Here is a 144,179-nt window from a genome sequence, read left to right as displayed (position 1 = left end):
CTGGGCGGACACTGCTTGCCCAGTAGGCTATCCGAGCGGTGAGGCTGTGTGTCCCCTCGGGTTCACGTGTCAGGAACACATCGTCCCCCCAGTCTCCAGCAGCTTCCTGCGAGTCTAGAAGGACCCGGTCCCCACCGGCTCGGGACACTCGATACACATAGTCAGCGACTGAGTCCCCAGGATCTCTCGCGTATTTGACTTGTAAGTCACTGAGCTGTGCATCTGTGAACTGTTTTTTGATCACGGAGGTCCCTGCAGCACCTTTCCTGCCCTTCACGGACTCAATTCTTATCACAGGCAGCACGTGCCTGTGCACCGTGGCGCCCTCCTCACCGGAGCTCTCTTCTCCGCTAGCTACGGGGGAGTCCGGTCGGGACCTGCGCTTTCTGCATGGCTTTGAGGCTTTCTGCCGCGCAGAGGCATGTGCAGAGGAATTCTCTGAGTCTCTTGCAGAGTCTTTTGTGCCTGGTTTCAGGGAACTCCTCTCCCCCGAAGAGCCCCTCGGGGCATTCTCTGCCTTTCTCCCCGATTCCCGCGAATCACTCCATTCAAATTCAGACATGGAGACCGAAGAGGTAGTGTCTGCAGGTGTTACAAGCCTTTCTTTCATCCGGGCACTCAGTGCCGCGGTCAGGCTCTTTGTCTGCGCCAGCATACTTTCCCAGATACTTTGGCTCTTAGCTTTTTCTGCTAATAAGTCCTTTTCCAAGGCCTGAATTCTTTTTTCATAATTTTCAAATTCGGCCAGAGTCTGGGTCACGACTGACCCCAGAACAACAGAGAAATGCTCCGTTGGAGACTCTGTAATCACAGGGTCTGAGCGCTCAGCTAATTTTCCCAGGATTTTCTCCGGATTTTTACAATTTTTCTGAGCCCAAATTAAATCAAGACCTGTGATTAGGCATCCCTTTTCTTGTAGAAATTCTATGATTGAACTACCCTGCTCGCTGCGCCATAATGTTGCGGAGGGCAGAAATAATTCGTGGCCGAGTCGAAAATTTATCAAAAATAGATATTTTTTTATTTTTACAAACCCGCCCCCACAACTATATATACAAAGATTAATTTCGTTTGATAAACAGGTTGAGTTGCATGAGAAATCTACAAGGATACCATTAATAATCTGACTATATATATTTGGAAGTCAGTTTTTGGAAAAGGCCTCAGCTATTAATTAATAGCGGTTTCTTACTAAATTAAGCTAAGCCAAATAACTCACTCAGGCTGGCTCATGCGGTCTGTCTTCCTCCTCCAGCGGCTGCCGGAGTCGTTAAGGGTCGTTAAGGGTCGTTAGGCAGACAAAGGTGTGCCTAACAGGAAGGTGAATCCTTTGGTCTCTCTGCAGTCCAGGCACAGGAGAGTGAGCAGCTCAGGCAGAGACATGTGTCCAACACGGGCAAAATCCAAAGCGGGAACCCCAAAGGCGGGAAGACCCCCAATATTTATAACCTTGGCTAGACAAAGGGCAGAGTTACCACACCTTAGGCGCGAAAGCGCACGGCCAATCCCAGCCTGGCTCCAGCGCGGGAACTCACGGGGCAGTCGCCGCCCCCTTCTCGGCTGAAGGGCAGGCGAGGGGGGGGGGGAAACCAGGCGGCTTTTCCCCTTTCCCCCCCGAAGTCCGGGCAGGAGAGGAATTTAGGGGTACAGGACTCCAGGACACATTTGTCATATACCAGAAGAAAGCAATTAGTCAGTGTAGTTACACAGAATGAAATTAACTCTCTGTGGTTTTGTCCATCTGTCTTCATAGTGGAACTTCTTGACAAATATCAATTTGTTCTGACATTTTATAGCTTTCCATTTAGTTACTAATTTATCCTTGGTTTGAGTGAAAGTAACCAAAAGCAGTAAGCCAAGTCTATGATTGGGAACCAACCAGAAAAGACCCTGGAAAAGGCTCACGGGTTAAGCTATGGAGGCAGAATGTCTAAATGGTGAAGCACACTGCTTCAGTACAGGAAACAAACCTCAGAGGCAGAAATCTCTCTCCTTTTTTTTTTTTTTTTTTTTTTTTTTTCCTTTCTCTGCTTTCTGAATAGCTTAGTTCTTGGGTAAAATGTGTAATCTGGGCTCTGGGTTATCTTTTCACAGCGAGTCTCTGGTATATAGGGGGTAAACAGTCATATAGGAGATATACCTCTGAAAGGACTGCATGGCCCCATTCCTATTTGGTTCAGTGTTTAAATCACTGTGGTCTCAGCTCAGGCAACCCACTGCTGCCTAGGATGAACCAGAGGTTCATCAGATCAGCAGAAATTACTGTACTTGTCTCCTGGATGTCTATAACCTGTGTTTACAGTAACACTCATGATAGCAAATTAACAAGGACAGCATTTTTACAGTGACGTTTAGAGCCTTAGTCAAAAATAATATACTGTGATACTGTGATACTGTGATAATATTGAAGATTCCCTATTAGTTCAAATAAAGGGTTGGCAGTAAAAATGTTTTCTAGTATCCTGTATAGATCAGCTCTATACACTAACAACCCCATAAAAAAAACACATTTAATACTGAGAATTCATAAAACAGGTGAACAAAGACCTTATCCAGTCACCATGGAAGTCAGTGGAAAAAAATTATTTCAATACCAGTGAGCTCTGAATCTTCATCTGTGTCCCATGATACTACAAGGGCAGTGCACAGTGCTTGATCCCAGAGACAGATGAGGTTTTCAGTAAGGGTAAGGTTATTTTTTTTCTACTTCTTCAAAGGTGGCAGGCCACAAAATAAACAATGTGCATCAAAACTGTAACAGTTTAAAATGAAAGGATTTCTCTGTTTCAGTTGTACAGGACTGTGTTACCTGCTGCTAGAGGAGGAGAGTATGAAAAACTTCCTTCCCTTTCTTTCCACAGCTTTGAATAGATCAACTTTTCTTTCTTGCTCCAGGTCACTCAAGCTTTAAGATTATGAGCCACACTTGGAACACATGAAGTCAACAAATAAGGTGTCTCTAAGGAACTCAGGGATTCTTTCTGAGAAATCCTGTATCTGTTCCCTGTGGGTGATTCCTTACCTAGAGTTTTTTCTTGTGAAGCCTATGACAAAGAGCTAGCTCTTCCATGGTGCTTTCTGCTCAACTTGCTTGCTTTCTGTTACAGACTAAATAATGAAGGCACGATATCCAGAATTGGAGCATTTGTTCTCATTTTATAAGGATAACTCAGATAACTCTGAGTAACTGCTGTGTCGTGACAACAGTAGCTCTACTCTTAATTAACACCTAATTGTCAGAAGCACACACAGAGCATAATGCCTGAGATCTGTAGGTTTGATACAGCATATTGCTGCTTTCAGTAGTTGAATGAGCTGCTTTGATGTTGCACTTTCCAGCAAGTCCCAAGTAGTGCATCAGAAAATCTTCCCAGTGTAGTTGTTGAAGGCAGCATTGTGCACCTCCAGTAACTTGAAAGGTTCCACCTGTCATCAGAACAGAGAAGCAAGTTACTTTACAGCACTGCAACTTACTAATCTAACACAAACCTTTGGAATTTCCTGGGGACAGGAACTGCCTTTACTGTATGTGACCAGAGTTAGCCTTAATTATCCAGGCTTTCCAGTTAAGAGGAACTAAGAAATCCCCAGTGGAGCCAGTGTTTTCCATAATGGAATTCACAGAAGATGGTGGACAGTCCAGCCCGTAATGAGCAGTTGTCACAGAACCACAGAATGGTAGGGATTGAAAGGGACCTCCAAAGACTACCTAGTCCAACCCCTCCTGCTAGAGCAGGAACATCTAGGGTAAATCATAGAATCACAGAATGCTAGAGGTTGGAAGGAACCTCCAGAGATCATCAAGTCCAACCTTGCTTTTGAAGCAGGATCACCTAGGGTAGTCCGCACAGGAATACATCAAGGTGCATTTTGAGAATCTCCAAAGAAGGAGACTCCACAACCTTTCTTTTTAGCCTCTTCCAGCGCTCTGTCACTCTCACTGTAAAGAAGATTCTCTTCATATTGAGATGAAACCTTCTAGGTTCAAGTTTGTATCTATTGTTCCTTGTCTCGTTACCAAAAAGAATCAACCAAAAAGAATCACCACCAAAAATAATCAAAATTAGACTTCTCTTTCTCAAGCCCATATTGCTTTAACTTTTATTAGACCTTAAACTCTCTAGGCCAGAGACTGACAGTCATCTCAGTGCATGCTTCTTCTGGGGTCATCTACAAAAAGCTTAGACAGCTACTTAGAGAACACCGAGAGTTAGGAAATAGTAATTCTAATTATAAGATATAGTAAGAGAGAAGTAGCATCTTTCTTCTCTGATAGAGCATGAGTCTTTTCAGATTTGTGGTTTTGGACAGAGTGAGGAGAGACCTTCTCATATGTCTGCTAAATTTAATTTTGTTAGACCTTCACCCTCTCCCAACATCTCTGTTTCTGTCTGTTTTTCTGGGAAGGATAACTAGACTTCGAATGGTAACAACCTCATTACAGAATCACCAAGCCTTCTCAAGGGAAACAAAAACAGCTCAAACTGCCAGATTTCCCCTCCAACCCTGTGGCATCCTGCTGCTACCTCCAGTTATTCTCTCTGCCTTTCCTACAAGAGGTTCAATCATTTTCATAGTTGCATTTTTGGATCTTGTGATGCATGACATGAGCTCCCAACAGCAACAGAAAAGATATTGATTTAGGCTTTAGGAGGCTAAAAGCTCACTTCTTTTATTCTACTTTGCAAATCCTATTGAAAAGAAGCAGTTAGAATTTTCAGGGAGAGAGGTAAGACCTTCTGGGCATTGCCAAAATCCAGCTCTTTGTAGGTGCACATTGCAGAGCAGTTCATCTATGTTTTACCATGTCATGATCATAAGTGCATTATGTATAATTGGAAGCCATGCTGCTGTCTTTGACCAAAACTTATAATCAGGTCTCAGGGAATTGTATTTAATTTCCTTGCAAATGTATATGACATCAAATGCAACTATCCCCAAGGTCTACAATTCTGGAGTATTGCCAGGTGTGTTCCTCTCTTCAGGATCCATGCAGGGAACCAGCATGACATGTTTAGACATCAATATGATATATATCATCAATGCCATTTATTGAAGCTAAGAGTGATGCTTATATAGTGGCTTAATACAATGTGTACAATTCTGATAGGTTACATAGAAGAATATGGGCTGTCCACATGCATAGAGGCAGAGCTAACCAACCAGCCTCCCTGGGTCCTCCTTGCACAGCTAACTACAGATAACAGCTGACTTTCACAGCTTCTCTTTCAGCCTTCCCAAGGCCACTTCCCTGCAGCTGTGCCTCCTTATCAGAATGACCTAATGTTACCCTGCCTACTCTCCTGTATTTCAGAGTGCTCAATTCTGCTCAAACCCCGACAAAGTATGATTATGAATGTGGCCTATGATTTTATCACCCTTTGATCATTGAGATTCTTGATAGCCCAACATTCACCAAACTGCACCAAGAAAAATAAAAATTAATTTGTGCCAAGTGCAAATTGAAGGCTGAAAAAAAAATCATCCTAGAATCTGTAGTTCTGTTGGCACTCACATGGAACAAAAGCCCTGCACAGCTACCCAGAGGAGGAACATAAATCCCTAATTCCTTCTTCTTCTGTGGTGAAACCTCAGTTTTTCTAAGACTAGGAAGCTGGACAGAAGGTGGAGAGGAGGGAAAGACCAGGGAATAGTCCTGTCATATTTTCAGTGCACAATTCAGTTGAGAGGCACAAAGTCTAGAAATGCATTAATAGAAGCAATTATGATAAGGAATTCACCTGAGAAAATAAGACAGTGTGACCATTTCAAAGCATTAGAACTGAGCTCAGTTTTATTTATTCTGCTAAAAAATAATCAAAAAAGGTAATTTCAATGCATATGAAAATACATTTCAATATACATAATTTCACTGCACATCAAAACAGGTAGTTTCAATGTTATTTTCATTTTTTAACTGAAAACATTTTTTGTAGCAGCTACCTGTTGCTGCTGTGGGAGACCGTGATCAAAACTCACATATATCAGTGTGATCAGAGCGATGCCACATGGACATGGTGAATTCTACCGGAGACCTTTATTGACCATTCTGGCTCTCATTATATAGTCTTGAGCACAGAGCACACACCTACACATTAGCATATCATTAGCAAGAACAACCCAGTCTTTTAAATACACCATGCCTTGTTTTCCTCGTTAACTAGATGTCCACTTATTCATCCTCCTCCTGAGATAAGGTATTTTGCAGTTGTGGGAACCAAGGTCGAGCTCCTCCATTTGGTAGTTATTATTCCTTCTCACATTGCATTCCCACAGTTTTTTTACAAGATAGTCATCTAGATGGACTCATTCTTGCTAAAAGTTTTGTTTCCAAAAAAGCAGCATTTATTTTGAAGGGGAAAAATATTTGCTTAATAGAATTTCCATCTATCTTTAAAACACTAAAATGGTTAAGAAGATGAGTATCGTATCAGTATTGCTAGAGGTGAAATGCTAGAGTGGAGGTAATATATATAAAAGGGTTATCCTGCCTGGTCTGTCACAACTACTTATGCTGAGTTCCTTGTGAAGTGCTGTGAATTAATATTTGGAAAAATGTTGAAACAGCAGTAAAATCACAAAAAGTACATGTTATATTCTTAGTCTCTGGGCTTCAGCTCCTGCTTTCTAGAATTTGTGGACATATGTTCATTTCCATCAAATCACTTCTGAATTTCTCAGAATTGTGCCTTGAGTAATTTGGCACAAAGAAAAGCCTCCAAAGAGCAATGTATGCAATGTGCCAATTTTCTTCCTGCCTAGTCCAAAGGCTGCTGAAGCTAGTGAAAGGTTTTCTCTTGACTTTAATGGGCACTGGAGTTGATGTACAGAAGGGTGGCACACTTGCAAAAAGGGGCATTTAAAAGACTGGCAGAATGAAAGCAAATTTGCTGGAGATGTGCAAGATGAGAAGCAATTTCATTGGGCAATTGAGTTATGAAGCAGCAACAGAGAGGTCTTGCTGATTTATAAATTACAAATGTATGTATTTTGCTGTGAGGACCCAGTCTTCTGATGTCTATTGACTTACATAGCTTGATATGCAAATAGGCAGACAGACATAGAAGTTATTTTGGGTGCATCGCTTTCCAACTGGCATAGCAAATAGAGGCTGAAATGTGCATGAAAATATTGCTGGACAACTATATGTAAGCTTTTTGAAACTGGTTCTGCCTTCAGACATGCAGGTGCATGGGTGTCATCTCAAAGAATGAATGTGATTTACAATACTCATTTTAGATGTGTTTGCACAAGAAAAAGAATTATACCCTCAAGTTGTTTTGGAGCTTTCAAATCACTTTCTCACCTTAAAGAATTTATGATGCAAAATGTGTGCAAATTCAGTGCACAACTGAGGAAAAACTTCATGTCCAACAGTGTAGAAGTTTTATTCATCTTTGTACAGGGGCTACACAGCCCCCTTCCTGCAAAGAAGAATTTCCTTAGTTTCTCAGACCACATTCTTCTGGCTTTACACTTTTTACATGACCATGCTATTGAATAAATGCAACGGGGGAGGATGAACATACTTCCACGGAGTTGCTGTCCTTTCCATGAGGACTTTATATGAAGTGTTCATTCAGATTCTACCTAGTTAGTGACTCCTTATCTGTTTGTCAAGACCTCCTTATTACATTCTGACTAATTTCTTTGCTGTGGTTGCAGTTGGACATAATATCTCAGATTTTTAGGTGGACATATCCCAGGGAAAAAAAATCACACTTTGATGCACTCTGAAGTGGATAATTTTTTCTCTTAATGTTAGTGAACACTGTCTCTGTGTCAACTGATATGACTACTCACTTGGAAACAAAAAAAACACCAAGAAAATAGTTATTCCTAGGTGTCTTACAGCAAAATTGGCTTTCTGAAATCAAGAAGAACAAACCAGTCTCTCAGAATGAAGCACCTTTGGAACACTATAGACTTCATTTTAGTAACTTGTGATTCCTGTGCTGTTGCATGACTTCTGGAAGAACCTCAACCACAGGGAAGTCAAATGCTGTCTTTGGAGCCAAGCCAGCTGTGGTAATAATCTGTGTTGTTCCTAGTAAATAGATCTTGCTTGCATGCTTCCTTTCAATCTACACCACTTATATATGTATACATACGCAAGCATGTATACATATATAAGTGGTGTAGATTGAAAGGAATATGGTGGCAACTATAATTACAAAACTTGGAACGAGATGAAATAAGTTTCAGACCCCTGTGTCACCCCCTTTTCCAGATATCTAATTGGGACTATTCTGACCTTCTTTAGCTGTGAAATGAGGCCCACACTGTCTCCTTTCAGTGATTTTACTACACGGCACAGAATCTCACTGTCAGAAGATTGTCAATACGACTGCCTAAATTCTCCCATGCTCAGCTTGATTTTAATAATTTTCTCTGTCAATTCCCTTTCCAGCAGTTAAGTCTGTATTTTTTTTTCTAGAACTTTCTTACAGAAGCTTAAAATAATATGAATATTGATAATAAGAATAAGAATAATCCTTTCAACATTTTTTCTCATTGATATATATTTACTGACTGGAAGAGTCAGAGTTTGAGGATGTAGGACATTTGTATATATATGTATGTGCTCAAATGTTCCAAACCAATCTGTGTTTCACAGTTTCTTCTTCATGCTCTCTCCAGAGATTCTTAGGCAGCACTTCAGGTGCAGAAGAAGTACGATGCCATGCAGTGTCAGCACAGTCTCACGCTGGCCAGCAGGCCAATCGCATGCAGACAAGTGGGGTCTGCTTCCTGGTAACTCGGTGGCAATGGCACACACCAGGCAACAATAAGGCAGCATGCACACAATAGGGTGGATGGTTATGTGGTGGAGAGCCACATAGGCCCAAATAGGCTTTTTCAGAGGCCTATGCTTGCCTGGACACGTTTTCCTGCCGAAATGTGTTTTTCTGTCTAACCTGGGGAAAACAAATAAAGCAGATAAAAGGACCACAATAAGCCTGGTGCCTTGGACTCTGGCCTGCCCTGGTTATATAAGGTTGATGTAAACAGGTTGCATAAGCCCGTGCGCTTCACATGTGGCCCACCTATGCTATTCCCATATTTAGGGGTACCAGACCTATGGACTCTTCCTTATTTGGCATGTTTTGGCCTGCTGCTGGATGCTTATTGGACAGTATTGTGGCCAAACGACCATCAGTCTTGGCCCACATCTTATAAATAGGGCAATTCAGTGCTCCTGCCACCATCCTCCACTCACCTCTCCTAGCCTCTTTGTCGCCTGGGGCCACTACCTTTATCTACTGTGTATGACTTTGTCCCATGGTACTTTGCACCAATCCTTGGACGATTGACCAAGGCGTTCCTGGCTGGCCGCCACTCCAGCTCACCGCATCAGCCCAATCAGGCCCATGGAATCTTCTCAGACAGTGCACCCCAATATCCGAACTGAATTTGCATCCACGAGGATCAACTACATGGCTTTCACTACACATATTTGGGACCACAGAGACTGACTTCCAATTAGTGAGTAACTGAACATTCTCAATTTGAGTAGCTAAGAAATTTCAGTGACTTTACCAGTGGCACTTTATGCCACAAGACTCTCTATCCAGAACCTTTCCAAACCTCTACCAAATTGCTTAATCCTGCTGTAAATAGACATTCTGTAAAATTATTTCACTAACCACATACAAAGAATTTGTGTGTTAGCTGTATATAAGTTTGGGGGAAATTCTCTTTGTATATATTATTAAATTATTTTAAAACTTTTAAAATTCGGCCTCATATCTAACCCCAAACACAGACAAAACCCCTCCATAACAGGCTACATGGGAGACTGAGCTCTGTAGGTAAAGGCAGGCAATACAGGGTCTAGTCCTGACAACTCACCGCAGTGGTGTGCAAGTGTGCATGGCAGGCTGGGAGACTATGGGAGATTCTGTCTCCATAATAACAGCAAAGCAAACAGGCATGCAGGCAGGTAGGCAAACATAAGCAAAAAGCAGTGCTGGTGAGTCTAAGCAAGCAAGCAGGGGAGCCCGAGCACCTTGTTTACCTGTGTATCCCTATTTATCAAATGTGGGATGAGATAATGGCCCTTTGGACACTACAATAATGGATCCAGCTGGCAGTTAGCCAACCTTACCATAATAGTATCACAGTATCACCAAGGTTGGAAGAGACCTCATAGATCATCGAGTCCAACCCCTTACCACAGAGCTCAAGGCTAGACCATGGCATCAACTGCCATGTCCAATCTTGCCTTGAACAGCTCCAGGGATGGCAACTCCACCACCTCCCCAGGCAGCCCATTCCAGTAGCCAATGACTCTCTCAGTGAAGAACTTTCTCCTCATCTCAAGACTAAATTTCCCCTGGCGTAGCTTGAGGCTGTGTCCTCTTGTTCTGGTGCTGGCCACCTGAATGAAGAGAGCAACCTCATCCTGGCTACAACCTCCCTTCAGGTAGTTGTAGGCAGCAATAAGGTCTCCCCTGAGCCTCCTCTTCTCCAGGCTAAACAATTCCAGCTCCCTCAGCCTCTCCTCGTAGGGCTTGTGCTCAAGGTCTCTCACCAGCCTCGTCACCCTTCTCTGGACACACTCAAGCATCTCAATGTCCCTCCTAAACTGGGGGGCCCAGAACTGAACACAGTACTCAAGGTGTGGTCTAACCAGTGCAGAGTACAGGGGCAGAATGAATGACTTACCTGCTCCTGCGGATCACACCATTCCTGATGCAGGCCAGGATGCCATTGGCTCTCTTGGCCACCTGGGCAGGCTGTTGGCTCATGTTCAGGCGGGTATCGATCAGCACCCCCAGATCCCTTTCTGTTTGGCTGCTCTCCAGCCACTCTGACCCCAGCCTGTATCTCTCCATGGGGTTGTTGTGGCCAAAGTGCAGCACCCTGCACTTGGAGCTATTGAACACCATCCCCTTGGACTCTGCCCATCTGTACAGGTGGTCAAGGTCCCGCTGCAGAGCCCTTCTGCCTTCCAACTCAGTCACATCTGCCTCCAGCTTGGTGTCATCTGCAAACTTGCTGATGACTGACTCGATGCCCTCATCCAAATCATCTATGAAGATGTTAAAGAGGATGGGGCCCAGCACTGATCCTTGAGGGACACCGCTAGTGACCGGCCGCTAGTGGTCACTAGTCAAAAGCCACAGGCCACATTAGGCAAAGCCACAGGTCACAATAGGCAAAAGCCACACGCCTGGACCTCCCAAATATGGGGAAAGCATGGGCCTAGCACCCAGTAAGCATGATCTGGTTGCATCAGCTTACACAACCATGTTTACACAATCAGGGTCCCTGGGCAGGCCAGACTTCATGGCACCAGGTTTGTTATGCCCCTTTATGTTCACTTATGTGTTTACCTGTGGTTCAGGAAGAACAACATGTCCAGGCAAGGCAAGGCATAAATAATCCTATTTTCGAGCCTATGGGCCCTCCACTACACCTTTTTGCTGGCAACCAAAGAAACACAACTGTTTGCAGGCAGGAAAAAGGATGCAACATATGGAGCTAATGTGGAGGTGGGAACTGTGAAGTATAGTATCTAGGACAAACTGAGGCAAATATCATTCACATCTGCTTTTTGGTGAATTCTCGGTGACAGGGCTACTTATTAATTTATTTCTTTCATCACTCCATTTGTCATTCCCAATTTCTTTCTCTATTGACTTAATTTAAGCAAACAGCAGCACCTGAAGCTTGTGGGAAGAAACTACAGAATCCATCTTTAAATTAACCTGTTTTTTCTTTTAAGCAATTCTCCCAGGTTGAGGCTACAGGGTTAAAAATTATTTTCTGGGGACTAGAAGATTATTATTCAATCCCATAATTCTGCTATCTCTCTATAGACTCACAACAAGGTCAGTTCGCTCTCCTTTCCTCCTCCTCCTGCCCTGAGTGTGTGGTGGGAGCCAATTTATCAGGAACATGTAAGCAGTAGGCCTCTTGGATGGCGGAGGTGTTGGTGGAGGGGAGGATTGGAGCACTGGGGAATGTAGATTTATTTTGTTGGGGATGGGGGAAACTTCAAGGGAGTTTGCCATGGTAATTGCTTTGTAATGTCTATCGCTGTATTCTCTCTCTAAATATAATTCTGTATTTTGTCTCCAATTTGATTTGAGAGTTTAATCTCTGTCGGCTCTCTTTAAAAAGACGACAGAATTTTGGAGGCATGGACAGGGTAATAGAAATGGTTGGATTGGCATGGACTGAATTGGAGAAAAATACAGAATTAGAGCTTAGGAAAAATGGTCCCTCTTAGTGAAGCTGGTATGGAGAGTTGGAAGTCTTGGAGAAGTGAGCCGCTCCCTTCTTGGGTGGCGGAGGGGGGAGAGAGAAACGTCGAGAAGCGAGCTGAAAGGTCTGAGGTAGTTGATGATGCTATAGGACCCCTGCCCCTGAAGCAGCCATGGCTCGAGCTGACCCACAGCAGGGTGCCCAGCTGCCCTGCACAGGGTGAGCTGGAGGGGTGGGACAGAGCGGAACAGGCAAACCTGTGTAAGTTTTCCCCTATTGATGGGAATCCGCGGCCGGTGGAAATGTGGGCAGTGGAAATGCAGGTGGCTCCAGCCGTGCCAGTGGCCTCCCCTGGACCCGTAGATCCAGGCAGCATGTTGAAGATAGTGCCACGCGGAAGCAGCGCTGCCGTCTGTGGCGGGCTGATGGCTGTGGTGGCCACCCTCTTGCTGGGTGCAGCCACTCCCTATTCAGGGGGTGAGCTGGTGACTTCGGAAGAAATGGCCGTGCTTTGGTACCCTTCTTGTCCTGGCACATACAGCGTGTACGGGCAGGCTGAGGCTGTAGACAGCAAGCCTGCATTTGGAGTGTGTCCTGCTGGGGAAAACGTGGAGAGCGGCTACGGGGATCGCTGTCCCCCGCTGCGACTCAGCCTGAACTTACAGTGGTGGAACTGGCGGTACCGAGCATGGGAGGGGGAGAGGGTTTGCCCCGCTTCCTGAGACACTGGCTGGCTCTGCACAGAGTAGCCAGCCAGGACTAGCAGCAGCTCTGGTGCCAAGTTCAAGCGGCAGGGTGAGCCACAAGGGTGCCCTGACGGTAGCGCCTCCTCTGGCTGGTGAGGCAGTGGTGAGGATGGACGCTCCTGGTCAGGCAGTGGTTGCAGTGAATGGCACTCAAGCTGTTTTCTTCCCTATTCTGCCAGCTGATCCTCATCAGCCACCAGAACCTCCTCCTTCTCAGTTGTCTGTTGAGAAGGTGGAGGGAGAGGTGCTGGGAAAGGTTAAATAAAATTTGAAACTATTCTGCTCAGATTGGGGAAGGAAAATAAGGGCATGGACTTGTGGTGTGGGGATTCATTTCTGATTGTCCAGCTAGAGCGGAGGAATTGCAGGACGGAAGCCTCAGCGGTGGTGGATGGCCTGGTACAAGAGACAAGTAGAAGCATGGGACTCTTGTAGGTACTGGAACTAATTCTGTGACAGAGAGATGGAATTCATCTGTGACAAAGGGATCTTCACTCCTGCACACGTGAGAAGCAACCTGGAGCAGCAGCTTGAAGAATGGAAGTGAACTGGATTTAGTAGCCCCATTTGAGTGCCCCAGGGGTGGAGACACGCAACTTGAGATGACTGTGGGCTGAGCCAGATTGTGCCAAGAAGGACTCCATGAAAATCTGCAATGAGTAATTGAGACTTTGCAGTGGGCAGTTGCTTGGATGCACGGACTGCAAAAATTTGAGTGAGAATGGACTGGGACTGTCCATTATTTCATGTTGAGTGCTGCTGAGCACAATGCAGATGGGAATAGAGTTCCTTTGTTTGTGAAAAGGATTTGTTGGGAGAATTGTATGGGTGTTTTCTGCCTTTGGGTGGGGATAGAACCTGTTCAAGGGGTGGTTATTTCCTGGTGGGGGAAATCGAGGACATGTATGTTGGGCAGTGCAGGAGGGTGGCAAGATCAAGTGTGTTCTGCAAAGAAGTTTTGATTTGGACTGAGACAGTTTGAGATTAAAGTATGTACAAGTTGTTATTGAGTCTCTTTCAGATAGTTGATGTCATCCAAGAAGTCCCATTCGATGAGAAGAGTTGTGCCCAGGATCTGGGTAACAGATGGGTCTGAAGAAAAGCAGTAGAACGATGCAGGATTTGGATGGCACTGTTCACTATATAGAGAATCTGTGTCTAGTTAGATGAGTAGTGTGATGAGCAGGAATTATGGGATTGAATATAGGGGTGGAATATCCCAGGTTGAGGCTACAGGGTTAAATTTTTTTTTCTGAGGACTAGAGGATTATTATTCAATCCCATAATTCTGCTATCTCTCTATAGACTCACAACAAGGTCAGTTCTCCCTCCTTTCCTCCTCCTCCTGCCCTGAGTGTGTGGCGGGAGCCAATTTATCAGGAACATGTAAGCAGTAGGCCTCTTGGATGGCGGAGGTGTTGGGGGGGGATTGGAGCACTGGGGAATGTAGATTTATTTTGTTGGGGATGGGGGAAACTTCAAGGGAGTTTGCCATGGTAATTGCTTTGTAATGTCTATCACTGTATTCTCGCTCTCTAAATATAATTCTGTATTTTCTCTCCAATTTGATTTGAGAGTTTAATCTCTGTCAGCTCTCTTTAGAAAAACTACAATGGCAATGTCTATGCCCTACCCAGGCTTTGGAAGTTCTCTGCTAGATAATGTAAAATGACACTAACTGGGCTGTTTATGCAACTGTAAAGTGACTACATGATGGGATAATTAGCAGTGCTATGCTTACTGGACTGAGTGATAACACTGTAACACTTTTTTGTGTTGAGCAAAATAAACAGCAATGCCTGCAGGTTAAACAGTACCTGAGCAGCTGATAGGCATCCGACACTGTTATATCTAGGAGGTAATATCTACCAGCTTCATTCATGAACAAGACACAGCTGTAATACTGGTTTTATTACCTCCTGCAGTACTTTCTCTCTGTGCAGGTAAATTATTTTTGCAGTTAATTTTGCTTTGGGCAAGTATGGGTATTCAAGACATTTATAGAATAGTTAAGGTTGTGTAGAGTTGTATATCTGCTGACTAATGACCCTTGGATGAAAAAGTCCAAGTGCTTGGCCAGTCAGTTTCACATTGTCACTCCTAGACAGAATCCAGTAGCTTGTGTTGTGCTTTGGCTTACCTATTACTTCAGAAAACACAGCCAGTATTGACTTGAAGCCATAAAAGTGTTTAGTCCATGCTTAGGTAAAAAGACTAGCTTTTCTGATGACATCCTTAGCTTCTTTTAAGCACAGACATAACTGCAGAGAACAAGAACTAATGTATTTCAACAGTTAATCACGCTTGTTAAAAAAAAAAACACCCACGAATTTTTTCCATGTTCATAAATTGTATGTTATGCTTTCCTCTGCAAGATGAAAGGACTATTTTGTATATGCTATTTTCTACCCAGGAAGGTTACTAATGCATTAATCATGGCTGTCCAGAGACCTCTTTAAGATAAGATCAAATTATTTTTCCATAAATACTTTTTTCCATCACTTGAGCTATGTTTGTTTCCCTTCCCTATACTCCATAGTTTTTCAACATCCTCTTTAAAATGTCAACAGTAGAACTAGACATGCTATCCCTGTATGCAGATGTGCCAGCATCAGGTGAGCAGTGCCAAGGTGTTGACAAAGATTGTGGCAGTTCTTGCCTGCTAGTACATCCAAGGAATGTGTTTGTTCACCGAGCATCACGCTTTGCAAAATATGTTGACTTTTGTCTTTGTTGTGAACTATAAATATGACTCACAGATTAGTACAGTTTACCTTCTCACTCCTTTCTGCATTTCATTTAGCTAGAATGTATTTTGTTTGAATGGACCAAACTTTCAAAGCAAAATTTGTAACTACCCTTGTTGATTTCGTTTATCATGTCACCATTTCTGATGAGGAGCAATTCTACATTTACCTCCAACTTGCCTATGACACACCCCATAGGAAGGTGGACTAGGAAATGAACAGCTCAGGTTTGTGTTCCCTGTCTCTAGTGAAGAACTGTCTTATGCATCATTAAAAGAGAAGTTTTCTTTAACCTTGGTAAAGGATAGAATTGTGAAAACAAACTGGAGAGTGAGGTGCAGGTGAAACATTCTGGTAATGCTCCCATGCTGTCAGCTATTATGAAACAAACCACCTTCTCAACTGTGTGGTGGAGGGCCTGTAGGCCCGAAAATAGGCTTATTTATGCCTTGCCCTGCCTGGACATGTTTTTCTGTCTAAACCAGAGTTAAACACATTAAATGCATAAAAGGGACACAAGAGACCTGGTGCCACAGGGTCTGGTCTGCCAGGACCCCTGTTTGTAAACAGGTTGTGTAAGCCCCCACACACTCAGCTCATGCCTCCCTGATGTAGGCCCATGTGATCCCCATATTTGGGAAAGTCCAGGAAAGTGCTTTTGCCTATTATGGTAAGGTTTGGCTGACTGCCAACCTGATTGGTCATTCTAGTGGCCAAAGGGGTCATTAATCTTGGCCCACATTCAATAAATAGGGGTGCACAGGTAAACAATATGCTCAGGCCCCCTGCTCAGACCTTCATGCTCAGATGCTCAGACCCTCATGATCTGACCCACTTGCAGCGCAGACTCCCCCTGCAAAGCCCGGACTCCGTGCATTGATTGCCTGCCTGAGTACTTAGTTGCAGAGCTCACTTAAGCCTGCCTATATATATATATATATGTGCGGGGCCCATAGTCTCCTAGCCAGCTGTGCACATCTTCATGCCACTGTGTTATCAGGACCAGATTCTGTATTGCCTGCCTTTACCTACAGAGCTCAGTCTCCCAGCCAGCCATGCACACCTTGCATGCCCGCTGCCTATCATTGCCTGGTAAGCACCATTGCCACTGAGTTAACCAGGAATCAGACTCTGAACTGTCTGCACACAATCGCCCTGTCTGGCCAGCTTTATACCGTGCAGAGACTGCATGATATTCTCTTCCTGCACCTGAGATCCTGCCTGCTAAGAATCCCTGGACAGAGCATCCAGAAGAAGCCAGCAGCACAAAGGCAGAGATTGCATCCTTTGCCAGGAGAACCAAGTCAGAGATGGTCTTTCCCCAGAAGCTGGGAAGAATGGCCTCTTCTCCCAGACAACCACCAATAGAACAAGGGGACACAGTCTCAAGTTGTGCTGGGGAAAGTATAGGCTGGATATTAGGAGGAAGTTCTTCACAGAGAGAGTGATTTCCCATTGGAATGGGCTACCCAGGGAGGTGGTGGAGGCACTGTCCCTGGAGGTCTTCAAGAAAAGACTGGATGAGGCACTTAGTGCCATGGTCTAGTTGATTAGCTAGGGCTGGGTGCTAGGTTGGACTGGACGATCTTCAAGGTCTCTTCCAAAGTGGTTGATTCTATGATTCTATGATTCCCCAGAAGCCGGGAGGATTCCAGCCTCAAAGTCCACAGGCAAAGTTTCCCTGAAGTTTGGACACTTGCAATAGGCTGTGACATAGCCCTGGGAGGGTGATTATTGATTAATAAGAATTGTGAGTAATTGTTTTGATGCCTCTGTAAATATCTGTTGCCTCTGCCATAGTGCAGAATCAGTTTCCATCTCTCTCCGCTGGACGAATAGTGTATAGACCCCAAATGGTATTTGCCGTGGGGGAAAACTCCTCTCTCTCTTTATAGTTTGAATGTTTGCTAGTTATTAATAATTTATACTGTAGACATTTTAACCTAGAATGTTTTCATAACTGTGTAGAACATTTTAATATTAATATACAGTGCTTGGGGGTGGCAAGAGTTCAGAACATTGAGTTTAGTAAATATATATTTTCATATAATATTATCTTACCCCAATTAATTTCTCCCTTCCTCCAAAATTGGCATAGGTGGCAGAATACCCCTCTGAGACAACTTGAAAACAGGTCTGAAAACCTTCTAGTGGTTTACAATAACATGAAGATTAAAATGTGTGATTCATAGGAGCCATGAATTGAAGTGTTATCTTCTCAAATAAAGCTGCTGCCACAAAGGTAGTGACTGTATTACCTTATGCTATTGCTATCCATAGTAAATATGAAGCAAAACTCTATGTCTCCTTGGAGAGCTTCTCCAGCTTACACCTAATGCAAGATCTTATGCAAGAGGTGAAAATCAATTAAAACTATATATCTATTTTTTTCTTTTTTCTCTACGACATCATGTGCTTACAAGGGAGAACTTGCAAACTTTTCTCCTTGTTCTGAATATTCCTCTGAGGTAACTAACTTTGGACAGACCTATAGTAGTAAAATATTGTCAGCAAGCCTTTCTTTTCAAGTGAACAGAAAAACTTATTTAGAGCACCTTCCATCTTTGAAAGTGTTTTCCCCTTCATAAACCTCGAAGTGCTACAGCAAGCTGGAGCTATCTGCATATGGAATCTTGCCTGTCACTGATGGAAAATTCAGATTTCATACATCAAGGGCTTGTGTGGAAATTGTTTTGAGTGTTAATTGCCCAAAATATTCATCTTTAGAAGAGCCTCTCTTATATACTCAAGTATGTCTCATAGCCCACTGAGTGCCAAGCTCCAGCAGAGAACCAGCTGTGCTCTGCTCCTAGATGTTTGAAGAAGATAATTCTTGCCCCTCATTTCAGTTCTCCTCCCAAAATTGTGAGAAATTTGTTTAATGAAGTCATTAATTCACAATAGCATATTTCTTCTTTTTGTCTGTTAACAAAATTACTCTTTCTAGAACACAGGCAAGTTTGCCTTGACTTATATTTACAGTAACACATTGTTAGATTAACCGTGCTGAGGAGATAAAACAAAAGCCATCAGTTCTGGAGAATTAAGACTCTGCCAATATATTTCAGAAAGCACTGGATCTCTACGCTTGAAAAGATTCTTTGCTGTTCTTTTGATGTGTTTGAGGTAATTTTAATTCTCATTTACCTATTGCAACCTGAATTGTTGTTGGAAACCCATTAGAAAAGATACTCAGTCTTAAGTCTTGGATTAAAGTCTTTTCATAGATATTCATCATCTGAATCTCAATTTTTGACACATTCAGGATTCAGATGCTTGACCAATTTACATTGAATAGAGTTTTTTTTTTAGGTCAAGGCAGTTAGAGTGAAGTCAAAGGATGTGTGCTTGTACCAGTTGTCTGTGGGTTGAGCTAAATCCCTGGATATAAACAACAAGAAAATGGCCTTTTAGAGGGAGATCCTGCCTAGACTTTGCCTGTAAGGCTGCAGGTGCAAAGCATTTTGAGGAGAGGTTTTCTGTGCTATACAGCAATAAATATTTGTGAGATCCACAGCTTGATCTTCATAGTGAGCAACTACTATTAATTCCTGAGTCAGTTGTCAGAAGATATTTCTCACAGACTATGTTCTGGCTGGGTTTCAAAAACCACAGATGGATGTTGGATTAATACAGCCTGTCTCTGTGGCCAGAGTGCTCTTGAATCACAAGTATACATCTGTATTTACACAGTACAGGTGTTAGGTGATACAAATTCGCTTTCCATAGTTCCCAAGGTACCATGGTAAGGCTTATCTTCTTTCTCAGGTCCACATGCCTATGTATTCACCCATAAATGCAGCATTTTAAGATCACAGATTGCTCTGGCTTCACAGCATCTGAATCAGCTGCTGTTGTATGTTATGGACTCTGCCCAGCATTAGTTGCCTCTTTCAGGCATTGTTAGCTTTTGCAAAGTCTGTTTTGGCTGGTTTAATCAGAGGTGATAAGACCCTCTTAAAAACACTTTGTAGATGATGACACTCACAAGCTGGTGGTAAATGTTACTCTGGAGATTATTGAAGTTGCACATGATCTGGGATGTGAGGCAGGAGAGTTCCTTGTGGTAATGGTGGGATGAAGGAGCTGCAACCAAAGTAACAACAAATGCTTTTCCTCTTTAGGTAAATGGGGGAATTGCTTGTATCTCAGTCAAATTATCCATCCAAAATTAGGATACATACACCTTGGGATACAAATAATTTCATGATCTCATTCCTACTTGTGTTAGTGAGCATGGTGATGCAAGTATTAGCATCTCTATAGGCTTAGAAAAAGACGATAAGAAATATGCCTTATATTGTTATCATGTCACGTTAACTGAAATATGACACTCTGTGATCTGCAGGATTGTTTCAGTGAGGTTCTGTGCAGCCAGGGTGTGTTGTTCAGAGCAAACACAAGACATTGCTGTTCACTCACCATCAGCAAGAACCTAAAATGCACAGGTGGAAACATGCAGGCAGAGACTTGGCTAACTCCAAAAGTATGGTGATATTCTTATTTTTAATTTTGTTAAAATATATTAAGATGTTAACCGGCAGGTAGAAATACTAGTTGGATTCTGTGATTAAACTAGTTTAGCAGCCACAGCAGTCAGTGACATGACAACATAATGGACACAAATTATCTGCAACCCAGCAGCTCCTTTCTGCATCCCAGCACCCTCTTCTGGAACAGAAAGCTATATATCTTTGGAGGAACTGTTTTATTTTGCTCCTATCAGGAATTTCACCAGCTAAGCTGTACTAGTGTTGAAAGCACCCAAAAAATCCTCCACTTTGTGAAGGTTCCAGGACACATCAAGTCACCATCAAAAGTCTTTCTTCTAAGACTAATGGACTGTCTTGTTCTAGTTTTTCCAGTTCTTTGTAAACTACTTTTAGTTGGAAATACCAACTTGACAGAGTCACTGTGGATAACTCATCTCACAGATTTTTTGATGTGACTGTTTGCTTTTATCCTTGATTTCTTTACAGACTTGCCTTGTTCTAGTGCCCTTAACTGGAAGGGCACATCAAATGACAACAATCCAGATTTGCCTGAAAGTCAGTTGATTTTATGGCCCCAGGTGCTTACCTTTAGAAAATTGTGCACCTTTGCAAGAGACCTTACCTCCTGAGCTTTGCAATGCTGATGATGCATGTCAACTGCTTTTAACAATGGGAAACAGTTTCAATAGGAGTGCTGGTTCCTTGTTACGCTAGAAACCTCTAGAAAAATAAGCCAATGCTTAGCTGCTTCATAGTTAATTTTCTGCAGTATTTCAAATATTCATTCTTTTCTTTACAGTTCTCAGGAAATACAGCATTTCAATTCTGATGGGCTTTGCTAAGCAAATAAAATGTAGTAAGCAACTGCTCTTTTGAAGAAGTAGCTTTTCCGTGTCTTAACTCAGAAGGATTGTGGCACCCGTATATTGTCTATAAGATATTATATTGTGGTCGCAAGTAAACACAGACTCCACACAATTCAATGTGAATCCCACTGGAGATATTTATTGTTGGTTATGACTCTGTTTATGTAGTCTTGAGCATAGAGCACCCATCTACACATTAGCATAATCTAGGCAAGTATAGCCCAGTCTTTTACGTATATCCTAGCTTGTTTTTTCCTTTAGCCAGATGTCCCATTATCTTCCCACCACTGTGGGAGGCATCCTGATGCTGTGGGAATGAAGGTCAAATGCTTATACACTGCTTGCTATTATTCCCTCTTACATCGCATTGTCGTGGAGGGCCTGTAGGCCCAAAAAGAGGCTTGCTTATGCCTTGCCTTGCCTGGACATGTTTTTCTGCCAGGACCCCTGGTTGTAAACAGGTTGTGTAAGCCCCCACACACCCAGCTCGTGTCTCCCTAGGATAAACGCATGTGCTCCCCATATTTGGGAAAGTCCAGGCAAGTGCCTTTTGCCTATTATGGTAAGGTTTGGCTGATTGCCAACCTGATTGGTCATTCTAGTGGCCAAAGAGGCTATTAATCTCAGCCCACAGTCAATAAATAGGGGTGCACAGGTAAACAATGTGCTCGGCTTGGACCCCATTGCAGTGCCCTGCTGCTCCGACTCGCTTGCATAGCTCTGACCCTCACTTGCAGTGCTCAGCCACACAGACCTCCACGCTCAGAGGCCATTGCATAGCTCCAAAGCTCAGAGGCTCAGACCCTCATGTTTTGACTTATTCGCAGCTCACCTGCCTGCGTACCTTTCTTGCAGAGCTCATTTATGTCTGCCTATAATATATATGTAAGGAACCTATAGCCTCCCAAGCCAGCTGTGCACATCTGCACACTATCGCGCTATGAGGACCAGATCCTGCATTGCATTTACCTACGGAGCTCAGATTCCCAGCAGCTGTGCACACTTTGCATGCCCACTGCCTATCATTGCCTGGTAAAAGCCACTGCCTCTGAAATAACCAGGAAGAAGACCCTGGATTATCTGCACACACACAGCCTGCTAGCCATGAACAACCATACCAGAGACAGCATGATATTCTTCTCCTGCTCCTCAAATCCTACCAGCTGATAATTCCTGGACACAGTGTTGCGGAGGGCAGGAATTGATACATGGCCGAGTTGGGAATTTATCAAAAATAGTTATTTTTTTTATTTTTCCAAAACCCGCCCCCACAACTATATATACAAAGATTAATTTAGTTTGATAAGCGGATTCAGTTGCATGAGAATTAATCTACACGGATACCATCAATAATCTGACTATATTGGAAGTCAGAAGTTGGAAAAGGCGTCAGCTATTAATTAATAGCGGTTTCTTACTAAATTAAGCTAAGCCAAATAACTCACTCAGGGTGGCTTGTGTGGTCTGTGTTCCTCCTCCAGCAGCTGCAGGTGAATTGTTAAGGGTCGTTAAGGGTCGTTAGGCACACAAAGGTGTCAGTAGGAAAGCGAATTCCTGAAGGTCTCTGCAGTCCAGCTGAGGGGAGTGTGTGAGCTCCGGCAGACAAATACGTCCAGGCACGGGCAAAATCCAAAGCAGGAACCCCAAAGGCAGGAAGACCTCCAATATTTATAACCTTCGCTAGACAAAGGGCAGAGTTACCACACCTTAGGCGCGAAAGCGCACGGCCAATCCCAGCCTGGCTCCAGCGCGGGAACTCACGGGGCAGTCCCCCCTTCACGGGGCAGTCCTCCCCCCCTTCACGGCTGCAGGGCAGGCGAGGGGGGGGAAACCAGGCGGCTTTTCCCCTTTCCCGCCGAAGTCCGGGCAGGAGAGGAATTTAGGGGTACAGGACTCCAGGACACACAGCATCCAGAAGAAGCCAGGAGCACCAAAGGCAGAGATTGTCCCTCACCAGGAGAACAAAGGTTAGAGAAACCTATTTCCCCAGAAACTGGGAAGATTCATCCTTTGCCCTTAAGCCGGGAAGATTCCAGCCTCAGAGTCCACAGGCAGAGACCCTGGAGAATTGGACATTAGACATAGGCTGTGACACTGCCCCGGAGGGTGACCAATAATTAAGAATTGTGAGTAAAAGCTTTAATACCTCTGTAAATATCTATTATCTCTGCCATAGAGCAGAAAGAGTTTCAGCCTGCTCTGCTGGGCAAATAACATAAAGATCCCAAATGGCATTAAGCCATGGGGAAAACCCCTCTCTCTGTTTATAATTTGAATGTTTGCTAGTTAATTAACAAATTCCCTGTACCTATTTTATCCTAAATTTTTTCATAACCATGTACCGAACTTTAATATTAATATATAGTGGTTGGGGGTGGCAAGACTTCAAAATATTGAATTTAATAAACCTATATTTTTATATAAAATTATATCGCCCCAATTAATTTCTCCTCTCCGCCAAATAGGCGTAGGTATTGAGAATCCCCCTCGTTAACATGCATTCCCACAATTCCCCCTGTTGGGAATGGTAGGACTTCTAGTGCTGTACAGCTGCTTGACCTTGACATGCTGGAACATAAGCCATGGGTTCGGAATGTATAAGTGAAAAAGTACTAAGGTAAGTAGAGGGTCGAAATGACCTTAGAGGATGTTGAAAAGGATAAAACAATGTAAAGCAGGAACTTGTGGTTTTTGTTAATCCTTGCTTATCTAGTTGCTAAGGTACAAGGTCAGTCTTGAGGTCTGTCTTGTTAGGAGGAAATGACCAAGTAGGATTTGACATGATCTTTAGCTTATATGTTTGGAGTATATAACCAAGTGCTGAAAGTACAATAAACAGAACTTTGCTTGCATCAAGCTGCTCCCCATCTCTTCATCGCAGCAAATGATGATCCCCAACATGATCCAGGAAAGAAGACTGTCTAGACTAGGTGTCCGGCCGTGAGTCCCTTGGAACTTGAAATGAGCTGCTGAAAGGAAACGGGATCAGGCCCGACTTCATCACCTTTCCAGGAGAGGAAGATGAGCCAAGGGAACTGTGAGGAATCAAGCCTTCTCAACAGAAAGAGATGTTTATCAACTTATGAAAGGGCTTCTTAAAAAGCATGGCAAAGCTCTTTCTGGCCATGACTTGAAACTGTTCATGAAGTGGGTACAAGACCCCCTCCATTTCTGCCTCTAATATCTTCACTACAGAGATATGGGATCAGGTGAGGGTAATGCTGTGGGATGCAGTGACAAAAGGTAATGATGAGGCACAAAGACTTCTCCCTGGGTGGCAAACTATCTTTGAAACATTGAAAACCCAAGAAGGGGGAGGGGGAACAGAGGGGATAAAGGACTCAGGTGAGTCACTCACAATGCCCACAGCCCCGCCTCTGCTTCTGGAATCTAAGCCACAGCCACAGTATTCAAAACCGTGCCCGAAACTGAAGCCTCGTTCAAAGACTGTTGTTGCTGCTGTGAGAAGATGCCTCCCTGAGGAAGATCCCTTTGATCCAGGTCCCTTTGATCCTGCAAAGGAGCCTGATCTTAACCTCCCTAATCCACATGAGGCGTGGGCAAACATTAAACAACAGGCTCTTAAGGAAGGAGATATTGTAATGGCTAATCTGTCGCTGTAGCAAGGAGGTATTCTGCCACCTACACCGATAGTGGTGGAGGGGAGAAATTAATTAGTGTGAGATAATATTCTATAAAAAGATATATTTATTAACTTCAATATTCTGAACTCTTGCCACCCCCAACTGTGGGAGAATTCTCCTGCAGCAGGATGAGAGCTGGTAAACATGAGAACTCGTGCTGGGAGATGTCCTTGAGCTGGAAGCTACAATGAGCAACCCACGCATGCCTGCAGGGGGCTGAGCCTTCCAGCCCCCTGGGGTGGAAATCACAGGTTGTTTGGTAACCTATCTGCACCTTGGATGTGGTTCTGGGCCAATCTGTACTGTCCACTTGTGCCAGCCCCAAACTGATTATATACACCTCCTCTGAGCACTATATAAGAAGTTTCACTACACTAATAAAATGTACTGCTGCATAGAAGCTGCTGAGTCGACTTGTCAGTACCCCGATCTCGCCTCTCACCAGCCTCCAGACTCCGACACCCAACCACTGAATATTAATATTAAAAGGATCTTACACGGTCATGAAAGACATTCTAGGATTAATATCAAACCATAAGTTCAAACTATAAACAGCCTGGTTAAAACAAGCTGGTCTCCTTTTAAAGCCTGTGAACATAAATGAACAAGTGCACAAACAAACACAAAAGCAGGTACAAACATACTCATTGCCTAGGCTAACAAATCCATTGACCTTGTCTGTATGATGTAACTACAGAAATTTCAAAACAAAACAAAAAAATTCCTTTCTCCTCCTCTCCTCTCCTTTCCTTCCTTCCTCTATTCTCCCCTCCCCCCCTCCTTTTTTTTTGTGGGTTATACATAATCCAAGTGCTATCTAAATATACAGAAAAAATCCTAAAAAATATTCTACAATACCCCTATATCCCAAAATCCTACAATTGTCATAATACAAACTCTTATCCTTAATTATATTACCTTAGCAACTTAAAAATCTAGCAAATGAAGGAAATATAAGAAAAAGCATAGAAAATTCAAGGTACCTTAGAATCAGAAGAAAGAAGCAGTAAACTATACATTATTGTAACTATTGAACATGTTCAGGCATTAAGTCCTTAACATACTCTATTTTAATTACTCTACTTTTACTTACTTAAGTCCTACCACAAATACCCTGCTAAAAGTATTCTAAAACTTATCCCATTATAATTAATATCTTATCCAGTAAACTCTCAAACTCCAAGATCTACCATAATCAAAACCAGAAACATCATCAGGATTTCAATTCATGAAAGAGCCATCACAAATTCAGCTTGTTCCTTTAAGAAATGGAACATTTGCCTCCATGGCAGCTGTAAGGTAAAAAGAAAAAAGATGAGAGAGGGAGAGAGGGAGGCTCTGCTGAGCAGGCAGGGGAGGGTGGTGATGCTGGGGGTGGGGGGAAATTCATCGCTTGTCATCCGGTCTCCCAGCCCCCATCACTTGCTGTTCCTGTTGCTGTCCTCGTTGCTCCTACATCTTTTTTTTTTTTTTCTCTGTTGATCATCCCTCTGTGTCTCTGGTGTTTTTTTCTTTGTCCTGTGTTACTGCCGGTGGAGGCTCAGGAGGGGTCTGCACTGTCATATGCTTAGCAGAGTTCTGTGGGTGGGTCACCAGCGGTACTCAGCAAATCAGTTTGTACGCACAGCTGTTGTTAGTGGTACTTAGCGAATCAGTTGGTACACACAGCTGCAGGAGTTCTGAGAAACTTTTCAAACTGAGAAAGCTTTTGCTGCTTTTGCCATCTGAGTGCTCATGGCGACCGCCATTACTAAGCAGCTGGAGTGCTCCCTGGCCAGGCACAGCAGCCATAGAGACCTGCTGGTTGGCTTCCATGTGAGACAATGCTACATTTTTATCCGCGGTCTTACTCCATCTTCTACACTCCAGGCTCTCATTGGGCTCCTCAGTACTCATAGATGTTTCACAAGTTTGGCAAAAGAGTGTTCTTGGTGGGGGATGGGGGAGAGCTGGATTGCAGGGCTTCTGCTGATAGTGGCGACAAAATCTCCTCAAAGGACAATCAGGAAGCGATGGAGTTGATCGCGCTGGAGCTACCGCAGCTGCCACAGAAGCCACAGAAACAGCTATCCCTAATGGCAGTACAGTGGGCTTTAGCTGGTCGAAAAACTAACTCGGTGGGGGGTATACTTCTTAATAGCAGTTATAGTCTCTGTCCTGAAGTGCTTCAGCCTTTTCTTCCTCATCAATCACCGCATGCAGTAGCAGTAGCCCTCAGCAAAGTAACTATCAAGGGTCCTAAAGAACTTATTAGCATAACCATAGGCTATAAGTCATTCTGCTTCCTGCTTTTATAAAAAGCTGCTTCCTGCTTTTCTAAAAAGCATAAGTAAAGGAACAGCTACCTCTCTATCCATTTGGTAGCCTCGTAGCTGCTGCTTTATTGCCCGCATTGATGCTGCACATCCCTTATGTCCACTCGGCTGCATATTCCTCTCGGAGACAGCTTATTGCAGCTACACAACAGGGTAGGGGTCCATCGCAGGATCAATAGTGTGGATCCCACATCACAGGAGTAGCTGTGCGGATCCAGCCGCACAGGTCCGACAGCGGGGGTCTCGTGGCACAGGTCCAAATGGTGCGGGTTGTAGGGGCAGAGTCCCGAAGTCCAGGGCTGTTCAGAACACCACATGCGGACAGGATTTGGGGAAGTCGGAGACAACTCAATATGAGTTAAGCTTCCAAGCTATCCATTTGTTTATTAAGAGCATCAGGCTTCAAGTTACTAAGCATATACTTTTCAGTTAGGGTGAGTAAAGTAAGCACATGCAGCATGCAATGTGGTACTGTTAACTAGCATTTGGTGCATCTAAATATTAGAATATGCATAATCCTCCCTACTTGCAGTTATTGCTATAGCATTTAGCGCACCTATATATTGGAATTTGCATATTCCTCCTATTTCCCTCCTATCTTGGACACAGTCCCACAGAAGCTGTTTATCAGAAGGCTCAAGGACAAATTCCTTTGAGCTTCTTCACACACAGCACTGTGGTTTCCTGCAGTCCCAATACTCAGACCTCACATCCAAGACTGGATTGTACAAGCTTCTAGGGGCTCATGCCCCCCATTCTTCAGCCAGTTCCCAACAACAACCCACTGATAGCTTTGCAATGTGGTTTACCTGTTAATACTTGGAATCAAGAAAGCAAATTTAGGAGCATCATCTGGGTGCAGTGGAATGTTGAAAAAACAACCCTTGAGATTAATAATAGTCAAATGACAATGTCTCAGGATCATAGTTGGAGAGGTGAGGCCAGGTTGCGAAGCCCCCATAGGTTCCATCACAACATTGATTTTCCTGAGATCATGAAGCAAGCACCACTTGCCTGATTGTTTTTTAATGACAAAGATAGGGGAATTCCATGGAGTCATGGAAGGAACAATATGACTCTTTTCTAGTTGTTCTATGACTAGCTCCTGCAGGACACCGATTTTTTCCAGAGGAAGGGGACATTGATTTACCCATACTGGTTCCTTGGTTCTCCAAGAAAGTTTCAGGGTACTGCACCCTGTAATGGCCCCTCCTAAAAATGCATTTCCAAAGAGAGCCCCCACTGTGGTAATACATCACGTCCCCACAGAATCATAGGTACTGGTAGCACAAAAGGTTTAACTGAGGCTACTCGTCCCTCTGGTCCTATAATTTGGATCAATTTGAGACTCTGTTGACTCTTATCCACACCTCCAATTCCGGACAGAATCTGTGAGGCCCTAGTTAGGAGTCACTGAGGAGGCCATTTAGCTTGGGAAATAGCAGTGACTTTGGGTCCAGTGTCTGTGATTCCACAAGTTTTTGGGACCCTCTGAGAAGTGTACATTGATATGTGGGGTGTGTTTGAGAGATAGAATGCACCCAATATATTTCTGGGATACCTGTTGACCCAAAACCCCCTTCTCTTTCCAAGTCAGTGTCAGACCCCGCTATGCTTCGAGGAAATAACACTAACTGTGCTATTTTGCTACCTTGGGATATCGTGCAAGGTGGAAATGGTGTTCACACCATGATCTTAATCTCCTTGGAATCCGAATCAATTACTCCAGGAAGTACAAAAAGTCCTGACAATGTTGTAGAGGATCTACTTTTAAGCAATGTGCATATATTAAAGGGTAAAGGACAAGAAATATTAGTTTCTAGTAAATGCACGGAGGAATCAAGTAAAGTTACTGTGTAGGAGGTTTCCAAGTCCAGTCCTGCACTTCCTTTGGTTGCAGGGTGGAGATTGGTGGCACTGACGGTCCTGCCTGTTGATGATTCTTTGGCCATGAAACTTGTGTCTGAACGAGGTGCCGTCCCATGCTCTGTTGGGTATTTCTCGAGATTGGTCAGCCCTGAAAATCATAGCAACATTGATTGGTGTAGTGATGTCTCTTACTACATTTAGGACACACTGAGGGGCTTTTTGAGTCCCTCCTTTTGTAATCAAACAATTCTTTCTAATGTGACCTGGTTTACCACATCCAAAACAAGTCTGTGCAGTCGTGGAAGGGATCATAGAAGCAAAAGCTACTGCCATAGTTTCATATTTATAGTCCATAGTCCCAGTCTGGTTACAAGCCTCAATAATTTCTACTATTATGGGGTTTTGATTTAGCAAGGATTTAAGCATTTTTTTACAGTCTGAATTGGCATTTTTCAATGGCTAGCTTTAAAAGCAGGAAATCCCTTGCCTGGACATTGTCAACTTGCCTCTCCAATGCTTGTTTTAGTTTGTCAACAAAATACATGTAAGGCTCCCAAGGTTCTTGTACTATAGTTGTAAATGCCGTCTATAGTGCCTGACCATCCAGGATCTTAAGAAAAGCATTCTTAGCCTCTTCTTGAACAGCCTCTAGGGCTTCTCGGGGGCAATCTCTCGCTTGTGCTGCAGGATCAGTATGTGGGCCTATTGCCATGAGGTGGTCTAATGTTAAAGCCTGCATCGCTGGGTGGTTGTGACCCACAAAAGTAAGCTGTAATGCTTGGAGCCCCTGCCTCCATTGTGACTCCCATAACGTAAATTGTGTAGGTGTAAGGAGGAGCTGAGCCAAGGATCTAAGATCATAGGGAATCATAATATGTGCATTGCAAACAGATGTAAGGAGACTCGCAAAGTAGGGAGAAGAGAGTCTGTGTTCTGTCACTGTGTGATGGAGCTCCGTAACAACTGAAAATGAGAGGGCTTTCCATTGCGGGTTACCCCCTCGCCTAGGATATATTACAGGAGCGATTGTTGTGGAGGGCCTGTAGGCCCAACAAGAGGCTTATTTAGGCCTTGCCTTGCCTGGATATATTTTTCAGCCTGCACGAGAGGTAAACACATTAAACAGATAAAAAGGTCAAAATAGGCCTGGTGCCATGAAGTCTGGCTTGCCCAGGGTCCAGGTTGTATAATGTGGTTGTAAACATGTTTGTGTAAGCCCATGCACCCAGCTCATGCTTGCTGGGTGCTAGGCCTGTGTGTTTACCATATTTGGAAAGTTCAGGCCTGTGGCTTTCACCTATTATGGTATTGTTTGGCTGACTGCCAACCTGATTGATCATTCTAGTGGCCAAGGGGCCATTAATCTTGGCCCACATTTAATAAATGGGGGTACATAGGTAAACAACATGCTTACTCCCCCGCATTGCTTGCCTGCCTGCATACTCACTTGCAGAGCTCACTTAAGCCTGCCTGTGTACATGTGGAGGTCAGACTCCAGTGCAGCTGTGCACCACCCTATTGTATGCCTGCTGCCTTATTATTGCCTGGTAAGCGCGCCACTGCCTCTGAGTTAACCAGGAACAGACTCCACTTGTCTGCACATGATTGGCCTGCTAGCCAGCGTGAGACTGTGCTCAGTCTGCATAGCATCATATTCCTGCACCTGAGGTCCTGCCAACAGTCCCTGGACAGAGTGTCCAGAAGAAACCAGGAGACAAGGGCAGAGATTGCATCCTTCACCAGAAGAACAAGGTCAGAGACCATCATTTCCCCAGAAACCAGGAAGATTCTCCTTTCCCCTGAAGCCAGGAGGATTCCAGCCTCAAAGTCCACGGGCAAAGACTCCCCTGAAGTTTGGACACTTGTAATAGGCTGTGACGTAGACCCGGAGAGTAATTGATAATTAATAAGAATTTGCAAGTAAATGCTTTAATGCCTCTGTAATTTCTATTGCCTCCTGCCATAGAGCAGAAAGAGCTTTCAGCCCACCTGCTGGGCAAATAGCATATAGACCCCAAGCAGCATTAAGCTGCTTGGAACTTGTTTATAGTTTGAACTGTTCTGATAAACAGCTTGTCATGGAGGGTAGCAGAAGCCCTTAGCAGGCCTCCCTGTTGTGAAAGTTACAGTGTCTCACATTAATGCCAAGAGCATCATAAAACCAAAACAATCCTTCAGCCCCATGAGAAAGTCTCTCCCTAGTCGAGATAAAAGGTAAACAATGGCCACTGTTTTGGTTAGGGGGAACGGCAGTTCTCATGCCCGCTCGACACCTGGTGTGGGCCGAGCTTGGGGTGGTCTTAGAAGTTGTTTTGGTAAGAATTCTCCAATTGTATAGATTGATTATAATTTGTGCCAATCTGTAAGAATAACGTAAAATAGCTTGGGCTGGAGGGTTACACCTCTTTTGAACATTATAAAAATGGTGTGCCTTCCTGGATTGGGGTTTGCTTGCTTGCTTGAGCTTGCTGGTACCTGCTCCTACCTGCTCGCTCGCTAGCCTGCCTGCCTGCCTCGCTCCTGCTCCGGTGACCTCTCGTTCCTGATTGGCCCTGCCCGATGAGGGGCCTGCAGAGGCCTGAAACCTGCTTGGGCCCGATCCTGACGAACAAAGGGACACTGCCCAAAACTTCGAACTTTGCTGAACTGAACTACGGAACAGTGAGTAAATTGGAGAAAGAACTCTTTACCTAAAGACTGAATAACTTTAAAGACTTAAAAGAACTCTAAAGAAATCACAGACTCTCCTTTATCTGCTATTTTCTGAACTGTTATTCTACAACTTCAATCCTAAAAGAACTCACGTGGGGAATTTAGTTCGGGAGGGGGATCTCCGTGTTTGAGCAATAAATCACTTGAAAATCCACAAGTGAGTCTCCACGTATTTTCCCCACAACCTCCAAAACTACCTTCCGTGACACAGCTTCTGTGGGACTGTGTCCAAGATAGGAGGGAAATAGGAGGAATATGCAAATTCCAATATATAGGTGCGCTAAATGCTATAGCAATAACTCAAGTAGGGAGGATTATGCATATTCTAATATTTAGATGCACCAAATGCTAGTTAACAGTACCACGTTGCATGCTGCATGTGCTTACTTTACTCACCCTAACTGAAAAGTATATGCTTAGTAACTTGAAGCCTGATGCTCTTAATAAACAAATGGATAGCTTGGAAGCTTAACTCATATTGAGTTGTCTCCGACTTTCCCAAATCCTGTCCGCATGTGGCAGCTTTCAATGCACCCTCCTTCTCATAAATTGCTTTGCCTTAACTTTTCTTTAGACCAACCACCAAAGAGAAGTTTAGTACCTTTGTCTGCTATTACTTTTTTCACTGACGGATTACGAAAAACACATAAGTCTGCAATCACATGGTGGGATAAAACTTCTGAACAATGGCTAACAGATGTTTCTATGCTATCAGGTTCTCCTCAGATAGTGGAGTTAGCTGCAGTGGTCAGGATTTTTCGCAATAACTCTCAACCACTTTATCTTGTAACCAATTCTGTGTACGTGACAGGAACAGTTCAATGAGCAGAAGCAGCGGTTCTTAAGAACATGGGCAACCTCCAGCTATTTTCCCTATTATAGGAATTAGTCTTCTATTTAGATATGTGTCTGAATCCTTACTTTGTGATACACATTCGCTCACACACCTCTTTACCAGGGTTTATTGCTAAAGAGAACAGGTGCACTGATTTGTTGACTTATCCAGTTCAAGTATTGTCAAACTGCTTAGAGCAAGCAAAATTAAGTAATTCTTTTTATCATCAAAATGCTAAAGGATTAAAATGGCAATTTGAAATCTTATCCCAACAACCTGCAGATATTATTGCCATTTATCCAGATTGCTAAAAATATAGTTTTCCAACAGGCATTTCAGGGGTGAACTCACGGGGACTTCAAAGCTTACAGCTGTGGCAGTCAGACGTAACACATTTTCCTGAGTTTGGCTCCCGTAAATACATTCATTCACCCATTGACACCTTCTCTGGTGCTCTTTATGCTTCTTGTCATATTGGTGAGAAATCCAAATATGTTTGTAGACACTTTTTTCAAGCTTTTGCAACTCTAGGAATCCATAAAAAAATTAAATCTGATAATGGACCTGCTTACACTTCAGCAGCCACTCAAAACATCTTTTTCCACTTGGGGGCTTACTCATGCTACAGGCATCTCTCATTCCCCCACAGGGCAATCAATTATTGAATGTGCCCATCAAATACTCGAATGTCTGTTATTACAACAGAAAGGGGAAATAGGGGCAGCCACCCCAGAGGAAAGACTACAAAAGGCCTTATATGTTTTTAATTTTTTTAACTGCTCACTCATGGATAATAATCCTCTCATCATTAGGCATTTTAATGCCAATGATTCTTTTGAGAAAAAGGAGAAGACACCTGTTATGATTCATGACTTAGAATCTGGGAGAATTTTAGGTACGTATCCATTAGTAACATGGGGCAAAGGGTATACTTGTGTCTCCACAGGAAAAGGACCTTGGTGGCTTTTGGCGAAGAATGTACGGCCATTTTGACTGTTGAACACTGGAGAATGAGTCTTCAAACTACAAGTGAAGTCCCCGGAAAAATGCCATTTGCAGAAGGGAATTTTATATTATGCATCCTCTCTATATGTTGGAGAATTTCTTGCTAGCAGAGGACACAAGATGATAAACATGAGCAACCCATGCTGGGAGCATCCTTGGGAGTTAAGATACCAGGCGCTGGGTTGCTTCCCCCCACATGCAGCTGCAGGGGTGGAGTGACAGCTGCATGGTGGGCAGAGTTTAGCCAGGCCCAGAGGCTGACCCTCAGATTGTTACGGTATATTAACCTATCCATGCCTTACATGTAACCCTGTACCCTCTATATGTAACCAATCTTGGTGGAGCACGCCTCTTGTAAGAATGCATATAAGTCTCTGTATCACAGAAATAAGGTGGACATATTGGTGAACAAAGAGTCATTTTACCCAGGTGCTCCACTGGTGTTTTAACATATGATGCCTGAACAGTGAATCAGGCATTCGAGTCAGACCGAGGCAGACCAGCAGGTAGGTAGGACCAGTAAGCTAGGGTCGGTAAAGGCCGACTAATCTGCGGACATTTTTGTATCGAAAAGTAATGTCAGCCAATGACACCGGACCCGAGAATGTCGCTGAAAGAAGGCCAGAAGCTCAGAGCGGCGTCTGGGCACTCCGAGTGTGAAACAGGTAAGGCCGCAATGGGACCAGATGCGGCACTGTCCCCGTTGACGTGTTTACTCTTCGAGAGAGATGTTCCACCAGATGTGAGCTGAGCACATAGGAGGCTAGAGGACTGACTCTTTGTTCAAAAAGTTGTAAACATAAAGAGCCTTTTGTAATCTTTCTTCAGGTGTCACTGAAATCCCTCCTCCCCCTTTTTGTTTCTGCAAAAGAGATTTCAAAGTCTGATGTGCTCTCTCAATGATAGATTGCCCTGTAGGGGAGTGTGGAATCCCAGTGACATGCCGAATTCCCCATTCTGAAAAAAAGCTTTGCAAGAATTGAGAAATATAGGCAGGGCCATTATCAGTTTTAATAGCTTGAGGCACTCCTAACATGGCAAAGGCTCTAAGAAAATGCTTTTTTGCATCCTTTGCTTTTTCTCCTTTGTGACAGGAGACATATAATGCTCCAGAAAAGGTATCAATAGAAGAATGTACATATTTAAACAATCCAAATTCTGGAACATGGGTCACATCTGATTGCCAGATTTCTAAGCTGTTTAATCCACGAGGGTTAACACCTTCGCTACCTGTAGGTACAATGGTACGTTGGCAATCTGGACAGGATGCAATGATATCTGCTGCTTGTTGAGCAGACAATTCAAATTGCCTTCTTAAGCCTTTTGCATTTTGATGGAAAAACATATGACTGAGCTTAGCCTGAGCCATTCGATCAGGTAAAGTCAAAACTGGTAAAGTTAGTAAATCTGCTTGACGATTCCCTTCTGCAAGAAATCCTGGGAGGTCAGTATGAGATCTAATATGCATAATGAAAAATGAATGTTGTCTGTTATTTAAAAGAAAAATCAATTTCTGCAGCAAATCAAAAAGGTGAGGATTGGAAACATCTTTAAGTGCAGCAGCTTCAGCACGTATAACAATCCCTGCCACATAGGCAGAATCAGTGACTAAATTGAAAGGCTTATCATGATGTAATTGAAACACATGTGTTACTGCTGCTAGTTCCACTATTTGAGGGGAACCTGGACATAAAGAAACTTCTGAATTCCAACCTTGCATATTAACATCCCATCAAACTATTGCTGACTTTTGTGATGTTCCTGACCCATCTGTAAAAAAGGTAATCGCATCCAGTGGTTGAAGGCTTCTCTTAGGTTCCTCTGCCAGAGCAAAAGATAAATGAAACAATTTGTGGGGTGGTGGGTGATTTGAAAACTGACCCACATACCCCTGGACTGCCACTTGAAATGGTAAGGAATTCTGCATCAGCCAGATAAAATAAGCATCTGTAAGTGGGGTGTAAATGACTGAAAATTGTTTGCCCGTTAGGGTAACTACCCTATTCCTAGCTTTCATGATAATATGAGCAAACATTTCTGGCTGGGAATAAATAGTTTTTGAAGGCTGATGGGGTAAAAAGACCCACTCAAGAAGTAACAATGGATCTTTCAGGCTCAAATCCCATTGAAAGATGAGACCCAAAGGTTTAACATCATCCCACAAAATTATCAGAAACAGTGGCAGGTCAGGGTCCCAACGATGAGCCTGTCGTGATTGTATGGCTTCACACATTTTTTGAATGGCTTTCTTTGCTTCTGGAGTCAAAGAACGGGGGGCAGACAAATTAATGTCACCTTTTAGGAGTTCAAATAGTGGGGCCAAATCAGAATTAGAAATACCCAGAAGAGGCCGTAGCCAATTTATAGAACCTAGTAGTTTTTGAATGTCATGCAAATTGCTCACTTGAGTTTGCAGCTGAACCTTCTGAGGTGTTATTGTTTGAGCTCTTATTTTCCATCCCAGGTATTGCCAAGGTTCAAATCTCTGTATCTTTTCTTTAGAGATACAAAGACAGGCTTTTTCAATGGCTACACAAACCTCCTGTACCGCCCGTTCCATGTCAAATGGATCTTTGGCAGCAATAAGCAAATCATCCATGTAATGATACAGCAATACCTGAGGAAATTGCTCACGTACTGGAGACAATGCTTTAGCCACATACCATTGACAAATTGTGGGGCTATTTTTCATTCCCTGTGGTAATACAGTCCATTGATAACGCTTTAGAGGTGCTCGCATATTAACACTTGGGATGGAAAAGGCAAACCGAGGAGCATCTTCAGGGTGAAGAGGAATGCTAAAAAAGCAATCTTTCAAATCTATGACAGTTAAAGCCCAATTTTTAGGAATCATTGTGGGAGAGGGGAGCCCTGGTTGCAATGCTCCCATGGATTCCATAGCATCATTAATTTTTCTTAAATCATGAAGCAAACGCCATTTGCCAGACCTTTTTTGAATCACAAAAACAGGAGTATTCCAGGGACTAAAAGAAGGCACTATGTGCCCTTGCTCTAGCTGCTCCTGTACTAACTGTTCCAAGGCGCGAAGTTTTTCCTCAGGGAGGGGCCACTGATCTACCCATATAGGAATTTGTATTTTCCAAGATAATTTTGGGGTATCGCGCCCATCAGTAGCCCTCTCTAAAAATGTGTTTCCAATGTGAGACCCCATTGCGACAGGACATCTCTCCCCCACAGGACCATAGGTACCGGCAACACAAAAGGTTTAACAGTTGCAATCCTTCCCTCAGGCCCAACAATCTGTATAAATTCCACACTCTGCTGACTTTTCCCCACACCCCCTATTCCTGCCAGTGGCTGTAAGATTTTTGCCAGTGGCCATACCGGGGGCCATTTGGCCAAAGAAATAACAGTGACATCAGCACCAGTATCAATAATGCCATTTAAAACAACCTGCTGGTCTGCTTTTTTCATTATGCATTTTTGTATAGGTCTTTCATTAGACACCGACTGAGTCCAATAGACCTCTGGAAGTCCTGTTGAACCGAAAGCTCCTTCACGTTTCTTCACTGTTTGAGGATTAAATGGATCCCTAGGAAGTAAAAGCAACTGAGCTATACGGCTATTTTTTGCAATTGTACAGGGAGGGAGTGGTGTCCAAACCATAATTTTCACTTCCTCTGCGTCACTATCAATAACTCCTGGTAATACAAAAAGACCAGTCAGGGTAGTTGACGATCTTCCCAAAATCAAAGCTGTTGTATTTTTTGGCAAAGGTCCCTGAAAGTTCGTGTCTAATAAGTGAACTGAAGAATCGAGTAAAGTCACTGCGTATTTGGTTTCCAAGTCCAGTCCTGCACTGCCTGATGTGGCTCGTTGCAAGCCGCAGACTGGCGTTCGGAGAGCTGGTATGCCGGCTGCATCATTTGTGTCGGAGCGCAGCGCCGGTCCGGGCTCTTCCGCCAGTTTCCCTGAAGCGGCTTCCCTTGTTTATCATATCTAGAGTGGCACTGAGCTGCATAATGGCGACCTTTCTGGCACCGGGGGCATATTGATACAGGCTTATTCACTTGCCCCTTTTGAGCATAACAGTTCTTCCTAATGTGACCTGGCTTCCCGCAGCCAAAACAAGCAGTCGCCCTCCCCCCTGTGTTCACAGCGGCAAAAGCAGCCGCCATAGTCTCGCATTTAAAATCGGACGTCCCGAAGCGATTACAAGCTTCCATCATCTCAACCAGGGAGGGTTTTGGATTCGGTAACGATTTCAGCAACTTCTTACAGTCCACATTGGCATTTTCAATTGCTAATTGCTGAAGTAAAATCTCTCTAGCTTCCTCGTTTTCAACCTGCTTTCCAAGAGCTTCCTGCAATCTTGCTACGAAGTCCATAAACGACTCCTTTGGTCCTTGCATGATAGTCGTAAAAGCCTTTTGGGGTTTACGGGTGTCTGGAATCTTAAGGAGCGCTCGCTTAGCAGCCTCCGTAGTGGCGTCCAGAGCTTCTCTCGGACAATCTCTCGCCTGGGCAACGGGATCGGCTAACGGCCCCGTGCCCATCAGATGATCCATAGTTAAGGCTTGCAGGGCTGGATTATTCCCCGCTGCAAACCTTTGTAAAACAGTTTCTAAACTGTGACGCCATCCCGACTCCCAAAGCATGTATTGAGAAGAATTTAAAAGCAATTTGACTATTGTCTTCAAATCATAAGGTGTTAAAACGTAACTTTCACAAACAGACTCAAGCAGTCCCACGAAATAATGTGAACCCAGTCCATTATCAGCAGCAACACGGCGCAGTTCTTTGGTAACTGAAAAGCTGAGAGCTTCCCACTGGGGGTTGCCGCCACGCCCTGGATAGATCACTGGTGCTGCGATAATGCGGGCTGGTACTGTGGCAGGTCGGGGCGGAATCGTAATACACCCTGCCATGTCGGCATCCCCTTCGTCTAAAGCTCGTTGTTTAATTGCTGCCCACACCACACGGGGATCATGACCATCCAGTAGATAAGGGTCTGGTTCCTTTTCGGGATCAAAGGGATCTAACTCAAAATGATCTTCGCTAAATGATGTTGATTGCGAAGTTCCCACAGCGGGCTCAAATCGCACTCGTGGCTTAGGTGCCGATAGAGTAGGCAAGTCGTTAGCATCAAAAGGCAAGGGAGGGGCAGAGGGTTGAATCGGAGCATTCGTCTGCATTCCCTTCTTCTTTAAGTCTAAGGGATTAAGTGCTCTCCCTGACTTCCCCTCCTGTTCTTTAACAGCCTCAAACACCTTTCGCCATGGTGCAAGCAAGCGCTGTGCTTCTAAATCACCATTTGTAGAATGATCCCATAAACAGACCCCTACATTGTCCCATAGTTCCGACTCAAAAACCGTAATTTCTGTAGTGTCAGGGAATTTATCCTTGACCCATCTCATAAGTAATTCCAGCTCATAACCAGATACATCTTTCTTATGTTCATATACAAAATCTTTCATGAGCTTATAAACGTCCCTTTCTTCATATGAGGTTTGATTCCCCATGTTTAAGTTTCTCTGAGCTCACCTACCAATCTCGAGGAGGTGATGAAGTGCGGGCCTGCAATCTGCTTCCTTTCAGCAGCTTTCAGTTCTCAGAGGCTTGCGGCCAGTCGTCCTCATATCCCGGATGATAAGCACCGATATCACGTCGGGAGTCACCATTTGCCGCAATGAAGGGACGGGGCAACGGCTTGATGCAAGCCAAAAATCCACTTTATTAGAAAAATAGGCAGGTATATATTGTATCAGAAGGGCTAGCATGTTACTCACTGATTGGATAGAATTACAGTAAAAGTTAGTAACTACTATATGATTGGCTGATACTCTGCTCAGGCCGAAGATGCTGTTTCTACTTTCTTCTCTGCTCCTTGATATAAGTTGCTATGCAACTATCTGAGCAGTCCTGACCACAGGATCTTACTTATCTTACTCTTCTGAGGTCTGTCTGACCCACACATTACATGCCCAAGGTCTATACTGTGTTTTGTTTCGTCTTGGGCAGCTGTTCCCTGCTAACAGGCCATTCCCCTATTCCTACAAATCAGGCATTCGAGTCAGACCGAGGCAGACCAGCGGGTAAGTAGGACCAGTAAGCTAGGGTCGGTAAAGGCCGACTAATCTGCGGACATTTTTGTATCAAAAAGTAATGTCAGCCAATGACACCGGACCCGAGAGTGTCACTGAAAGAAGGCCAGAAGCTCAGAGCTGCGTCTGGGCACTCCGAGTGTGAAACAGGTAAGGCCGCAATGGGACCAGATGCGGCACTGTCCCCGTTGACGTGTTTACTCTTCGAGAGAGATGTTCCACCAGATGTGAGCTGAGCACATAGGAGGCTAGAGGACTGTATCGGGTCTAGCCGGAACACTGGAGAGTCGTGGGAGAGACGCGCTTGGGACTGAGTTGCTGCTGACTGTAGAGCCGTTAAAATCGCTTGAATCCTCCTGGCAAGACATAGATCATTGCCTTAGTGGACAAAAATCCTGCCGACAGGCGCAATGGCTGCTGCGCGTGACCAGGAACTGCCCCCACTGGCACTCATAATGGCAGCTGCCAATAGGCACCCAGCGGCAGAAGCCGTGAAAGCTTCTCAGTTTGAAAAAGTTTCCCAGAGTACTGTAAAGAGCAGCTTGGCTGCAGCTGTGTGTGCTGTGACAAATCTACTGACTGCTGTGGTGAATCTACTATGCTACAGCGCCTCTTCCATGATTGCCGGGTCTGTTTTATCATCTGGAATGCAGCTCCCCCCACCGCGTCCCCATATCCCCTGCCAACAACAGCATGCAATGCAGGACAGAGACTTTTCAGCTTTCAGCGGTAAAAGATGCTACTGAAGGGACAGAGGGATGAACAGCAGAGAGAAAAAAGAGATGGCAGAAGCGACCATGCCAGAGAAACTGGAATCCCCTCCCCTGCACTTCCTGCCATGTGGTGAGCAGCCTTTTAGATCCACCCTTCTTCACCATCCCCCACACTGTCATACCACGCCTGCCCCATCCCCAGTGGAATGCATCCTGCAACCGAGAAGTTTCCTGACAAATCTCCAGAAAATTAGAGGGCTAAATTCAGCCAGGATGAAGAGAGTCAGACTTGTTGCCTTGCTCCTCTGGGTGTTTGTGTTGTCATGGGGACTGAGGGGAGGTGTGGGACTGGTGCATTGGGGACAAAAGTCAGTGGGAAAGATCTAGGGTCTGCCTGAGCTGAGTTGTCTCAGAGTGCTAGGATAATTTGCATTTGTAAAGCTACAGGGGTCTGGAGAGTATTTCAGTAGCTCACAGAGCTTAGCTCCTGCCTTTTTTCTTTTTTTTCTCTCATGTTCTATGCCTTTCTGTCTTGAATGTGTCTGAATGCCTGAGAAAAGACAGCAGTTTAGAAGTTTTCAGAGTAGATTTCATACTGAGGAAGAAGGATGAGAAAATGAGAGGGAAGGAAGGAAAGAAACAACAGTCATCGGGTGAACAAGCCTGGGGGGCTGGACAAGATGGAGGGCGGAGGACAAAGGTGGCAAGATCTGCTGCTGGGGCTGCCAGCCCTCCTCCTCCCCCTCCTTCCCCCCCCACCTCCGCCTGCGGAGCAGCTTGTGGGGCCTGTTCCTGCCCCCCTCCCCCCCCCCGCCTCCTTCCTCCTCTCCCTCCTCCCTTATCTCTTTTCAGGTTTCTGCTGGAGCAGCAGAGCCTTTGGAACTGTTACTGAGGCCACAATCAGACTTCAAAGGATTGACTTACACACAGACTTGACAACACTGACAGATGATGAAAAGTCTATGAATGATGTTCAGTAGCTTCAAAGGATACTGAGAATAACCGATGAGGACTTAGAACCATTTTCTGCCTCTGTTGCAGGGCATGGATGAGCACAGGTGCATCTCAAGCACCCAACAGCAGTTGGCAGTCAAGTTGATAGCCAATAAATTCCTGGCTACCGTATTCGCCTGTCACATTACCAATAATTCCTACTATGTGTCAATAGGCAGTGAAATCTTTTGCATTCATTGCTCAATGGTCAAAAGAAAGAGAGGGAAATTGTTAGGGATAAGCAGAGATGCCAGTGCCACTAACAATGAGTGGAAAATCATAGAATCTTGCTCACTAATACAGAGGTAACTGTAGGGTCATTGAGATCGATGGAAAGGAACTAGCTATGATTTGTGTACCACTGACCAGTGATCAGTTGGACTGGTGCCTCTACAATTCTGCACTGTTACAGAACCCTGTTGGGGTTTACAGGAAACATGTAATGCTTATCCAGCTGGAAGGACCTGGCAGTTAAAGACCTACAGTGGTTTAGAATTCCAAAATTAAGCCCCATACCTGTACGCGGACAGACAGTATACACAGACGTGGGTAGGAGAAAGAGGAAAGCAGCATGTACATGACATAACAGTGGTCAATGGCATCATCATCTTATGGTGTCATTGCTAGAATTGAAGATTCATTGCTAAAAGCACCAAAACAGGAAAGAGTAGCACAGTTTTTACTAGAACTCAGACACTGCCTCTCTCAGTGAGAGCATGAACACTCTAATCCACATTACAAGTCACCAACCAGATTCTGGACTAGAAGAAGGGAATGATAGAGCTGATAGGCTAACGAGTGTCAGTCAGCTCCTTTCCCTAATACATGTGTTCAAACAGATAAAGACAGTCCTATATTTTTGAAAGCCTTTTAGATGGCAACATATTTTGGAGTTTAGAAGTTTACTGGAGAAGCTGTTAATTGCAATGGGATGAGTTTTGTGATAATTCTGATTTTTTTTCTTTTTTTCTGAGAATTATTATTATCCTCTTGAATTTTCTTTGCTTTTTCTTGAATTTCCTTCAGCTGATAGATTTTTAGATTTTTAGATTTTTAGTGTAAGATAAGATAAGGCTAAGGGTTTGTCATATGACAATTTGGGGATTTTAGGATATAGGGATATCATGGGATGGTTTTTCTTGGGTTTTTTTCTGTATATCTGGGTATCACTGGGATAAAAAAAAAAAGGAGAAAATGGGATTAGAGGAAAGTAGGATAGCAGAAGGAAAGTTTTTTGAAATTTCTGTAATTACATCATACAGACTAGGCCAGTGGATCTGTTAGCCTAGGAAATGAATATGTCTGCATTTGGCCATTTTGGCTGCCGAGCCGAGAGAGTGAAAAGCTCCGCGGGGATTGCTGCTGGGTTTGGTTTTGCTGCTCCGTTCTGCTGCTCTCCGTGGTTCTGAGACACGATAAGGTAAGCAGAGGGGGCGGCTGGACTGTGACGGGGCTGGTGACGTCAGCCGCGGGAGATTTAAAATCCCGCCACGTGCTGCGCCGGCCGCCATTTTGGCTGCCGAGCCGAGAGAGTGAAAAGCTCCGCGGGGATAGCCTGCCTGAGGCTGGGAGATTTTTTTTTTTTTTTTTCTTTCCGACTGTCAGTATCACTGTGCACTATGCCTGTCACTCGTGCTACAAAGGGCAGGAGGAGCGTGTGCACACAGACTGACGTGACCTGGGAAAGCACAGGAGTCCAGGCCACTGGATGCAGGGAGTGCTACAGCCTCTCACTTGCTGCTGAAGGGGAAGGGGAGAACAATTGCACCAGGTGTGAGCAGGTGAACTTCCTTCTCACCTTGGTGGCAGAATTGAAAGATGAAGTGGCCGAGCTGAAGGACGAAGTGTCCAGGCTCAGGTCAATAAGGGAGAATGAAAGGGAGCTGGATCTGTGGGTGCAGGCTCTGCAGATCCCCCCTGCTAAGGAATCTGCCCCTGGAAACAGTGAGGGATGGGTGCAGATCCCTGTCAGGGGTAGTAAGGGAAATCCTCCCCGGCCCTCTCCTTCTCCTCCCCTGCCCTTGCGCAACAAGTATGAGGCACTGCATGCAGAGGGTAAAGAGGGTGAGAGCAATGAGGAGCATCCAACTGAGACATTGCCTAGGGTGGAGCAGTCACCACCAACTGTGGTGACTAGCTCCACAAAAAACAAGAAAAAGAGAAGAGTTGTAGTTGTCGGGGACTCCATCTTGAGGGGGACAGAGGGACCCATTTGTCGTCCCAACACATCTCACAGGGAGGTCTGCTCCCTTCCTGGTGCCCGGGTTAGGGACATCACCAGGAGAATCCCTAACCTAATCCAGTCCTCTGATTATTACCCCTTGTTGGTAATACAGGCTGGCAGCGACGAATTTGAAAAGAAGGGGACATGGGCAATTAAAAAGGAATTTAAAGCCCTGGGGAAATTGATAGATGGGGCAGGAGCACAGGTGGTGTTCTGCTCAGTTCCCTCTGTGGCAAGGGAGTTCACAGAGAGGAATAGCAGAACCTACGATATCAACAAATGGCTGAAGGGATGGTGCGAGCGGCGGCGTTTTGGGTTCTTTGACCATGGGGGAACTTTTACTGCGCCGGACCTGCTGGCTTGTGATGGGGTGCAGTTGTCTAGGAGGGGCAGGAGAGTCCTGGCAATGGAGTTGGCAGGGCTCATTAGGCGGGCTTTAAACTAGGTCTGAAGGGGGTGGGTGAGGAAATTACTCTCTCTGAGAAGGAGAGAGATGGAAGGAAACTAAGGACAATTGAATCGAGAGCCCAGCTGAAGTGTATCTACACCAATGCACGCAGCTTGGGTAACAAACAGGAGGAATTGGAAGTCCTGGTCCACCAGGGGGACTACGATGTAGTTGCCATTTCAGAAACTTGGTGGGACGACAGGCATGACTGGGCTGTTATACTGGAGGGATATAACCTTTTCAGGAGAGATAGGCAAGGGAGAAGAGGAGGAGGGATGGCCCTGTATATTAGGGAGTCACTCCATGCCATTGAGCTTGAAGTGAGGGATGAAGGGGTAGAGACCTTGTGGATTAAAATCAGAGGGAGAACTAATAAATCTGACATCCTGGCTGGAGTCTGTTACAGACCACCCAACCAGGATGAGGGAACAGATGAGATATTTTACAAACAGTTGGAGGCTGTCTCAAGATCTTCAGATCTTGTCCTTGTGGGTGACTTTAACCTGCCAGATATCTGCTGGGAACTTAATTCAGCAGAGAGGAGGCAGTCCAGGAGATTTCTGGAGTGCATGGAGGACAGCTTCATGACCCAACTGTTAAGCGAGCCTACTAGGGGTCAAGCTCAGCTTGATCTGCTGCTCTCCAACAGAGAAGGGCTGGTAGGAGATGTGATAGTGGGAGGCTGCCTGGGGTGTAGTGATCACGAGTTAGTGGAGTTTTCAATATACAGAGAGGTAGGGAGGCACTTCAACAAAACCTACACCTTGGACTTTAGGAGGGCAAACTTCAATTTGCTCAAGGAACTTATTTCCAATGTCCCCTGGGCAGCAGTCCTTGAGAACAAAGGGGTCCAGGATGGTTGGACCTACTTTAAACAGGAGCACTTGAAGGCACAGGATCTGGCAGTTCCCATGTGCCGAAAGATGAGCCAGGGGGGAAGGCGACCAGCCTGGATGAGCAAAGAGCTCCTGAAGGAAGTGGGGGAGAAAAAGAGGGTGTATCGCCTCTGGAAGGAGGGGAAGGCTTCTCCTGATGTGTTTAAGGAGGTAGCCAGACTATGTAGGAGAAAAATTGGAGAGGCTAAGGCTCAGCTAGAACTTAGGCTGGCCACTTCCGTGAAAGTTAACAAAAAATACTTTTATAAATTTATCAATGCTAAAAGGAAGGGCAACAATATCCTCCACTCCTTACTGGACCAGGAGGGGAACACTATAACTGATGATGAAGCAAAGGCAGAGGTCCTGAATGCCTTCTTCGCCTCAGTTTTCAACAGTAAGGAGGGAGGAGGAGGAGGCAAGTGGCCTCTTGTACTGGGGGATGGGGTCGGGGAGCGGTGTGTTCCCCTGGAAATTCATGAAGAATTAGTTCAGGACCTGCTGAGCCACCTGGACACCCGCAAGTCCATGGGACCAGATGGGATCCATCCCAGGGTGCTGAGAGAGCTGGCAGCTGAGCTGGCCAAGCCACTCTCCATCATTTTCCAGCAGTCCTGGCTCACCGGAGAGGTCCCAGGAGACTGGAAAATAGTCAATGTGGTCCCCATGCACATAAAGGGTCGGATGGAGGAACCTGGGAACTACAGACCTGTCAGCCTGACCTCAGTGCCAGGGAAACTGATGGAGCAGGTTCTCTTGGGTCCAATAACTGCGCACCTGAGGGATGGCAAAGGGCTCAGGTCCAGCCAGCATGGGTTTAGGAAGGGCAGATCCTGCCTTTCTAACCTGATCTCCTTCTATGATCAGGTGACCCGCTTGGTGGATGTGGGGAGGCCTGTGGATGTGGTCTATCTGGACTTCAGCAAGGCCTTTGACACTGTCCCCCACAGCACACTGCTGGCTAAGCTGTCAGCCCGCGGCTTGGATGGTAACACTCTGTGCTGGGTTAGGAACTGGCTGGAGGGCCGGACCCAGAGAGTGGTGGTGAATGGTGCCACATCTGGCTGGCGGCCAGTCACTAGTGGTGTCCCTCAGGGATCTGTGCTGGGCCCCATCCTCTTTAACATCTTCATAGATGATCTGGATGAGGGCATCGAGTCAGTCATCAGCAAGTTTGCAGATGACACTAAGCTGGGAGCAGATGTGACTGAGTTGGAGGGCAGAAGGGCTCTGCAGCGGGACCTTGACCGCCTGGACAGATGGGCAGAGTCCAATGGGATGGCATTCAATAGCTCCAAGTGCAGGGTGCTGCACTTTGGCCACAACAACCCCATGCAGAGATACAGGCTGGGGTCAGAGTGGCTGGAGAGCAGCCAGACAGAGAGGGATCTGGGCGTGCTGATTGATACCTGCCTGAACATGAGCCAGCAGTGTGCCCAGGTGGCCAAGAGAGCCAGTGGCATCCTGGCCTGCATCAGGAATGGTGTGGTCAGCAGGAGCAGGGAGGTTATTCTGCCCCTGTACTCTGCACTGGTCAGACCACACCTCGAGTACTGCGTTCAGTTCTGGGCCCCCCAGTTTAAGAAGGACACTGAGATGCTTGTGCGTGTCCAGAGAAGGGCGACGAGGCTGGTGAGAGGCCTCGAGCACAAGCCCTATGAGGAGAGGCTGAGGGAGCTGGGGTTGTTTAGCCTGGAGAAGAGGAGGCTCAGAGGTGACCTTATTGCTGCCTACAACTACCTGAAGGGAGGTTGTAGCCAGGATGAGGTTGCTCTCTTCTCTCAGGTGGCCAGCTCCAGAACGAGAGGACACAGCCTCAGGCTGCGCCAGGGGAAATTTCGGCTCGAGGTGAGGAGAAAGTTCTTCACTGAGAGAGTCATTGGGCACTGGAATGGGCTGCCCAGGGAGATGGTGGAGTCGTCGTCCCTGGGGCAGTTCAAGGCAAGGTTGGATGTGGCACTTGGTGCCATGCTCTAGCCTTGGGCACTGTGGTAAAGGGTTGGACTTGATGATCTGTGAGGTCTCTTCCAACCTTGGTGATACTGTGATACTGTGGTTTCGTATTTGCTTGTGTTTGGTCATTTATCTTCACAGGCCTTAAGATGGAGATCATCTTGATTATGACCAGCCTGTTTTTTCTTAAAGTGAGCAGATGTCTTGCTCAGATGGCAGAATTTTGGAAAGAACTTGAGAGGAGTACTGACATGATGATTGTGTATGTATGGATCACAAGGTTTGGATCATAGTTAACGAATTTGGATACTTTCACGAGATTTAATAGCACCTGTTGTAAAGGCCATATCCACTTAATAATTGGCATAGATGGTGATGTGGTTACCTTTTTGCAAAGGGCCCTGCAAAAAGATAAGAAACACTGCTGTTGGAGAAATTCTTGCTAGCAGAGGACACAAAATGATAAACATGAGCAACCCATGCTGGGAGCGTCCTTGAATCCATCTTGGGAGTTAAGATACCAGGTGCTGAGTAGCTTCCCCCCACATGCAGCTGCAGGGGGTGGAGTGACAGCTGCAGGTGGGCAGAGTTTAGCCAGGCCCAGAGGCTGACCCTCAGATTGTTACGGTATATTAACCTATCCATGCCTTACATGGAACCCTGTGCCCTCTATATGTAACCAATCTTGGTGGAGCACGCCTCTTGTAAAAATGCATATAAGTCTCTGTATCACGGAAATAAGGCAGACTATGACCATCTAACCATATTGGTGAGCAACGAGTCATTTTACCCAGGTGCTCCACCGGCACTTTAATATCTATACTTGTAAAAAAAATCTTTCTTTGCCCCTTACCCTTTTCTTTACACAAAACTAATGTTTGGATCACCCTTACTAATGTAACAGGACAGAGCTCTCTTTGCTTAGCTACTGCACCCCCAGAGAACCCTTTTTCAACATGCTTAGTAGGTTTGCCTTTAGATAATTGGCTTCTTCCAGAATGTTTATCTAGTATAACTGGACAAAGTAATCAAAAGATGACTGACGCTTGGGATCTCTGGGTAAGTCAATTACCAAAAGCAGGACTGTAACCACAAGAGCTTGAACTTTTGGGATCTATAAAAATGGATTATTTTTTGAAGTTTAATTATACTGGGAAAAATCAATAAAGATTGTGGTGGAGGGCCTGTAGGCCTGAAAATAGGCTTACATATGTCTTGCCCTGCCTGGACATGTTTTTCTGACTGCACCAGAGGTAAACACATAAAACAAGCACAAAGGGGCACAACAAACCTGGTGCCATAATATCTGGCCTGCCCAGGCTTTAGGTTGTGTAAGCCCCCACATGCCCAGCTCGTGCCTGCCTAGTATAAGGCTCGTGTGATTCCCATATTTGGAAGGTCCAGACCTGTGGCTTTTGCCTATTATGGTAAGGTTTGGCTGACTGCCAACCTGATTGATCATTCTAGTGTCCAAGGGGCCATTAATCTTGGCCCACATAATATATGGGGGTACACAGGTAAACAAACAGCTCAGGCTCCCCTTCTCACTCAAGTGCTCACTTGATCAGGCTCCCTCGCCTTGCTTGCTTAGACTCACCAGCACTGCTTTTTGTTTATGCCTGCCTGCATTACTATTTGCTTTGCTGTTATTGCAGAGACAGAATCTCCCATAGTCTCCCAGCCAGCTGTGCACACTTGTATGCCACTGTGGTGAGTCATCAGGGCTAGATCCTGTATTGCCTACCTGTACCTACGGAGCTCAGACTCCCATGCAGCTGTGCACCCTATTGCGTGCCACTGCCGCCAAGTTACCGGAAAGCAGACCCTGGATTGTCTGCGTGTGATTGGCCTGCATGGCCAGAGTTACATCGCACTCCTTCTGCACCTGAGGTCCTGCCTAAGAATCCCTGGACAGAGCGTCCAGAAGAAGCCAGGAGACAAGGGCAGAGATTTCATCCTTCACCAGGAGAACAAAGTCAGAGACCGTCATTTCCCCAGAAGCCGGGAAGACTCTCCTTTCCCCTGAAGCTGGGAGAATTCCAGCCTCATAGTCCACGGGCAGACTCCTCTGAAGTTTGAACACTTGCATAGGCTGTGATGTAGCCCTGGAGGGTGATTGATAATTAATCAGAATTTGTGAGTGAATGCTTTAATGTCTCTGTAATTTCTGTTGCCTCCTGCCATAGAGCAGAAAGAGCTTTCAGCCCACCTGCTGGGTGAGCAGCATATCGACCCAAGCAGTACTTGCTGCAGGGAAAACTCCTCTCTCTGTTTATAGTTTGCTAGTTATTAATAAGTTATGGTTTGGTATTAATCCTGGAATGTCTTTCATGATTGTGCAAGAGCAAATATTAATATTACAATTAGGTAGTTGGGGTTGGTGAGAGTTCAGAATATTGAATTTAATAAATATATATTTTTATAGAATATCATCTCACACCAATTAATTTCTCCACTCCGCCACAGTTGGCGTAGTCAGCAGAATACTCCTCCGTGACAGGGATGTTTCACCACATCATCCCACGTTTAGGAATGCCTCCTTGTGGTGCAATTATACATCATTAAATACCTCTAAATCATCAAACACACCTTCAGGATTTTTTCTTATCTGCAGAGATAGAGCATGGCCCTCCATTCCCTCGCATATAAAAGGAGGGCCGTGTAGTCTGTCCTAACCCCTAACTATTCCCCAATTCCATAAAAAGTACTTGCCACATAAATTAATATGGCACAGTGCTCATGCCTTTACCTCTGAACGTGATGATAATTTCGATTTTTGGAGCAAAGGCCAACATTTTACAACCTCTGTCCTTTAACCATGGGTTGCTGCTGCTAAAATGCTTAAAACTTTAGATCAACTAGGATTCTGGCTTGTAAACAAGGAAATGCTACCAGTGCTGCACTCTCTGGACTTTTGTTAGACAGTGATAGTATATGCCATGCTACATTACAAAACAGAGCTGCTGTAGATTTTTTACTGCTTGCTCAAGGCCATGGCTGTGAAGATACTGAAGGAGTGTGTTATATGAATCTCTCTGATCATTTGGAGTCAATTCAAGCAAGCATTCAAAAGATTAAAACAGGAATTTCTAAATTAAAAGAATCAGATAGGTGGGATTGGCTTGATAAGATATTTGGAGAATGGAGTTTAATGGGATGAATCTCCCTGTGTGATGTATCTGGAGAATTCCATCTTTTTTTTTTTTTTTTTTTTTTTTTTGTTTTTTTTTTTTTTTTTCAAGGGTCTTAAATTGGCACTAGCAGGTGTTGCAATATTACAGGGAATGATTCACTTGTAAAATTATCATCTATTGTGTGCTGTGTAGGCAGGTCTGTTATTTGTTTTAATTTCTAAACATACAAATGCATAGATGTGATGGTAGCTTTTAATACGGCAGTGGCCTGTAGCAAGCCATCTTTTTGAAGTGTGACCTTGTTTTATATATTTGCTATAGAAAGCTAGTACTTAATCTAGCATGCTGTAAGTGAAATCTCAGTGTGTGTGAAAACTAAATCTGTTAGTCTTTACCATATTAACTTTGCCAGTGTAATGTAACAAAAACTATTCCTTTTAATATGCAAATTCTTCTTCAGGATCATGTTGGGGTCACCACTGTGGTCACTAGAAAACACAGACTTCACACTATTCAATGTGAATCCCACTGGAGGTATTTATTGTTGGTATGACTCTGTTTATATAGTCTAGACCAGCGGTTTTTAAACAGGTGTGATGGTTTGGGCTCTTACCCGCCCCCCCACACTTTTGAATTTGCCCCAGCTAACTCAGATGGCCTCTGGGAATATAGATGAAGCAATTTATTTACAGCTAGCAGAATTTACAAGCAGCTATTTACAATATACACAGTTATATACAATTATATACAGAAATATACAAAGGATAAACAATATAAAAGCACAACTCCCCTCCCAGAAACCAAGGTCCCCAGGAGGGGCTTTCAAACCACCCCAAGACCTCCCCCGGCCCTCTCAACCTTACCCCAGTTCTCAGGAAGAAGAGAGGTGTGGCCAAGAGGTTAGGGAGCAAGGTTAGTGGGAGCAAGGTTAATGAGATGTGACTAGGTCTGAAGGCAAAGGTAGAAGAGAAAAACAAAATGGAGAATGTTTACTTCTTCTTCCCAGAGTTCTCAGCGTAACTGTGAGAGAAGTTGACACCATGTTTTTCATTCCATTGCCTGTTACCAAGTTCTTTTACCAAAACATTCCAGCTTGCTTCTAACTAGCACAACAGGAGGCCAGTTCACTGTCCCTCAGACACTGTTGGGGGCTGGATTATAGTTTGGAAAAAAATGAACCAATTCCTATGCACACTGCACATATTTTATTTGTAGTAGTGCACAAAAAAAACCAGGAAAAATAATGCCATATTTAAAATGAAGAACAATTGTAATCAACAAAACTAAATAATATTTCAACGTGAACTATGGGCCTGATTTTGGTTAATGAGATGGTCAATGTTAGGTTCCATATTTGTCACTGCTAGTCTTAGCAAGTGATGCAAGTGTTCTTCAGTTAGTCTGGATCTGATTGGAGATTTTAGATGTTTCATTCAGGAAAATATCTGCTCACAGACATTTATGCTGCCGAAGATGGCTGCAATTTTGAGTGCATGGTTCCTGAGATTGTGATATGTCTCTGAGGGGAGAGATGCATAGAAATTAGTAAGACTGCTTGGTTTGAATGCATCTTTCAGGGAGTCACAAGTCTGTAGTTCGGCCAATTCCATTTGGTAAATCAGATCAGTAGTTTCAATGTCAACAGAAAATGGGTTCCAGAAAAGCTGTATGTCCTGTTCATGGAGACAAAGCTCTTTAAATCTAACTTGAAACTCCTTTTGCAACATTTTTAGTACATCCATACATGTTTTGTTTGGGAATGCAACTGCTGGTTTTTCTGCAGACAAGTTTTGAGTTGTGGGGAGATAGCAGAAGTTTTCCTCCTTTGCTTGGTTAATGAGTAGGTCAAATTTGACTTGAAATGCTTTCACATGTGAATACATATCACAGATGAGCTTCCCCCTTCCTTGAAGTTGGACATTGAAATTGTTGAGTAGCTCTGTTACATCTGTCAGAAATGCAAAGTGCCATTTCCATTCTGAATCTTTGAGCTCTGGTACTTCTTTTTTTTTAGAAAGTATAAAATCATAAACCTGTGGAAGTAAGTCATAAATTAATTTCAAAACTCTCCCTTGACTCAGCCAGTGGACTTCTGTGTGGTACAGAATATCTTCATAGGCAACATTTAGGTCAGACAGAAATTCCTGAAACTGTCTGTGGTTTAGTGCATGAGCTTTATGAAAATTAGAAGTTGTGCAGAATCACGAACATCATTGTTTTTGTTGAGTGCCAATGAGAAAAAGGAGGAGGAGGACGGGGCGGCGGTGGCGCAGTTTGTAGCCAAGAGGCGCCCCATCATGGTGGGGGCAGGTCAAAGACAAGGTGCTGGTTCCAGCCCAGTCCCAGTGGGTGTCTCAGGGGTTGTGGAGGCCGGCACACAGATTAAGTGGAAGGAAGTGGCTGCTTGGTTTCCCCTCCAGCCCCCAGTGTGGGGGTTCTGTGAATACCAGCATGTCATGGAGGGCCTGTAGGCCCAAAAGCAGGCATGTTTATGCTTTGCCCTGCCTGGACATGTTTTTTTCTGCCTAAACCAGAGGTAAACACATAACGAGCACAAAGGGACACAACAGACCTGGTGCCACAAAGTCTGGCCTGCCTAGGGTCTATGTTGTATAAGGTGTTTGTAAACAGGTTGTGTAAGCCCCCATATGCCTAGCTTGTGCTTCCCTGGTGTAAGCCCATGTGATCCCCATATTTGGGGAAAGTCCAGGCCTGTGGTAAGGTTTGGCTGACTGCCAACCTGATTGGTCATTCTAGTGGCAAAAGGGTTCTTAATCTCGGCCCACATTCAATAAATAGGGGTACACAGGTAAACAAAGTGCTCGGACTCACCTGCATAGCTCAGATTCCCCTGCATAGCTTAGATTCCTGCAGAGCTCACTTAAGCCTGCCTATATATATGTGGAGCCCATAGTCTCCCAGCCAGGTGTGCACACTTGCATGCCACTGTGTTATCAGGACCAGATCCTGTATTGCCTGGAGTGCAGACTCCCAAGCAGCCATGCCCTGTTATATGCCCGCTGCCTTATCACTGCCTGGTAAGCGGCATTGCTGCCGAGTTACCAGGAAGCAGACTCTGGATTGTCTGCATGCGACTGGCCTACTAGCCATGTGAGAACCATGCACAGACTGCATGGCATCCTACTCCTGCACCTGAGATCTTGCCTACATATCCCTGAACAGAGCATCCAGAAGAAGCCAGCAGCACAAGGTCAGAGACATTCATTTCCCCAGAAGCTGGGAGGATTTCAGCCTCAAAGTCCACAGGCAAAGCTCTCCTGAAGTTTGGACACTAGGCATAGGCTGTGATGTAGCCCCAGAGGGTGATTATTGATTAATAAGAATTGTAAGTAAATGCTTTAATGCCTCTCTAATATCTGTTACCTCTGCCATAGAACAGAAAAGAGTTTTCAGCCCACTCTGCTGGGTGAATAGCACATGGACCCCAAGCAGCATTAAGCCACGGGGAAAAATCCTCTCTCTGTTTATAGTTTGAATGTTTGCTAGTTATTAATAAGTTACTGTAGATATTAATCCTAGAATGTTCCCATAACCATGTAGAATCTTTTTCATATTAATATACAGTGGTTGGGGGTGGCAAGAATTCAGAATATTGAGTTTAATAAATATATACTTTTATAGAATATTATGTCACCCCAATTAATTTCTCCCCTCCGCCAAAATCAATGTAGGCAACAGAATACCACTCCATGACACAGCAGGCCAGATTGAGGACCCTGGGGTGCCGTATTCGGCCTGCAGGCTGTAGTTTGAGGACCCCTGGTCTAGAGCATAGAGCACACATGTACAAATTAGCACAATCTAGCAGAGTACAGTCCAGTCTTTTACATGCATCATGCCTTATTTTTCCCCTTGGCCATATGTCCCACTATCTTTCCTCTCCTGTGGGAGGCATCCTGAAGCTGTGGGAATGAAAGTCAAATGATTACACACTGCTTGTTATTATTCTCTCTTGCATTGCATTCTCACATTATATAGATAAAGATTATTTTCTAGCTGCAGTTGGACAAAATATCCATGCAAACTTCTTGTTAAGGCTGAGAGAACTAGAATTTTTTGAAAAGGGATACTCACAGAGTATGTAACAAGATCTAGTGGACAGAGAGATGCAGGAAGTCACTTGTATTTTCTATAACTTATCTCATTACATGCTATACTAACACACCTCTTGTATATTAAATGTTCCTAGCCAGCTAAGGATGTGAGAGATGTATTGGTCTTGACTGAAAGCTTTTGGTTCCTTAGCTAAATCTGGAGATGTTTCTGCTTGTTTGTGTAACAGTCACAGTTTCAATTCTGTTTGTTTAAGGTGCCAGCAAGTAAAACTGAAGAAGTCCTCATATTTGGGGAAGACTATAGAACACCAAACTTGTTATTGCTAGGAATCATTGTGTCTACATGAAAATTTTGGCTTACCTGAAGAATCCAGAGGGTTTTCTAGTTTTCTCCAGAAAGACAAAGTCAGCTTTCATGGTGACAGTTAAAATGATACTAACATTCCATAAAATGACTGCTAGCGCTAGAATGTATCATGACCCAACTGTATCTGTATGCAGTGCTACAGTGATAGATGAAGCTTTAATTATCTCAAGCTCTAGCTTTAATTATCTCAGGCTTTCTGGAAGAATGGTGGCTGGAACTTGCACTCACAGCAAGGTGCAGAAGACAGTTGTGATGGTTTGGGTGTTACCTACCTCCTCCCCTAAGAAAATCACCCAGACTAGACTCAGCTTCTGGAAATTGAATGAATCAAGCAGTATTTACAGCTAGCATAATATACAAGCAGATAATTACAGAATATACAAAAATATACAAGTTAAAAAGGTAATACAGAATCACAACACCCCTCCCAGAAACCAGAGTCCCCAGAAAGGGCTCCCAAACACCCTTCCACCTTCTCCCACCCCTCTAACATCCCAGACTTTGCCTTATGTTTAAGGTAGTTTGGAAGGTTGTTCAGGGGAGTTAGAAAGCAGATGGATTAGTCAGGCAGGTTAGAGAGAGAGGTGCAGCCCAAAAAGCCCAGAGAGAGACTCTCTTATCTATGTTTGTATTCTTGTTCTTATACATCTCAGCAAGCCTATGAGTTAAGTAGACATCACCACTGTTTCCTTTTCACAGCCTGTAGTCTAATTCTTCTCACCAAAATATCCCAGCTAGGCTCAAACCAGCACAGTGAAGAATCCAGGGGGTTTTCTAGATTTCTCTAGAAAGACAAAGTCAGCTTTCATGGTGACAGTTAAAATGATACTAACATTCCACAAAATGACTGCTAGCACTAGAATGTATCATGACCCAACTGCATCTGTATGCAGCACTACAGTGATAGATGAAGCTTTAATTATCTCAAGCTTTCTGGAAGAATGGTGGCTGAGAGTTTAGAGAATATTGGCTGAATGAAGACTGAAGAAACATAGTCTGAAACTTGCACTCACAGCAACAAGGTGGAGAAGACAGTGTTGGAAATTGTTGGAAAACTTATCAAATAGAAACAAATGGTATGTTCTTGCAGATAGTCTGTATAACAGCCTCAGAGCTATATGTAAAATATATAATTTTAAGAAACTGTAGTTTTTTCCCAGGGGTTTAATTTTCCATAATAATAATAATAAGGCCAAACAGAATTCTTGAAAGATGTGAACTCCTGCCTGGACTCATAGCTAGGTAGTGAATGATTATATATATTTTCCCAGGTCTCCCCTTCCCAGGGCAAGACCTGGGAAGATCCTGCACGTAAAGAATGATTATTAGATAAAATGAAGCAAATATATTCCATTAATTTTAATGCAGAGGGTAGATGAAACAAAAATGTTACTTTACCTTCGTGTAATGTTATTACACAGGATAGAAATTCTGGAAAATAAATAATTGCATGCAAGAGTCAATCATGAGTTAAAAAGTGATTTTTTTTTTCAAAAGCAATTCAACTCCAGACAAGAAATTGGTGTACAGTAAAGGTATTGTTTGATCCATGTCAGAACAATATTCTGGTAATACTTTCCTTCAAATCTTCAATGTCCTCCTGTTTTGGATAGGGAGGGTGACCTTCAGAAACATGACCTTCACTCACAACTAAGCCATTACCTTCTTTATGAAAATGCCTCACAGAGTAGGGTTTGGCAAAACCGTTTTGTCAAGTTATAAGTTTTTCTTCATATCAGAAAACAAACTTCCCACAACTAAACCAGCAACAATGCCCTCCCTCTCCTGAAGATTTCATCTATGAAAAAGTGAGCCAGAATCTAATAAGAAACTTCCTGATTGTACAACAGGAAACAACAAATGCTGGACTGGAGGGTAAGGCAAAATAAAAACTATTTGGGCAGGCCTTCAAAGTCCATGTAACTTATACTTCTGAATGGAACACAGATTAGGCCATCTTGGCAGGTCAGGTAAGATTTAGCATATTCTTATCCTCAACTGTTTGCTCTTCTGCTTGGGCCTGTAATTAATTTTACATTGCAATAAGTAAAGCTGTAGAGATGAGAGGTCTGGTTAAGCTTAAACAAAACTGCCAGATGTTGTTTTTGTGAGGAAGAAGAGGAGAGAGATATTAAATGTCAAGACTAAGAAAAAGAATTCTTTGGGGGCTGGGCACAAGTCTTTATGACTAATACTTGTGGCTTAATTTTTGGCAAGTGTTCAACACCTTTATGCTTATGGAAATCAGCTGGTTCCTGATTCTGTGCTGTACTTTCATTTTTCATTCTTCTTTCCTGTTTTCCAGTGTCAGAAGCATCACTCATGTCATGCAAGAACTAAAACAAGAGACTCCCGAGCTGACATCATGGAAGATCAGTCTTTATCCCTTTACCAAAAAATTGAGAAAAATAATAATCTCTCTCTTTCCTCAACTTGTGTTCTGGTAGGTGGCTTGTGTTGTTCCTGAACAGAGGGTAATGGAGATTTTCCAGCTATACAGAAGATTTTATGAATATAAGGCTGTATATATGCATAATGTTATAGAAATAAAGAAAATGTATGGAGAGCCCTGAGAGTCACACATGCAATTGTGAAACAAAAAATTATCAATAGAAAGGAAAACAGAAATTGACAGCAAAGAATGGCAGAAAGTGTAATTTAATTGAAATACAGTATAAAATCATATTTGAGTTAAATATGACTTACAGAAGGCTTTATTAAAATGCTATTGATCACTCCATTAGGTGTTAGAATGAATAAAGAGGATAGTTCCCAGTAACCAAGAAAGAGTTACATTTTATCAGTATACCTATATATTACACAGAGAAAGGCTTTCAAGTGGAGAGATTAAATACTTTATCTCCAAGATACTGCAAACTGAGTGACCACTCAGGTCTTCCAGTTGTTTATGAATCATCAGAAATTAGGAAATCACTCTATATGTAGCTGTAGCAAGACTGGCTGCAAAAGGTTTAAGAGTTACATCAAAGGTGCATTGGAAGAGATGACCTTACAGCTTTTTGCCTTATGGATCTTAAAACTGAGATGATTCACTGTCTTTCTGGTTTCTTCCAGGTTTTCACTTTTTGGAGACAATCTGACGCAAAATTACATTACTTAAAGACCTACTGTGTTGGGCTTTTGCTCAGTGACAACAATGATCTCTGATAAAAAGGAGTGGCAGTGGCAAGATAGCAATACAAATTATACTAAACATAGCCTCTGAATATTCTTTAATTGAAATAAAAGAGAAATCATATGGAAAGAATGAAAAATAATATATTTAGTAACAAGTGGGTGGAAGGCAGGCTCTCCACCAGTAAACACCAACTAGATGTTTTTAAGCCTGTCTTAAACAATAGACCAGTGTTCAGGTCCACACTGACATCCACAGGGTAATATTCCCTCAGGGAGAATAGTTTGATTTATTGGAAGTTTCACTCCTTCTTATATATACCAAAATGTTATATTTCTTTTTCAACAACCCCAAGCAGCACTACAGGCTGGGGACAGAGTGTCTGGAGAGCAGCCAGGAAGAAAGGGACCTGGGAGTACTAGTAGATAGTAGGCGGAAGATGAGCCAGCAGTGTGCCCAGGTGGCCAAGAGAGCCAATGGCATCCTGGCCTGGAATGGGCTGCCCAGGGAGGTGGTGGAGTCACTGCTGTCCCTGGATGTGTTCAAAAAAAGACTGGATGATGCACTTATTGCCCTGGTCTAGTTGATTGGACAGGGCTGGGTGATAGGTTGGACTGGATGATCTTGGAGGTCTCTTCCAACCTGGTTGATTCTGTGTTGCTATGTATGAATATCTTTGGTAAATACAAATATTATAGTCAGTTTTAACACACAGCGAGCAGTAAGCTTGGAATGCTCTATATTCTTCTCTTGTCATAGCAATGCTGCAGTTCATATAGACTTTAATACAATATGTAAGATACTTTCCATCCATCATACATACAGTTTGAAACAACACAAAAATGATGAGAAGGCAAGGGGCCTTCTGAAAGATCAACATTTACAAACATGTCTACTTTAATTTATTGTATTTCATTCTGGGCTGGGTGGTAAGGATTAACATATTCAGTGGTATTGTCTTGCTGAACTGAATGGGACTTTTTTCCCCAACCACATGGGGAACAGTTTTACAGAGTAAGGATTCCTTATTTGCAGCCACTGAAAATATTACCATTTTGAACTACAGAAGTACTACAAATGTTACTGTGGTGGAAGGTCCAAATTATACCTAGAGTACATATCCATGACATGTCCTAAACACCTACCTGAATACCCACCTTCGTGCCCCTTTCCCCCTTCTTTTTCCTAGGTGGAAGAAGCACAGGAAGTAGACAAAAGCCATGGCACCTCTCAGTCTATCACAGACATCATATTTGGCCTTGTTTTGCAACCTGCTTTCTTGCTTACCTGTGGTAAACACAGGTCACATATGCTAGGCATGTGCATCTCTCTTTTTTGGTGAAATAAGATTGGTTCTAGGGGTGTTTTTATCTGTTACTATTCATCAAAGACACTCATCAAAATGCTGAAAACCTAGCCAACTTGTTTGTTTGCTGCTGATGCCTTTGTTTTGTTCACTACTCGTTTCCCTTGCATACCTTTGTGTTCCATGAAACTTTGCACCACACATAGCTGGGGACTTGCCTCTCCCACTAAGGGAAGCCCTGACCCTGCCTGCCTGAGCCAAGGGACTGAAACGACTTGCCCCAGGCTGGGATACAGCTTCCCACCCGAGCTCAGCTGAGCTGGAGTCTGTTTTACTCTGGACAAATCTAGCCAACGACCTAGCAACAAGTTGCAACACTGGGACCTGCTGGTCCACCGCTCCATCCCGCCTCTCCAGCCAGAAGACCAACTCCTTGCTATACACAGCACCCTATCAGAGTGTTCCAGCCAGCTAAGCTGGCTCTTACTTTGCTCAGGTGGCTGACCACTCTGATGACTTCCTGAGAGTCACAGAGGACTTGCTTCGTGTCTGTGGATTTCCTCTGACAACGTGCTCAATCTGAGCTAAACAAGCATCAAAGCCTCAGCACACCACCACCACATGGAAGGCCACCACATTGTTAGGACTATACTTTTCCTTGTTCATGCCTTTGGATTGCAATATATACCTTTGGGTTACAAATATTGAGGCTCTTAACCAGTGAGTAACTCTCTTTTCTGAAGTTTGTGAAAGTTTACGCTTAACCTTTAAGCAGCAGTTTGTGCAGCAAGGCTCTCCACTTGTAAACATTTCTCTAAAAACTTTTCCTCGATCATTTAAATTTAATCTGACTGTATATATACATTCTGCAAAATTAGTTTTACCAACTGCATAATAGAATCTGTGTGCGTTAACTGTAAATAAGTTTCGGGAAATTTTCTTTAGATATTTAATAAACTGTTTAGTATTTTTTATATCAGTCTCATTACAATTCACTTCTAACCCAGATTCAAAACCCTCCTTAACAGCTTCCTTCCTTTGTAATATGGGAATTTTTTACTCACCAAACATGTTTTTCTTTTGTATCCTTAGCTTCCTTTTTTAACTACTTGAATTTCCAGATATCAGATGGGTATTCATTGCTTGTTCAGGGATTCATAAGTTTGCTGTCTTATATAAACTGCTGCTGTGAAACTTGTGCATTTTTTAAACGTACAAAGCTTTCTTATGTGAAGAAATGAACGATTCTAGAAAATGCAATGAATGGCTCTTAATATATTTAATGTGAATACTGTTTTGGTGCACATTTATCAGCATTTTTTCATGGGACTTGCATGCATAGAGAATTTGAACACCTCACATAACTCAGAGAAGTTCGTTGTCAGCAGTTACCTTCAGCAAATACATTTTGATTTCTCCAAACAAATATCTATTTGTTTGATAAAAAGCTGTTCTCCGTCTCTATTGGTATCTAATTACCTTCTCCTACTCTGTAGCACTTTGCTGATTTACATTTTGCCTCAGCGTTTCCTGTATTCTGTGAGTAAATCTTTGCAGGCTATAGCTAGGGGTGCCATAATACTTATGCTGCAGCTATAGATGTTTCAGCACCTTGTCTTCATTTCTTGATGATGAAAAGCTATGGCTGCTGACTGAGATATCTTGGTGTTGTACATAATGCTCATTATAGCACAGCTTGTTTCTTGCAGAAAGATGCTTTGTACTTAGTCCTAGAAGTTATAGAAAGCTTGTAATGAACTAGTTTTGCAACTGAATTGGATTATGCAAGACAGTAGAGTTATTGTATGAGTGAAAAAGAACAAGATGAGGCCATTAGAGTCTGCCAGTCATCTGGTGTCATGAGCTTTCTTAATTACAGAGCAAAATTTCTTTGGAAAAAAAACAAACAATTAAACAGAAAATCTCTATAAACCATTTCTTCTCTCTGTTCAATGTGCTCAGGCCATGAACAAAGCCCTAGAATTTAAAAGTACATTGTAAAAATTAAACTAACTGAAAGCATAGCTCTTGTCAGAGTCATTGCTCTGCAAATATTCAAAGTGGTTATTACTGACATGGAAGCTGTTGCTATACACTTGGGCTGTTTGATAGCCTAATTGAATAGGGAAAATGGGATAAATAGATATAATTAAGCTACTAAGAGGGGATATAGTTAAAGACCAGTCATTGCATTCAGTTTATTTCTATGGGAAGCAGTCACACAAAGTATAATGTTGCCTGAACTATCAAGACTAGTAAGACTGAGCTCGGCCAAACTCATGTTGTACCACCAGAAAGTCTGGCCTCTGTAGTTCCAGTGCAGACAGTTGGTCTGACAGTCTACAGACAGTCTCAGTCCATTTCATAATTAAAAAAACCTCACACACACACACACTCCAAAAGAGACTCTAATTCAGGTTCTCTTGTGTATCAGGTATGACATAGTTGTCTAATGATAATCAGCAGGCTCAAGCTGCAAAAAGTAGAATTTAATATCTGCAAGGGAGGCAGGAATTTCTGTATTTCTCACACTGTCCTCTAAAGTCAGTTTTCTTTAAAAGCTGGATTAACACTATGTAGTTCTGAGTATATGAAAGGGAACAAAAGGCTAGTGGCCTTCTGTACATCCTGTTTGCACTGGAGAAATTTTTTTTGGATGTTCCCATGTCTTGCATGAGAGATGCAGCTTTGTAGTTGTATTTGTACACAATTTATCAGTATCTACATCAGAACTTAATTCTTCTCCCTGCAAAACTTCAAAATCCTGCTGAAAGGCATGGGAGAGAATTTTCCAATGCAAAATAAATAAATAAATAGGTAAAAATATCTTACATGAAAAAAAATCAAGCTGAGCTCCATTGTCTCTAAAGGCTGACTCAAACCAAGATGCTTTACCTTTCAATATCTATTTATGCATGCATGCAGGGAATCTAGCAACTATTTGGAATCACATTTGCAAGTCAGCTGACTATCATATACTACATTGTAAATTGCAACATTTTGCACTTCTCAACCTGCCATGCAGATCAAGTTGAGAGTTAATCTTTCATTCTTGTATTTTCTTTGTTTTCCAACAGTTTTATTTTCTTGAAATGTCTTTGCTTTTTTATATATATTTTTTTTAAAAATTAAAAATCCATTTAAATCCCCAAACAAATAAAATTAACTCCCTTGTGCAATAAAATTGCACATTGAAGAGGAGGGGGGAGATATCTGGCCTACAAAGCTATTTTTGCTCCACCTACATCAGCTTTATCTAGTTTAATGTTTGTTCTGTGACCATTTGAAATTCAATTTCAGTTAGTTCTGTATCATATCAGCATAGGATGCATCATTAACTATAAGAGGACATTTTTCACTGGCATCTGCTATTTTCACCAAATATCAAGACCTGACATTTCCTATCTTTATCTGGTTTTGGTGTATCACTCATACTGAGATTTTATTTCTTCTTATCCGATATTGATTTCAACTGTGACCAGATGTGTTGGCAATAAAATGAACAAGCAAGTATCTGGCATTTTGTTCTTCACCAGAAGAGGAAATTAAGCAACTTAATGGAAAAAAAAAAAAAATCTGAGATATTTTTCAATTCGGATGCTTGCCTCATATTATCCATCACTTAGCACTTCTGATGATGTAGCTTTTCCAATTCATTCTCTTGGTAAAGTCTCCATGGAAATCCTTCCTTCTCAAATGAAATATTCCTTTTTGCTCTCATCCACTGCTTCCTGGAGAGCAGGGTCATTTTTCAAAGCGGCATCTGCACTTTCAGCAAACTCAGTCCCTTTTGCCTCATTGGTGTGGTAGGTGCCCTTATGCCTGTACATGTACCGGACCATCACCACCAGAAGGCAAATGAGGACAAACACCACTGTAGCAATCACACCTAGAGGAAAGAAACCCATTAAATATGTTGCCAGTAATAAAACATGAGCAGTATCTCACAGCCATACATCACAAACTAAATTACTTGATAGGAAAAAGCCCATGTATCACAAAATGTTCAGTCATTGCAGTGGTCAAAATCCAAATAGAGTTTCAAAACAAGAAAAAAAAAAAGAGAAACTGCAGAAATGTATGTCAGATTCTCACCAGTTTTCTTTCAAATCAATAGCTTGATTTGGCTAAACTCATCAGAGCTGAAATTTCATTACAAAATAAAGAGAAATAACCAATAGCCTTCTCTCATCCTTCCTGTAACAAATATCCAGGGGAGTTTGCAGGCAGCCTGACCCTGCCTCCACAAGCATACTCAGTTTCAGGAGTAGAAGTCACTGAGTATTTCTTAGAAGACATTCAACAAATAGCAAGAGCCATGTGACTGCAAGCAACCATTTCATGCTACGCTCTAATTAAGAAAGTCTAACTGTAATGAATGTGGAAGTGACACTTGGGATGAGAAAAGGCTTCTGGCTATGTCTTTCTTGTCTCCTGGATTAAGGCTAATTACTAGCAATTGGTTGACTGGACAAAAATTTCAATAGATAACCTAAAAACCACATAGGAATGGGAAGAATTCAACAGGCATGATGAATAGGTAGCTCTGCTATTGAAGGAAAGCAAATTCTAATTGTACAGAGAATATTTTGAGTCCTTACTTCACAGAACCTTTTCATTTTTTTTTACTCCCATTTCTACTGTGAGAAGTCCATAAAAGAGAGGCACTCCTGGCAAATCCATTGTTGAAAAATTACAAGTTGTATCCTTTTCCTCCTAGATTAAATTGTTCACTTAAGAATCCTGAAAATAAGGGAAGTATTTTGAAGTTTATTGGACTTGCATGATTTTTATTTTAAAAATGAAACAAGCTTTCTGCATACAAGTGGGATGTGCTTATAAACACTTCAGCTGTGATTCTGTACATGATGTTTATTCACATGGCTCCAGAAGTAAACCAAACATTAAAGAAAGTGTCAATAAAAAGCACCAGAGTAGGCCATTCCTAGGAAAATCACACATGTGGAGTGTGAAGCTGTCGTGATGAGGCAGTAGGTAGGAATTCATGCGACTCATTGTAGTCCTGTACAGTTCAGGAGGCTTCATCATTATTTGGCTTCCTCAACTGTAGGGTGTGTGTGATCTGAATGTGTGATTGCTCTTCTAGAACTGAATTTCTAGATCTGATTAATTGCTATCTGGAAATGTCTACCATTCTACAGAGACAATGAAGAGTATGTAGCTAGTATCTTGCTTCTGTCTTATGTGTTCAAGATACATGGCAGGAGTGAATATCTCCAAAGCTTTAGATTTATCAGCATCATTAAATTGGTTAGGCATACCTTATTGGGAATGAACAGAATATTAGAAGGGTAAATGAAAATTATAACTGTGTCATAAAAAAAAAATATGTGTGTAGTATTACCCACAGATTTTATGGTACCTGGTCTGGAAAGTGAAGTTACTGATAGCAGAAGTAAAACTGTCCCTAAAAAGAACTTTAGATTTCCAAATAATATCATAGTGGAAGTGGAGACTTCATCAGTTTTTAGGACCTCATTGGTATCCCTTGGCACAAGAAGCTTTAATAGGCTTTGGATGTAGCACAATATTAATAAGCCTAAGGGACTAATTACAAATCAATTTACCTGATAGTTGTTCATAGAAAACTGAAATTAAAGTTACACAAGATAGGACCTGAGGGAAATACAGCAAAGCCTCACTGGTTTACACTAATGATTGGTATATCCCCTTGTGAATGACTGAAATTAGTGTGTTAGCATGGAAATGAACAAACACAATAAAAATAAAAAAGATAGGTTCTCTCCATGAACATAGATTTGTTTGTGTGTTCTGACAACTATATTTAGTTTAAATGTGGGAGAGAGCTTTAATGGAACACCAGGAAATGCACTATGGCATATTCTGTAATAGTAAAAGGTCAGCTGGTATGAGCTAGCACACCTTAAATCAAAGGTTCTAAACCATTTCTTTTTTAAATTACAGTCTTGGCCCAGTGAATAACAAAGAATATCAGAGATTAACTTTGCTATTGGACTGTTAGGTATTTTGTCCTAAAATGAAGAACAGATTGGGGTGGTGCTGCTCACAATATGATTTATGATCATTATCTCAACTTGTTATCTTGCCAATAGTCCCTCTGGGAGCAGATTTCCCACTAGTCTAATTAACTGTAATTGTATTGCTCCTGTTGTCTTGTCAGCAAAGTAGGGGTTTTGCAAAATGCAAGAAATCAAGCAGATTGCTGTTTTAATTTTGATGGTGCTGCTTCGTACAGTCTGCTACATACCTCCAATAACAGCCACATCTGCTGCACCTGTGGGGCTCTCAATATCTCCATCTATAAATAGATTAGAACAAATGGAAGTTAATTAAAGAAGGAATTGGATCATATGTAACAGCAGTGGATATACTGTTGATGCTGTATTATTTTAACCTCTGAAACTCAAAACTTAAACAAGATCTCCTGTTAGTGAAAGACATTTATGACACTTTTCATTAGAGTTAGCTCTACTGTAACCATTTTCTGTTGCTGTAATACTGGAAAATAAATAACTAGCACATTATGAAAACTATCATGGCGCTCAGGGAAACACCTACTGTTTATTACAAGCACTTACCTGTAACATACTCCAGTGAATGATTAAGAACATTTAGGTACTGTGGTTACTCTCAGAAAGGTAGTTTAGGGGAAAAAATGTTGCTGCCTATTTATTTTCCTAATTTCAGCTCCATCTGGTCTGGATCTTGATTTGATGCAAAACAATCTAGATCTGTTGATTTCTATTAGTATTTTTTTATCTGTATTATCCTGTGTTTAATCTTAGTATTTGTTTTCTTTTAAACCTGCATTTGAATTCAAGGCAAGCCTGTTATGTGTGTGGCACAAAATACAATCGTCACTTATACTGAATCTGATACCATTGAACCAAATTACATATTTTACTGGATTATAATTTATAAAACTGGATAACTTCACAATGTAAATGCAAAGTGAACTACCTGACCAGGTCTTTTAAAGAAGAAATTGCTATGAAAAATTATAACTTGCTAAAGAAACATTTAGAATCTGAACTATATTTCAATATAGCACTGTGGTGGAAAGTCCAAATTATGCCTAGAGCACATATCCATCACATGCCTTAAACCCACCTTGGCCCCCACCTTTCCACTTCTTCTTGGGTGGAAGAAGCATGAAAGCAGACAAAAGATTTGGTGCCTCTCAGTCTTCTATCACAGACCCCATATTTCGCTGTGCTAGTTTTAAGCTAGCTAGAATGTTTTGGTGAGAAGAACTAGATTTTCTTTCACTAGGCTGTGAAAGGAAAACAATGGTGATGTTTGCTCACAGTCTTGCTGAGCAAGAAATGAAAACATTAGATAACACTCTCACCATTTTCTCTCACTCTTGCTTGGGCTGCTGATTGAGCTGCATCTCTCTAACACACCCTTCCATTTGGCCTAACCCCCTTTGCTTCTTAACCTCTTGGCTGAACCTCTATTCTTCCTTAGGACTGGGGTAAGGTTGAGAGGGGTAGGGGGAAGGTGTAGGGGTGGTTGAAAGCCCCTCCTGGGGACTCAGGTTTCTGGGAGGTGAGTTATGTTTCTGTGTTACCTTTTACCTTGTATATTTCTGTATATAACTGTATATACTGTAAATATCTGCTTGTATATTGTGCTAGCTGTAAATTGCCCCAAAACTGAGGCTTCTCTATGCCTCTACATGCCTGGACATGTTTTTCTGCCAGGACCCATGAGGCAGTAAACAGGTCGTGTAACACACACATGCCCAGTCCGTGTACCCCGGGGTCCGCCCAGGTAATCCCCTATTGAGAGGTCCAGGCATGTCTCTACTGCCTATTATGGTAAGGTTTGGCTTATTGCCAGCCTGATTGGTCACTTTAGGTGTCCAAATGAGCCACGAATCTCGGCCCAGAGCTTACAAAGAGGGGTGCATAGCAGAACCACGTAGTCAGAAGGTTCAGACTGTTCAGAAGTTCAGGCTCAACCCTGACCCATAGCAGCACCCTGCTGCCCTGACCTGCTTGCATGGCCTAGACACAGGATCAGGCCTTACTCACTTGCAAGCATTACAGAGGCTCAGACCTCATGCATTGATCTCAAGGTGCAGTTAAGCTGTCTGCGAACCCTTTGAGAAGCAGAGCGCATGCACGCCTGCACTTCATACATATATGGGGAGCCGAGAGCCCCCTGCTTAAGCCTAGAGCTATCTTGATTTATCTACAGAGTTAAGTCTCCCCGCAGCCTGGCAGACCCTGCTAGCCCGGCATAGATACTGCTTGCCAGTTATCCTGTAAGTCTGGAAAGACCCAGAGCCAGCAGACCCTCAGACTGTCTGCAAACCTGCAAACACAGCCTGCTAGCTGTGAGACCGTGTTAGAAGCTGCACGGACAGATCCTTCTCCTGCATCGGGAAAACCTGCCAGCTGATCATCCCTGGACTCGCACAGCATCCAGAAGCTGCAGCACCGAGGCAGAGACCACATCAGGAGAGAAGGTTAGAGAAATCCTATTTAACCCAGAGACTGGGGACCCTTATCATCTGCAAGCCGGGACAGATACCAGCTTTACCAAGACCCCAAATACTGGGCACCCACTGTTACAGATTCCTGGGAGGGTGATTAATGATTAATACCTGAGAACAACACACCTAAGTAAGCTTTAATACCTTTGTAATATAAATTACCTCTGTCTTCAGAGCACACACAGTTTCAGCCCTTGCTAGGCAGACAGCATAGTTGTTAAGAGGCATTAAGCCTAAGAAAATCTTTCTCTCTGTCTATAGTTGTTGATAATTTTATATTTCCATTTAATAATCAATCCCTGTAAATATGTCCCAAACTGTTTTCATAACCTTGCAATACGAACTAGATCTCATAGTGGTTGGGGGTGGTACAAATTTGTAAATACTAATTTTAATAAATACTTTTATAAAAAATCAAAACCCCCTCAAATTAATCTCTCACCTCCCCCTAACAGAGGAGGAATAGAGAAAACCCCTCCATGACATAAATATAAGGTTAATTCATATTTCATGATGACTGAGTCTAGTCTGGGTGATTTCTAAAGTGTGGGGGGGTGAGGAACACCCAAACCGTCACATTGGCCTTGTTTCTCAGCTTGCTTTGTTTTGTGATAAACACAGGTCACCATCCTAGGCATGTGCATCTTCCTTTTTTTGAGAAATAATTCAGGATTGGTTCTGGGAGTGGTTTTACCTGTTGCTATGGGTCAAAGACACTCATCAAAATACTTAAAAATCTACCAAACTTGCTTGATTGCTGCTGCTGCTTTTGTTTTGTTTGCTACCTATTTACATTACATGCCTCTGTGTGCCATGACACTTCGCATCGCCCATAATTGGGGACTTGCCTACTACTTGCCTGACCCTGCTTGATCGAACCTGAATATAGGTAACGACCCAGCAATGAGCTAGTGACTAGCTTCGACATTGGGACTTGCTGGCCTATTGCTCCAGCCTGCTCTGCCTGCTTGAGAGCCGAGTCCTTGCTATACACAGCACTCAATTGGACTGCTCCAGCCTGCAAACCTGGATCCTGCTTTGCCCAGGTGGCTGCTGACCACCCAATGACTTCCTGAGAGCCACGGAAGACTTGTCTCATCTCCATGGGCCTCAGACTACGTGCTCAATCTGGACTGCACAAGCAACAAAGCCCCATAGCACCATCACCACTTGAAGTCCACTGTGGGAAGCTTTCTCCTGCAACGAGGTATGGAATGTAAACATCAGGCCCTGTGATGGGAAGTGTCCTTTGGTCTTACAGGCTCCCAGGGGCCTAGGCTGAGAACTATGAGCAACCCACGCACAGCTGCCAGGGGGTGGGATTTGCCCGCCCCCTGAGGCAGGCACTGCCCCAGGGGGCTGACCCCCGGGGTGGTACTCACAGGTTGTTTACCACAGGTAACCTATCTCTGCCTTACACATAACTTGGGGCCAATCTGTACTGTCCACTTCTGCCAGCCCCAGGCTGGTTGTGCACATCCCCTCTGGGGGCTGTATAAGCCATTGTATTGCCTTAATAAAGCGTACTGACGCACAGATGCCTAGAAGCTGCTGTCTCGAGTCGTCAGCACCCCGATCTCGCCTCTTGCCAGCCTCTGTACCCCGACAGTCCACCACATGGCTTTGACTACATATTTTCTCGTTTATGCTTTTGGAGGCAAATATTGAGACTTTTGACCACTGAGTACTCTAACTCTCTTTATTCAAGTTTGTAAAAGCTTATGGTTAACCTTTCAGTGGCAGTTTATACTACAAGTCTCTATAGTTATAAATGTTTTCTAAATCATTTAATTTGACAGTATATATATACATTACGCAAAAGAGTTTTACCAAATGCATCATAGAATCTGTGTGTGTTAATTGTAAATTTAAATTTTGGGAAATTTTCTTTGTATAATTAATAAACTATTTAATAATTTTTATGTTGGCCTCATTACAATTCGTTCCTAACCCAGATTCAAACCCCTCCTTAACAAGCACTTACTAAAAATATCCAATATAAATGAATGAATAGCCAAAGTGCTTTAAAGGGGAAAGGGAAAGAAGTCTTAAAAAAGAGTGAAGTTTTTTCTCTTACTGTTTTATACAGAGCCTAAGTGAAAGTTAATTCATATACACATGCATTTCTTCACTAGCTTCCCCCTAGTTGATCAGGGTAAAATTCTGTTCTTGTTTTCTGCTTCTTGTTTCACACAGCTTGGTATCATCTTCCTTAGTCCTGGATTAAGTGGGTGTCTGAGAAGGTGATGAACTCTTGATTTTTTTCCATCCTAGGTTTATGTCAGGACATTTCTCTCTTTATTGTTATACTATTTATATGGTTCTAAATTATATAAATTTCCAAGCAGGGCAAATATCTTTATGTGAGGATCATTTTTTTAAACTTTCCTTTGGTAAATACAGTGGGTAGAAAAGTATTCTTGAAAAGATACAAATATTGATTCTAATTTCTTCTATAAATTCGACAGCACTATGGCTTACAGTGATCTCTACTTAAGCTAAATTTGTTATATATGATGCAAGGATATGTAAGCAGCTTTCTTCTTACTTGTGTATGATCCCTTATATTAAACTGAAAAGAGATGAGATTCAAAAGATCTCACTCTTTACAAACAGTAGAGATGATTTTTCTAGATAAAGTACCTTCCTTACAGTGAGAGATGCCTTCCACATTGTCTTACTGCTATACACTGAAAGAAAATTTGGGCACACCTTGTGTAATTTAAAAACTCTAATTATATGTATGTCCACTCGAAACCCATGTGCCTCAGAAGAGATTAATTGTTTCAAGGTCAGACTGTTCTGTATTTCCTTATACACCAAATATATGCTGCACGCTGAAAAAGCAGGCTCTGCCACAGCAATCAAACACTTGAAGGTGTGAATTCTAAAGCACTTCCCTAGCCACACACCATGCTTGCAAACATTAATTCCAGATCAAATAATTATCTCTTTAATTATAAAAAGGTACATGAGTAACTCTCTGCTCTTGACTGTCATTCCCAGGTGCCTCTCTGATTGAGATAACAAGCAGGTGCCTTATCTGTAGCGCTCATGTGGTGGAGGGTTGCACAGGCCTCAAATAACTATGTTTGCAAGCCTATTCATGCCCAGACATGTTGTCCCCCCAAAGGGTGCTGCCCTGCCTATACTTGGGGTAAACAAGTTAAGGGGGACAAAGGGATACAATAGCCTTGGTGCCTTCCAGTCTGGGTTGCCTCCCTGAAGGTTGAAGTAAACACGTTGCATAAGCTCACGCGCCTAGGGTGGGGAACCCACCTGAGCCCTCTCCATGTTTGGGGGTACCAGACCCTTGGACTTCACCTTATTTGGTATGTTTTGGCCTGTTGCCAAGCCCTCATCAGACAGAATTGTGGCCCAAGGACCATCAATCGTGGGGTCAAATCTTATAAAAAGGGACAATTCAGTGTCCCTGCCATCTCGCATCTCCTGCATCTTGCCTATTGCTCCTTGCTCCGTTCTACCATCCATCTACTGCTACTAGCCACTTCTAGTCGCTTTTGGGGACAAGACCACCACCGCTGCATGACTCCAGCCCATGGCACCAGCCCAGGGAAACTGACCAAGGTGCTCCTGGCCAGCCGCCGCTCCAGCCACCACTCCAGCTGCCGTTCCCAGCTTGACCGTGCCTGTGGGAGCTCCAGACAGTGCACCCCAATAACCCCTGAGCTGAATTATTCATACCCATGATATTTGGGACTATCGGAACTGACTCCAGCCAGTGAGTAACTGAGTGAACTCGATCTAAGACAGCATAAACTTTCAAATTTTACCAGTGGCACTTTCATGCCACAGACTCTCTTCCTAAATCCTTTCAGACCTCTGCTAAATTCCCAATTTTGCCGTATATAGACCTTCTGTAATATAATCTTGGAACCGTATACAAAGAACGTGTGTGGGATAGCTGTAAATAAGTTTGGGGAAGGGGAGGGAATTCCTTGTGTATATAATATTAAATTATTTAAACCCTTTTAAAATTCGGCCTCATATTTCAGTCCCCCTAAACCCAGACAAATGCCTCCACGACGGCTCGTCACCAGAGTGCTTTTTGATAATGGATTGCAGTACCCCATCACTTTGCAGAAGTTTTCATTTCCATATTGTACTAAATTGTCATAAGAATGATGGAGCCAGCACTGATCTATTAAGGGGATGAAGTTTTATCACTCAGGAACCAGTTAAGATCATAATGTATCTTCACTCACCACAATTCCCATTTTACTGCAAGCATGAATATCTAGCTTCTGCTTTGTGTGTTGACTTTCAACCTTGTTGTCCTCCCAGATGGCCTTTTGTTCCATCACCTGGAGTGCCGGGACACTGAAGATACAACCAATGACTAGACTTTTTCCTGGTTTGCTTCCCAGATCAGTTATGGAGCAACTATGATAGAGGAGAGACAGGGACCCTGTCCAAAAATAGATAACATGATTCATAGCAATATCATAATATTGCTAGCCAGGGAGGGAAGGTGTTGGTGTCATTCAAGATTCAAGCTGTATCAGCCTTCATGAAATATAAATGAAGAAAATGCAAGGCATGTACTCATGAAATGAAACCACGTTTCCAGATCAGCAGTTTGACAGCAGCCACTACCAAGACAAAAATCCATGCTTGACCAGCAACCTCAACATAGCCTCTCCAAACTTCATCTCAGTCTATGTGAGAAACACACTGCATTATTGTAGGACTGAGTCCTTACTATCTGAGGCAGCAAAGACATCCAACATACTGGAGGAATTTTCAGCTGATCAATGGCAATAAGCTTTTTTTTCTTATGTTCTTCCCAAGCAGAACACTCAGAAGTCTGCACTTCAGACACTGCTTTGCACGTGGTTTGGTTGTTTTTTTTTTAGTTTCAAGGACATCTTTTTTGTTATCTGCTACTAAATTGCCCTTGAAAAACTTTCTCTCACTTTTATGCCAGCCCTTGTCCACAGCTGCACTCTGGTTGCAAAAGTTTTTTAGACACTGTCGTTATTTAGTGCCATTGGTTACCATGACACACACAAATCAAAAGACTGTGGGAAAACTCGCTTTTCATAAAATTTCTGGCTATCAGAATGAATTGTATAGATCAAGGATAGAACATAAAAATCAAATTGCCTGTTGTTGAAACATATGTTTCTAAAAGCCCAAATGAAGGGAAAGAAAAGCCTTTGTGCCATTCATCAAACTCCACTCCTGTCCATAAGCTTACAGATAAGGAATATTAAATAGAACCACAATTACTACCTGTCTCATTTTCATTGGTCAAATAATATCCAGGAGGTGACAGCCTCTGAAAGCCCCAAGAATATTTTTCACTTTAATATTGTGAGCAGAACGTCATTTTTGTGCTCCAAATGTGAGAAGTCAGTGCAATCAACTTTTGTGTTAATGTAGCCAGTAGAGAGTTATACCTAGTAAATTTGTCAGTAAATTTCTTAAACAATTTCTTTCAGGTGAGTTTTTGGGTTTTTTTTCCCAATAGAAGTCCCTTTTTTTTTTTTTTTTAATTTAAGCAGATCCCATTTTGTTTTTGGCGAAGGTGAACTTGTCTGAAGGAGGCAGGACCAGCAATGAAAATGCTTGATCTTGTTTGATGTTCAGAACATTTCTTGGTTTCCTATGCACTTCTCTTGGTATCTGTAACATTTTTTTGCTTTGTCGTACAAATCTAAATCACTAAAAGCTGTAACTCACTTTCTGCTCCAAAATAATGACACTAGCTTTAAAATAATCCAAAATGTGGTTTATTTGCCCTTTCCTTTGTATGTTAGCTTCATTTAGGTGTTACTTTCCAGCCGTTCTCTAAAATATCCAGGACAAAATGTACTTTGTATATGAAAACTGAGCTTTTTGCAATGATTTTGTGACACTGGGAAACAGGTCTTTAAAGAAAACACAAATTATTATGAGACTATTGATAAAGATGCAAGACTTAGAGCTGCTCTAGAAGCAGCACCATGTTAAGACATCCAGACTGATCAGTCTTGCAACTTTCATGGTGGTGGGAAGTGTCATGGAAGGTAGCAGAGCCCTTTTGCAGGCCCCATTTGTGCACAAGATCATGGCTCACATGAGGACCAAGACATTGCAAAAACCAAAACAATACTTCTATCTGCTATTCAGCAGCTGCAGGGCCTCTGAGAAGATTTCTCCTCCAGAAGGGTAAAAGGTAAACATTAGCTATGTTTTGATTCAAAAACCTTGGTTCCCATCGCCCAATGTCACTCGCTGGACACCTGTTGGGGGCTGACCCCTGGGTGGTCCTAAAGGTTGTTTTTGGGTAAGAATTATCCAATTGTATGAATTGATTATAACTTTGTACTAATCTGTAAAATTAACAGAAAATCGCCTGAACTGGCTAAACACACTTCTTTTGAACACTATAAAAATGCTACATTTGCCTTAATCGAGCACCCTCTGCACCTCGAGACCCTCTCGCTCTCAACCCTGCTCTTCTTCTGAATGACATCCTGCCTGCACACACATTGCCCGGCAGCATTAAAATTTACAGCCAGCTCGGCACGAACTCGGCAACGCCCGATCCTCGTAGGCCTCGGAGGCCAGGGTCCACCTCGGCCTGGACCTGCAGGAGGCTCAGACAACACCCTGAAATTCATAATACTCTAAGACCCTGCTGAACGGCTTGTGGACAGTGAGTAACTGATGAACTTTTCATTTAGAGACTGAATGATCTCTCAAGACTCAAAGAACTCTCTTAAAAATCAGAGACTCTCTTTATTTTAGTCATTCTGCATTTTTAGTCTGCAACCGCGAACCAAGAGCTTGCGTGGGATAGTTACAAATAAGTTTGGGGAAGGGGATTTTTAGTGTTTTAGTAATAAATCATTTAAACTTCTTTATACATTGGCCTCACATGTTTTTCCCCATAAATTCCCCTAAACTCTGTTCTGCAACAGGAAGGGACATATTAATTTCCAAACTTCTATTTCCCATTCAGCATAGCAACCACTGATTTTAGATACTTCTGCCTGTGGAAAACAATACCTTAATGTGTTTCTATAGACACTGTCAGTGACACATGAGGTAACCTAGCAGAGAAGTTCAAGCTTTCTAATTTTTTAGGCATCATGTTCACCTCCTGAAGGAGTTTCCAGAAAAAAATCTGCTAATTTCACCCTTAGTGGTTTTCCAGTTAGCACTGTACCTATTGATTTAGGTATCTACACATTTGATTGTTATGGATTTGTACATGAAAAAGGCATGATAGGGTAATGGTATGTTCAAAGTGATGCCCACATGGCATATTTGATATGAATGCATGGGAACTGCCAAATCTCTGCTATGTAATTCACACAGGCAATTTGATAGGATAACATAGGCCTTACCTAAAACTTCTGTGTCTCTCTTATTTCCTAAGATAAAGCTCCAGACTAAACCTGGACAAGTGCTTACTGCTGAGTAATTCTTGAATATAGAAATCAAAGCAGAGAGTACAGCTCATGTTGTCATGATTTCATTCCAGGTATGTGTGATACTGCATTTTTGCAGTGGTGAGTAAAGCAGAGTGAGTATGCAGATATCTCTGTGTGATATGGGGATTTTACAACACAGTTTTCAAAGTGACTCTACACCAGTCAGGCACTACTGGTCCTGCTCCTGCCTTTCAGGATTTTCCTACTGTGCTAGTTTGAAGCTAGCTAGAATGTTCTGGTGAGAAGAACTAGATCACAGGATGTGAAAGGAAAACAATGGTGATGTCTACTTCCCTCAGAGTCTCTTGGGGAGTTTGGGAATGTGCTAGTTTGAAGCAAGCTAGAATGTTTTGGTAACAGAACTAGATAACGGGCAGTGAAATGAAAAACAATTGATGTCAACTTCTCTCACAGTCTCGCTGAGAACTCTGGGAAGAAGAAAGACTTTTTCTCCATTTTGTTTCTCACTCTTGCTTTTGCCTTAGACCTGGTCACATCTCATTAACCCTGCTCCTACTAACCCTGCTCCCTAACCTCTTGGCTGCACCTCTCTTCTTCCTGAGAACTGGGGTAAGGTTGAGAGGGCCGGGGGGAGGTGTTGGGGTGGTTTGAGAGCCCCTCCTGGGGACTCAGGTTTCTGGGAGGGGAGTTGTGCTTTTGTATTGTTTATCCTTTATATATTTCTGTATATAATTGTATATAACTGTATATTTTGTAAATAGCTGCTTGTAAATTCTGCTAGCTGTAAATAAATTGCTTCATCTATATTCCCAGAGGCCGTCTGAGTTAGCTGGGGCAAATTCAAAAGTGTGGGAGGGGCGGGGTAACCCCCAAACCATCACATTTTTTTAATTGGCTTTCCCAACGTGGGGCTAGATATTTCAGTGAGTGGAAATTAGCTCTGGGAATTAAGATGAAGCTAATCAAGCAGCTATTGTACTTGGTGGGGATTGCTGTGTGGCCTGTTTTCTGGTTTTTTGTGTACAATTGGATCAAAGATCAAATTGGTTATTTCTTGCTTCATGTAGTTTTTAAGAAGGCTAAAGTTAAGCTTTCAAACATGTTCTGGAGCTGGGGTGATTTTATTCTTGGTTATGCTGGTTTTAGTGTCACTGAGAATATTACTAGTGATATTACAAGAGTTTTTGTCAATAATGTTACAATCAATGGAAATTCTGCTTTAAATATGGCTCTAATGAGAGTTATTCAGCCTAAGACAGGAATTCCAACTGTTTGCATAGGTACATGCTCGTGTAAAACTGTTTTTCTTCTCACAGTTTTTAATATTTGCCTCATGATTTTAATATTCATATTAATTTTGGCATTATTGGTGAAAAATTCTAAACCAGCTTCTGTAAGAGCTAGGAAAAATTCTGTGTCTCAGAAGCAGTCTCTTTCACAGCAAAACAAGGGAACACAGTTATCGGCTTCCCCCTTGCCAGCCTCTGCCCCTCCTTCTCCGAGTGCTGGGAACAGAGCCAATGTTCCCGCCACTAACGTAAACAATGATAAGGATAACCAAAACAAGCCGCAGAGTTTAGCAGGAGCCTCAGGAGCACAGACAGGTACCCAAAATCAGAATGTCCCTAGCAAAAATGATAAAGCTTCTGAAGGAGTTTGCTGTGAAGGAAGTGCTTTATGGAGATCATGGTACTCATGAGCCTGACGATATTCCTTTGGGAACAGGTCTCATGAAGAAGCTGATTAAGCTTGCTCCTTCATCCTATGCTAACATCTTGGCCAGTAAGTTTCTATCAAGGAGTGATAATGGAAGATTTTTCACTGTTGGTGAATTCACTGATCAGCTCAGCCAGATTGAGGACAGCTTGTCACATTCTGGTATAATCTGTGCCATAAAGACTATGACTACAGAGCTTAAAGATGGTTTTAAAGATACCATGAAAGAACTGAAGGAGGATCTTAAAAACATTACTAATCTGGTAAAGGATACCATTCCTGCATCATCTGAATGGGTGAATGTTTCTGCAGTCAGGAACAGACGCCCATCTCCTGCAAGGCAGTTCCAGCCTAGGAGGAGACAAATTCCACCCAGACAGCAGCAATCATGTGCGTCACTGTGGATACTTCTGCGTGACACATACGGGGAGAACATGAACAAATGGGATGGTAAACCTACTTCAGCTCTTTCAAAGAGGGTCAGGGATCTGCAGAGTGGCAGAAACAGAGGCAGCAATGCCAGGAAAGTAGCTGTCACTTCTTCAGCTCCTGAGAGCAACTGCAATTGTTCCAACAGTTGCAGTTCCTCTCACAACAACACCAATCATTGTGTACACCCCACATGCCATGTTCAGCATTAGGGGTGCCCTGCCTCCAGCCAGGAGGAGGAAAGGGATAGTGGAGAGAACCGAATCTATTGGAATGTATTCATTAGGTGGCCTGGCAGTTCAAGAGTTCGGAAATACAGGGCTTTAGTTGACACAGGTGCTCAGTGTACTTTATTGCCATCAAATTGCAAAGGGACAGAGTCCATTTCTATCTTTGGAATCACTGGTGGATCTCAAGAGTTAACTAAGATACAGGCTGAGATCAGTTTAACTGGTAAAGAGTGGAAGACACATACTATTGTAACTGGTCCTGATACGCCTTGCATTTTGGGAATTGACTTTTTGAGACAAGGCTGTTTCAAAGATCCTAAGGGTCACAAATGGGCTTTTGGAATACCATCTGTAGAGATTGAGGATGATAAATTGAAATTGTCTATTAGACCTGAACTTTCTGATGAATCTGCAGTTGTGGGACATCATGACATAGAGGACCTGGAAGTGCCAATTGCTACTCAAACTGTTCATCATAGGCAGTACAGAACTAACAGTGACTCTTTGTTGCCCATTCATCAGCTGATTCGTCAACTGGAGAGTCAGGCTGTCATCGAGAAAGCTCATTCACCTTTCAACAGTCCCATCTGGCCTGTGCATAAACCTACGGGCGACTGGAGACTGACAGTTGACTTTCGTGCCCTCAACGAGGTGACGCCACCCATGAGCGCAGCTGTGCCAGACATGCTGGAACTCCAGTACGAGCTGGAATCGAAGGAGGCTAAGTGGTATGTAACCATAGACATTGCTAATGCTTTCTTCTCTATTCCCATAGCAAAGGAGTGCAGGCCTCAGTTTGCATTCACCTGGAGAGGAATCCAGTACCAGTTCAATCGTTTGCCTCAGGGGTGGAAACACAGCTCAACCATCTGTCACTCAGTCATCCACAATGCACTGGAGAAAGGTAAAGCTCCAGAGCACATCCAGTACATCGACGACATCATTGTGTGGGGCCAAACTGCTGAGGAAGTCTTCGAGAAAGGTAACAAAATCATTGACATTCTGTTGCAAGCAGGTTTTGCCATTAAGAGAGACAAGGTCAAAGGACCTGCCAAAGAAATTCAGTTTCTGGGAGTGCGGTGGCAGGATGGTCGCCGTTACATTCCTCAGGATGTGATTAACAAAGTCTCTACCATGGCAGTTCCCACCAGTAAGAAGGACACACTTTCTTTCCTTGGTGTGGTGGGATTTTGGAGACTACACATTCCTGGTTTTAGTCAGATTGTCAAACCTCTGCATGATGTGACTCGTAAGAGAAACAATTTCGAGTGGGGACCTGAACAACAAGCAGCCTTTGATCAGATCAAACAAGAAGTAGTCCATGCAGTGGGCTTAGGACCTGTGAGATCTGGTCCGGACATTAAAAACATTCTGTACACGGCTGCCAGTGACAATGGTCCAACTTGGAGTCTTTGGCAGAGAGCTCCAAATGAGACACGTGGTCGTCCACTTGGTTTCTGGGGACGTTGTTACAGAGGTTCAGAGACAAATTACACTGCAACTGAGAAAGAGATTCTAGCAGCCTATGAGGGAGTGAAAGCAGCTTCTGAAGTGATTGGAACTGAGTCACAATTGCTTTTAGCTCCTAGACTGCCAGTTCTTAACTGGATGTTCAAGGGCAAAGGTTCATCACCGCATCATGCCACAGATGCAACCTGGTCTAAATGGATGGCTTTGATAACCCAACGAGCGCAAATGGGTAATCTTGACCGACCTGGTCTGGTGGAGGTGATCACCAACTGGCCGGAAGGCACAGACTGTTCCAAACCTCCAGAGGAGAAAATAACTCGTGCTGAGGAAGCTCCTCCCTATGGTGATCTCTCTGATCAGGAAAAGAACTATGCTTTGTTCACAGATGGTTCCTGTCGTCTTGTTGGGAACAAGCGAATATGGAAGTCAGCAGTTTGGAGTCCAACCAGGAGAGGTACCGAAACGAAAGATGGCGAAGGAGAATCCAGTCAGTTTGTTGAGGTAAAAGCTGTTCAACTTGCTCTTGATGTGGCTGAACGTGAGAATTGGCCTATCCTTTACCTCTACACCGACTCGTGGATGGTAGCCAATGCTCTATGGGGTTGGCTAAAGGACTGGAAGAAGAATGGTTGGCAGAGGAAAGGAAAGCCTATTTGGTGTGCTGATCTATGGCAGGACATTGATGCACGGCTGGAGAAAATTCCAGTGAAGGTGCGGTACGTAGATGCACACATGCCTAAGAGCAGAGCCACTGAGGAACATCAACACAACCAGCAGGCAGACCAAGCTGCTAAGATTGCTCAAGTTGATACCAACTCTGAACTTGACATTGACCTTGATTGGAAACACCGAGGTGAGCTGTTCTTAGCTCGGTGGGCCCATGATTCGTCTGGACATCAAGGCAGAGATGGAACATACCGATGGGCTCGTGATAGGTCAATTGACTTGTCCATGGACGCTATCACCCAAGTCATCTATGACTGTGACATTTGTGCTGCTATTAAGCAGGCTAAGCGAATCGAGCCCTTATGGTATGGTGAGAGATGGTCAAAGTACAAGTATGGAGAAGCCTGGCAGATTGACTACATCACTTCACCTCGATCACGTTCTGGCAAACAGTATGTGCTAACGATGGTAGAAGCCAGCACTGGATGGTTGGAAACCTATCCAGTTCCACATGCTACTGCACGTAACACCATTGTTGGTTTGGAGAGACAGATCTTGTGGAGACATGGAACTCCAGAGAGAATCGAGTCAGACAATGGTACTCATTTCAAGAACAATCTTGTGAAAAACTGGGCCAAAGAGCATGGTATTGAATGGATCTATCACATACCCTACTATGCACCAGCTTCAGGGAAGATTGAACGCTACAACGGTTTGCTGAAAACCACCCTAAAAGCCATGGGGGGTGGAACTCTGAAAAACTGGGACAAACATTTAGCACAAGCTACTTGGTTGGTAAATAGTAGAGGTTCAGTAAACAGAGCAGGACCTGCACAATCAGATTTGGTCCAAACAGTAGACGGTGATAAAGTTCCTGTTGTACGTGAAAAGAATCTGTTAGGGAAAACTGTTTGGGTATTTTCTCCTTCGGGCGAAGGGAAACCTGTCCAAGGGGTGGTTTCTGCTGAAGGTCCTGGTCATACATACTGGGTAATGCAGGAGAATGGTGAAATCCAGTGTGTGCCACAGAGAAATTTAACCTTAGCTGAGAGAGTTTAAATTTAAGCTGTTAGGAGTTTTCTGTTCTAGGTAACATCGGCGTCCAACACTGAGATAATCTACAATAGAATCTACAGTACATGAGCACGAACCCAACATCAGCTGGGAGTCCCTGTTCTGAGCTTTTGAATCACCTTCATCTGATTGAAGTGTGAACTGAACTTGTATATATTGTTTTAGTGTAAATAATTGGTTTAGATTAGATTGGATAATTCTCAGCGATACTCTGAGCGAAGTAGACAGGGGTGGATTGTGCTAGTTTGAAGCAAGCTAGAATGTTTTGGTAACAGAACTAGATAACGGGCAGTGAAATGAAAAACAATTGATGTCAACTTCTCTCACAGTCTCGCTGAGAACTCTGGGAAGAAGAAAGACTTTTTCTCCATTTTGTTTCTCACTCTTGCTTTTGCCTTAGACCTGGTCACATCTCATTAACCCTGCTCCTACTAACCCTGCTCCCTAACCTCTTGGCTGCACCTCTCTTCTTCCTGAGAACTGGGGTAAGGTTGAGAGGGCCGGGGGGAGGTGTTGGGGTGGTTTGAGAGCCCCTCCTGGGGACCTAGGTTTCTGGGAGGGGAGTTGTGCTTTTGTATTGTTTATCCTTTATATATTTCTGTATATAATTGTATATAACTGTATATATTGTAAATAGCTGCTTGTAAATTCTGCTAGCTGTAAATAAATTGCTTCATCTATATTCCCAGAGGCCGTCTGAGTTAGCTGGGGCAAATTCAAAAGTGTGGGAGGGGCGGGGTAACCCCCAAACCATCACAGGGAAGGAGAAATGAAAACATTAGATAACACTCACACCATTTTTTCTCTCACTCTTGCTTGGGCTGCTGGCTGAGCAACAACTTACTCTCTAACCTCGCCTTCCATTTGGCCTAACCTCTTTGCTTCTTAACCTCTTGGCCAAACCTCTATTCTTCCTTAGGATTGGGGTAAGGTTGAGAGGGGCAGGGGGAAGGTGAGGGGGGGTTGAGAGCCCCTCCTGGGGACTCAGGTTTCTGGGAGGGGAGTTGTGTTTCTGTATTACTTTTTACCTTGTATATTTCTGTCTATAACTGTATATACAGTAAATATCTGCTTGTATATTGTGCTAGCTATAAATAGATAGCTTCATTTACATTCCCATAGCTGGCTGAGTCTAGTCTGGGTGATTTCTAAAGTGTGGGGGGGCAGGGAACACCCAAACCGTCACACCTACCCACAAGCTTATGCTTTTAATTCTTAGTCACCTTAGCCATGTTGTATCATGATGCTTCATTGCTGTCTGCTTAAGATTACATTCTCAAAAAAAGCCTTGACTGCTAAATTACAATCAAGTCAGTCTTTAAGTGTTTCTTGGTCAACCCATTGCCTCTCTTGATGTGCCTATTGATTGCATATGAAATGCTTGAAATTCATTCAGTCCCTGTGAATAATGAGCTGGGTTCCTTAGGGTAGTAATTTCCTTCTTAGGGTTTTCCTAAGTGTGCAGATTAGGAAATGGACTGTAAAATTCAATCTTCAGACAGCTCACCTGGCCACTTTATGGAAAAAACATTACTGCTTCTGGGACTTTTACAGGTGAGGAGCAACCCAACTTTGACTTGATATTTCTGTGGATGTGTTTTGCAGAACTATCCCAAATATTGTTTGCATTGTTGCAGGATTAAGTGGTGTGCAAGCAGTCTGTGGGCTGAATTGTTTCTGTAGAAGTCATCTATTAAATGTTTATGGATTTTGCTTAAATATTAGTGATATCTATCTGTGCACTTCCTGTAAAAAAGGGAGATGTTAAAACATAATAACACCCAGTTCAGGATCCAGGCCAGATATAAATTCAGAGAAGGATTTTGCCTGTTTTGATTGTTCTTTCAGAAAAAAAAAAATTGAAAGAGACCTTTAAATATAACTAGAGGCTAATGAAATATAGTTAATTCTATTTTGGTTGATTCAACTAACCAAGCACGAGAAACCACAGTAATTTTGCTATATATTTTTTTTAAACCTGTAATTTTAAAGGAAGGTTGCATCATTATGGAGAGAATTTAGGTTAGGTTTCAAAAATACTCATTCCTGATCTAATTGTTTCCACTGAAGATAATAGTAAGATATTTGATTTGGTTCAGAAAAATATGAAAGTATTGAGGTATATAGAAAATCTACAAGGAAGCTTTTGCAAACTTTTATTTTTTAACATTATGTGTATAAAAATATATTTATCATAACTGTTCTTTTACCAGGGACTCTTTTTGTTCTTTGTGTGCTCTTCTGCAGTTGTTATTTCTCTCAACTGTAAAAGCAGGTCCTAATATCTCCCTGTTATCACCACCTATGCAAGATTTTCCTTACCACACATTTAGTATAGGGGAACTAATGAAGTCTTAACATCTCCATTATTTATGCAACTGTGGTATGTCCTCCTTGCCCTTTGGTTTATGTTTGTGCTTTGCCAACACATTGCATTCATGAGAAAATCATTAATCTATTAACCTTAGCACACTGATTTAATTTACATGTTATAGTTAGAACTGCTTCACTGCAACTGCATGTGGAAAAACGGGCCAACTTCTTAAAAGTTCATGTTAAAAATGTGTTAATTGCTCAAGCAGCTCTCTGGTCTGTGTTATGATATCAGACACATTGCACCGATTACACATTTCTGGATTAAAGAAAAAAAAAAGCAATTGTTTATTTTAATATTTACCAGTAAGTACCCTACCAGAGCTGGTATCTCTTATCCCAAAAAGTGATCGGCCTAAACCCATCAATTTGGAATATTCTGCTGAAAAAGCCATCATCATCTCCCATTAGGTAACGAAACACATCAAAGCTGTTCTTTCAAAATTAAGAAGTATTTTCCCATCTGTCAATCTAGAAAAGAGACAGAGTTATCTGGCTTCCATTTGTACACGAAATTATTATAAGGACAGTAACAGCAGCAAAAAATAACCTCATAATCTTTTGGGCAGGTAAATCAGCTGTGCTCCAAATGTAAGATAAGTAATGCAGACTGAATATATCTACAAAATTAAAATTCTCTGATGGGAAAGCTGCCTGATATCTGAAGAGCCAACACTATCTTCTTATCACATGAAGGGCACATGAAATGGGTAGACCTCGGAGGTGGTCTTGTTTTTTTCCAAAAACTGCTGCATGTGGCAATTTGTACCCTGTTTTGGCTGCCTCATGCTTATATCACTGCAGAATGCTCCTTACTTTTCCATAGAAACACATTAATGCAACCTCCACAGCTGTCAAAGCTGGCTCACATTTTGAACATACAACATCTTGCTGTGGAAAATGAATTTACCTGGTATTGTAAGAAGGAGTGAAAAATGAGGTATAAATCAATCCATAAGGTACAACCCATGATCAGGAAGTTTTCTCTTCCCCCTCCCCCTGCTTCATCAAAACAGAGTACCCCTTTTAAGGACTTTTTAATTGAGAAGATATTGAAATAAACACTGAATATCCAATGAATCTATCAAATAATTTCTGTTTGACTTTCCTCCAAAGTCAACAATTTCAAGCTATAGTATATTTTTTCCTGAATCAAAATGGGAAGCAAACAACTCTTTCTTCACTCTCTGAGATCAAAGCTGGATCAAAAGGAGTCACTGGCTTAACTGATTAACCATTGCAAATGTTGCAAGTGATTGCTGGTAGTCAGAGGAGCTGACTATGGACATAGTGAAAGCCCATCTGACAGCCTGTAACAAATACTTGTAATTCTTGAGAAATAGTGCATGAAAGAAGCACACACCCCTGACCTAAACTTCGCATGTTAGAAGCACAGGCATAAAAATTTGAGCCAGAACCTTTCAGTGGAAAGTCAGAGGCTAAGAGGTCTTGGACAATGTGATAATTCCTTCCCAACCTCTTACAAAAATAGTCATTTGATGCAGTAAGGCAATTTAACTGTTAAACTGCTTGTTATAATTTACAAAGATGTGCTTTTAATTCATAGCTAACAGGTCTGCCAGCCTCAGTCTTGACCCTCAGACCCTTTGACTGTGTCATGAGATGATAAAGGTGATATCTCTGTTTCTTGATGTTGCTGAGCTTCATTAAATGACCCCTATAACTTTTTAAGATCAGGTTTTAGTTTACATTTTAAATGGATATAGCACTGTTCAAGACAAACACTAGATCAAATTTGTCTGCCTATCCAAGACAAACTGAACTGTTTGTTTGCATTTGAAATATTTCCATTGAAATATACTTGGTAACACTTGTGCATTGATTTTCTCTGTTTCTGCTATGTCCTTGTAACCTTTACAGGTTTAGAATCCGTTATTCAGCTTCAACCATTTTTAAAGGAATAAAAGGTAAACATAAGCACTTTACCTCCATTCTAATGAAAAATGTAGGCTGGAGATAAAAGAGAGACTAGAATCATCCAGCAGTGAAGGAAAAGGTTGCAAGGACTCAGCAATTTTAAACGTTTCTTAGCAGCAGGCAGTTGTCTAACTGCCAAGTGCTTTCCAGTCATCATGCACATAGGTCTGGAGAAACTACACTAAGGTGCATCCACCACTCATGGGAAGCTGATATGGGAGGGAGCAAGTGTATATTGGGGGTGTGATTTAAGGGGCAGAGATACAAATCCAAAAGCAGGAGTGTTTCACTGGTTTTGTTGCTGGCAGAAAACTTGTTTTAATGAAAAATGCTGTGCAAGGAAAGAAATGTGACCATTACTTTATTGAGGCTGATACTGCCTGTTTGTCATTTTGACATGAAAAATCTTGACTTTGTGCTTAAATTACAGGTGATGTCATCTAGAAATGACCTGGAACCTGGTGAAAGCCTGTGGTTACATACAAAAATACTATCCTGTCAAGCCAAAGGATATAGTACAAGGCCACTATCTCTAGAAAAGTAAAATATTTTCTCAACATGGTCAGATTTCTTCCTTTATATCTCATTCCCATCACCAATACTTTATAGCAAAATTGTCAACAGGTGACAATTTTTGGAAACAAGAGGTATATGTGCTCCATCTCCTACCTTACTGGTATGAATTCTATTCAGCTACATCCATCTCATATACCAATGCTTGCCTACGGCATTTTCTACTAAGCATTGCAGGTGAAAATGTCAGGATGTTTTGCATATTCTCTTCGGGGACAAAGAGATCTTTTCTGGAGCACTGAGAAGGCTAATTTTATTAATGGAGATATCTGTAGTGGAACTAATCTTCCAAATGCTTTAAATATTGAGCATATTAAACAAAGAAAAAAACAACATATTGAACATCTTAGAAACTTGCAAGGCAAATAGTAGCTCAGGGCAAAATCATTTCTCATTTTCCAAGGTTTCTGCAATGAATATGCAGATTTTGTTTGCATACCTGCTCAATCTAAAAAGACAAAGCCTGATTTATTTTCTGAAAATAATTTATGTATTGGTCTGAGCTGCCTGAATTGAGTTGAGCAATTTTACCAAAATTCCTGTGAGCAATTCTAGACAGATTGTGCAATAATTCTTAAAAAAAAAAAACTGTTGGAGAATTTCTTGCTAACAGGACATGAAATGATAAACATGAGCAACCCATGTCCTTGAGTCCATCTTGGGAGTTAAGACACCAGGCGCTGGGTAGCAACCCCCACATGCAGCTGCAGGGGGTGGAGTGCCGGCTGCATGTAGGCAGAGTTAGCCAGCCTCAGAGGCTGACCCTCAGATTGTTATGGTATACTGGCCTATCCATGCGTCACATGTAACCCTGTACCCTCTATATGTAACCAATCTTAGTTGAGCATGCCTCTTGCAAGAATGCATGTAAGTCTCTGCATCACGGAAATAAAATGGACTATGACCATCTAACCATATTGGTGAACAAAGAGTCATTTTACCCAGGTGCTCCACCAGCACAAAACAAAGCAAAATAGGGTGGGGGGGGGGGAAAAAAGGGGAAAAAAGAAGGGAAAATAAAAAGAAGTGCTGTGTTGTTTGTCTATTATTTTTGGTCAGTTTTCTGTCGTTATTTGAAAAATAGCATATTTAGCATCTTGAATACATTCACTAATTTGAGCATGAAATAGCATTTGCTGAATCCATAGCTGAAGCGTTTTCAGATTGGATCTTACACTGTTGTGAAGTTAATTATTAATGTTCATCTTCTCTAATGAAATGTGAATAATAAGTACTGTGTAGATGCAGAGCTAATAACCAGCCTGGCAAGGTGTTTGACTACTAGACTAGACTACTATTCTACACTATTCCCTTAGGTGTTTCAGAGAGGACACTAGCTGGTAGTTGGCCTAGATTATTGTTGTAGGTCCCTTCTAGCTGGAACTATTCTAGTCTAGTCTAATCTATTCTGATATGCCTTCTTGCAGGGAGATTCACTTAGCTGCAGCAGAGGTGTGACGAATTGTGGGGAATAGGGTGAGAATTTTTCTTCTCAAGATTTTTTTCTTCCCATCAAGCAAACACAAACCTAGGAAAACATCTTAGATCACAAGACTAGCTTTATGTAGTTTATCATTGGGAAAATTAAGCCAAATCATTACAGCTAGTGCTACTTAGCTGTTCCTTTCCAAAGACTATGGTAAGTGCTTGGTCCTTCTATAAGATAGTCAGAGACTTTTTTGCAGAGTTTTCAACATGAGTTTGTCAGAAGGGCCAGATATCTCCTACAGGTGCTTAAGTAGTGTTGTTCACTCTTCTTTTGTCTATTAAGTTGCATTCAGTCATGTTTTTGGAAGCAATCTTACTGCGACAAAATTTGATGCGACTTAGATTCCTAATTAGGAAAACAATCAATTTAGCTTAGCCTCCCAATAAGGAGTGGCTTTTGGGTTACTACTCATTTGAATAGCTCTCTGTAGAAAAATGTTTACTTTCATACAACTTGAGGAATAATAACAATAATAATAATAATAATTTCTGAGGCTTTAGCTTCCCTTTCAAATCTGGCTGAAACTGATCAGTGGATCCTTAAGTTCCGATGATTAAATAACAGATCAAAGAACAGATGGTTAAGCAGACAGAGAGCAGAAACGCATAAGACTCAATTAGGAAACTGGAGTGAAAGATGAAGCAGCTATGGGATCTTGGATAATATTAATATTTTGTTCACTAACTTAAAAAATGCCATGTTTGTGTGATCATTTCAAAGATTGTAGGTGATGCCTTTAGTGTTTTAAATAGCAAAGATAAAAACAAAAGGACATTGCTGATTCTCTTTAGTTCCATGTATGGTCATAATACAACATTTTCATGTTTGGAATATATTTTAAACCTTCAAAGGCAGATTTGGCTTGGACAGCCTGTCCTGGAGTCCTGTACCCCTAAATTCCTCTCCTGCCGTGACTGGAAAGACACCTGGTTCCCCACACACACACCTCGCCTGCCCCGCAGCCTTGAAGGGGGTGAGCAAAGGGGTCCTGCCCGCACGAGGAGTGCCCCGTGCAGTGCCCGCGCTGAGATCTGGCTGTGATTGGCTGTGCGCTTTCACGCCTAAGGTGTGGTAACTCTGCCCTTTGTCTAGTGAGGGTATAAATATTGGGGTCTTCCCACCTTTGGGGTTTCCACCTTGGATTTCGTCCATGACTGGACGTTCGTGCTTGCCTGAGACTTTTCCCCACACCCCCTCGCTCGCCTAAGCTGAATACAGAAAGCTTCAAAGAACGGCTTCCCCATTGACACCTTTGTAATAGCTGAATACCTCTTAACGACTCTTCGACAGCTTCTGCAGGAGAACGAGAGAGACAAACCTCACCAGGAAGCCAGCCTGATCGTGAGTTATTTTGGCTCAACTTTATTAGAAAGAAAACCACTCTTAATTAATAGCTACAGCCTTTTCCAACTTCTGACTTCCAAAATAGTCAGATTATTGATGGTATCTCTGTAGATAATTCTCATGCAACTCAATCTGCTAATTAAACTAAATTAATCCTTGTATATATAGTTTTGGGGGCGGGTTTTTGGGAAAATACAATAACTATTTTTGTATAAAATTCCTGACCTGGCCACATATTAATTCCTGCCTCCACAACACAGCCCTAGCAATTTCGATGGAGCAAAGTCTTACATGTTTCAATAGAAACAAATAGTTATGACAGCACTTTTCTGATCAGCGTGTTTTTGACATATTGTAAAGCCTTTAGGCTGCTCCTTTCCTAAATGTCTGAAATACATATGCAGGAAAGCTGAGTGTGGTGGTGTGATTAGAGCTGGCTGCTACATTCCAAAAGAAAAGGGCATGCTTGTTCCTAACCCTTTTCCTTTCTGGCTGATTCAGCAGAAAACCAGCCTGCTAAAACTAAAGAGCTGGGGACTATTTACTCACAGGCAAACTAAACCAAGACCCCATGTGGTCTAGCTACCCATAGATCTTTTAACAAAGAGGGATTTGCTAGCTGTAGACAGAGGACAAAAAGCAGGAATACTTTTTTGGTTGAGTGAAGAACATTATAAATCTATAGTCAGGAAAAAAAAAAAAAAAAAACAAGTCCTTGAAAAGAGAAGGATATCAAGAAAAACAGCTGGATAAAGCTGGTGATTTCCTTGCTGAATTGCTCTAAACAGAACAGAAAACTCCCAATTTCCACAGCAAGAGACTCCTTTGAAATACAGTAGCTCTAAAAGGCCATTAAAAAAGTTTGGCTTGGCATTCTCTTTGTAAGAATATATCTGAATGGTTTAAGAAGTTAGAACCCTGTCTCAGCTGTCAAAATAGAGATCTTAGAGTAGAGCTGTTATTCTGTACTTCTCTTCCTGCCTGGAGGGCTGTTGGTCTTCTACAGCTGAGAGGCAATAGCACTGCAACTGAGGAGCAGTAGTCACTGCTGTCCCATTTACACTTGTATCAAATAAGGTCACTGTTCCAACACAAAGTGAAATACCAAGTGGTACACATTCAAGGTTGGATTTGCAAAAGCACTTTCTGTTAAACTGCTTCTTCTTCCTTTGAAGTAGGTGACAGACCTCCCACCCACTGGTCATTTGGGGCAACAGAGAAAGTTTATATAAACTCTGTTTTTACGAATACTCTAAACATATAGAACCAAAGATTTATAGTGAAGATTTATATGTAGTCACAGTATCACCAAGGTTGGAAGAGACCTCATAGATCATCGAGTCCAACCCTTTACCACAGAGCTCAAGCTAGACCATGGCACCAACTGCCACATCCAATCCTGCCTAGAACAGCTCCAGGGATGGCAACTCCACCACCTCCCTGGGCAGCCCATTCCAGTAGCCAATGACTCTCAGTGAAGAACTTTCTCCTCACCTCCAGCCTAAATTTCCCCTGACGTAGCTTGAGGCTGTGTCCCCTTGTTCTGGTGCTGGCCACCTGAGAGAAGAGAGCAACCTTCTCCTGGCTACAACCTCCCCTCAGGTAGTTGTAGACAGCAATAAGATCTCCCCTGAGCCTCCTCTTCTCCAGGCTAAACAATCCTAGCTCACTCAGCCTCTCCTCATAGGGCTTGTGCTCGAGGCCTCTCATCAGCCTCATCGCCCTTCTCTGGACACGCACAAGCATCTCAATGTCCCTCCTAAACTGGGGGGCCCAGAACTGAACACAGCACTCAAGGTGTGGTCTAACCAGTGCAGAGTACAGGGGCAGAATGACTTCCCTGCTCCTGCTGACCACACCATTCCTGATGCAGGCCAGGATGTCATTGGCTCTCTTGGCCACCTAGGCACACTGCTGGCTCATGTTCAGGCATCTCTGTCGCTTCTCTGTTTTCCAGCTTCCCAGTTTAATTCACCAGCTGATGCTGCCTAACAGGGTGTAAAATCTGCCTTCTTGAGTAATTATAAGAGAGCCTTTACATTTATCAAATCCTTTTCAGAACATACCCAAACTATTTACCACAGCCTCCAGAGAAGTCTGATTTGGAACAGAATCATAAAGTGAAGTTTTCTCACTGAAACACCTATTACTATAAAGAAAGTGAAAATGAAACCAAAACCAACCAAACAAATGAAAGAAACCTCAAAAGCAAACAAGCAAAAAAACCCAACAACAAACCACCCACAGAAAAAAAATCACAAGCAAAACCCCAGAAGAATAAACCCACAGCACTTGCACAGCCCTGGAATATATGAAGACGTAAGTAGAGTTCAGCCAGAACAGACTCTCATTAAACTTTGTTTAAGAGCCAAGTTCCTCCCTGAGATATGTGTGAACTGCGGTTTATTTCAGGGGGAGTCATGCTGTAATTCATGCCAGGGAAAGGCTTGCACAGATGTATGCATCTGTTACACATCAGAGAGGAGTAAATTCCATTTCCCTTTAGCTTTTCTTGGATGGGATAGAAAACTGAAAGAAGTGGACAAAACAGACCACACTTTTGCAGAGCCTGTCTGTCAAATTTAATTTCACCTTCCTCAAGACCTGTGTTTCTAAATTCACTAAGCTAACTGCATAATACATTTCCTCATGCCCCTGCCACACAAACAGAAGCTCTAAAGCTTGCTTTTCTAGCTTCTTTGCTCTTGGGAGTCCCTTTAGGAGACAGTCAGCAAGAAGTGTTCACTAGGATATACACACATGCTTAATAAAAAAGACACATATCTATGTCTGGCCCTACTCCCTTAAAGCCTTCTGATGAACTTTTTTTGCCTGAATAACAGGAGCTTCTCTGAATAAGGAGGGTATAAGGAGAGATGGAGAATTTTCCTATCCTGTTTTCCTTCCTAGACAGGGACTAGGCATGACAGCAGCATGGACAGCTTCAGGCTTTATTATTTATTTATTTATTATTTAGGCTTCAGGCCTTTATCATTGCTGGATCCAGGTCCTGCTGCTCAGCTGGCTGTTAGAGGTGATAAAATGATAAAGCCATGGCCACATGCATTTCTCCCTGGCTCTTAGAGGCACTAGTTCCTGGGAGAGCAAGACAGAAGAGTGCCTTGCTCCCTGCCATGAGCTGCACCTTCAGTAATGTTGAGGTCCCAAAGCTGAATTCCTTCAATCACAAGTTAAAAGAGATCATTCAAGAAGAGAGGGAGGTTAAGACTCCGTCCTGCCAAGCGCTGAGCCTGGATGTGAGCAGCAGGTTAAAGTATTTCATATGTGAAACTGGTTAATGCAAAAGCTTTTATACCCAAATGCAACCCTTGAAACACTGAAGTTCTCACTCTGTCTTAAGAATTTTCCATGTCTTAGATGTTTGCCCTGTGCTTTAACTATCCATTAGGCATCTGATACTGGCTCTAATGGGTAAGATGAACCATCAAGTCAATTCCCTACAGCCCTTTCATGTCAGAGCTGAAAAAGTGTTTAACTCCTGTTTTTAAGGTAAGAATAACATTATTAGGATGAAACCTACTTTGACAATCACTTGTCAAAGATACTGTAATAGTTGGGAAGAGGTGGTAGTATCCCTGGGAAGGTTACCTTTTCTCAATACTAGTGTAATCCAAAGGCCAAGGGGAAATGTGACGGTCACAAGAAACACATAGACAGCTCTGGTAATGCCACAATGTTGTTCAATGGCAGTGAAACAGTAAGTAGAAAAAATGCATATAAAATTTCATTAGCTAGAAGATGGACAAGAAATAACCCATCAAGAATGGAAAATGGGAAAGACAGGTATGTGTTTTCTGAGAGATGATACAGCCATCAGCCATAGCTGGCATGCCATAACTTTGCATTTGTCAAGAGCTTTACATTTCTTGCTACCTCTCTCATGTAGGATTATGTTCAGTGTGAATGAGAAGTACTCTCATAGCAGTATGTATATTCTTGCATATAGTGAGCAAGCGTTCACGATATTGTGCCAAATAGCAGCAAACAAAATCAATTGCAAAGTCGGACATCCTCATTTATTAATAACTTTCCTGCAGACTTCCCTCAGACGCCTACAATTCTGGGACCTTGCTATGTGCTGCAGACAGCAGGGCATGATCGGGGAGGGTAAATCTCTTAAAATTTGAGACCCTTTTCTCAGGTGTGAGCTGTAATGGGAACCGCATAGGTGGAAATTAGCATGTCCTAGATGTTCCAGTTTCAGTGAGAAAAATACATCCTTGCCCTCTGGAATGGATCACAGACACAATTTTTTACTACAGAACATGTGCTACTCCCCTTTCTCAATGACTGCAGCAATTTCATATTTAACAAAAGCAGGCATTCAGACCTCCAAAGGGAGTAGCTTGTATTTCCCACTTTGGCTACCTCCAGCAGCAGACAGACTCTTCAAGGTCCTGAGGCTAGGCTGCATGACATTTGAAAGAGTGGGAGATTTGTCCATTGATTTGGTACTCAGGTCACTTAAAAACAGCATAATGGAAGCAGCCATGTGGAAGTCATGCTTTCATGTGCTCCACTACAAGCTCTGGAGAAAACTGGATGTAAGATATGTTTCCTGCTTGGGGAAGGCTTGTAGCAACCCCAGAGAAAAGGTCATGCCTTAAAGGAAATGCAAGTTATGGAGGGGAGCAGAGGGGAAAACTCCAGGCTGCATTTTATCTTAAAAACAGTGTTATGTGATTGTATCACCTCTTGTTTTCTTCCCCTGTGCTTGAAGCTGATCCTCACTTATTTAGCAATGACACATTTTGAACAGTTTCATCTATTTCTGTCACCCCATCATTACTCCAGTCATTCATGAACCTTCTGACATAAGTCAGATGCTGTTGAAGTGAAAAGTTTCATCCATCATGAGCAAAGGAAATCAGAGAAGGTACCTCAAATGAAGGGCTTGGCTCATATCCTGCTTCCAGCTGACAAATGCAGAATGCAGAGGTTATGCATTTGACATGTGGGAGTAGGAAGAAGAATCTTTGAGATTCACAGATTTTAATGGATTCCAGAAGAGGAAATCTTTTACTGAGGAGCAACAGCAAAGTTCAGAGAAATACAAAAGCATTTGTCTCCCCAGTCACATTCCTGCCTGCCAAAAGTGGGAGGAGTGATGTACTCCTCCTTGTACTCCTCCTTGGTACAAAGAGTCCCTTATGGATCATTAATCCACAGGGAGAATAAGCTCAGGAGCTGCAGAAATCTCTCTCTCTCTTTTTTTTTTTTTTTTTTTTATGTGCAAGAGCCTTGAATCATCAGGAATTATACTTCTTTGGGAGCATACAGGATCAGTTTATCGTTATTTGCTCCCCAGTACCCCTTGCCTTCAATATCAGTTCCTACAAGAACCAGTTACTTTGCCCTCATTAACCTCTGTGGTGACAGAGGATGAGGTGGCCATGAGCTAAATCAATGCATTTGAAGCAGAATAATAATATTAAAAACTGAAGATATGAAACCAGAAAATGAAATCAATGTAAGCAGTCTCAAGTTCCAGAGGGTAAGTGTCTCAGCACCACCGACTTTGGCAATGCAATGATAACTAGACATTTCCTGAGAAGCTCTGCAGAGCCATGAAGGAGAAAAAACATGGTCAATCATTTGTTTATATGCTGAGACCTCAGCTGATGAAACATTTTGTTTGCAACTAGAACTGATCAGAAAAGATGTATAAAAATTTATTATAGGAAAGGGGTAGATCTGGTGGACAAGTGTTGTTATGCAATGAGAAGGAAAATAGTCTAATTTTACCTCACTTTGACTCTTTGAAACCACCTGAAATATTTCAACAATGATTCAGTTGCTAAGAGAGGAATATTGAAGACTATCTATTCATAATACATAACCATTTATGAAATGTGACTAGTCTATATTGGATGACATTTTGTACTCTTTATCTTGCAACATTTTTATAAAGAACAGAACTACATTTCTGTACTCAAATCTCCTAGGAAGCACTTGGTCCATGCTCAAATTTGCAAGGTTCTACCTAAGTCTGGTAAATCCACGTCTCTATTGTTGTAAATTACTTTAGAGATCAGAAATATGGCTGAAAGAAAAAAAAACCAAGCTGACTGGTGTCCTTGGGTTTTATGCTCTCCTGTGTGCATGCAGTGTCCTGTATTTTTTATTTTTCTCAAACATTGTGTCAACTTTGACATGTTTGAAGATTAGAACAATCATGTTTACATGTATTGCCACCTGCCACTTCATTTCTTCCGTGGCACTTAAATGTTCAGGCATGTGGCTTTGAAGCATGCTACCTTTAATGCACTTAAAAACTTCACTGGATTTCCAGCTCCCTTTGTTCTCCACAGTCTAGAGACCATCTCATAGAATACAAATAAATATGTTTAAGGGAAAAAAGATTTTTGAGGAGAAAACCCAAAAGTCCTTACAACTTTCTATGCTTTGTCAGTTGGGGTCACACCTAAGATTGTTTTTTGCATTTTATCTTTCCAATTCAGGAGGCTTAATCTCTGCCCAGAATATTCAACTTGATGAAGTAACTTGGCAAGACGGATGTGGTCAGTGCCCTTAATCATAAGCACTGAAGTGGTAAATAGTTGTTTGGTGATTTTTGTGTGGAAAGGAGATGGAAGGAGAGACAGTTTCTGTGCTGTGAAAATTACAGACTAAACAAAGCAAAAGCAATACTTCTATGCAGCAGAGAAGGCTACATTTTGTTAAAAAGGAGTGGGAAGGATGTGAGGGAAAAGATGGTAAGAACTTGCTATTAATTATGTGTAGGAAGGAGACACTGACTGGAGAGCTAGAAAGAGAGGAAAAACTGGGTTAACCCAGACTATGAGCAAACAATCTTCTTTCTGGGCTTATGAACCCAACCTGTGCCATCTCTCGTGGCATGAAATCATCATACATTACTGCCTTTGGGCTAATGGATTAGACTTTATGTAATCTGAAGTTGTATCCAGTTCAGCAAGCAAATAGAAGTGAGAGCAGGTTTCTTGGATAAGGACATGGGATGGTTAACCTGAGAAGGAGGGAGGAAGCATAAACTGGACAGATATGCTGAGGCAAGCAGCATAGAAGAGGTATTTGGAGGGACCAGATCTATCCAACTCTTAAAAAAGTAAGATAGAAAGTGAGTTTTCATTTTTTAAAGAGTAAGCAAGAATCTTGCCACTAACCATTGCTTGAACTCTAGGCATGGAAGAAATGACGCCTCTTAGTGAAAGATTGAAAGGTGCCAAAAGCAATCACCAGAGTAGAAGAATGAGTCCCTTTCTATTAGGTAGAGGTAGCCTAGACAGGTGGGACCTACAAAGCTTCCTCCTCCTCCCTGATCTGGGGCTGTTCTTCTTGTCTGTGCCGATGTTAGAAGTCACTCAATGACTGGGACAGGGGTAGAATGAGTAATAGTAAAGTGACAGACTGTACAGAGAACACTGAGCTTTTTTTAAAAAGAGTGAGAAGATAATAATTTCTCCTTTTCCCACAGCAAAGGGGAAGCTGAAACGGAAGCATGGCTCTCAGCAGTTTTCTTTCCTGGTCTGCTCCGCTCAACACCTTGCGAGGGTGTTCTGTAGAGATCAGCCTAGTTCTGTGTATATCCTCCTATTTCCATCAAGTGCTTAATTGCCCTTAGTAACTAAGAGTGTAGGGTTCTTGAAATCAGAACTGTCCCAGTGAATTCAGTTAGGGAGAAAACTGGATTTCTACACATCAGAGTAAAAAAAATAAAGTCCACTGATGCAATTATGGCAATTCAAGAAAGACAACAATAAACTCCCCCAGTGTGTGAGCCAGGATGTAAAAAATGTGTCCCAGGTTGTTTCCTGTCATATGTGATGACAGGAAAGATCTGGTTTATAGCAAGTTGTGAAGATGAGAGAGTAAAGAGAAAATAACAGAGAAGAAGGGGTGAGATGGAAGAGGAAGCGACTCCCAAAGGAAACAAGGCCTCAGCCCAGAGAATAATGTAAGATTTATGCCTTCCTTGCCTGTGATTTTCTTACTTCCCACTGCCAGGACTGTAGAAAACTCTTTAAAGAAGGGATAATATGGCATTTAACAACTGGGGTCTGTGTATCTCTTCTGTGCTATGAGCATTTACCTGCAGGTAAATGTAAAAGCCTCACCTGAGAAAGGGAATGACAGGAAGGATTAGGAGGTGCAAAAGATATCTGAGGTAGACCGCTTGAGAGTGCAGGTGTGAGAGACAGGTAATAATAGAGATTGGTCCTCTCTGAGAGTATTCTTGAATCATAAATACCTCAGAATCTTCATTTTCTGCTCTCTGTATTGGATTGCACAGTGACTGTCCTCATAGCACTTGAACGAACCATCAATAGTTAGAAGAGCAACCTTTGCTAGCTCCTGAGTGTTGATTATTAAAGCCTCAGGAAATAACAGAACTCTATCTTACCCTAGATCTTTGCCTGATTTCACAGTATCACAGTATCACACAGTATCAACAGGGTTGGAAGAGACCTCACAGATCAAGTCCAACCCTTTATCACAGGGCTTAAGGCTAGACCATGGCACCAAGTGCCACATCCAGTCTTGCCTTGAACAGCTCCAGGGACAGCGACTCCACCACCTCCCCGGGCAGCCCATTCCAGTATCCTATCACTCTCTCATTGAAGAACTTTTCTCCTCACCTTGAGCCTAAATTTCCCCTGACGTAGCTTGAGGCAGGGTCCTCTCGTTCTGGAGCTGGCCACCTGAGAGAAGAGAGCAACCTCCCCCTGGCCACAACCACCCCTCAGGTAGTTGTAGACAGCAATAAGGTCACCCCTGAGCCTCCTCTTCTCCAGGCTAAACAATCCTAGCTCACTCAGCCTCTCCTCGTAGGGCCTGTGCTCGAGGCCTCTCACCAGCCTCGTCGCCCTTCTCTGGACACGCACAAGCATCTCAATGTCCCTCCTAAACTGGGGGGCCCAGAACTGAACACAGCACTCAAGGTGTGGTCTAACCAGTGCAGAGTACAGGGGCAGAATGACTTCCCTGCTCCTGCTGACCACACCATTCCTGATGCAGGCCAGGATGCCATTGGCTCTCTTGGCCACATGAGCACACTGCTGGCTCATGTTCAGGCAGGTATCAATCAGCACCCCCAGATCCCTCTCTGTTTGGCTGCTCTCCAGCCACTCCGACCCCAGCCTGTATCTCTGCATGGGGTTGTTGTAGCCAAAGTGCAGCACCTGGCACTTGGAGCTATTGAACCCCATCCCATTGGACTCTGCCCATCTGTCCAGGCGGTCAAGGTCCCACTGTAGAGCCCTTCTGCCCTCCAACTCAGTCACATCTGCCCCCAGCTTAGTGTCATCTGCAAACTTGCTGATGACTGACTCCATGCCCTCATCCAGATCATCTATGAAGATGTTAAAGAGGATGGGGCCCAGCACTGATCCCTGAGGGACACTGCTAGTGACTGGCCACCAGCTGGATGTGGCACCATTCACCACCACTCTCTGGGCTCGGCCCTCCAGCCAATTCCTAACCCATTTCATAAGAATGGGGGAGGGTGGGTAACACCCAAACCATCACTCACATGTATGAAGTTTTCAAATCCATATTCTAGGTTTGATGTTACTAAAATAGTCTGCTTGCAAATCTAAATGCCTAAACGTATGTAAAAGACTTGTCTGATTCTGCATTGCTGTGACCTTGTCACACATGCTCTTCATAATGTTGACTGCCTCATAAACTGGATATTTTAAACATGCAGTCCCTAGTAAAATAGGCATTTGTCACTCATGATAACATGGAGCTGTCTCAGGGTGTGTTCAAAAGCTCCCCTGCAACTTACTGATAAAAAGCTTAACTCCATTTCAGGGCTTATCTGAAGAAGAAAGAGGTAGACCTTCATGAAATAGCTATTTTTTTTCTAAGATTAAAAAGAGACAGAAAGGGAAAGGGAAAAAAATACTGAACTAACAAAAAAACCCAAGCCACTTTAAAACTTCAATGCAGTAGAATAAATTTAACCCATTGAGATTTTAAGTGAAGTTTTGTGCTTCATCAGGAAGAAGCCGGTGGTGAAACATATGTCAGAATAGAAGATAGGAGAAATTTGCCTCCTTTGTAAATGAGAAGATTAATGAAGAAGATAATGACTTAACCAGATGTCTCATTGGTGAAACTACACATGCAAGGTACATCTGAAATAATGGAGTAACATGAACAAAGAGTGAATTTGATTTGCTAATGCTGTAGTGATAGGAATCTGATGTGAACTAGATCATTCTGGCTCTTGGAGAAATGGAAGAGCACAGATTTTACTTCGGCCAAAGATTATGAGCTGCATGTCTGTTGTTATAATGTTCAGTATCGTTATGGGTTACAAATAAATTATACAGAGAAGACAGTCCTTTTCTCCATTCGTGTTCATAAATTGTTGGCAAACCAAATCTGATTTTTCCAAGTGCCACTTTTCTTCATTCAATAAGCAATTTTTCAGAATGCTTAGCAGCTGATGAATTTTTCATCAGCTCATTACTGGTGTAACACTGTCAAATTCATTTGATTTAGAGACATAAGTTTTCCAGAAGTAAGTAAAATACAGTCTATCTGCCATCCAAATACTTGCCCAGATAAGGTGTTCATGTATTCTTATCACTGAACATCTCTGTGTCCTCTCATTTTTTCATGATGTGAAGAAAGAAAAAAAAAGTAACCAAAGATCCTACTATAGCCAAATGTCATGTTTAAAACTTTTCTGTGGGAAACAAACAGGCCAGTTGGTAAATGACATCTGAGCTGCTACTTCTTACTAAGAACAACTTACAAAATTAATTAATTACAACTTACAAAGTGGGAAGGAGAGCACTCTTGTCCTAGTGGATCTGCTGGAACTAATACTGACTCCTGCCTCCTCACTACTATATGTGCCTTCCCATAGTTGCCTTTCCAGTAGTGCCCCTGGAACGCAGTAATTTAACTCCTACCTGTAATCTGTCCTCTCTATGTAGGCTAACAGCCTTCTGAAGGAAGGGTGCCTATACAGCACCTAGCACAGATTCCTCTGTTGGCTTGAATTTCTCTATGCTATAGGAATACTAATACCTCCACAACAATAGAGGCAGACACTTCACTGAGCAGACACACGAACAGACTTTCATTAGAGAATACAATCATAAAAGCCTGTTTTACAAAAGACTTTGCTGATTGGACTCAGTCATTTGAACAGCAATGGATGCCAGGTATATTCCACAAGAGCCTAGAAAGAAAGGTGCAGCACTATCAACAATGAGATAGAGACAATACAATTCTGCAGTACTAACAGACTTAAGCACATAACCAGCCATAACCTAAATCTTTAACACGTAATGTATATAACTGGTTTTTTTAACTTTTTTTTTGGTTGCTTGGTTGTTGTTGGGTTTTTTTTTAATTTTTTTTTGTTTGTTTGAGTTTTTGTGTATGTGATTGAAAAGCAGCACCCAGAAATGATAACTGTGTATTTAAAAAAAAAGCAGACTCTTATTTGTGTGCACATTCCCCCTTATTCTTCTCCAGCTTAGCAGTTTGCCAATGTTTCTGCTGTTTATTACTGAAATTCCAGGTGTATTCTGAGCCTTCCAATTTGCAGACTTTCACATATATATCTCAGGAAATGAGGGAGAACCCTGGGGTATAAAGCCAAAAATTCATGTGCACAGTGGTGGGAGACAGGTACACAGGCAGAGGTATGCCATTTACATAAATGTTTGTGGGACACATTTTGAGGCTTCTCTGATCAAAATGAAAGGTTATTATAATCTTTAGGTTTCCTTGCTTACAAATGCTCACATGTTTACCAGTGAAGACCAACATTTTCATAATCAATAGCCTTCATTTTTGTTTATTAGTTACTGTCATAGACAAGTGGTTCTGTTGATTAAGGGCAATTAAATCAAATTTGTTGCCAAGGCAGTGAAATAACATGATTAAAAGTCTACAGAGATCATTTGTGGCTTTTCACAGGGGCTGTGTGTAAAGTAAGTGGTATTGCTCTAGGAATATTTAAAGGACCAGTCTGCAAACTCAAAATATAACTTACAATGAGTTGAATATAGAGGAAGGCTATTCTCAGAACCAGACTTACCATTCACAGCTGTAAGTCACTTTGTCCGCACTGGGAGCCACAGTTGCCGTGTTCTCATGTCTCCTCCTCTTTGTGGAGGAGACAGCTCATACACACCTGACTCTTTTTTGCCAGAAGGTTTAATTGTCATTGCAACAATTGAAGAAACTAGGCATGATGGAACCAAGACCTCCTGTTTGTGGGGCAAAGGCAGCAACAGAGTCTGCTCTCCTTTGAGCTGGGTAGAGTTTGCACCTGAGCTACTGCTGAACTACAGCTGGCAATGCAGATAGCAACCATACATCTCACAAAGCTTGCTTTGCTTCGTCCTGTTCCTGGCTCTCTTTTTCTCTGAAGATGGGGCACAGCCTGGGGTCCAGTCTTGCCTCCTGGTTTCCATTTGGGCCAGTTCTTCTACATAGCACTGGTTCTCTATCCATCCAGAAGGAAGACCTTATCTACTGGTAGATGATGAGGAAGAGAGGCCTCTACAAACTTATCTCCTTAACCATTATCTCTAAGAGCTGCATCTGGAGTACCAGAAGCCCCAAATGAAAAAAAATTCTGAACATGTTGAGTACATATAAGGTTCAGAATACTTCCCCCAAGGGGAGGAACGCCTTAGACCCCAAAAGATAGTTTTGCATAGATCACTGCCTCCCCAGACTGAACCCTCAACCCAGTGGTGTTTATTTGTGTGAATCCTTCACCTCATTTGAGCTGTCCCATTACCTTGGAATTCAATCAGTGCAGTCTAAATGAAGAGGGCAAAAGCAGCAGTCTGAACAGAGACTGCTGAATGTGTGGAATTTCTCAAATTTTGTAATAAGTCAGGCAGCTGCTGCCTGTACATCTGAGCAGTGGTGGGAGGAAGAAAAATTTATAAATGACGCATTTAAAACTCAGGAAGTTCACATTCCTTTGGTCTGGCTAGGTCTCTCTTATATCATACTCATACTACTACTATCACCTTTACTAAGAAGAAGGGAAAAAAAAAAAAAGAAAAGAAAGAAAAGAAAATGGAGATATATTCACAGCACAATACTGTATTGATCAATCAAATTCAACCCCAACTCCATTTTTTTAGCTTTGATAGCAGACTTCTTTACTTAGATATTTCACTTTATTCCAGCTATACACATGCTCATAACCAATGAATGATGGAATAAATATACACACAATGCCTAACATCGGGAGGCTGAATTGCTGTCTTACTTGCCTCTCTGTTGTATACTGAGAGCCTGCTCAAACTGATGGGATATCTGAGCTGGGAATGGGAAGTGCCTGAATTTAGATGGTGTGCTCGTTGTGGCATACGTGTATAAAGGCAGAACTCACTTGTAAGATTTACAGACCCGACTATTTCAAATCTGAAGCAGCAGGCCGCTTCTACCTGGATTGCCCAGACTTTATTGTATTTGTAGAATGAATAAAATTCCTTATCAGCCATGAGTGAATACAGGGAAACAGGCAAAGAATATGAGCAATTAGATAACATTGTGCAATTTACATCAGTAGGTAGCTGCTCTGTGATCTCACCTTCAGGCACTCAGCAAAGAATTAGTATGTTCAGTATAGTCAAAGGTTTTTGTTGGTTCTTCATGCTTTTTCACACCCATTTCTAACATTTTAATTACTGTTACACAGCAAAATTATTTCCCCAGTTACTCTGCTTTTCTGGCAAACATCTGTGGTCCATTGTCTTTCAATACACTGATCTTTCAATATCTTGGGTTTTTTTGCATATATTGCAGGATTTTTACTAAGAAATAAGACTCTTTTTGCTAAGACTTAACTCTAAAACTTATACTATTATAAAAACAGGAGCATAGATATATTGGATTTCACTCTAATTTAACTTTATGCTTAATCTGTAAATTTGATCCATGATACAAAAAAAAAGGAAAAAAAATAAAAAAGGAAAAGGTCTGAAACAGAATGTGGGAACATTCTACCTGGATCAGCAAAAGAAACCGTAAGAGCAAAGAAAGAATAGTTAGACACTATTTTTTCAGTCAGAACATTTCTTCTAGCTAGATGGAAAGCCATTTATTTTCACTGGCAATCACATGAACTCAAAATGTTTCAAGCTTAGAATTCCTGTCTAGATTTTGGGGAAAAAAAACACATGAGAACCTGATGCATCAGCCTTTTTTCATGATGAAAAGACAAAAGCCCCATGAGGTACTGAATTCTCATCCAGACCCACCCCTGGCCTTCTGTGGGGTCCTCTGACTTGAGTGTACCAGAGAAGTGATTTATAATATATTCAGGAATGAAAATCTAGTCCAGGACTTGTCATCTGTCCAAGCATGTCTCTAAAGATACAAGATTGGCTCTTGACCATTGTTAATATCACACAATGACCAAAATGCCCCTCAATGAGTCATGACCACCCTCTTACACATGCTTGGAGAGCCTTCGGAATTTGCCCAAGCTTTTCAAACCCTGAAGTCTCAGAATCCTAAATTATCCTGCATGTTTTTATCCCATTAATAATAGAAAGCAAGCTGTAATAGAAACAATAGAAAATAAGCTACAATACTCTAAGCTGAATAAAATAAAATACAATATAATGTAGCAGTAGTATTCAATCTTTGATGTTGATTAGAACTTGCAGAAATGACTAAAGGGTAAACAGAAATTGCTGGATGAGATTCCAGAGATGCTGCTGACAATGTAATTTCTGCTGGATCAGCCTTCCTCATTCAGAGCTTTGGAAACACTGTCAGTGTCAACATCCATACAAAACAATTATTCTTACAGCAGGCTCTGTATTGAATCCCGAATTTCAGGCAGCTCCCAGCAATGCTGTCTGTACTTGCTACTTTCATTACTGATGTCATAGTATGATAAAGAATTCTGCTATTGGCAATTTGTTTGTTAAAAATAATACAAACCTGCTGTTTTGAACTAAAGCAGGAAAGATTATACTAAAGCAGGAAAGATTATACTAAAGCCATAAAAGAGATATGGAGTTACTGCAGCATTGAAAACTCAAGTTTTTGCACTGACTTTCATTAGCTTATCAAATCAATATTCAACTGCTTCCTGTCCACTTTCTTTGTAACACTGTCCCAAAATGAGTGCTGCCATGCTGCAGCTGAGCCTCTGTGCTCACTTGAGGATTCAGGCAAATTCTCTCTTTTCAAAAGTACAGAAATATACTGAGTTATGCCAGCAAAGGACTTGCCCTCCTTTACCCTCTCTTGCTGAGAAACTAATTTGTTTGTTCTTAAGCCCACGTTTATAAATTTCCAGGGGCAGAAACACACTGTGGCTTTAAATATAGATTGTCAGTTTGTGGCTTGTGTCTCATATTACACACAGACAGCTTGAGACTCCACAAGTTGGGCAACAGTATTAATATCTTAGAAAAGTGTCAGTACACTTTCAAAATGCTCAGTATTTTCATTCCTGGAGGCAGGAGGAGGGAGAAACATTCAAATCAAACTTTTCTAAGTGAGAATTTAGGCGGAAATGTTGCTAAATTTTCTGGCTCCTATTCAGGAACCAGAGTTTGCAGAGCCCATTTCAATTCTTTACACACACGCACAAACACAAAGAATAAAAAAGGAAAGCAGTTTCATCACAACCTTTTTTCTTCAAAATTAGTTCCAGGCATACTTTTTTTTTTTTTTTTTTTTTTTAATATGAAACACATTAAACAATCTTTTCCTTAAGTGGCAGACTGATAAACCCAGTCTCATTGCAAGGCGGGGGGAGGGGAGGAATAAGGGTACTCACGTGGTTGAGATGTCGTATTGTTTGGGTAACTCATAATTTGCGCCTTTGAAAAATGCCTTATTTGTGTTGACAAACTCTCTTCCCTGCTCAGAACTGCCGACAGGACTGAACAGAACAGCTGGAAGAGCCCAGGAAAATGCTTCTCTTGTTCTGGCTCTCCTTGCCTGGCTCCTGACCCCTTTGCAACTGGAAAAGGAAACAGCACATGTGTCATTCTCTTTTGCCTGTGTAGCTCACATGAGCGGGGAGGGGCACACATTTGCAGATAGCAGTAACTGTATTCGAGTTTTGCAAGTTGGATATTTTCCATCCCTTTGCTTTCACTAGCCAGCAACCAGTGGAAAAAAAAACCCACTCTCTTAATTCCTAGCCAAATCTAGGTGCACCTATTAGATTCACTCCCCAAACCACTACTCACTACTGTTGCAATTATTTTTTTTAGTGCAAAACCTGCTGCTCTTTTCTCAAAATGTCTATCATCAGAGGCTGATATCGAAAGTACGACTTTCAAATTTCACTACCCAGTAGCATCCTTAACATTCACAATCTACCTTATTCTGTCCTTTAAATGGGTGAAAATTGAGAAAGTTATTTACTGGATCAGAATAGTTACATCAGTACATAGCATGAATCTTCACTTGCTCAGATCAAGGAGTAACCTGTGGCTGCAGCACAGGCTAGGGGGACAGGTAACTCCATTCCTGTCTCTGACATGAGTTTATGGCACCTTGAGCAAAGCAGTTAATCTCTGCCTCAGTTTGCAAAACAAAGATACACCTGATTTGTTCCCAGTGTTGTATTTTCACTTTAATCTGCAGGCAGGCACCTTTTATAAACAGGATGTATTTCCTAGTTTGCATGGATTAATTTACTCATACTTCACAGGAAGTTTTACATCCAGGACTAGGTTACTAGCTCTCTCATCAGCATTGCTACAATTTCAAGCTGTCTGGCTATCTGCATGCTGTATTGAAGCCACCACTATGTACTTGGTTTAAGTGTGCATACACAGTAAGTTGGTGGTTGATATAGCTAGGATTTCTATGTCATATCAAAACACAAGCAATTTATAACTCATATGACTTAGACACGAGCAAGAGTGGACAAAGTTTCCATTTTCCTGGTCTCTGTGAGTCAGGATGAATTAATTGCTTGCCCATGACAGGAAAAACACACTAACCATTGGAATGGAAGTGGGAAAAAACAAAGTCATGAAATTCAGGCTGAAATGCATCCTGTTTTGCAAAACTGTTGCAGGATATTTCTGGGAAGTAATTGCAGTGACCTACAAGAAATCAGCGCTAGTTTGCAGTATGTAACAGCTATAGGATTGAAAGACAGTGACTTGTTTACACATCAATGACAACGACGAACAACAGCTTGTTTGAGAGCATGGATACAGAAAACCACTTTAGTCATCATTTTCCACATTCTGGGCTTATTGTAGAGAACCCTGGAACATTCAGTGATAGACAGAGCAAAGCAAAGCAAATAACAGGGAAAATAATAGCAAAACCTCCTGACGTTACTCCACTGACTTCAGCTTTTTAGCACAACATTGATTTGCATTAGATAGCTTCTCTATGAAAATGATAATGGTCATATTAATTATTACATCTCCTATATTTGAATCATAATGTACTCAGGTACATTCGGGGCTTTCTGTCACAGTGCATGAAAACTGTTGCCATATAAAGTCACTACATTTAAAATCTTTTATCATCTAGATCCCTGAGAAATTTCAGACCTCCCATTAAGAAAAGACTTCTCAGCTGCTGCAGCTGAACTGAAGGAAAGGAGATATGGAAGTCTTCATCATGTTTCTGGCAATGATCTAGACCCTTCCCCATAGTTTTGTGGCAGACTGCTCCAAATAACACTCAAGCAGCCTGCCCTAAACTGAGCCCTTGGTGTTTAACACCTTTTCATCTCTGCAACACTTCCTACATCTGTCTTCTTTGTTCTTATTGAGGCTGCTCTCCTACCATCAAGGTCACTGGGAGAGTTTTACCCAAGTTTACATAAGAGCATTCCTGCAGAATGAAATCCACATGGGAACATCCTCTTTAACACTTTGGTATCTTCACTTTTCTTATAATTTTTTTCTTTGCTTGTTCAATGGACTGGGATTCATAGGAAATCAGAGAACTGTTTCCCGAGGCTATTGCTTACTCTCAAGCAGGCCATTAAAGAGATCCTCCTTGACATTTCCCACTTGTCATTAGTGGGATATACATGATTTGAAAAGGGAAGTCTACAACTCCATGCAGCTCAGCATGCTTATGGAGGAGCCTGAGACCAGGACACACAAAAAAAAAAAAAAAAAGAGCATCCTGGTGCTCTCTGCCTACATTGATCTTCAGTCTACTGCTCTGAGGAGACAGGAGGCACTGAATAAACCCAGAGCAAAAGATGGAAGTGGAATGGTAGGGAGGGAATATTAAAAAACACCCGTGGAGCACCTGGGTAAAATGACTCTTTGCTTACCAATATGGTTAGATGGTCATAGTCCACTTTATTTCTGTGATACAGAGACTTATATGCATTCTTGCAAGAGGCGTGCTCCACCAAGATTGGTTACATATAGAGGGTACAGGGTTCCATGTAAGGCACGGATAGGATAATATACCATAACAATCTGAGGGTCAGCCTCTGGGGCTGGCTAACTCTGCCCACCATGCACCTGGCACTCCACCCCCTGCAGCTGCATGTGGGGGGAACTACCCAGTGCCTGGTATCTTAACTCCCAAGATGGATTCAAGGACTCTCCCAGCACGGGTTGCTCGTGTTTATCATTTTGTGTCCTCTGCTAGCAAGAAATTCTCCAACAGGGAATTTTAGTGATTAATCTCCTTTCCTGGATACATGCTTTATACTGTCTTAAACATGTCAGACTGGTAAGCTATGTGTGGTTATAATGGATCCCAAACTTTGAAGACTTTCTGCAGGTCAGGGAGAGATACAACCATGGTGCAGCAGAAACTAGGCTGAATCCTGAAGGAGAATACTTCATATGAGAGATGCTTCAGAAAAGTATTTGACACTGGACATCTTCTGCAATGTCATGTTCCCATTGATTACATTTCTCTCCATCTCTGAAAGGAATAATAATCTATATATATTTTTTTTGGCTTAGGTCCTCTTGTTTCCTTTCTGTTTCCTATTTATTTTTGTGAGGCTATGCCTGTGTATGCTAACTCATGCCTGATGTAATGTCATAGAGAAAAAAACCTTTATGACCATGAAAAAATAGTCTTACTACCCATGATGAGCTAGGATGCTAGAATAACTCTTTGATTTATGTGGTGCCTATGAGGCCAGTAACTGTGTATGCAACTAGCTTGTGAAATCCTTTGGCACAGAGCAGAAATTTTTTGTCTACAGTCATAACAGTAATGGTTAATGAACAAGTTCTTAACCCTCACATAAGGCCAGAGATAAGAGATCGACTCTCCTTCCTACTTGTTATCTCAGGCACACATCTTTACCACTCCTCTGACTGCAGCTCAAACCTTTGGGACATATTTGTATTCCTGGAATGCAATACACCCCCTGCTTTGCCTTGTCTCACAACTACTTGCAGTTAAAGGGTGTAGTATGCCTGTTTGTGTTTAAGGCAACCTCACTCAGGCCGTTAGATTTTTCAGGGCAAGTTCTTTTCCATTTTTGTCTGTTCTCAGAGGAACCTCCAGTGTTACTGCAATGCAAATCCTTCTCAAAACATCGAATGTAAGTAGAATCTAAATCTTCTCTATGGCCCCGTGCCTTACTTTCTGTGAACTGTAGTTCAATTAATGGCATTATGGAGGGAAAACGGATTAGGTCAAGAGTTCAGTGGACTAAATGTTGCCATGTCCAAAGACCAGGTGGAATGCCTTAGAGACACTGATTCCTGCCCTCCTCAGATCTAGTGCTTGGCACCAGTGAAAAGCACATCATTTGCTTGTACTCTGACTAGTCAACAGGATGTTGACATGCTGTTTGACAGTGCACGTTTGAGACAACGGTAATATAAGCTGGGTGTACATGGAGGAGGTGAATTGGCTCTTGCTGAGTTCAAGAAACCTGAGAGCAGCCTTTGGTACATGGATTTCTCATAACAAAAGAACTAAAAGTTAAATAATATAAAGTTAACCATGTTGAACTTTAAAACAAAAGGAAACAAAAAGTACAGAATTAACCACTAGACATCATAAACCTAGAGGACCTCATATAATAAGACTATCATTTTGACTGAAAACCATCATTCGTGTTTATATAGTTGAAACTGTATTATCTGTAGCATAATTCAAATCAGTTGCTTTTATTTATGTCACTGCATAACTGTAAAATGGCCAGCAGATTTAAAGTCAAGAGTCTTCTGATGCCTGTGGGGCCTGGTGTGTCTTACCAACATGTTAAATGATCCTTTCACTGCTAGTTAAATGCAGGTCAAAATCCTCTCAAAGGCTGCATGTCTGTCACCTGGACCCTCCCCGTATAATGTGAACTATAGTCTTGTCTCAGCCTGAACTCTGTGAGGTTGAATCCCAAGAACTCTTGCACTTCAGCAAGGGCTTCAGACTCATTAAAATCTGGATGGATGATACACAGATAGGACATATCCAAAGTTGAGATCTTTCTAATCACAGTCTGATTAGCTGGAATCTGTATGCTTTAACTTCATTCATGAGTCTATTTCTCATATAGCAGCAACATAGAGCCAAACAGACACAGTCAGATTGGCAGATAATATTACCTGAAATATAATAATACTGAGGTACTTACTCTGATTTTTATCTGGCACATACTATCCTCTCTGGAGAAAAGGGCATAAAGTTAAGGCTATTTCCTTCTATAAATGCAAGAGCAAAAAAATCTCTTGCTTCTCCTCTGTACCTCTGGTCAATACACACCAGGACTGAAGCGTAAATTTACTCAAAAGTACTTATCCTACCAAATTAATGCTGTCTTGTTAATATTTACAAGCACAATTTATAATAACTTATAATAACAATTTATAATATCATATTGATGTCATAACAACCTTCACTTTGATTTTCAGACTTCTTTCCATGGCCTCAGATCAGTTATAAAGAGTGCAGAGTTTAGTATTTCAACCCACTATCTGAGCACAAAGCTGGCATGTGATAAAGGCATAGTTACATTGAATGAAACTATGGCACCATGAAGATATGTGTGATGGCCCTGAGATCTTGTTGCTTAGCACTGCTCCTACAACTGGTTTAAAAATAACTCCACGAAATTCCTAGCCCAAAAGTCTTGAACTTCGTCTTTCTCATGAGTTTTTACTTTAAAAGAACTTTAAACTCACACAATTTATTTGTTCATTTGACAACTTCTCTGAGCAGTCACAATAAAGTTTGTTTGTAGAGGTAGTCAAGTTGCTTCCTTTGTTAAGTGATTAATTAAATAGCTAGAAGATGTAGTCAGCAAACCCAATGGAGTCCATTAGAATTACACCACTAAATCTGCAATGCCATCAAGGCTTACAATCAGCTAGCAGAAATTTTAGTCCTCCCTCAGGGTATGTCTTCTGATCCCTGTCTGTAGTGTATGCAGATCCTTAGGTTTTTGGAGATGTTCCCAAAGTGGCAGGCAGTTACCACATCCTGCATTTAGGACATCCCTTAGGACCAAAAAGATGAAGTTTGAGAGCTCCCATAGAAAGTAATATTTTTATACTGATGTGTTTCTTGTTCTTGGTTGGTTTTTGTTTGGGTTTTGTTTGTTTTCTGGTTATGGTTGGTTGGTTCATCTTGTTTTGGATTTTTGGGCTGCTTTCTTTGTTGTTATTGTTTGTGGGTTTGATATGTCTTGTTCATTTGGTTTTGATTGTTTCTTTTTGTTTGGGGTTGGTGCTTTTTCATTGCTGTTTTTTAAATACTGTTTTAAATCTCATTCTAACTAATTCCTAAATCAACAGGATTCAGGGAGTCCTCACTAAACTCCTGGTGTAAATTTACAGCTACAATAGAAATAATTCTTCCTTATCTGCTCACTCTTTTATTCTAAGGGGAAAAAAAATATTGATTTTGACACCTGCTGTATGAACATGTGTGTCTTCCCAGTACGGTCCTGCAGTCAGGATGTTCCTTTGTGATGGTTTGGGTGTTACCCACCCCCCCACACTGGAAATCACCCAGACTAGACTCAGCCAGCTCTGGAAATTGAATGAAACTTATTTACAGCTTAGCAGAACATACAAGCAGATATTTACAGTATATACAGTTATATACAGAAATATACAAGGTAAAAGGTAATACAGAAACACAACTCCCCTCCCAGAAACCTGAGTCCCCAGGAGAGGCTCCAAACTGCCCCTTCACCTTTGCCCTACCCCTCTCAACCTTACCCCAATCCTAAGGAAGAATAGAGGTAGGAAGCAAAGTGGATTAGTCAGAGAAACAGAGGGTGAGGTTAGAGAGATACAGCTCAGAGCTCCCTAGCAGGAGAAGTGCCTTATCTATGTTTTGATTCTTGTTCTTATACATCTCAGTAAGCCTATGAGGGAAGTAGACATCACTCTTGTTTTCCTTTCACAGCCCGTAATCTAGTTCTTCTCACCAAAACATTCTAGCCTGATTCAAACTAGCACATTCTTCTATTGCTTTCAAAAGACTATTCACAGGAATTAAGCAGATAAGAAAGTGACTGTAAAACCATAGCTCCAGGGAGGACTCTTGAATACCTTACTCAAAGCCAAAACCATGCCAAAACATTAGATGTAAGATTCCCTGCTGTCTAATAGTGAGACACAAGTGCCCTATTTTTCCTTTTAATTCTAAAGGATATTTACCCACCTCTGCTTAATGGGTAGTTTGTAGTTCTTTCAAATAATAAAATACTCATCTGACTGAGTTGAGGTTCTAAGACACTGATAAGAAATTTGATTTATAAGCTTTGTGCAAGGAATAGAAGAGAAAGAGTTCCTCACATACAACTAAATCCACTGGATGTGGCTATCCCTGAACTGCACTCCACAGTGAGTCCAACTAAAATGAGATATGGTCTTAAAAGCAGCTAATCTCTTGTTCCATTTTTGTTGTGCAAAGTAAGGTTTTATACAAAAATGGATGTACTTGCCTGCTGCAATGGGAATAAAATCTTGGAATGGTCTATTCTAATAATAAATTGCATGCTGTTCATTTTTTTACTGCAGCAAAGGCAATTCTGTTGTATCTGATTGGCACTGCTTCAAGATTTTTGATATTCAGCAGAAGAAGGATATACAGCTTCAGAAATCAAAACAAAGCAAAAAACTCTAGAAGTACTCACACTGGAATGGCAACAAGCCCAGCTGCAACATTTTACCAGACCCACTCACAACTGATCAGACACTGGGATATACAGTGAATGTTTTTTAAATTAAATCGTACAATAACTTTTGTTTTGTTTTAATACAGAGTCAGAATGTTTCACAGTGCCACAGACTTCTTTAAAACTTATTTAAATGACATGTATGAACATAGCTGGAAATTGCAGCTGTTGATTCTGCAACACTCCTACAGATCAACTTTTTTTCATCTTTATGGTCCTGCTGGACATACTGAAGGAGAGTATGTAGAGATTAACCCTTGCAGTGAGTTGTAAGCAAACTCTGCTGGCACATGCATGCTCCACTATGAAATTAGCAATACTTTATTTGGAAATAGCTTTCCTCCTTATTAAAACAAAGATCTGCTTAGCAAGTTATAACTTGGAACAATAAACCTAACTGAAGAAAAATATCATCTAAACATATCTTTTATTTACCAGGTAAATTAATGTGATTTTTTTCTTATGAAGTCAAGCTGAAAGTATGTGACAGGGGGTGCTCACGAATGGAACTGATTTAGATCAGGAAGTTTTGGTAAGGGTCATGGTTCAGAAATCTCTAGGATCACTGAATCCTGCCAGATTTTTTTCAAACACTGGAATAAGAGCTGGAGCAATTCTCTTTAGCAGTGGTAGTACACTGCTGCTCTGTCTCTGGGAGTTCAAATCTGTATTAGGAAAACACTCCAAAATGCCCTTATGGCTGTCTTAATTTAAGAAAATACAAAGCATGCTCTTGATTTTAAATATAGTAGGCTTAAAGGTTTTCTTGATGGCTGAAAGATTCCAATAAATATTCATATGTGGACACATCCTCTACCATATCACCCAAATGAAATTTCCTGCTTAGACTCTAGATGAAACAGTATACTGAAGAAACTTTTTAAAGATAAGGGTTAATGTCATTTTATGTAGCTTCGGTGATTAAGATATTAGTCACTTAATCTATTCCAGTCTTTGGCATTCTCTCTAGAATCAAAGGAGGAGATAAAGTTTTCCAGAAGCTGATTAATTCTCTGCCTAAAATTAGGTGTGATGAACTACATCACAAGTGAAAATGTCATCTCTGATCTAATGAAAACAACATCCTTATTTCTTGAGATTCAGACACAGAGGGTGTTGCAGCATTTCTAGGAATATTTCCATTTGCTGTTTCTACTCTGGTATCACATCATGCTCTTCACATAGGCCATCCTTTGTGTACTTAGCAAATAGAAGTAAACAGAGCCCTGCCTTTACTTAGTAAAAGTTCTGGTGTGCTTTGGAATAGTAGGCAATCAAACTCTCATTTAGTAAACGTTTCTGATTATATGCACTATGTAGCATGAATAAACACTCTGTGTTGATTAGCACTCTATCCATATTCCATCACTTGAAATTTCTCCTACCATCATCTTTTGTTGTCTTCTTAACTTCAAAAGATAATTTTCAAATACTCTCTGCAATGCCCTGTTTATAGTCTACATAAATTTAAATGCAGCGGCATTAATGCATATTATGCATAATGCCATAAAATCTTTAATTGCTTGAAAAGTACACTAATTACAGACAAATAAATTTTGACTTTGCTTTTTCTTTTTACTGTTCATTGGGGATTTTCCATTAATTCAAAACTTGAACTTTCTTTTAAAACCTCTACAGGTTTATAGTCATTGTAGTCCTTGTTAATATTTGCTTCAGAGGGAATGGTTGCTTTCAAATTTAATGAGTTCTGAAATTTACTCAGCAACATTGTATTATTTCTGTGTTAGTAGATATTTAGAATACAAATTTGGATATGGAATTTGATAGTGAGATAGAAAGAAGAGAGAAGAATTATTTTCAAGTGAAGCAGTTAACATCTACCAAATAAGATTAATTGTAAATAATTAATGTTATCCCACTCCTTATCATATATTGGCTTTAAGACCATCCTTTTCTAAGTTTAGAACTGAGAATAACCGCTTGGGAACTGAATATAACTAGCTGCTATTAAATAGCCTTTTTTTTTCCTGCAGTACTTTCAACGTTTCGGCATTTTGCTGTGTGTAGTAGCCTAAAATAATTAATCTTTGGGATGTAAGATCACACACTTATTTATACAAATATTGCTGTGTACTTTTTCTAGACGCAGAAACGGAAAAAAACTTAAATACATCTAGGGAATTTGGACCCAAATATTTATGTTTCCACATAAATTATCCACCTTAGAGTATCCAAGCTAAAATATAAAATGAAAAATAAAATGGTAGTCACTTCCTGGTATCTCACAGTATCACAGTACCAACAAGGTTGCAAGAGACCTCACAGATCATCAAGTCCAACCCTTTACCACAATTCTCAAGGCTAGACCATGGCACCAAGTGCCACGTCCAATCTTGCCTTGGACAGCCCCAGGGACGGAAACTCCACCACCTCCCTAGGCAGCCCATTCCAGTAGCCAGTGACTCTCTCAGTGAAGAACTGTCTCCTCATCTCGAGCCTAAATTTCCCCTGACGTACCTTGAGGCAGGGTCCTCTCGTTCTGGTGCTGGCCACCTGAGAGAAGAGAGCAACCTCCCCCTGGCCACAACCACCCCTCAGGTAGTTGTAGACAACAATAAGGTCACCCCTGAGCCTCCTCCAGGCTAAACAATCCCAGCTCCCTCAGCCTCTCCTCATAGGGCCTGTGCTCAAGGCCTCTCACCAGCCTCATCGCCCTTCTCTGGACACGCACAAGCATCTCAATGTCCCTCCTAAACTGGGGGGCCCAGAACTGAACACAGTACTCAAGGTGAGTTCTAACCAGTGCAGAGTACAGGGGCAGAATGACTTCCCTGCTCTTGCTGACCACACCATTCCTGATGCAGGCCAGGATGCCACTGGCTCTCTTGGCCACCTGGGCACACTGCTGGCTCATGTTCAGGCGGGTATCAATCAGCACGCCCAGATCCCTCTCTGTCTGGTTGCCAGCTGAATGTGGCACCATTCACCACCACTCTCTGGGTCTGGCCCTCCAGCCAGTTCCTAACCCAGCAGAGAGTGTTGCCATCCAAGCCACGGGCTGACAGCTTAGCCAGCAGTGTGCTGTGGGGGACAGTGTCAAAGGCCTTGCTGAAGTCCAGATAGACCACATCCACAGGCCTCCCCACATCCACCAAGCGGGTCACCTGATCATAGAAGGAGATCAGGTTGGAGAGGCAGGATCTGCCCTTCCTGAAACCATGCTGGATGGACCTGAGCCCTTTGCCATCCCTCAGGTGCGTTCTTATCACCCCCAAGATAACCTGCTCCATCACTTTCCCTGGCACTGAGGTCAGGCTGACAGGTCTGTAGTTCCCAGGTTCCTCTGTCCGACCCTTCTTGTGGATGGGGACCACGTTGGCCACTTTCCAGTCTCCTGGGACCTCTCCGGTGAGCCAGGACTGCTGGAAAATGATGGAGAGTGGCTTGGCCAGCTCAGCTGCCAGCTCTCTCAGCACCCTGGGATGGATCCCATCTGGTCCCATGGACTTGTGGGTGTCCAGATGGCTCAGCAGGTCCTGAACTAATTCCTCATGAATTTCCAGAGGAACACACCGCTCCCTGACCCCATACCCCAGTTGAAGAGGCCACCTGCCCTGAACTCCTCCCTCCTTACTCTTGAAAACTGAGGTGAAGAAGGCATTCATGACCTCAGCCTTTTCTTCATCATCAGTTATAGTGTTCCCCTCTGTGGCTTGAATGGGAGAGGAAAAATCGCCTGTTTCCCCCCCCCCTTCGACTTGCCCTGAAGGTGTGAAGGGGGTGAACAGGGACCCTTCCAGCACCACGCAGTGCCCGTGCTGGGATCGGGCTAGGATTGGCTGTATCCTGATTGGCTGTATCCTTCACGCCTAAGGAAGTGGCAATTCTGCTCTTTGTCTAGAGCGGGTATAAATATTGCGGGCTTCCTGTCTTTGGGCTTCCCACCTTGGAATTTGTTCCCGCTTTGGAGTTCGTTCCTGTCTGAATGTTCGTGCCTGCCTCAGAGTTGTGTTCCCCCCCCCCCCATTTGCCTGGCCTGGATACAGAAAGAGCTTCAAAGGACTGCTACAGCCATTAAGGTCCATTGTGAAAGCCTAACAATTCTTAACGACCCTCCTGCAGCTGCGGAAAGGGAACAGAGGGGCAGGCTGCATGACGAAGTCAGCCTGATTGCGAGTTATTTTGGCTCAGCTTTATTATTATGTGGGAAACTCTATTAATTATTAGCTAAAGCCTTTTCCAACTTCTGACTTCCAAAATAGTCAGATTATTGATGGCATCCAGTAGATATTGTCAAGCAACTGAATCTGGTAATTAAAACTAAATTAATTCTTGTATATAGTTTTGGGGGCAGGTTTTTGGGAAAATAAAACAACTCTATTTTTGTATAAAAATTCCTCACTCGGCCACATTAATTCCCTGCCTCTGCAACAGTGTTCAAGAAAAGACTGGATAAGGCACTTAGTGCCATGGCCTAGTTGATTGGACAGGGCTGGAAGATAGGTTGGACTGGATGATCTTGGAGTTCTCTTCCAACCTGGTAGATTTTATGATTCTATGACACTGATCTTGTCAATACGGTGGAAGACAAGAAGCATCATCGTGGAGAAGCTCTATCTTCACCATTATGGAAGCATGAAAAATAGGTATTTATAAGTATATTTGATTTATGATTCATGCAATGCCAAGGCCTTGTTGCACAAGTACCTCTCTTCATCTTATAAGGAAAGAAATTGAGAGGTAATGTGATTATTTCTTGCAGTTATCTCTGTTGGAAGGAAAACCCAGGTACTGAAAAGGGTTTGGAATCCAGTGAGGTGAAGTTTAATCAAAGTTAACAACAGCACATTTACTCTGAATCTATGCAAATGAGAAATCAAGACACTTTTTTAGCAATCAAGATTTGGAACAAAGTACTGAGATACAGTATATGTTTTTCTACCTCTTCAAGTCTAACATACATCTTGCTGGAAGTTTTCTGAGTCTAACAGAGGTTTAGTTCAATATTACTCTCTGGTCTGAGTGGCCTTGAAGATACTATTCTGTGACCTAGTCAATGAAAATCTTTGGCCTGTAAAGAGATGACATGGATGACATGGTCATGATGTCTCTTCTGTCCCTACAGGCCACAGGCTGATGAAGCAATCTATATTAGCTCGCTCAAGAGTTTCTTCTTGTAGCACTGCTCAAGAAATTCTCTGTAAACCACCTCCTTGGTTCCAGGCTTGAGACCTGGAAATTAAGTCATGGCCACAGAGGATGGAGAGTGTCACCAAACAAGTTGGTGGTGTGACTTTTTAAAGCTGCTGGCTGACTGCAGAGTGGTATGCAGGCATATACATGAAGGAAATCGGGAAGCAGGAGACATATATCAGAGACAGCAGCTGGCATATCAGATCTAGAACAGCTTCTACCAGGAGAAGAAAGCAGATTGCAATTCCAAGCAGAGTCCTAACTCTTTTCTCCTTGCCTATGGATATTTTTCTTTCTTGCATTTGTACAATCACAATAATAGATTTCCAAGATTGGTCCTTCTACTGTATATTATTTCTGGCCTTAATGTGCTGAAGCATGGTTTATTTTTTGTTATCTCAATGTAAAAGTGGGATAAACCTAATTGATTTCCACTCGGTATTTTGAACTCAGAAGAGCAGAGTAACTTCAGATTCATCACTATGTAACTGAGAATGATATTACGTGTTAAATTTAATACAATTCCCTGTTACAATTCTTTTCCCTGCACAAAAGAGAGAGGGCCAAATTCTCTGCTGATGTAAACTGACAGAGCTTAGCAGGAAATAAAAGAGATGCTGACCTGAATTTCAGAATGCTTATAAACTACTTAGAGAGAACAACTGAGTAGGAGGACATATTGTTTTCTAGTTTATTCCATGACTTCAGCACAACTACTTTTCTCAGCATGAGCCCAAGTAATCAAAGTTTTTCACTGCAGAGTCATTCAGTACAGGCTTTCTCTACTATCCTGCTGTGGATATTAGTGTGATGCCACAGGTTCTCTTGCACCTGCAATTATGGCTTCTAAACAGGTTTGTGTTCCCTGGAAATCAGGAAACATTTGTCCTTGTGATATAACCCCTTCTTCCTTGTTGAGACAAACTGTGTTCTACCAAAAATAACCTGCTTGCTGTCACTTTCCTGTAATGTTCTTGAAGGGATATGACATTAACAATGTTATGCTGACTAGCTGACTAGATATATGACATGCAAAGAGGTCAAGGATGGTTAGATGTGTGAAAGTGAGAAGTAGGAGATAATTACAATTTAGTAAAAAGTAACAAGTTAAAAATTGATAATTGATGTACTGTAGTTTGTAATATTGTAGTAAGTGATAGGAGATTAGATAACATTGAAAATGAAAGTGAAGTGGGGAAGCGTTTCTGAAATAGGAATGGGAAAGAAGTTCTCCTTTCTTTTTGAAAGAAACAAAGGAAAAGCAGAGAGAAACAATAATTACTCTTCCCAGAGTAATGGTGCAGTAAAGGAAATCAAGCTGTCTCTAAATGAGGTGCTGTATCTGACTGTCATTCAGGGTGCAAGGAAGAAGGGTAGGTGTGCCAATACTCTGTGGACATCTTCTAGAAAGTGCTATGTCTTCTGGACACAGCACTACTAAATAGAGTAGATTTTCATGGAACATCCTTCTTGCACAAAGCAGGTATTTTCTATATCCCTTGCAAAAGGTCACCCATGAGGTTTAAACTGTTCATCCTCCTGCACATGTTTTGAGTATATGAAATGTTTAATTTAATCAGAAAGCCAGTTTTGTCTTGGAGCCAAATTTTATGGATAGTCACGCACTAATCTAACTTTCTCAATAATTCTCAGCAGTGTGAACTGGAGTTCTTCTCTTTTCTGAATCCAAGGAATGCAAAATATACTTCGAATTTTTTAACTTTTCTTTTTTTTTTGTTGTTTTTTTTTTTTTTTTTTTTCTTCTAGAACTTGTACAGTTCATACTCTGGTCTGTCTTGCAAACTGTTGACAACTTGTGTGCTAGTTTGAAGCAGAGTAGAATGTTTTAGTGAGAAGAACTAGATTATAGGCTGTGAAAGGAAAACAGTGGTGATGTCTGCTTCGCTCATAGGCTTCTGAGATGTATAGGAGCAAGAAATAAAAACATAGATAACCGCTCTCACTTGGGCTGCTGTTGGGGAATTGGCTGAGCTGCATCTTACTCTCTAACCTCACCCTCCATTTTGGACTAATCCACTTTGCTTCCTAACCCCCTGACTGAACCTCTATTCTTCCTTGGGACTGGAGTAAGGTTGAGAGGGGTAGGGGGAAGGTGAATGGGCGGTTGAGACCCCCTCCTGCGGACTCAAGCTTCTGGGAGTGGAGTTGTGTTTCTGTATTAACTTTTTGCCTTGTACATTTCTGTATATAACTGTATACACTGTAAATATCTGCTTGTATATTGTGCTGGCTGTAAATATAAGCTTCATTTTCATATTTCCAGAGCCAGATGAGTCTAGTCTGGGTGATTTTTCTAAAGTGTGTGTGTGGGGGGAGTGGGTAACACCCAAACCATCACAATTTGTTTGAACACAATTAGAAATGCTTATCTCATTAGAAGGACTGGGAAAGTGGTACAATAAAATAAAACTAACTTACCACAGTGTCTTGGTATTAGTGACAATTTAGAAAAGTATTAGAGCAAGAATAGTTGAGGAAATTTTACAGCTCTCCAGTGCCTAACACTTTAGCAACTATTCAAAACAACTGTTATTTCTTTTTGATGTTTGCTTTTCATAACAATTTTTGGCACCAGATTTCTCTAAACCATGTGTTAATGTTCCTTCTTTTTATGCTCATGAAGTTCTCAAAAGTCCATGAGTGTTCTGTTATCTGTATGCTATTTATGAGACATCTGTTTTCAAAGCTGAGGGAACCTGTTACTAAATTCACTCCATATGAATCACATGATTCTACTGAAGTTCCTGTAAATAGTTGGAGGACAGAAATGACACAGCCATTTTGAAGAGTAAGAATGGTGATACTGAACACTGATTGGAAGTTTAAAGGGAGATTCTATTTACAGGCGCATATATGCAAAAGGCAATCAGGAAGAATGAACACATCCCCAAGCTAAGCCAAGTCTATTGGACTAAATCCATCTAGAATCCTCTACCTCTTCCACTCTCAGCAGTCCTGAGAGAACTGCCCTCCCCATATTATGCCTACAAGGCCTCGGCAGGTGGCATAACACAGGTCAAAATTCCCTGCCAACTAGAAGCCATCTCCTACAGAAACCATGAGATGAGGGGACACACATGCTCTTCCTGGAAAGAGGAGTAAAGGGAGGAAAGGCAGGGAGAAAAGAAGAGAGTGATACCAGCCAGGCACTGCCCAGAGAGATATCACAAAAAGGAACAGGTCTTCTCTAAACTGGGACAATAATCTAGAGGCTGAAAGAGCGCCCAGAATCTCTGGTATGTATTATACAGTTCAACCCTTCTAAGCACTGAAAATGGACATGTAATCTGCCAATACATATCTCACCTGATAGGCAGCAAATCAGTTATGTTTGTGGTCATTCATTTGCACTGCTATAGCTTAGCTTGAAGATGTCCATGGAAATGAGAGATGATCTCATTGTTTTTTCCTGTTGAAGTAGACAACCTTTATAAACAGCAGATATTTGCTTCCTGTACTTCTGTTTTGTAGATAATCTATAAAATGAAGGACCAGTATTTAAGTGCACTCCCAGAGGCAAACCCACTGGATCACTCTAATGAGCTGCACTTTCCATTTAGGTATCTGAAATAGCAGTCAAATCACCTAGAATTTTCCTTTCTGAACTCACCATGTTCATTTTCCTGAGCTTTTTGGAGTCTTTCCCCCATTTCAGACCATAAGTCTGTTCTTCCTCTGTCCATTCATCATAGTCTGTTAGCTATAGAGTCCTGATTCCGTGTTGGATGATACTGATGGTTTTGCATACAAATAACACACACATACAAAAGAAATGAATAGCATGTAGTTAACGAGTTGCTTGTTCAAAGCCTCACTTTCTCAATTGAGGGCTTGTTTTTCTACTTCCAATTGCTGTATGCTTTCTGAAACCTCGGAACCTGCCTCTTCACCTTTTTGTTGTTCCCCAGCTAGCACATACCATTTGCAATGATCTGATATTTTAATGATTCCACTATGATAGTTGGCTTCTCCAAACTGAGCACCTATCTTCCATGTCAAATTCCACCCCTCGCTTCTTTTATTTATTTTAAAGATCTGCCACCAGTTCTACTGATCCAGAATCACAGGTAAGAAAAAGATCTTCACTTTTCTCTAGATCTTCATGTTGTGTTCACTAGCAATGATTTCCATGTACTTGCAATGCTTAAATATGACTTATTTGGAGGTCTGTGTACTACACCCTTTGTCTTTTCCCCATCTTCATTAATCTTGTTTGCAACCTGTCTCTGCATCATGATGTTTTAAAGATTCTGATGAAGTCTGTGCAAGTCACATCCACTCCCCTGAAATTCCAAGTATGCTTCAAAGCCATGCATTACATTATTTTCAAATAACATATCCTTAAATGTCCTTGATTGATAAATGCCTTCAACTTAAGTTAGCAGTGCAGAGGGTTGCTTCTTACAGAAAAAGTTAGTCATATGAATTTAATATTTTGTCTTCTGTGATTTAGTTTTGAAAGTTGAAATAGTTGTCTTATCCAGCTGGATCTCACTCCTCTACTGAGATTTAGCACAAAGGGAAGGGGCTTGAGCCTCCAGGTCTTAGGGGCCTGTGTTTATTCTCATAAGGTCAGCAAAGAAAATCAAAACAAGACATGACAATAACATGGATCACAACTTTTGTTTCTGTGGGTTGTCTAGGATACGTCAGCTCCAAGTTTTCTGTAGAGATCCTTTTTTCAAAGTATGAATATGTGCAACACAGATAAACTGATCATGGTGATTCCTTTTACAATCAAGAGAAAACAGCACTATTTTTGGGCCATGATTCATCCAATCTGTTTGAAACATGTAATTTAGTCTGTGACAAATTGCAACCGAGAATTTCCTATTTCTGTCCACTCTCCGTGAAGGGAGTCTAGACTGTATACTTTAGATGGAGATACTAAAACTGAAGACATTACAAATTATGTTCATTTCACCTGTGGCATGACTCACCATCTCATGACTGTATCACTTATTGCTTTTGTCAATAAATATAATAATATACACTAAATCTGCAATAGATGTTGCTGTAGGCTTTCTGAATATGATCTGGAAATGTAAGCTAGGATTCACAAGTATGTATATTAGTCACAATAAAACCACAGTGACTGACATATTACAATAAAAAGGTGATTTTTCTATGTTATATCACTTTGGATAGTCTAGACTTTGGTTCTTTATTCTGATCCATTTTTGTAATATATCTGAACTAGAGTTCTCTTTTGTTTCTCCCCCAAGCAGCATGTTTCCATAATCCATGTATAACAAGACAGGCAGAACTTGACATAGCTGGGCAAACACTTTGTACATTCAGGAAGAAGGAAATTACTGGGTTCATCGTTGGTGGGACAATATGAGGAAGCAGTTTATGTTCTTTAATAGGAAGATGTGCATTTCCCAGGCCCCAGGAAAAACAAGATGATGCTCTGTACACTTTGTATCAGACTAGCAGCAAAGTGATGAAGCAGGAGATATTAAGTCTGGTAGATTTGAAGGCAGGCATTGTGGAACACTGAACAATCAAATCTCATAAAGAGTGACATCTTCCTGCTCCTGTCTTCTGTCCTCAGTTGTGAAAAAAAGTGTAGTACTGGGGAGGGAATATACAGGGACGCAATGAGACAGAAAAATAACACCGAGGGAGGCCAATATAATGAAACTTATGTCTAGTGGATATCCATTGAGAGAAAAGTAGTGCTTCAGCGATTCCATCTTTAAACAGAACAATATTTTACATGTAATTCTGCAGGTCTATAAATCAAATCTTTTAACTTCTTTGTTAACAATCTGCCTGATGCAACAGAAATCATGTTTGTTACACCTGTGAGATTATTACCTGGGAAAGACTTGAAAAGATACTGGGAAAGAAGATAAGAATTCAAAATAGTCCTATTGTGCTGTTGACATGGCTGGGAAAAAAGAAATTGTGAGACAAACAAGAGATAGAGAATAGGTAGCAGCTCTGCAGATAGTTAAATAGTTGTAATAGTTGAACAAATCTTGTCATGTTCATGATGTCATGTGAAAAGTAAACATATAAGCAATACAAGAAGTTATCTGAGCATTGTGCTGTGGTAGGTCCTGCCTTGCCTAGACATATTTCTCTGCTCCATCAGAGAGGCAAGCATGGGAAATGGACAGAAAAGAATCTGTAGCCACTGAGTCTGGCCTGCCCAGGGTCCTGTGGTAAATAAGGTACACACATTACGCTTGTGCCTGCCTTGTGCAAGGCCTATGCTTTTCCCAAATTAGGGGAAAACGAGCCTGTGGCTTTGCCTAATATGGTATAGTTTGGCTAACTGCCATCCTCATTGGCAGTTCTGTATCCAAAGGGCAATTAATCTTGGCCCCACATTGACAAAAAGAGATATACAGGTGAACAATGTGCTTTTGCTTCGCTGCTTCACTTTTCTGCTCTTTGCCATGCTCTCTCTGCTCTGCCCAGCCGTGCTGCTATTGCACACTGCCTCATTGCTTGCCTGGTAAACTCCACTACAGTGAGTTACCAGGGGCAGACCCTGGATGCCACCACATGATCAGCCTGTGTGGTCAGTGTGACATGGTGTTGAGACTGCATGACATCCTGCCTCTATACCTGAAAGTCCTGCTTAACAATCCTGAACATATATACAGATCATCCACGAGTGGATAATAATAATTTGTGAGTAAATGCTTAAATGCCTCTTTGTAGTTCTCTATTGCCTTCTGTCATAGAGCAGAAAGAGCTTGAGCCCATATCTGGGCAAGCAGCATACTGACTGCAAGCAGCATTTGACCACAGGAATCTTCTCTTCCATTTTAGTTAAATATTTATATATTTTGCTGGTCATTACTAGATCTAGATATTATACATAGAATGTTTCCATGACCGTGTAAGAATTGAAATATTATTTAAATTAGCAGTTGGGGGCGACAAGAGTTCTGAATATCAAAATTAATAAACAATATTAATTTTGGAAGAGAGATTTGTCTCGTATCAATTAATTTCTCCTCCACAACACATTGACAAGACTTTAGATTGGCTACCGTGCATAGCTTTCTACACACCTGCAGAAAAAAAACATGAAGAAATTGAAGAGAGTTCAGAAGAGACTGAGTGAACAATCAACAAAAGAAATTTGTTTTTCAGCTGCAACTGCCAGTTTGAAGATTTGAAAAAACCCTAAACACTCAGTTCTCTGACTCAGTAGTATCAAAAGAATTAATTAGTTCTAATTGGTTGATTAATTTATTTTGATGGACTTTGACACTGCAGGGCAGATTGGCATATTAGATTGGATTCTCTGGATATGCATTAAGTAATATTAATGACAATAACACAAATCCTGTGTTTCTTTTAGAGTATTTGGAGAGAATATTTTTAAATCCTAATTTAGAAGTGAGTATTTCTCTTTCAAGGGTGTAGCTTTGTTTGTTCTGAGGTTTGAACTTTGAAATCAGGAACTATCACAAACTGTTCAAAATGTCTTTGAGAGACGAGGCAGATGATATTACCATTTGTTTTGAAGAATCTCTCCATGTCAGCAGAGCTCTAGGCTCTGTGTTTGTACAAAGAAGAAAATACAGTGTGACCAAATTAGAAAGACAGAAAAAAAAAAAAAACGTCCCTGGGAAAAAGCCTGATTGTCTTTGACCTTGATATTTAAGAGCATCAGAATATTTTCCTGCCCTTTTTTAATCTGTTGCTGTCTTACCTCTGACTCATTGTGAACTATATATCTTACCTATTAATATTGCTATTATAATTGTTGTTATTATTGCTTTTATTAGTAGCATTATTATTTGCCTCTTCTCTTTTCTTTGTACTTGAACTGGAAGCCTGAATTTTTGTCATGATGGAATCAGGGCCATGGGAAAGTAAAAGTGTCAGGGTGATGTCCTGGGATCCCTGACATTTGCACTGGCTTCTTCCTCTCTTATACTCCATTGAGAGGAGCTGTGCAATCACTGAGGCAGAAAGAAGAGTTCCACAGCCACTGCTTGCCTTCCGATTTCCAAAATGATCAGCCACCCAAAAATGCCCTTACCATTTTGCCATCTCCCTGTGCAGCTCTGAGACTCCAATCAACTGCAGGGCCAAAATATTATGGCAAGCAGATGGGCAGTCATCCTGTCTGCTTACGGATGCACTGGGCTTCCTGTACAACCAGGTCCCTACCCGCACAAGACACCTGCCCGTTAAAGATGCATTCCCATACAGCCTTCCACTGGAAGAAATTTTGAGGGGGATATCACGGTGTCTTTAGGTTTTGTTTGCTATTTAGATATTTTCCTTCAGAAAAAGATAGTGACTTGCAGAATTTAGACCTGTGCTTTCCCTCTGGAAAACTATGTTCTTTTCCTTTTCTCCCTTCCTAGTTCTTGTTTTATTATCTCTCTCCATTGCCCATCATAACGGTTTACTCTGCACCTGGTTCCACTTCTTTCTGTTCCTTTTATTCTCAAGAAAAGAAATGTGAGAACACTTCATATTCCTTTAAGCTTCTCTATTTCTTCTTTAAAGTCTCTCTGTCCCTCCTCAGCATGGATTTTTCTTCACAGGAGAAAACAAAAGGTCTAGCATCTTTCCCCTATCTCTGAGTTAAGGCATCCTGAAAGAGATGTGCTCATGTGAACTTGTCTTCTTCTCCAGTGCTATCAGATGCATCTCAGCCAGCCTCCTTTATGGAGCAAGATAAGACAGTTTTGTGCAAGAGATGCATAGCTGTAAGCAGCATTAAGAACAAGAACACCAGTCCTCAGCAAGGGAAAAAGAAATTGCTTAAGCCCTCAGTTTCTGTTGCAAAGACTGTCCTCTCACAAGTCAGAAGTGCACAGGGAAAATATGTCACTCTGACATTGTATTGTAGCATGAGGTATCCTTCAACAACCAAAACACCAGAAAGATAAATCCCCTGCTGTATGACATGGGAGACTTTCAGGGGGCCTCCAATGCACCTATAATAAATAGGTAGGTAGCTGACTCGCCACAAAAGCTTTTGAGGTGAGATTTTTGTTTTGATGTCTGTGGGACTGAGCAAGCCCTGTGGAAACATGGTGAAGGAAGAGGATGCCACGCATCAAACACTTGCAAGACCCTGTCTCAAGGAATTGTATTACAGGGAGGAAAATATCTTCCAGCAAATGTCTGGTCCTGACACCTTCTCTTTTGCTCTTTCACTTGCTTGGGAGCATTTTCTAGCACAACTAATCAAGGTTATATCACTCTGCGCTTACTAATCCTGACTAGGAAGGGATAGCTGATGTAAATCATGCTTCACAAAAAGGCTGAAAACCCATACTTTTTGACAGAAGGTCATGGCTATGACCAAAATGATCTTGCAGAGGTGGAGGGAAAAGAAGTCCAGGGAGGAATGTGAGCATAAATGTGTCAATTGCAGGGTAAAAGAAAGGTCCTAGAGTCTGAATCCCATTCAGCTTCTTCGTATTTAATTTCCTTTCTTTTGGGCAGGAAACAAAACAAAAAAAAAATTGGAAAAAAAAATTAAAAATGTGATCCTTGCGTAGGAATCTCTACAACATCAGCAGGTCACCTTGGAAGGGTGAGGTGAATTTCTTTCCAAGAGCAAGAAGTATAAACTGGGTTTTGTAATATGAACTCAGCAGTGCAATCTTAGCATTGAAATCCCTTTACAGAAGACTCAGGCTGTTTGCTTTCCTGTAAGGCTATTTCTCCTCTCATGTTATTGCTGTTAGAGATCAAACTCTGAGCTGTTAAAGAAAAAAGAAAAAAACAAAAGTTCATAGAATCATAGAATCAACCAGGTTGGAAGAGACCTCCAAGATCATCCAGTCCAACCTAGCACCCAGCCCTATCCAGTCAACTAGACCATGGCACTAAGTGCCTCATCCAGGCTTTTCTTGAACACCTCCAGGGACAGTGCCTGCACCACCTCCTTGGGCAGCCCATTCCAATAGGAAATCACTCTCTCTGTGGAGAACTTCCTCCTAACATCCAGCCTATATTTCCCTCATCACAACTTGAGACTGTGTCCCCTTGTTCTATTGCTGGTTGCCTGGGAGAAGAGGCCACCCCCCACCTGGCTACAATGTCCCTTCAGGTAGTTGTAGACAGCAATGAGGTCACCCCTGAGCCTCCTCATCTCTAGGCTAAACAATCCCAGCTCCCTCAGCCTCTCCTCATAGCTTTGTGTTCCAGGCCTTTCACCAGCTTTGTTGCCCTTCTCTGGACATGTTCCAGCACCTCAACATCTCTCTTGAATTGAGGGGCCCAGAACTGGACACAGCACTCAAGGTGTGGCCTGACCAGTGCTGAGTACAGGGGAAGAATAACCTCCCTTGTTCTACTGGCCACTCTGTTCCTGATGCAGGCCAGGATGCCACTGGCTCTCTTGGCCACCTGGGCACATTGCTGGCTCATGGTCAGCCTACTGTCTACCAGTAAACCCCAGGTCTGCCTTTCCTCCTGGCTGCTTTCCAGCCACTCAGTCTCCAGCCTGTAGCGCTGCTTGGGGTTGTTGTGGCCGAAGTGCAGAACCATTCACTTGGCCTTGTTAAATGTCATCCTGTTGGCCTCTGCCCACCTATCCAGTCTGTCTGGGTCCCTCTGCAGGGTTCTCCTACCTTCTGACAGATCAACACCTGCTCCTAGCTTGGTGTCATCTGCAAACTTACTGATGCTGGACTCAATCCCCTTGTCCAGATCATCGATAAAGATATTGAAGAGGACTGGGCCCAGCACTGATCCTTGGGGAACACCACTAGTGACTGGCTGCCAACTGGATGTGGCACCATTCACCACCACTCTCTGGGCTCTGCCATCCAGTCAGTTCTTGACCCAGCACAGAGTGAATCTGTCCAAACCATGAGCTGCCAGCTTGGCTAGGAGCTTCTTGTGGCAGACAGTGCCAAAGGCTTTGCTGAAGTCATGTCATGTTTAACCCCCTCCCCCTTCCACTCTAGTTTAAAGCCCTCTTAACAAGCCCAGCCAGCTTATTTGCCAGGGTCCTTCTCCCACTCTGCGTCAGTGGCATCCCACCGGTTGCTTGCAGACCTGTGGCAATATAAAGTTCCCCAATTTCAAAGAATCTGAAGTTTTGTTGGAGGCACCAGCCTCTGAGCCACTTGTTAATCAAATATGCTTTGCTATTCCTCTCTGCGTTCCAGCCTGTGACTAAGGGTAAAGATGAAAACACTACCTGTGCCCCTGCTCCCTCAACTGCTTTTCCCAGTGCCTTAAAGTCCCTTTTGATAGCTTTTAGCCCTCTGTTATCAATCTCATCATTCCCTGGCTGTATAACTAATAAGGGATAGTAATCAGAGGGCTTCACTACAGTAGGCAGCTACCTGGTAACATCCCTGACCCGGGCCTCAGGGAGGCAGCAGACCTCCCTGTGGAGGGGGTCTGGCCAGCATATGGGGCCCTCTGTTCCCTTCAGAAGGGAATCATCAATAACAATCACCCTCCTCTTTTTCTTTTGGGTACTTATTCTGAAAGGAGGGGGCAACTGGTTTGTTTCAGTTGCCCTCCCAGCTGGTGATGCTTCTGCCTGCTCCAGGATCACCTCATCCTCAACCTCTAGTGCCCTAAATCTGTTATGTAAGGACAGCTGAGGATGTGAGGATGGCTGGAAGGGTTTACCCTTGCCCCTTCTGGCAGGTACCTGCATCCATTCTCCTTTGTTACTTAGTTCATCTCCCTCTGGCAAGGGGAACTGCAGAGCATGGTGCTGTACGTCCAGCTCTCTTTTACACTCTCTTTCAGCCTTGAGATGTTCCACTTCTCCCTTGAGTTCAGCCACTAGGTTAAGCTAGCTCACACCTAATGCAGCCATTGCCTGTGTCTCCCTCGACTTCGAGTGCCAGCCTACAACAGTCCTCACATCCAGTTGCCTGGACACCTGCATTCCTACAGGTGGGCTCTGTTTGGGTGCTCACAGTTTTACAAGTATTGTAAAACTTGGACCTAGTTTGCACCATGTCTGGCTTTCTTGGAAGTCCTATGCTAGTTAAGTCAGTAGTTAGTTTGGGGAATTTTTTTTTTTCCTTCACCGGCGCATGCTGCGGGCTGTGCTCAGCAGCAGGCTGCTCTCTCGCCGACCCGGGCTGTGGCGTCGCCGCTGCCGCTCCTCGTATAAATCACCCGCTCGCCAGGCACCACCCCCTCTGCCTCACCTTCGAGCGAGCACTTAACACCACGCGGCTTGCCGCGCCTGCCGCTTCCCTGCCCCCCTTCTGGGCTTCTCCGATTGAGAGAGACGCAAAATGGAGTTATTTTAAAGCTATTTATACTTCTAGGCTGGATTTTAAGGAAGGACTGGCTAGTCCACAGAAGAGTTAGTGAAGTGCAGACTCTTTCATATCCAGGAAATGAGTCGGGTCACGTAGGAATTGAGCATTTTTAGTACCTGTCAGCAGATGTGCAATGACTTTCTTTCTGTGACTGCTCTGTGTTCTGAATTAATGTTGACAGTTTCATCCAGCAGACAAAACAAATAGATCAAGTTGGCTGAGTCGTGTGGTTTGTGACTCTGCATCTCTGACACCTGACGAATTGGCCCCTGTTCCCCATCTGTTTGAGCTGCTGTTTCCTGGGTTCAAAAAGGACAGCACAGGTATCATAATAAGAGCAGGCTGTGGCCACTGCCAGCAAGTGTTTTAGCCTCCTTTTTACCAGACTAAACAAGCATAGATTCCTTAACCTCCCTTTACATGTTGGGTGCTGTGGTCACTGTTTTGATAGTCACAAGTGGCTTGGTTTTAGCTACCATTTAATAAAATATAAGAATCACTGTTGATAGGTGATTGATGCTTAGGTTTTGAAGGTAAACATCAGCCATGGAAGGGGCTGCAGAAAGTTGTCATGCAATTATACCTCGTGGGCTCAGCTGGAGTATTAGCTGAGAATGGATTGAATTTATATTGTATCAATCTGCAAATTCTCTATGCAAACAAAGATGTTGCAGCATTTATATATTGTGTGTGCTGTTCCAAAAGATATTCAGGGCTTTCAGATACAACAAGGAGAAAAATTAATCTAACTTTTCTCTTTTTAAACTGCAAAGGTCCTGTCAGTTGCAAATAATTTGTAATGTCATTTAAAGACAACTTGCTTTATTGGCTCACTTTTGAAACAGTTTATTCAGGACAGAACCATGGCACAAGACATCGAGGACATGATCTTCCTGCTCACTCCGTGTTAGCAAGGATATTGGCTTTTGATCCATGTTATAAGTTTGAATACCTTTGAAGTTTTTTGTTTTAAATGTGTGATGAATATTCCACAATGTTGTTTTGTGTATATTTTTAAAAATGAAGAATAAATCTTAGATTATTGTTTAAATGCATGAAATAAATATTTCTTCATTATTTCACTTTTAACTGCTAAGTCATCCTATGAACTCATTGTTTAACCATGTGTTTGTTTACCTAGAGAAAAGAGAGGTAGGAGAAGGAAGAGAAAAGAGGCAGGAGAAGGAAAAACAATCTTCCCTGATAAAATTTAGTGTCTTTCTCTCTCTCTCTCTCTCTCTTTTTTTTTTTTTTTTTTTTTTTTTTTTTTTTTTTTTTTGCTAATCAAGCAGGAATAGAACAAATTGTTTTAAATTAATACCAAAAAGTCAAAAGACATTTAAAACGTATTTTAAACCCAGATACTTTTCATTGCAAGCTGAAAAATCAGAAATACAGCCAGCAGTGTGTCACAGTCTAGATCAGTGAAACAAAACCAAAGCAAACCCTTCATCAACATCAATCCAGAATGTCAGAAATTCCCTCTCCAAAGAGTTATGTTAGTCTTTCTTTTGGCACTGTGAACGCCCTGATAGAATTTAGTCAATGAATTGATGCTTGAGGAAGTGGGGGTGGGAAAGGGGAAAACAAGAGAGAGGGTAACACAAGGAAATAACCTGCACAAGCAAACAAAAAAGTACCCTAATGGGAAAACAAATGTTACTCAGCTAACCATATTTGGCATCTCTGTGAGATAGCAGCCCTGGACTCTTGCTGACTTCACAATTGAAATGTCACCTTGTGTCATGGGAAGCAGCAGCTCTGCCCCTAGTGATGCATTGGAGCTCTCCAGGATCTTGTGGTGCTCCCAGAGGCACCCATGCAGCAAATTTTCAGTGCTGGGTTTTGACCCTTCACAGAAGTGCTGTAATCAGACAAAATCAAGCAAAAAGAAAACATGCAAACAAACAAATATACACTTTTGTCAGATAGAACTGCCTTTAAGGTGTTCTGTTACCTACTTTTTCATTTTGAACACTCTTTTATTGAAGATTTGATTCATCTTCAAGTTAATACAGAATCTTTCTCTAACACAGAGGACTGCTGGCAGTAGGGAAACAGTTAACAAGTAGGTAAATTGAGAAAATAAGAGAAGAAACACTTTATTCCTTCTTCTAAAAATAGCCTACACTTCAAGCTGAGGCAGATATGCTTGTTTCTGATGATAAAAAATTTCTGACCATCTCTCCCTCATGTTTGTAGAGGAAGAAAAAAAAAACAAACACAAGAGACTCACCACCTCTTGAGTAAATAATCACTTTGGGGCCAATAAAGCTGATAAATCAAAGAGAGATGTACAGTCAGGGCCTTGTGTCCTGGTAGGGCATAAATTCTGCCAGGCCAGTTTAACCCTTGCTCTCATTCTCCTGTTGTGCCGGGATCCGGGAGTGAGTTAGATGAGCAAACAGTAAGGGTTTGGCCCCAACAAAGCCTTGAGGGTTAGGAGGCTTAGCACCATGTATCAGGTGTCTTGTGCTACCCTCAACATGCCTGCATGGTCAAAGGAGGCATGAAGCTTTGAATCCATTGGCCAGAACAATGGTGCTAGTGCCTATTGGTCAATTTCATTTTCAAACTGAAGTATTTAAGGGGGATGATTTAGAAAACCGTGCCTTTGTGTCTCGTCAAAGACAGCCACATGTTGCAGCTAATACTAGCGTCTTAGCAGCAACTCCTTCCCTCTGCCTGAATTAATTTGTATTCTACACTGAGATCATTATCACAAGTTTGAAAGCATCTTCGATACAGGAGATTTACTCAAGGACCAAAAGCATCATGAATACATATGTTGGAGTGAATGCCAAGACTCCATAAGCATAGTTAGAATTTTACCTGGTTTTGTGTTACTATTTTCCAAGTTCTGATTGTTTAGACTGTTTAATTCTGTACAATTACTTCCTGTTGATTAAAAATCCAAAGAATCTCATGGAATTTCCCTGTTTTAAAATATTAATTTTAAAATTAATATTCATACAGAAATTAATATTCACAATTCATAACAATTATTAATTTCCAATACAACTTGTTCAGAGCATGTGCTCCAATACCTGACAAGATCTAAGGAGGAACAGGATTGCTGTAAGTCAGAAGGGGTGAAAAATAATAATCACCAGAAAAAAACAACACTGAGACTCATTTTCATAGGCTCACACTGGAAATATTCTGATAGATTTTGATGGACACAGATTGTTAATATTTATGAAGCCAGGCAAGATCTCCAGATGGAAGCTACTGTAAAAGTGCAAAGCTCTGATATTAATATTTATTAATCTGGGAGGCCTCAATTTTTAGGCAATTTTTGCTCTATGCTTTTCCTAAGCAAAATAACATTAAATTTGTGGGTTCTGTGAATTCTTGGCTTCTTACTGCTGCCTGAGATGTATACTGCGCTTCAAAGAAAACTGAAGGGGAATACAGAAAAATATTCAGAAAATCGTTAAGTGAAGGCTCAAGAGTTGTTTGTAGAGACCACTCCTAGCAAATGCTGAATGTTTGGACTCTGCATTGAGCAATACAAACAAAGTTTTCAGACAAGATTCTGTGACTTCTATGAAATCTGAAGTCACAGGAAGAGGATCCTACCCACAGGAAATTCCTTTAGAGTTCATGGATATTTTATTTGTGTTTATTTTCATGTGTGTTACTAAATGTATTCAGGATGCATGGCAACTTCTTTCTTGGAACCATCTGGTAATGCTTCAGTCCTTCTAGATTGAAGTAATATAAGTGAGAAGGCAGTTATGTGGGCACCATGGCTATGTCTACACTGCTACTTGAATGGTCTTGGTCCTCTGATGATTCAGACCCAGGTTCTCCCCATACTCATGTTGGGATGTCCTCCCAGAATAATCCAAAGAATGAAAGTCATCAAATTTTGCCATCATAGGCAGATGGTAGATGGCCAAGCTGCACATCCAGCAGAATTTCACCATTGTCACAGCAGGGTGTCATGCACCTCAGTTGCTCTTACTCAGGGGCCTAAATCAAAGCACTGAGTATAAAATTTGATGAAATAATTTTGTGTTCAGATAAAGGGATTAACAGAACCAAAAGTTCCTGTAAAGCCTGTGCAGGTAAGGAAAAAGTGTCATCTGCACTCATCAGACCTAAACCCAGTGAGCAGAATAAACCAATGGAATTTGATGTTCATAATCTCACTATTTGAAAATCAGATTTAGAAAAGGCTCTTTTTTTTTTTTAATGGAGTTTAGAAAAAGGAAATAGAAACTCTACACTCACAGAAAAATGTTCTATAAGTGGCCAACCTCATTCTGCCAGTGAGTTTACATCAGGTTTTATTCCTTCTGGAGAAAAGGAAACATATTTTTTTTTCCTTTTTTATTTTTTTCCCATCTGTTAGTCATATACCCTTCAGTAAAATCTTGTTAAATACTGTGGCTTGCTTGAGAAAATAGGAGGGACCTGTTAAAATCATGCCTTAATAATACTGACCTGTGCTTGCTATTTTGAAGAAAGTGCAGGGGGATTCATATTTCACCTCTAACAGTTAAGAAAAACTACACTTAGTACTTAAATGTTCTGTCAACATTTGTTGTTTCCGAGTTCCTTGTTGACACCTTTCCAGAATTTTCCTATGCAAAATTCAGTCTCTGTAAATTAGCTGTATTCCATCACGTATGATGGAAGTAACCTTTGTCACACAGCAAAAGTGTTGGGAGAAGGAAAGAAATGGACACCGCATCCAATATGGATTATAAGCAGGTGACAACTTTATTGGAGCAGTAGCATACTTTTGTAGCAAGCAGTTAATGTATTCCACTGTCAGCAGTTACTTATCTGTAGCTCTACGGGATGCATTTGTGCAGTTCTTCCTTCAAAACAAGTTGCTGTTCTTCCTTCAAAAATAGGAAACACATCCTTTTCCCCCTTGTTTACCACCTCGCTCAAGAACAGTGTCCTTGGGCACTTTGTCAGTCTCTTCATTCTGCTGACCCACCGATTTCATATATTCTCCGTGCTCATTCTCTCTTAGCCATTCCTCAACAATTCCCCCGTTTTGTTTTTGGGCCAGCAGAATGGGTGTCCGAGTTGCTTTCTCCACACCGCGCAAGATGCATGAGTAGGCTATCCTAGTAATCAAGTGTACAAGGAGAACTATTCCTAGCAAGCGAAGCCCTTCCTTAATAAGGCTCAGGAGCCATGGTGAAAGTCCACCGACAAGAGACTGGAGCCATTCGTCAAAGGGGCTTGTCTCCTGCTTTGTCTTCTGCATATGTTCCTTCAACCATGTCAGTTTTTTGTGAATTGACTCACTATGATCTGACAGATTAAATCAACACATACCTTCAACATCTTCACACCCATGGCCCTGGGCAAGCAACAGGAAGTCTATAGCGTTGCGGTTTTGAAGCAAAGCGTGTCTAAGGCTATTCTGATCTACTAGCAGCTGCTCTAGAATGTTGGTCATTATATTGGCTTGTTTAACTGACCAACATGCCAGCTTATCTATTTGTCGCAATGCCTGGGCAGCAGCAACCCCAGGTGCGAAAAAGGAGGAAAACACCCTAGCAGTGAAAGACCAAAGCTCTACATCATCCTTACAGTCTGGGCCTAGTGTGGATATTGAACACTTCTCCTGCCTTACCAGGCCTGACAGTTTGGTTCTGTTCGGCCAATCCCGATGGTGAGGGGCAAAGAGACTAAGCTTCCCTAAATAGCAGGGCCCACCATAGGCATTCCTTGGTATCCCCTGCCATACTCTATCGCCACATATTAGGAACACGTTGGGTGGTAAGGCCTTGGCTGTCTTGTTGTTCCATAGCAGGGGTATGTTACCTACCCTAATGTCCTCGGTACTACTGAAGAGAGCATTGGTGGCTCCATAAGCTCCTGTACTACAATTATAGGCATGAACTCCACTGTGCGCATTACAAATACTAGTGCCACAGTATCCACCAGGAGATAAGAAGTCATCATAAGGTGGCACAGGTGACACCTCTGTCCATTGGAAATTTTTCTCAGGGCTTTTAGACAGTATACCCAGCATTTGGGCTACATGTACAAATACATTCATACCCCTAAAGTTGTCCCCAAACACGAAGCAAGTCTTATTCCACCCCCCTTTTTGATATCCTATCCTTTGGGAGCCCAATAGTTGCAGCTCTTGAGGGTCCCAAGGCATTAAGACATTCAGTCCCTGCAAGAGGGCGGCTGCACACTCAGCAGGGGTTTTGGAGTTGGTACAGCTGCCAGTGGTATAGTTGCTAAAATCGCTGGGGTTAAACCCAGGGGATCCTACTAAACAAGTTTTAAATGGTCCAGATGCCGTCTGCATGCTGAGACAGAAGTCCAGGTTACCCGTCTGATTGGCCCATGTGACCCACATGTTGGTCTTTTGGTTGATCTTCACTAGGTGTGTCACGCTGGGGGAGATTTGCGTCAGCAGGATCGGGATCCAAAGCCACCTTGGTCCATTTTGCAGGTACCCACAATGGGCCTGTTGGTGTAAGCACACGCATATAACCCCTGCCATAGTAAATGACCTTGGCAGGACCCATCCAAATCCCTGTTTTGGGATCCCGGTAGGTGATGCTCATAGTAGGTTGCTTTTCTTTACCCACCCCAGCCTGATGGAGTTGCATCGGGGTTTCCTGACTGTCCCCGAAAATACATAGGTGGTTAAGTATAAAGAGCACGCGGGCTAGCCGTTCCCCTATGTCGGCTATATGTTTTTGTTTCTCTATAATTTTTCAGCATTTGGTTTGCATGCTCTACCACAGCCTACCCTGTTGGGGAGTTAGGCAATCCACGAATGTGCTTCACACCCCACTGCTGCATAAACCTCCGAACCCTCTCCCCGGCGTATGCAGGGCCATTGTCGGTTTTGATTTGTTGTGGCACTCCTAGCACTGCAAAGCAAATAGTTAGATGTCTAACAACATGCAGTGCCTTTTCTCCTGCTTGGGCGGTTGCCCATATCATGTGGCTATAGGTATTGATGCAAACATGAACATACTTGAGTCTTCCGAACTCAGCTACATGTGTGACATCCATTTGCCACAATTGCAGGGCTGCCAATCCCTTTGGATGACTCCTGTGCCTAAACCAGGTCCGTGGTGACTACAAATCGGACATGTCTGTACTATTCCCCGAGCTTCTCCTACTGATAAGTTGAACTGCTTCTGTAACCCCTTAGAGTTTTGATGAAACATGTCATGTGACTGTCGTGCTGCTTGAAATGTATCAACAGGTGCAGCTACTGACACTAGTTTGTCTGCCCTATCGTTTCCTTCCCCCAGACCATCCTGCCACTTGTGACTTCTGATGTGTATGACACAGTATGCAGCAGACCGCTGCTGGAGAGCACTGCGTATCTGTCTGAGCAGTTCCCCCAGTCGTAGATTGGCAACGTCCCTGATGTAGGCATCCTCAATTTGTTGTACGATGCCTGCAACATAAAGGGAATTGGTAACAATATTCAGCGCATGGTGCATCCACTTCATCACTGCCCATACGACAGCAAATAACTCAAGAGTTTGTAAGGAATCTTGTGTCTCTTCTGGCAAAATCTGATGATGCCATGTTCCGTCCTTATTCCAGGTTGCTGCAGCTTGTTTTGTCTTCTTCCCCACATCTGTATAGACAGTTATTGTGCCCTCGCGTGGTCTCTCCGATCATCGTGGGCGATGGATCCAATCGCCCTGTGCCATCTATTTCAGCGTGGGTGAAGCGAGTGCTGCAGCCTGCAAAGTTACTCCCGATGACAGTAGAGCCAGTTGCAGGGCTGGGGTTTCAGTGATCATATGCTTCAGGTCTGCTCTCCTAATGGGAAGGTGAATGGTTGCTGGTTCTGTGCCGCTTATTTGCAGAGTTCGTCTTCTTCCTCTTTGTATTAATTCTGCAAGTAGATCGATTTTTTGTTGCAGGGTAGTCTTGGGTTGCAGCGGTACATGTAGCCATTCCAGGATTCTAATAGTCTCCCCCTTTTTGTTTTTTTGCTTGGGTGACAGCACCAAGCAATGTGTGCTCGTCGGGCAGGATAGTAATGTCCACCTGCAGATCTGGATTGTAGCGACTCACCCATTGGTCTGCAACGAGAGTTGCTAATTTCTGCAGGAGGTTGCTTTGTTGGGGAGACAGCGTTATTGGAGTGACAGGGTCTGTTCCTTTTAATAGCGGTCACAGCTGTTCGAGATCAGCATTGGAGAACCCAATAGACAGGACGCAACCACTGCAGATCTCCCATGAGCTTCTGCGTATCAGTCAGGGTGGAAATTTCAAGATGTAAGGTAAGCTTCTGTGGTCAAATCTGAAAGTCCATGATTTGCCACCCAAGGTACTTGTAGGGTGGCTGTTTCTGAACTTTCTCTGGGGCAATTTGTAGGCCAGAAGTTGCTAGGATTGTGGAAATGGTGGTTACATCTGTGTCGGTAAAGGGTTCCTTTCTACAGAAGAGAATATCATCCATATAGTGATAGATTAATGTAGAAGGCCACTGTTGCCAAAGGGGCCACAAGGCTTGATCCACAAATAGCTGACATAAGGTGGGACTATTTTTCATCCCCTGTGGCAATACTGTCCATTCATAACATTCATTTGGGCTTTGGCGATTGATTGCTGGCAGAGTAAAGGTGAATCTTGGAATGTCGTCAGGGTGTAATGTGATGGTAAAAAAGCAGTCCTTGAGGTCAATTACTAAGAGATGCCAATCTTCTGGCAACATGCTTGATGTTGGCAGCCCAGGTTGCAGTGCCCCCATTGCTTGCATTTGAGCATTGATGGCTCGGAGATCGTGTAGGAGCCTGTATCTTCCAGACTTTTTTGGTATGGTGAAGATAGGTGTGTTCCAGGGGCTTGTTGATGGCCGCAAGTGGCCAGCAGCAAGTTGTTCTTGTACCAAGAGATGGGCTTGTTGCAGTCTCTCCTTCTTAAGAGGCCACTGTTCCACCCATACTGGGTTGTTGGTTAGCCAGGTCAAAGGTATGGGGAAAGACCGCTCGACAGTGGCCACTGCTAAAAAGGGTTTTCATTAGTTAGTCGAATCCCTAGTTGAGAAAGAGCGTCTCAGCCCAAGAGGCCATCGACGCCATGTGGCAGGTGCATGATGGTGATATGCAAGCAGGCACTTCGGCTATCTAGCGTCAGGGTGAGCTGTTCAATTGATTGTTGCACACTGGCTGTACCCCAACACCTTCAATCCCTTTTACACCTGCAGTGGAAGGCCAGTGCTTGGGCCAGTTTCTGCTTGCCACTATGGTGATGTCCGCACCAGTGTCCATAAGCATGGTAAGCTGCAGTCCATCCCTTCCATTAGAAATGGTTACTGTGACTTCTGGTCGATGCCTCATGTTCATTGTCAGCATAGCAGCTGTTCCTGTAGAGCCAAATCCTTGAGCCGCCTGTTCTGTCTGTGTCAGGGGTTGGAGGTGACCGGTAAGATGAGGGTACAGTAATAATTGAGGATGTGGCTTCCAGCTGGTATGTGGATAGGTGGGAACAAGGTATACAGCATGATTTGAATAGTGCTGGTGTAGTCTGCATCGATGACTCCAGGAATAATGCTCTGTCCTTTAATTGCAGAACTAGATCGTCCCAATAACAAGGTGCCGACTTGACAGCCGTTAATGACCAGGGGTCTGTTTATCATGGTGGCAATCCTGGTTGGGCGTGTGTCTACTAGGATACAGTCTACTGCCATTGCCAGGTCCAAGCCGATGCTTCCCCTGGTTGCTGGCTGTAGGTTACCGGGGCCGCTACTTGTGTCGGTGTGCGGGGGCCGTTCACGCTCCGCCTCCCGTTTCTCGGCGATCGGCATGCTAGCGTAGCATGGTTTGAAGTTTGGCAGTGGTCACAGAAGACGCTCTGAGCTTGGCAGCGGTTCTTGTGATATTCCGGCTGTCCGCACCGAAAGCAGCGCTCTTGTTGCCGTGTTGACCTCCTCGTCGCTTGCACCAGGGGCGCGAGAGCAGCCAGGACCCTCTCAACCTGCGTCTCTACCACCCACTCCAGGGCATTCCCTGCCCCCACAGTAGCTGGGTCCTGAGCCTGCACCTGGTACGCTCCCGGACCGGACTGATCCCCCCACCCTCTCCAGCCGTTGGACGCGCTCTAACATATCCTGCACCGAGGCATCCTGCGGCAAAGTAACCAGGACCTCCCGAACCCGTGGCAGGGCGTTCTCAAATGCTAACTTCCTACCAAGGGTATCTGTTACATGTTCAGGGTGACCTGATAGTGCAAAGGCTTCATGCAGCCTGTCCAGGAAACCGCTATAGGGTTTGCCTGGCTTCTGTTTGACGGATAGGTAAGAGGGAGAATAGGTCCCTACTTTCACATCCCCCAATGCTACTTGTGCCAGCCTCATAGCTTCCTGCAGCACAGCTGGGGGTAGGACTAGCTGAGCTTGTACCCCTACATAGCGGCCCTTGCCCTGTAATTGTTCTGCCCTCACTCCTGCCAGGGGGTCCCCTTGTGCCCGAGGGAGCATGGCTGCCATCTGACAGTATCTCTCCCACTGAGTGGTGAACTGCATCTGCTGGGAAGGGGTTAGGATCATTCGCACTACTTGCTTTATGTCCTCTTGCACTAAAGTCTCACTTGCTGAGAACACATACTGCAACATTTGTCAGGCGGGCTCACCATGCAGCCCCGATTGCTTAACCATCTCTCGGAGCTGCGTTAGCAGTTTCCAGTCAAAGGCTTCATGCTCCCCCCGTAACTGGCCCTGCATGCGTGGCTGATAAACTACCAGCCATGCCTTAAGCAACTCATTAGCAGCCTCCATATCACCAGCGACCGCAGCCTGTCTTGCTATCAGATGCCACGGCTGACATTTCAGCGGGGGCAGCTGATTGTGCACAGAAGTCCCTGGGTCTTTCTCCTCTCCTGTCCTTTCCTCTTCCCGAGCCTCCTCCTTTTCTGCACGTACAGCCAACACTCTGTCTTTACGTCGCCGCTTTTTAAACCGTTTTTTAAACACTTCTTCCATTGCCTCCTCGTTCTCACTAAAATCACTACTGCTCCCATCAGTTGCTGTGCTGTCCGAATCGCCGCAGCGGGACGGGGCAGTGGAGCCGATGACCAACCCCTGCAGTGAGGTCTGAGTGGTCGCTTCAGTGAGGAAGGGATTATTGTGGGGCGGGGCAGTAGGGAAGGTGGAGGTCTCCTCACTCTGTGCTGGCAATTCTGATGAATATGGCGGTGGTGAGGTGGCAGCTGAAAACAGAGCTCCGGCTTCAGCCGCAGTTCGGGCAACCGTTACCAGTAGTCCCAAGGAGGGGGGGCCAGGAGCAAGCAGCTGAAAAACTCCCCCTGGCCGGCCCTCCGGGAACTCGGGCTTATCAAGTTTCAGCATTACAGCAGCGGCAAGATCCTTCTCTGCCTTGTATCTCTTAATTGCATTTATCGTCTCTCGCCAGGGCACTTGGAGCTTCTTAGCCTCCCTCTTATCACTGATAACGTCATCCCATAAATCACTCCCGAATGCTTGCCACTCGGTTTCATCAAAGTAAGCATCCCCAGTTTTAAAATAACCCTTCGTGTAACCATAGGCACACAATCCGGGTAATAACCTTAGGTTATAGTCCACTTTTCGCTTTTCTAAAAAACTTCTGAGCAAAGAAAGTGCTACCTCTTTATCCCTGCTGGCCAGCCTTAATTGCGCCTCCTGCTCTGTGACGGAGTGAGCTGTCTGTCACCCCCAGTCTGCTCTGGGTCCCCGACCACCCTCTCGGCTGTGGCGTCGCCACACCAGTGCCCATTCGCCGGTCCTGTCTTCTCCCGGTTCTTGGTTAACCCCTCCGACTGAAGGGTCCCTGTTCGGGCGCCACTGTTGGGAGAAGGAAAGAAATGGACACTGCATCCAATATGGATTATAAGCAGGTGACAACTTTATTGGAGCAGTAGCATACTTTTGTAGCAAGCAGTTAATGTATTCCACTGTCAGCAGTTACTTATCTGTAGCTCTATGGGATGCATTTGTGCGGTTCTTCCTTCAAAACAAGTTGCTGTTCTTCCTTCAAAAACAGGAAACACATCCTTTTCCCCTTTGTTTACCACCTCACTCAAGGACAGTGTCCTTGGGCACTTTGTCACATCAGCATGTTGCAATCTCTTCATTCTGCTGACCCACCAATTTCATATATTCTCCGTGCCCATTCTCTCTTAGCCATTCCTCAACACAAAAGTAAAATGCTTAATTTTCATTTACCACATGCAATTCTTGAGAAAAGATACTTTTTTTTTTTTTTTTATTAAAACAGGAGAGCCAGTACTGCATATCTTTGTAGCAGATCAGTAATTTTCCATGAAGATCTGAACTTCAGCTACATTGTGTTTTATATTCCAATCTGTGCTATGAGGGAACTGGAATTTTGTGTCAGTAAGTTACATGATTTAGAAGCTAAATTTGGCTCAAAATCAGACTTAGGTGTTTTTCAGGAACTAAAATACTGGTTTAGGGGCAATGTTTTTTAATTTGATACAATATTTTAGGTACCCTAGGTTTTGGGAGGGGTTTTACTTGATTTTAGTTTGGTGTAGTTGGTTTGATGGTTGTTTTTTGGAAGAAATTCCTATCAACATGGATGCATTCCCACCTAGTGTTGATGTCAGCATGGATGAATTACCATTTCTGAGGGAATGTTTTGAAGCTTGCTTATTTTCTTCCTTCATCTGTAATAAACATAGTCTAAGAATGTGCTCTGGATAAAAAGTAGCTGGTAGATGCTAGATCTTAGAGAAGGAAATGAGAAAGAATGAATCTTACCAAGTCCCTATCCCTCTTCAGGTTGTGACTGATGCCATTTGCAGAACTTATTTCCAGCTGCACCATCTACAGTTTCCCTGGATAAATCTTACAAAGCATATTACGTTAATGATGTCACCCTTTAGAAAAGTGTCCACAATGGGTTTTTGTTTGTTTGTTTGTTTGTTTTGGTTTTGGTTTTACTTCTGGTACAAAAATGTCTGAAAAATAAAGAAAGCATTATATTACCAAAAAGTGACATGTAGTTTTCAACATATTTTACCAAATACTCACATTGAGTGGCTCAACTGACCTCTGCAGTGTCAATATCCAAGCCATGGTTGTTAGTAAAATAGCAATGTAGCTATTCAGTAGCAATGCAATTTCATTACTTATTGCTTTCAGTGGAATACAGGACAGGTGGCCGGCAAAGCCATCTTCTGCCACTGAACCCAGACTGTGTTACTGTAGAGAGTAGTGTCATAGAATACCCTTAAGAAATTTATTGGTGTCTGTCTTAAAACTGTTTACCCAACGATACTCTTGAGACCCAGTTCTACAATCTTAGTAACTTATTGGCTAAGAAATATCTGCTAATTTATGATTTTAATTTATTCAAGACAAGCTTATGTCAATATATTAACGGTCTCAAATTATCACTTAATTTAAATAGCTCCTTTAGCTGTTCTTTCTCCTTGAAGATGTATTTTCTCCCTGTGATGTATTTATAGAGATAGGTTCTATAATATCTCAAACTGTCTTATGTTAACTTAAAAAGGACAATTTTTTCTGTCCACACGAATTAAGATAACCCTTCATGCTTCCAGTGGGCCCATCAGTATTCTGTGCAACTTATTTTTCTCTGTGCTCATTTTTGGTCTTATATTCCTTAAATGCAAGTGGCCGGAACAGTAAACAATCTTCCAGACAACTCCCCCATATCGTGCTGTTACTATTTTTCTGTTCTTAACAGAAAATTTTGCCTGATACCAGCCACAATTTTGTCTGATGTTTTGGTGTTCAAAGTGCTGTCCACTGCACCCAACATCTGTTGCATTCTTTGCAATTTTCAGTTCTGAGCTCACCACCTATAGCCTGTTAATAAACTTCAAGACCATGACTTTGTGTTTTGCATGATTAAATTTCATCCCATTTCTGATAGTGTTTTCAAGGTTATCCATCTCTTCCTGTCTGGTGTTCTGATCATCTTCTATTTACAGTCCTTTTCAATTTAATTACAGCATTTGCACTTTTCTGTCATGGTTCTTAATGAAAATAAGTAATCCTGGAGGAATTCTACAACTAATGTTTATGGAACAGTACTTCTCGTTTTGAAGTTGTATTGCCTTTGGTGAACTACTTGCTTGTATCCAATCAACTGTAAAGTGTTCAACTATTTTTGCACCAAGAATGCTTTCTGACAGAACCCTCTTCTAGCTGATGACAATAGATTATGAGGGCAAATGGTAGAGGGATTCTTTCTTACAACATGTAAGGTGAAGTTTGAAACCATGACACAATGTCTAAGTACAACGCAGAGGACTCTTGCTATTTTAATGGGCTGGACTTGATGGTAAAATAAATAGAAATGTCTAAGTTTTGTGGCTAAAGAATTTGTGGTTGAAACCAGAAATAAATGTTTGCAACCTCTGCAAAGCAAAACATCAGTTGAAATTGATATTACTATCATACAAAATAATGTTCTGTTGTGGCTGGTTAGCCTGTCAAGCTAATCCATCCAAATAGTCTTTATGCATAGCTGTCTTATTCAGATACTTGGATGTAATCCATCAAATACTTCTCATCCATTAAATGTGCTTTGTTGGAGTAACCAGATGTGTAGTGCTAAGATGAGCAGATGTCTGTGCTTTGTACAAACCTATTCACACCGGCAATAAACTACAAGTATTAAAATTATGTAGAAAATGAGTAGTTCTCACTTGCTCAGTAATTCATTCTCTTTGGATCAGCTTTAAAAATGTACTAGGTTTGATACAGTGTAAATTTGACATAGGACTTCATAAGACTTGGCCAGCTAGTTCAGGTCCCTTAATCTTGCACTTAATTTATTTTCAAAGATTTTGGCATAGATTTTGTATAGGGACAGATAAAAGACATGTTTTTAGAATGGTTCTCTTTCACTCTTGGAATGTCCTTGGGGTAGGAGATGAAGCAGAACATTCTTTTGAAATGTAATACTGGAATACTGGGTTTATGAAAACCTTTTCCTTTGCTCAGTTCACCTCCTCTTTCCTGAATATTGAGATCTCGATTCAAATTTCTGAAGTAACAATCCACTGAAATGTCAAAAGTGTATTTATTCTAAGACAAAAAAAAAAAAAAAAAAAAAAAAAAAAAAAGTGATAGTCTAGAGTTCCTAGTCTAGGAATATATATTTGTCTTACTCTATCTGCCTGAACTTAAACTTATTTTCACTGGTTTATCTGAAAGAACTCTGCTGAAAAAGTATTCAAAGTAGAACTCTGATGGAAGAGCCAGAGCTGTAAGACTAAATGCCACAAAAGTGCATTTGCTATATTTTTCTTGCAGTCCAGTAAGACACTTAAATACTTACACAGATACTTTCACAGAATCCACTGTGTAGAAATTTCTCAGACACATATAACAAAATTCTTAAAAAAAAATTATGATCTAGAAAATTATCTTCCTTTTATGTTTGTGGAATTCCTTTATTTCCTAAGCATTTTGTCAGTACCAAGTAACTCTAAAATATATTCTTCTTGAGCTGAAGCAATTCAGGGTAAACAGTGGCAGGAAGAGTGACTTATACATGAAAGATCTTAGAGCAGGAAAAATGTCTAGAAGGCCAAAGAGGAAGAGATCTGCCTTTGGCATCTTTTCCTGTAGAAAAGCAAGAATAGATCCTCAAGAGCTGCCTGAGGGAGATATAAACAAACTAATACCTCAGCTGACTCCTAAAAGAAAAGTCACAGGGAAAGTGAAAAAGTCACAGTAGGAATAGGGGAATGGCCTGTT

The 144,179-nt window shown here is 42.4% G+C and overlaps 1 protein-coding gene across 1 annotated transcript; it reads right to left on the bottom strand.

Moving 5' to 3' along the window:
* Nucleotides 1-56,955: 56,955 nt before the first annotated feature.
* GYPC (glycophorin C (Gerbich blood group)) lies at nucleotides 56,956-103,915 on the bottom strand. Its single transcript, XM_064157699.1, has 3 exons — nucleotides 103,743-103,915; nucleotides 64,986-65,036; nucleotides 56,956-62,624 (listed from the first exon to the last, which is right to left on the bottom strand). Exons 1-3 carry the CDS (start codon nucleotides 103,774-103,776, stop codon nucleotides 62,428-62,430), a joined length of 282 nt encoding a protein of 93 aa, XP_064013769.1. The 5' UTR covers nucleotides 103,777-103,915; the 3' UTR covers nucleotides 56,956-62,427.
* Nucleotides 103,916-144,179: the final 40,264 nt, after the last annotated feature.

Source organism: Pogoniulus pusillus, chromosome 2 (assembly GCF_015220805.1).
Source record: "Pogoniulus pusillus isolate bPogPus1 chromosome 2, bPogPus1.pri, whole genome shotgun sequence".
NCBI classification, from domain to species: domain Eukaryota; kingdom Metazoa; phylum Chordata; class Aves; order Piciformes; family Lybiidae; genus Pogoniulus; species Pogoniulus pusillus.
The sequence above is the reverse complement of the archived record's forward strand: the minus strand, read 5'-3'. Positions and strand labels throughout refer to the sequence as shown.

Excerpts from the sequence above, each read along its gene's own strand:
- GYPC (XM_064157699.1), bottom strand. The coding sequence starts at position 103,776 with ATGAGTTACCCAAACAATACGACATCTCAACCAC. Across the intron at positions 65,037-103,742 it reads CAATACGACATCTCAACCAC|ATGGAGATATTGAGAGCCCC; the intron begins GTGAGTACCCTT and ends ATCTATTTATAG. Across the intron at positions 62,625-64,985 it reads AGATGTGGCTGTTATTGGAG|GTGTGATTGCTACAGTGGTG; the intron begins GTATGTAGCAGA and ends TCTTTCCTCTAG.